The sequence below is a fragment of the Natator depressus genome, chromosome 10 (assembly GCF_965152275.1).
Source record: "Natator depressus isolate rNatDep1 chromosome 10, rNatDep2.hap1, whole genome shotgun sequence".
NCBI lineage: Eukaryota > Metazoa > Chordata > Testudines > Cheloniidae > Natator > Natator depressus.
The window spans coordinates 68,225,299-68,330,985 of NC_134243.1; the positions used below are offsets into that span (position 1 = coordinate 68,225,299).

General features: G+C 42.9%; 2 protein-coding genes across 2 annotated transcripts; both read left to right on the forward strand.

Moving 5' to 3' along the window:
- The first annotated feature begins 20,560 nt into the window (after window positions 1-20,560).
- BCL2A1 (BCL2 related protein A1) lies at window positions 20,561-22,640 on the forward strand. Its single transcript, XM_074964802.1, has 2 exons — window positions 20,561-20,980; window positions 22,533-22,640. Exons 1-2 carry the CDS (start codon window positions 20,561-20,563, stop codon window positions 22,638-22,640), a joined length of 528 nt encoding a protein of 175 aa, XP_074820903.1.
- A 12,013-nt stretch (window positions 22,641-34,653) lies between these two features.
- Window positions 34,654-66,657, forward strand: MTHFS (methenyltetrahydrofolate synthetase). Its single transcript, XM_074964804.1, has 3 exons — window positions 34,654-34,831; window positions 39,149-39,410; window positions 66,281-66,657. The coding sequence occupies exons 1-3, from the start codon at window positions 34,718-34,720 to the stop codon at window positions 66,502-66,504; spliced, it is 600 nt and encodes a 199-aa protein (XP_074820905.1). The 5' UTR covers window positions 34,654-34,717; the 3' UTR covers window positions 66,505-66,657.
- The last annotated feature ends 39,030 nt before the right edge of the window (window positions 66,658-105,687 follow it).

A 105,687-nucleotide genomic window follows, 5' to 3' on the forward strand; every position in this document is an offset into this window, starting at 1 on the left:
CAGTTAAAAATCATCAATGTTAGAAAAATACGTCGTGTGATCTCTACATTTGGAAATACACATTGTATTCCGTCTTTCAATATTGTGTTATGAAGATCAATGTGACTGAATTTCATTTTTCCTGTTTCATTAAACTTTGCATGCATATAACAGTGGAACTGCCATACTTCTCCACAGAGATTCATGTCAACAGGGTATGAGTCAACTAGCTTTTGGGAACCTTGTGAATATTGTTCATCAGATAAGTCTATATTGTTTAGAAAATAAAATCTACTTGATACTTCTTTGTATACTTCACCTCTCCTCTTCATATGAGCTTCAATGTATCAATTATAGCGCAGTAAGTTGATGCACAAAATTTGTCTCTAGGATTCAATGCTGTTTCTGTTGCACTGCTATCATTTGCTTGTTTTTTCCTGATTCGCTTGCGGGACTGGGCTTCTTTGTAGTTAGTATCAGGCAAGATATCTTTTGATATGTCTTTCTTGATAATGCCCTGACATGTTGGCAGCGTTGTCATAAGATTGACCTCTGCACTTCGAGAAATCTATTTTGAAAACTTGGCACAGATAATGCAGTACTCGATTTGCCATTTCTTCACCAGTGTGGCTTTTCAAATTGAGGAATGTTATAAATCGTTCAACTGGTTTCCCATCTGTGGGAGACACGTATCTTAGTACAATACTCAACTGATCAATATGTGAAAGATCAGGTGTAGAGTCGACAGATAAACTGAAGTACCCAGCAGTACTTATTTCATCCACAATAGCTGAACGAACTTTGTCACTCATTAGACCAAAGAGTTCATCACATATTGTCTTGGATAAGTATGATGGGTTACGTTTGCCAGCATTCCCATATTTTGAGATATGGCCTGCTAAAAATGGGTCCAACTGAGCCACAAGCTCCAACAATCCCAAGAAATTTCCATTCTGCAATGATCCAAATGTGTCATTTGATCCCCGGAAAGGCAGACCACATTCAGCTAATGTTTGAATAACAGCTATACCACACTGCAAGACATGTTGCCAGTATTCATGCTCCCCTTTAATTTGTTCTTCCAATTTTTGTGTCAATCCAAAGCCCTGTCTTCGATTTAAATATGTCACCATTGAATCTCTGTGAGTATTGCTATTTTCATGTTGTTCAATTAAAACAGTATTCCGCCAGTCACTAAATCCATTTGCAGCAATCCGGGATGTTGAAGGTTTATATGCAAAAAGTTTGCAAACAAAACAGTACACACACCCTGTTGATGGTGAATACAGTAGCAATTCTCGACTGTATTTCTCACCATTTGCTTTCATGCTGAAAAATATTTTTTGTGGACAATATCTTGTTTGTTTGCCATTGGTAAAAGTCTGATGTGGTTTCTCAAATGGCCCAGTGTGGTGTTGACAGTCATTTCGTCCACAATCTATCCAGTAAGCTACATCATCAGTACTGAAACCAACCCACATACCAGGATCTTTTCTCCAATTATTTACAGCATGAGCAGGTTCAGTCTCTGACACATCCACACCTTCTAGAACAGTGTCTGTTTTACCCCTAGGAGTAGGATGATCAGTTACAGTCTCTGACACACCCACATGTTCTGGAATGGTGTTTGTTTCACCAATAGAAGAAGGGTCAGTCTCTGAAACACCTACAGGTTTTTGAACGATGTCTGTGCTACTGAGAGAAGATGTTTGCGTCTGATGGATTTGATTTGAAAAATGATGTCAGCTTTGGAAGATTTTGGAAAATTTCACTAGTTTTTTGTTTCTTTTTCCGCCAGTTTACATTTCTGTGCTCCACTCAGTTGGTTACGTTTCATCCTGCCCCTTATCTCAGTTATCTGAAATTAAAAAAATAAATTACACAACGTACACTATTTTTATGTATATATAATATATATATATATAATATATATAAGAAAGAAAAAAACCGAATCAAGTATGTATAACTCAGAAGAATATATCAATAATAAAACATAAATTTATTGCATTACATGACAGGATCTGATTTCCTCGCATTATTTCAATCTACATTAGTAGGACGACCCCCTGGTTTAGGTGGGGATAAGTAATAAAAAGAGAACAGAAAAATGGGGGAAGAGTGTGTAGTGGAGTGTAAGGAAGTCTAACAAAGTTCTGATTTTTCCCATGATGACTATTTCAACGCTTTTTTTGAAATATCAAATATCAAATTTTTTTAAAAAAAAAATCTCATTTTTTTTAGTGCCCCCTGCTTTGCTGGTGCCCTAAGCACGTGCTTAGTCTACCTACTGGGTAATCCAGCCCTGCCTACAAGTAATCAAAACCATAAAACTATATTAAAATTAGTTTATGAGTCTGACTAAATGCCCTAAAGCTTAGTTATTCAGAGTGAGAGGTTACAGAATATCTTGATAACACACTACAACTCAAAAAAGTGTGCAAATGGTGAAGGGCAAGAGTAAAGGAGAGCATCAACCTGGGGTTTTAGCTTTTACAACGTATTTCCTTGCTATAACCCTTGTTCTGACACTATTGAAGTCAGCCAAGCACAAAATGTTCATTGACTTCAGTGATGCCGAACCCTTAATGAGTCTCAGATACTTAGGGACAGATGCTGCTGCCCTTATTCACATTGGATCAGGAGGGAGAATGCAAAGGTGACATACAGTCATCCTCTTCTCTGCCTTGAGACTTGTGTCCAGCAAAGCTCAGCCAGATCCAAAGATCAGAGTCCAAGATCTGATTACTGAATTCTAATTTGTTACACTTGTCTGAAGAAGAATGAGATTGCAGAGTTGTCAGTGAGAGCCTGTTGTAATAATTTGGCCTAAAAATTTACCCCAGTTGTAAGCTTCAAAGTAAAAAGTATGTGTAAATTCATAAGATGTCGCAATAATGTATAATAATAAATGTTGTTGGGAAAAGGAGCGTGATGGGGTGTCCCCCCAACACAGGATTAGAAGGGGTTAAAGTAGCCAGGTTGTCCAATTAACTGCCCGAGCTGCACATGGAGGAGGTGCCAGGGAGCAGGGAGTTGATTAAATGAGGCTCAGCTGTGCAGGATTAGGTGGGGCCTATAAAGCCCAGGAGCTGAGAGCAGAAGGGAGCTGCTGGGAAAGGCTGCAGGAAGGCAAGCAATAGTTACTCCCTGAGAAGCAGGAGGAAGGTTTGGAGCTGGTACACCCAGAGAGAGACAGGGAAGGAGCAGTGATGGTAGAGCGAGGAAGCCCAGAACTGCTGAGCTGAGGGTCCCTGGACTGGACCCTGGAGAAGAGGGTGGGCCTGGGCTCCCCTATCAGCCACTGAAGGTGTGGCATAGAAATAAGATAGTGAATGGGAAGACTGCCAAGGACTGCTGATGGACTGTACCCAGGAAGAGGGAATGCTGAGTGACTCAGCTGGAAGGCAAAGGAGATGCTGATGGTCCTGGAATGAAAGGAGTTACAGACCAGAGTCAGAGTGATGGCATGCAAACCGTGGAAGGGGGTGTCCACCTCAAGAGCTAATCCTCAGAGCGATCAGGAGGAGGTGCCATCCCAGAGGTGATTGGAGCACCCTGTCACAAGTGGTGAAGAAACAGACACATGGTTGTCCCTGATACAAGGGGAGGTTGAACCCTGATGCAGGGGGCCATAATAAAGAAGGAGCCCCTAAGGGAAGATGAAAATGAAAATGCCTCCAGCACAGAGTTTCTTGGCTGAGGGAAGTTGTCTCCTACTAAGGTGGATGCCGGAGTTGTTGCTCCCACAGAGGGGAGAGGAGAACCAACAGGGGCGGGTCTGTGCTATGTGGGAACAGATATCAGAGAACCAGCAGAGACTGTGGGAATTCCAAGTGTATTTGCAAGACTGTATGCTGTGGGTAGCTAGTCAACAGCAGCAGCTATACAGAATCCTGCAGGAAAGAAGTAGGAGGAGATGTAAGGGCCAGGAATGGGAAAGGTGCTCTGGGACTAGGAAGGCAGAAGCCCAACCCCAAAGGGGCTACAGCTGCAGGAGCAGGGAGCACCTGAAGAGGGATGGCCCCTATTTAGAGGGAAGGAAAGAGACTTCCCAGGAGGCAAGGACTGAGACAAAGGCCCAGAGAGTCCCACTCGATAAGCAATTGGGTCAGAGGAGGACCTGCTTTTTGGTGTGTGGAAAAGGGCCATGTAAATAGACATTGTCCCCACAGGGAAAAGACAGATCCAGGAAAAGCACAAGGGTCAGAGCCAAGAGAGAAAAGAAGAGCCAGAGGCCTGTAAGGAGCTCATAAGAAGGTGGAGAAGTCCAAAAGGCAGGTATGAAGCGTGAGGTGAAACTGGGGGGAGGGGGAAAAGGAGAGAGACCCCAGGAAGGAAAGTAATTAATGCAGAGACTAACACCGAGATGAACCACAAAACAGTGGGGACTCACACCCTTGGGGCGAAAGTGCTGGAGGACTTGGTGGAGCAAGTGGACCGTGTGACAAGGAGACAGAAAAACTAAATTAGTCTAAACAAAAAGACCTATTGATATGGTTGAAGGACTATGTTAAAATCATGGTTGGTAAAAACAGAAGACATACAACTAGAAATGAATTAATCAAAACTGGTGTGTTGGATATCAGGCCTAATTGGTGGACAAAATAATGAGGGGATGGGCTAGTCCGCCCATCACTCCCTTTCTGGGTCCTTAAAGAAAGACTTTGGAGGGAGAATATGGAAGAGCAGAGAGGCTACTGGAGTGGGCTACACCATCATGGCTGCCACACCCAGCCTCTCCTGGGACCCATGACCTTCTTCATCCTAATCCTGAGGAATATCCTCACTGGTATGGGCCAGAGAGAGACCCAGATAACACTGCCACCTCTACCAGCTCCAGCTGAATCTCAAACACCACTTAGGATGAAAGGGGATCAGACTTGAGTAGCAACAACCACAGCTCCAGCCCATCTCAACTAGCTTCTTCTTGTCCCCAAAAGGACAGTTATTACCATCTAAGGGACTGTCAAACAAGGGAGATTTTCCTTCTCAAATTCTCTCCAGCTAACGGGCACAGGAACCAGACATCTTGTTAAAATTAAAGCCTTACTTACTACTTTACATTTCAAATGCTTTGACTGTTTTTCTGTATCTTTAATACAAGGCTAAAAAGATTTTTAGTGGCATGTTTTCCAGGGTACTAAGCAGACTGAGGTCTCTGTATACCAGGGATTGGCAACCTTTGGTCCGCGGCCCGCTAGGGAAAGCCCTAGGCGGGCCGAGCCACTTTGTTTACCTGCAGCATCTGCAGGTTCGGCCGATCATGGCTCCCACTCTCCGTGGTTCACCGTCCCAGGCCAATGGGGGCTGCGGGAAGGGTGGCCAGCACATCCCTCGGCCCGCACCACTTCCCGCAGCCCCCATTGGCCTGGAATGACGAACTGAGGCCAGTGGGAGCCGCGATCAGCCGAACCTGCAGACACTGTAGGTGAACAAACCAGCCCGGTCCACCAGGGGCTTTCCCTGGCGGGCTGCATGCCAAAGGTTGCCGATTCCTGCTGTATACCAAACCTTGTTTAACACTGTTTAATGTTGGACAGTGACTGGGTTATACTAACACCCCTTTGGCCAATTTATTCCATTTAAATTAATACAACAAGCCTCATTTGGCTTGTGGAACCTGTCTCAGCCAGAAATTATGGGCTAGAAGCAGGATTGAGTGGATGAAATTCTATGGCCTGTGTTATGCAGGAGGTCAGATGAGATGATCTGGCCTTAAAAATCTACGACTAGTAATGATGAATGAAAAGTAAAGAACACAGCTTGACGCTCAGGACCTGATTCCTGCCTTGCAAGTGTCTAATGTGTAGACATTTACACCTGGGCAATGTGAGTGCAAAGTGGATGTAAAACACTACAAAATCAAAAAGAAAAGGAGTACTTGTGGCCCCTTAGAGACTAACAAATTTATTTGAGCATAAGCTTTCGTGAGCTACAGCTCACTTCATCGGATGCATTCAGTGGAAAATACAGTGAGGAGATTTATATACACAGAGAACATGAAACAATGGGTGTTATCACACACACTGTAAGGAGAGTGATCACTTAAGATGAGCTAATACCAGCAGGAGAGGGGGGTGGGGTGGGGAAGAAAACCTTTTGTAGTGATAATCAAGGTGGGCCATTTCCAGCAGTTGACAAGAAATCAAGGATTATACAAAATTATACAAAATCAGGATGATAACATTTTAACATTTCGCACAAGGTGTAAGGCAATGGAGAATCAGGCATTGAGAGCACAAGCGATTTGCATGGCTGGCAGTTAGAAAAAAAATTCTATTTGTAAACTGAGCACATTTTATCTGATAATAAACCTACAGCCAGACAATGACAGTTTTACAGAGAAACTCTTCATGGCAGCGCCACACTAAGTGTTACTGGGTTGTAAAATGTTTGTCCACCCAGACTGCAAGCCTACCATGTTAAAATGATGGAAGAACTTTGTCACAGCTAAAAAACTTCTCCAATGTGGGCCTCTGGATTCTTAACCAGCTCAATTCTTCTTAGAATATGGTAGCGATACTTATATATTTGTTTTAAATGCAGAGGATAACATAAGGACCTGATGCTGCAATCCCTTACTCACCCTGCAAGGAGAAGACTCCTTGTCTATGTCTACACTGCAAGAAAAAACCCACAGCACCAAGTCTCAGAGCCTGGGTCAACAGACTGGGCCTCAGGCTGAGACACCCCCACCCTTCCAATAGGGTTTTAGAGCCTGGGCTCCAGCCTGAGCCCAAATGTCTATGGGCAATTGTTAGCCCTTTGCCCAAGCCCCATGAGTGTGAGTCACCTGAACTGGCCCAGACCCGGGTCCTTTACTGTAGTGTAGAAGTACCCTTTCAAGTCAGTGGGAATTGTCACATGACTCAGGTCCAGTTGGGTTATGCATGAGATTGCAGGACGAGGTCTTAAATTTGCAGGGAGTAAGGAACAGGAATTGCTTAGAGATATTTCTTTGGACTCATATGAAGGCTGTGGTGGGTCTGAAGATTAGACAGATTGTTGATGTTCAACTCTATATCTGAAGGGAATGAATGCATCACAATCAAAAGAGCAGGATTTCCTTTGCAGAGTAGCCAGTTGCATATTAGTAATAGCCACCTTGTATACCTCATGCGCACACTCTGTGCAACTTACCTGCCAAGGAAGAATAGTTTATAGTTACATTACATCACTAAGGCAAATCCCAAAGGGACACAGCCTCCTTGCAAATCAAGAGCCACCCAGATCGATCACTAGCTATGCCCTTAAGATGGACGGGCTGGATGTTCAGGCTGCGTCCACCCCTGTCAATCTTGTTGCACTACTGAAGCTTTCAGTGACCTCATGATTGTCAACTGTTTAGTACCATAATTATATTTTTAATCAACTCTAAACTTTATTTAATTTAAACTTGTGAAAAATATATTTACGATTAATTCAGTACATTTTTAACAGTGTTTGCAGGGCTGGAAGGGATCTCAACTCCAGCCCCCTGCACTGCGGTGGGACCAAGTACACCTGGACCATCCCCGACAGGTATTTGTTTTACCTGTTCTGAAAAGCCTCCAATAACAGGGATTCCACAACCTCCCTTGGTAACCTAGTCTAGTACTTAACTCCCCTTATTCTCATAGACCTGGATGTAGGCAGGCATAGCTAGTGGTCAAAGCAGGGGCCGTTAGGCCTCATGATCAGAAAAGGAGTCAGAAACCAGAGGTCAGAGACAGAGCAAGGTTCAGAGTCAGTCAGTAGGCTAGGGTCGGGGCATAGAAGCAGGAATCTGGAACCAAGCAGGAATCTGGAACCAAGCAGGACAGGAATGAGGCAGGGCTCAGGAGTCAGGCAAAAAGGGAGTCTAATGTAGAAGCCAGCCAAGGATTCATATAGTTGCTCAATTTCCTTTGCCTCCTTCTGGCTTAAAGAGTGAATCTGAGCCAATTGGAGAGGCCAGATGTCTAATCCAACTGGGAGGTTTGTGGGCAGAGCCTATGGTGAGATAGCATCCACCAGCCCACGCTCCCTGCTAAGACCAGTGAACTGCTAGGTGATAGCTATGGTCTGGGAACACAGAGATCTGGGTTTGAGACCTCCCATTTCTCACATTTATACTTACAGTTTTTCTTAATATCTAATCTAAACCTCCCTTGCTGCGGATTAAGCCCATTACTTGTTATCCTACCTTCAGTGGGCATGGAGAACATTGATTATCATCCTCTTTATAACAGGCCTTAACATATTTGAAGACTGTCCTCAGGTCCCCATCCTACAGTCTTTTTCTCAAGACTAAATATGCCCCGTTTAACCTTTCTTCATAGATCAGACTTTCTAAACCTTTTATCATTTTTGTTGCTCTCCTTTGGATTCTCTCCAATTTGTCCACATCTTTCTTAAAGTGTGGTGCCCAAAACTGGACACAGTACTCCAGCTGAAGCCTCATCAGTGCTGAATAGAGTGGAATAATTATCTCCCGTTTCGTACATACAGCACTCCTGTCAATACACCCCCAAACGATAGTAGCCTTTTTCACAACTGGATCACATTATTGGCTAATATTCAATTTGTGATCCACTATAACCCCAAAATCCTGTTCTGAAGTACTACTGCCTAGCCAGTTATTGCCCATTTTGTATTTGTGCTAGGGCTGTTGATTAATCGCAGTTAACTCACGCTATTAACTCAAAAAAATTAATCACAATTAATCATACTGTTAAACAGAATACCAATTGAAATGTATTAAATGTTTTTTTTATTTTTTCTACATTTTAATATTTAAAAATAAAAATATTTAAATGCTATTCTATTATTGTTTAACAGTGCTATTAATTGAGATTAATTTTTTTAATCATGTGATTAATCAAGATTAATTTTTTAATCGCTTGACAGCCCTAATTTGTGCATTTGATTTTTCTTTCCCAAGTATAGTACTTTGCACTTGTCTTTATTGAATTTCATCCTGTTGATTTCAGACCAATTCTCAATTTATCAAGGTCATTCTGATTCTGCCCTCCAACATGCTTGCAACACCTCTCATCTTGGTGTCATCCACAAACTTTATAAGTATACTCTCCACTCCATTATTCAAGTCATTAATGAAAATACTGAATAGTACCAGACCCAGAGGGACTCCACTAAATATGTCCTCCCAGTTTGACAGCAAACTATTGATAACTATTCTTTGAGTACGGTTTTCAACCAGTTGTGCACTCACCTTATAGTAATTTAATCTAGAACACATGTTCCTTGTTTGCTTATGAGAGAGTCAAGTTGGACTGTCAAAAGCCTTACTAAAATCAAGATATATCACATCTCCTGCTTTCTACCCCTCTCCCCCACCATCAACTAGGCCAGTCTCCTTGTCAAAGAAGGAGACTTAGGTAGGTTTGGCATGATTTGTTCTTGACATATCCATATTGGCTATTACTTATTACTGTATTACAAGGTGCTTACAAATTGGTTGTTTAATAATTTGCTCCATTATCTTTCCAGGTTTCAAAGGTAGGCTGACTGGTCTACAATTCCCTGGATCATCTTTGTTCCCCTTTTGAAATATATGTACTATGCTTGCCCTTCTCCACTCCTCTAGGACCTCACCCATCCTCCGTGAGTTCTTGAAGATAATCACTAATGGTTCTGAGATTGCTTCATCTAGTTCCTTAAGTACCTCAGGATGAATTTCATCAGGCCATGCCAACTTGAATACATCTAAGTTATCTAAATATTCTTTAACCTGTCCTTTCCCTATTCTGACTTGTGTTTCTTTCTGCTTCTTGTTAATATTAATTGTGTTAAGCATCCATTCATAATTAACTTCTTAAGAGAAGACTGAAGCAAAATAGTCATTAAATGCCTCAGCCTTCTTGGTATCATTTTTATTAGCTCTCCTTCCCTGCTAAGTAGTGAACCTACACTTTCATCTTTCTCTTGTTCCTAACGTATTTATAGAACCTCTTCTTATTGCCTTTTATGTCCCTTGCTAGGTATAATTCATTTTGTGCCTTAACCTTTCTGATTTTGTCCCTACATGCTTATGCGATTTATTTATTTATTTATTTTGGTACTCATCTTTAGCAATTTGTCCATCTTTCCACTTTTTGAAAGATTCACTTTTGATTTTCAGGGCATATAAGTGCTCTTGATATAGTCATATTGGTTTCTTGCTATTCTTCCCATCTTTCCTTTGCAACCAGATAGTTTGCTGTTATGCCTCTAATATTGTCTCTCCGAGAAACTGCCAGTTCTTCTGAACTCCTTTTTCCCTTAGATTTTCTTCCCATGGGGTTTACCTACCCAATCTACTCCAAGTTTGTTAAAGTAGCCCTTTTTGAATTCCCTTGTCCTTCTTCTTCTGTTTTCACTCCTTCCGTGCCTTAGATTATCATGAAACGTATTGTTTCATGACCACTTTCACCCAAGTTTCCTTCCACCTTCAGATTCATAACTAATCCCTTCCCTGTTAGTCAAAATCCAGTCTAAAATGGCTGCACCCAGATTACTTTCTCAACCATCTGAAACAAGTTGTCCCCACCAGATTCCAAGAACTTATTGGACATACTGTGTTTTGTGTTATTTTCCCAACAGATATATTGGTAGTTAAAGTTCTGTATGACTGTTAGGTCTTGTGTTTTAGGTATTTTTATTTGTTCTAGAAATGCCTCATTCACCTTCTCCTCCTGATTTGAGGAGATGCCTCTACCATGACATTACCCTAGGTTTTTCCCCTTTTATCTTCCCCCCTAAAGACTTCCAACTGTTCTGCCTCTCATCTCCTTCTGGACCTCAGAACAAATGTGTATATATACTTAATATATAACACAACACTCCTCTCTTTTTTCCCACCTTGTCCTTCCTGAACAAGCTATATCCCCCATACCAATATTCCAGTCATGAGATTTATCCCACTCAGTCTCTGTGATGCCAATTACATCGTAATTTAGCTTGTGTACTAAGACTTCCAGTTCATCCTGTGTATTCTCTATACTCCTTGCATTTGTGCATAGACATCTAAGATAAGGAGCAGATTCCCCCACTGTTTCCTCTCTTGTTACTCCTATGTCTCTATTATAATTTTCCATTCCTCCTCTTCTCCTCCCCCAAACATCCAGCCCTCTGTCAAAGTCACCTTTGTTTTTTAATACTGAACTCTGGGCTTTTGTCACCTTCCCTCTTTGTACCTAGTTCAGTGCACTTTTTTTGGTCATGATTGCTGTCATTTATTAAACCTCACTTTTTCACTGAACTTGGGAGGCTATCCAAGAAATTAATTTGGTAAAAACAGCAACTGAGCTGTCCATTAAATAGATTGACCTTGAATGAACATGAACCATTATTGTGCAAGAGGCATGATTAACAAGTAGCATCAGAAACAGATGTTGCTACACTGGACAAATTGGTTCACAAAGGTTTCCAGATTGTACAAAATTGTCTGAACCATAAGTGATTAAACAGAAGAAGAATATTTGTAGCTGTTATATAGGAACAAGCATCTTGGAGCAAAGTTCAATTTGTAAGAGAATGAATCACCTCAAAGTGCTGTAACACAGTTTAACAGAATAATTTTACAGCTGGTAAACCTTAGTGGGGAAGAAAAGTGATTTGAAAAGATGGGCTTGTTAAGATTGTCTTGCAGAGTGCCTCTAACTGTTTAGTCTTCTTTGGTGTCTTAACCAAAGTATATGTTCTAAGACTACTGTACCGCTTTCAGGAGTCTGATTTGTCTTGCATACCCCAAGTTTCACTTCATTTAAAAACTAGTTGCTTACAAAATCAGACATAAAAATACAAATATACAAAAATACACACTAGTACTGAAAAATTGCTTTCTTTCTCATTTTTACCATATAAGTATTAAATAAATCAATTGGAATATAAATATCTGTATTATATTTCAGTGTATAGTATATAGAGCAGTATAAATGAGTCACTGTATGAAATTTTAGTTTGTACTGACTTTACTAGTGCTTTTTATGTAGCCTGTTGTAAAACAAGGAAATATCTAGATGAGTTGAGGTACCCTGGAAGACCTCTGCATGCTGCCAGGAGTACGCATACCCCTGGTTGAGAATCACTGCTCTAAGAAATCTTGAGGAATTCTGCATCATTGGCATCACTGGAGCAAAGCAACCCCCAATCTATGCAGTGTCAGAGGTGAAAATTGAGATTTAAGGTATACATATGAAAAAATATCCAGAATATCTCTTTCATCTTCAGTGAAATTTCTATTCTGTATATTTATAGTAGCACCTAGAAGCCCCTGGTGAGGTTGGGGCCCCATAGTGTCAGGTTCTGGACAAACACATAGTAAGGGATAGTCTCTGCCTGGAAGATCTGAAGTTTCAAGGCCCCAACTCTATAACTGATGGCATGTGGGCACACCCCAGCTCTGTATGGAACCTCACTGACTTCAGCCAAAGATGGAAGAAAAGAAAAAGTATTCCCATTTTGCAGATGGGGAACTGAGGCAGAGAGAGACCAGATGATTTGCTCAAAGTCATGCAGGAAATCTGACAATTGAATGAATCCAGATGTCCTAAGTCAATTAATATTTATAACAATCTTTTCCCCTGTTTTACAGATAGGGAAACAACTCAAAGAGGTAAAGTGATTTATCAAAGACCACAAAAAGAGCAAGTGCGATATGAGGTATTAGAAATCAAGATTTCCTGACTGACTAGCTTTTGTTCAGACCACAAGCCTCTTCCAGTACCTTCAACCTACCCACAGAATTGTATAGAATTGAAATCAGATTTTCCATCCTCTTTAGATAACTAGAGAAAGGCACTTCCCTCTGAACTCCACTGCTTATTTATTCACTCAAGAATATGTAGAGGATAAATAAAAGCCAACTAATTAAGGGGTTTTTTTGGATCAGAGATCTGCATTTCAAAGCAGATTTATCATTTATTGTAAAACCTCTAAAGGAAAATTAAATCTAAAGAAGAAACAAGGATGATACTATTATTTAAGTTATTTGAGTAGTTGCACATCAGACCTGTATTTTCTCACTGGATGATTAACAGCTGTCCAACACAGATAGCAAAAAAGCCTGTTTGGTTCAATAATTCATGTTCTTTCAGATTGTGCTGTAATAAACCAGATAACACTGAACATGTTGGTCATCATGGCTGCTGAGTATAATATTGTGCCATGATGTGATGTCCCAGTGCAAAATCAGGAGTAAATGGGAAAACACAAAAGAGCTTGAACTAAGGTCCCTTGCTCTAACCTATCTACCACCTTAGGCTCCACTTAGCTCCATGCAAGTGGACTCATGTCCCCAGGCAGATGGAGCTACTAAAGTCAATGAAGTGCCACTCAGGCACAGGGGATCAGTCAGTGCAGAGCTTCTTTGATGTCGAGGGCTTTGCACAGGTGCAAAGGTCCACTCAGTGCAGGATGTGAGCCTTAATCTGGATTTGAGTTTGTGAAGCTTGCATGGGCTCTAAATAGACTGTAAAACTCCTGATGAAATCAATAAAAGGCACCGTCTGGAGAATCATGGGAAATACAGCCAATTTCTTACTATAATTTGCAGCAATTTATGCATAATCTCCATCTGTTGAAAATAATATCTGGTGTTACCCCTCCATAATCTGCAAAGATTCCAGCCACAAATCAATGCAAAGGCAGGTTTGCAAAAGACTTACAGGTATTTTGTGGATCAACGTGGGACTACAAAATTATCACCCATTCCTTTGTTGCTACTGAGTTTACTTGGTGCTGATATTTTATCAAAACAATTTAAAATTTGACTTATAATTAAATATGAATCACAATTGCTGCATAATGAGTGAACACTAAGGCCCTGCTCCTGCAATTCACTGAAGTCAATGGGGCTCTTTGTGGGCTTAACAGCCTGTCCACATGCAATGAATTACAGGCTCACGTCCTTGGCCTGTAAGTGCTTCAGGGCAGGCACCACCTTTTAGATATAAATTTGTGAAGTTCCCATTGCCTAGTACAATGGGGCCCTGACTGAGGCCTCTAGGTGCTGCCACTATACAATTATACATAATAGTAACAGTCAACAACAGGCAGCAACAGGGTTATGTTGAAAAGACTAGAAAACTCCTAAAGAACTAGCCTTTCTAAAGGACAAAAGCTCGCTGGGGCCCAAATTCAGCTTACCTGCAAACATATGCTTAAGTCTCATTATTGTAATGCTTAAAGTTAGGTTGCTAGGGGCCAAAATACGAAAATGAAGTGATGGGCAAATATAGATAAAAACATAATGCACGTTGAAGCTAAGTGATACAAAAAAAGGGTCTGTTAGGACATTTGATTTTTGCTCGGAAGCAAATTTCTATATGCTATGGTTAAAGAATACCCATGAGTTTGTGTAACTGGTAAGCGAAGCGTCAAGCACCAGTTTCGCTTCACTCTTGTTTTATGGGATACCTTTTACTTTTATAAAGTTGAGAGTATTACTATGTGCTCAATAACACAGTGATGAGTTAGGGGACGAGAACTGAGGAAGCGTTGTTCTAAGTCAGCCATAAAAATGTTGGCATACTGTGGGGCCATGCAGGTACCCATAGCAGTGCCACTGACTTGAAGGTATGTATTGTCCCCAAATGTGAAATAGTTATGGATGAGGACAAAGTCACAAAGTTCAGCCGCCAGGTTTGCCGTGACATTATTGGGGATACTGTTCCTGACAGCTTGTAGTCCATCTTTGTGTGGAATGTTTATGCGAGGCTGGTGCAGAGATCATTTCTGCAACACGCAAGGGCACAGAGGCAAACTGGTATGGCTGCTCAGGGGACAGACTGCCCCACGTGTTTTTTCTGCACAGAACCCAAACCAGATCATGAGTTGTTCTGTGGATTTCATCCTGTTTATATAGAGCCTCGATTCTCAGACTGTATGTGGGTAGAGTGAATTTCACCTCAGACGCTTTGAGACCCTGGGAAGAAAGGGGTTACAGAAATTGAAAGTGCAAAGTAGTGTCACGTGTTTCTGATCTATTGGGTAGATTACAGGGTTTTGAAAAGAGCATGTAAACGTTCAAGATTAGCATCTTGATATTTTCATGAAAGGATACATATAGGAAGGCAATCAAATTCCTGAAAAATTTCTGAGTTAGGGTTCGTGAATATAGTTTAATATGCTACATGCTTTATTTATTTACTTATTTATTTTCAACATACCAAAATTAGTAAAACCACATTCTAGATTTATCTCTTTAAACATAATTTAAATTCAAAACAGATTTGGATGGGTTAAAGAGTAAGAAGTATCTCTAAATAGTAGATTTGAATTTTTCTGTCTTTAGTAACTCAGAATAGTTCAAGACAATTTAAAACAAGTGTGCTCCTGGACTGAAACTCTGAATATAAAGTTTTTCCCACAAGCAAACTTTAAGGATGAGCTATGAACCTCTATCAATACTGATTTATAATGGAAGTACTGGTATTGATACAGCCCTCTTTATAGTGTTGTGAACAGAAATGATATTATAGAAGAGTGATGAAGGACTGGATTTGGTAAAAGAATATATTTTCTATCTTCTAAAGGAAGATATTTGATTTCTGAATCACTAGCTGTGTGATGGGGTGTACAACCCCCACTCTGGGGAACAAGGAGCAGCTCTGGTCATAAGAGGCTCTGCCCAGCCGTGCCTGCTGAGTGTGCTCTCTATCGACGTGGAGCTTAAAAGGGTGTGGCACAGCTCAGTCTGGGTGGTCAGTGGAAAGGAGCGGACTTTCCTGGTAGCTCCTGCTAGAATACAGCAGGAGCCCCTTGCTGTACCATGCTGCCCCAAAGCAGACCTCAACTCAGAACTGCAACCCATTGCAAAAGAGAGTGGAACATCTACTTGTGAGTTGGGGAAGGAACCTCCTATCCCTCTTTCTGGTGGAATATGTTGTGGACCAATAGCCAGGCCTTCACCAGGACTCTGGAGCCATGAATACAGTAGCAAGTGACCGGGGGAGTAGGCTGGATGGTACCCTTACATAGGTTGCACACATGAACTGCCTGCCCCAGGGCCCTGGGTTGGAACCCAGCGGAGCATGAGGGCCTTGGTTCCCTTACTGCCAACCCTGGACTTGAACCACTAGGGGATGTGTTCTGGTGAGATGATCCCCCATCACAAGCAGTTACCACTTATATATAAACTTTTAGTATGAAATAAAATAAAATTTCAAACTCACTTACATTTTTAGCATTGGCTATTTAAACCTGTCCTAAAAAAACAGAAATAGTATCTTAGGCCCAGTTCAGCAAGATACTCAAGCACATGCCTCACTTTAAATATGTCACTAGTCCCACTGAAGTCAGTGGCTGGGACTCTTAAAGAAACTTAAGGAAGTTAGGCACTCAAATCTCATTGAAAATCCTTGGGAATTTTGCACCTACTTTCCCTTTGTGCCTTTGAAAAATCTCACCCAATGCTTAAAGGTAAGCATGTGATTAAGTAATTTGCTGAAATGGGGCTTACATGTGGCAGGAGTTATCCATTGACAAATCACCATGTAAAGTACCTTTGTGCTCATGCACGCAGCCCGGCTCTAAAGCATTTCAGGCTGCAATAACACTCTCTCTCTCTCTCTCGCCCCTGCTGGCATTATAGTTGGATGTAGACCTGAACCAATGCTATTGATCCACTTGCAAGTGAACTTTGCAGGTGTCCAAATTTCCCTTGTTTTATAATAGGCCAAACCCAAACTCAAGATCTGAGAACCTTAACACTTTGAGGTGTTTGAAAATTTTGCTCTTGGATCCAATGCTGCAACATAATGACATTGATTCCTGCAAGCCTTTTCCTTTGCCACGTAGTACCATGGTGAGATGGATATTTAGAATAGCAGAATGAATTTGGCTGGAGCCTCAAATTTACCAGTGACACATGAAGTCTTTGTGGAGAGTCTGTAGGGCTCTAACAGGGCTTCACTTAGAATCATACTCCACTGCAAGGGAGACTTGAAGAGACATGTATATTGCTTGTTTCACCATTGGTAAAATATAGGGATCATTCAAACTGGCTCAGTGCTGGGTAAAGATCTGGAAAGGAAGGTGAGGGAGGGCTCGGACAAAACCACGCATAGAGGAACACTCCAGAACAGTGTCCCCTGGTTACCAACCACTCCAAGCTCCATCTCCGTATCTTAATGATGAATTTTGGTTCTGGGACCCAGTATGTTGCCATGCCTCACCTCATGATTACGAGGCTGGGTTTGGAGAAAGCTGAGTTTTATTGTGGGTGAGGCTATGTACTGTTTAGTGGGAGGTGGCAGGCAATGAGTAGTAGAGCCAGCCCCAGCCCCTGCTATGGCCTCTTTATGCCATTCTAGTGGTGGAGAGAGGTTGCAAAGGGGACCTGCACGAGAATTCTTTCTGTGCAGGGGCAGAACAGGAGCAGCATATGTAGCCTTACACTGGGCATCCTTAGTCTCTGGTGTCTGGGCATGCTGAGAGCAGATGGATTGTTTCAGGGACGGGAGGGGGAATGGCTAGAGTGCTCAACACCTGGCAATGGTGGGCTCCACTGCAGCCCAATGGCAGCTGGGCAGAAGCTGCTGTAAATTAGAGGAGCCCCTCTGGCTCCTCTAATTTATGCTGGGATCCACATTGGCCTGCACATTATCCCAGAATATGTAAGGGGCAAGAGTAGCTTTGTTTCACCCACCCCTAGGGCTGTGCTATCTGTGCTGCATCTCCTGAGAGGTGCAGCACAGATTCTGGCCCCTGCCCACAGCCTGGTGAACTGGTTCAATTGTCTTAAGAAGCTGAGAACTGCTACCCTACTGCAGCTATTTCCTCTTCCATTTCTCTGTCACATAAAGATTAGGAGAAGAGAAATCTTTTACACTGAACTGGATGCACATCTCTATTTAAGGAGATGAGCATCCCAAAACTTTGGAAATGAACTATTTAGTGTTTCTAGACTGACTGAATACCCCAAGAGATGCAAAAAATAAAAATTAAAAAATCATCTAATCATTTATAGTGAGAGGCAGTGGGTCAGCACAAATACCATTGTGTTGCTGTTTCTTGCTGTGCACACAGACAGACACAATACACAGAACCCCTGAACAGATAACTGCTGTGACATTATTTCCTATATGGCTGGAACATTTCTGGTCATGCAGAAATGCTTGCTGCAGGCAGGTGGCAGCACACCACTGAGCAAACCAAACCATATTTTGCTTGACAATAACATAAATTAACCATTTGTGCTCTCAGAAAGGTTGGTTCTGATGTATTAATCATTTTCATTAATTTAGGAGGGGAAGTCACTTAGACCTCGCAAAGGCCCACAGGTCGCCTCTGCTCCAAGATCTTTTTTGAGGGGTAACAGCTAATTTAGACCCCATCATTTTGTATGTATAGTTGGGATTATGTTTCCCAGTGTGCATTACTTTGCATTTATCAACATTGAATTTCGTCTGCCAGTTTGTTGCCCAGTCAGCCAGTTTAGTGAGATCTCTTTGTGACTCTCTGCAGTCAGCTTTGGACTTAACTATTTTGAGTAATTTTTTATTGTCTGCAAATTTTGCCACCTCCTTTTCCAGATCACTTACGAATATGCTGAACAGCACAGGTCCCCTGCAGGCTCTTGGCAGTGGCGTAGCCAAGTGGAGAAAACGGGGGGGGGGGAGGGGGATTAAAAAAAGGCGCCACCCGCTACTACTCACCCGGCGGCGCTCAGGGTCTTCAGCAGCACTTCGGCGTCGGGTCCGTTACTCGCTCCGGTCTTCAGCGGCACTGAAGGACCCCCCGCCCCCGCCACTGCAATGCCGCTGAAGACCAGAGCGAGTGAAGGACCCGACGCTGAAGTGCTGCTGGAGACCCAGAGCGCCGCCGGGTGAGTAAAAATTAAAAAGGCACCAAAGAATTTAAAAGGGGCCACTTCTGCTTAGTGGGGGAGCGGCCACTGCCCCGCTCCCCCCCTAGCTACGCTACTGATTCTTGGGGGACCCTGCTATTGACCTCTCTCCATCGTGAAAACTGACCATTTATTCCTCCCCTTTGTTTCCTAACTTTTAACCAGTTACTGATCCATGAGAGGCCCTTCCCTTTTACCCCATGACAGCTTACTTTGCTTAAGAGCCTTTGGTGAGGGACCTTGTCAAAGGCTTTCTGAAAGTTCAAGTACACTATATCCACTGGATCCCCCTTGCCACATGGTTACTGGCCTGCTGTAATTGTCAGGAACTCCTCTGGAGCCTTTTTAGAAATAGGCGTTGCATTAGCCACTCTACAGTCACTGGGTACAGAAGCCGATTTAAATGACAGATTTCATACTACAGTTAATAGTTCTGAAATGTCACGAGTTCCTTCGGAACTAATTTATCAGTTGTTTCACAACGTCCTCTCCTGACACCACAATCTGGGAGAGTTCCTCAGATTTGTCATCTAAAACGAATCGCTCAGGTGTGGGGATCTGCCCCACATCCTCATCAGTGAAGACGGATGCAAAGATTCATTTAGCTTCTGTGCAATGGCCTTCTCTTGCTTGAGTGCTCCTTTGGCATCTCGATTGTCCAGTGGTCTCCCCGACTGTTGGGCAGGCTTTCTGCTTCTGATGTACTTACATTTTGTTGCTGTTAGTTTTTGTGTCCTTAGCTAGTTGCTCTTCAGATTCTTTCTTGGCCTGCCTTATACTTTTGTATTTGATTTGCCAGAGTTTATGCTCCTTTCTATTTTCCTCACTAGGATTTGGCTTCCAATTTTTGAAGGGATATCTTTTTGGACAAGTCAGAGGTAGAGGAAGGCATGGCTGTTGGCCCCTACCATCCAGAGACCCTGCTCTTCTCTTCTGCTTCCCAAGCACCCTGTTGACACCGGGAGCACCAATATCTTTCTCAGCTGCTGCCCAGTAAAGACCTCTGTAATTTGTGTGTGTTCACAGTACAGTAGGCCATATCACTTAATGCTGACTGGATCAGTATTCTCTTATACCTGGATTCCCTGAGGGATGGAGGAGTTGTGAGGGGGAAGAACTTTGTCACAGTCAGTCACTGCATTCCAATCTTCAGAGCCTGATCTTCACTCACATGGGGGCTTTTGTAGGAATAAGGTCAGCGGTATAATCTTATAGAGCTGACACCCCCTTCTTCCATAGGCAAGAGGAAAGATATACCAGATTTGGGTTCCCTCCTATCACTAACAGTGAAGATTTAGTCATCATCTCCATGCAGTCCAGAGTGAAGCATTGGCCACTGCCTGTGGCAGAGTATTTCTCAAGAATTGCATGTTCCAATAATGTGCACTTTTCTTTTAAAAAGCAAAATGTGGCAGCTCCTCAACGGGTGTAAATCAGCACAGGTCCATTGAAACTACACCAATTTACACCAGCAGAGGATGTGGCCCCTACTAATGTATTCTTGTAAGGCCTCACTTCCTGCATAATACATCATTTAGGATAAAGTTTTTTATTTTTTGCTTCTCTTTGACCTCAGTGAGAATTTTCCTTTCATTTCTGAACTCATAGCGACAACCCACACATTCATTTAAGGAAGCTTTAAGTCAGTGGGTTGTACAGGAACTTCTGTGATGCAAGTGCCTAGCTTGTAGTTATTTAGTTCAGCTTTCAAAGTGGATTAGCAGTTTCACACTGGTCAAAGGCTGTGCTTTGCTCTGAGTCTGCTTCTAAATGGAAAGCTCTGAGTACCGCTATGTTTACTATTTAGTCCAAGATTATCTGAAATACATTCTTCAGGAACCACAGCTTGGACCAGCCCCAAGCAGAGTTGCTCATGTCTTAAGAAAAGCTGCATCCTTTCTGCAAAAGGAAAATGAAGAGAGTCTGAAACCATGTTTGGACACACTTGATATTACCTCTGTAGATGCTGCCAGAAGAATTTTCACTCAAATCATGGATGAAGAATTTGCTGATGGAAACACTAACTGGGGACGGATTTTGACAATATTTATGTTTGGAGGAATTCTTTCTAAGAGGCTTCAAGAACACAGAGTTCAGCTTACAGGAGATAATAAAGAGCAGATTTCTTATTTCATCACGGGGTACATTATAAACAACAAGGCTGAGTGGATAGAGGCAAATGGAGGTTGGGTAAGTTTCAGTGCTGTATTTTATGACCATTTTTCACTGCTGTCTACATCAGGAGAATTTTCCTTAAGAAATTTTTTTAAAAATGCTCTTTTAACTACTGTCAAAAAGAATTGTCAACTTAGCCAGGGCTTTACCATTTGCTTTATTTAAAACTTTTATATCTTGAATTCTTCCTTGAGACTTAAAGCAAATATCTTGCTTCCGATATAAATTAGAGGAAAATACAAGACCTTTTTAAGGTGCTTGTGACAGTATAAACCACTAAAGTAAGCCCTGAATCATTTGTACAGTACACTTTCCAAACTGAAATTAAAGTGAAAGGACGCAATAATAATGCTATGATCCAGAGCCTTTTGAAGTCAATGGAAAGGGAAATCTTTATAGGTTAAATCCTGTCCACACTGAAGTCAATGGGAGTTTTGCCACTGAGCTCCATACAGCCAGGTTTTTATCCCCTGTCAATTTAGTTGTATGGTCTGATAATTAAATATAATTGGGGTCAAATCCTTCTAACCTTATTCGTGCACTGAGACTACTTGTGTGAGTGGAAATTGGCTGAGATATTCCTAGAACTTCCCCATGGTTATTTTACAAAAATGAGTAAAGTATCTGACAAACAGTATGTCTCTTTTTCCAGCTTCATATATGTGACCATTTAATTAAAGTCCCTGTGCTGATGCAGAGGAAAGTTGTAGGAAACTCCGCTCTTCTGCTTTGCAGGGTTTCATCATGCAAACTTGATTTTCTGTAGGAGTTTAGGGGAAGTTGATGGTAAATGCCACCAGAGCCTGAGATCCCCTGGTATTTTGTGTGTGTGTGTATATATGCAAATGCCACTTTCTCTTTATATCGCCTCTTTGGGCCTGATTCTGCTCTCAGTGCAATGACTTTTGATTTACACCATTGTAGATGAGCTCAGAATCAGGCTTATCTTCTCCTTTCTCACCTGTCCCCCTTTACTACTGTCTTTGTCCTTTCCCACACTTTTCTCTAGCTTGCTTTTCTCTGTTTCTGTTGGGTAACAGTTGTAGTGAGTTAGCGGTGCTTCATACATCACGTTTATAGAGGCTCCTTTGCCTGCCTCTTTCAGTCAAACCTGTTTAAGGTCAGCATCTATTCCTGCCATTTTTTTCTCACAGTATCTGGAATTTTCAGTAAGTACCTCATAACACCAGAAAGAGAAGGCTTAAAGGGGGAATATTTATAAGCATATTAAAACTGAAACACAAACAGTTATGTTACTTGCAGAAATGAGCCCGAACTCCAAAGTTTAAATCCAACCTAAATAATGAACCTTCTCCAGAAGGGAGTAGGCAGGGAGGGAGCAAATTTGGCCATGTTATAATCTGGAGATGAGACAGGCATTGCATGATTTGCAAATAGTTTCAGCTATTGTTTTAAAAGCCTAGTTCATCTTTTTCTGAGGTAGTTGTCGGTAAACCTGTCTCTATGACAGCTCTATTGATTTCCTGCTATCATGAAACAATGGTGCATTTTTCACGAGCTCATTATTTTAAAGCTATAACCAGACTGTACATATTCTTCTCCACAGGAAAACGGCTTCCTACCTATGTTTGAGGAAAAACGATCATGGCTGTCCTTATTCAACATTAAAGCAAAAATCATGGATGCTTTTTCCTTCTTCAGTCAGTACTATTGACAAGATGGAGATCAGCCTTCCCCATGTAAACTGGATGTTGCCACAAGACTCATTGCAGTGGCTTTCTTCAAGCAAGAGGAAAATGAATCAGTCTTCTAGAATTAAGGATACGTTTTCTTGCTTACATTATATTTTAATTTACGTATTTATTAGTAAATGTTTAGGTGCTGGCTTATTTGACAACACTGAAGACTAGAGTCCTCCTGCCATCGAAAAGGTACAGAACTGACCCCCAATATGCCTCAACCCTGACCTGGAGGGAATACCTCTTGGAGAGACAGAGAGCAGTTCAGTGTCTATCGCTTCTGATGCACCCTCAAAGATGTGCATTGTTTCACCTACATATAATCCAATGGGTTAGGAGCAGTATCAGTTTTAATTCTGAATTTTAAAAATTTTGTGAATTAAATTTATTACTTGATTGCATTTTGTTGTTTGCTTTATCAGCAGAAGACTTCTTAAATAAAGGGGCTAAAACACTCACTGATGAAAGCACATGCAAGTTCATGAGATGGATCAAATGATCACTTGGGACCAGCAATTTAAAATGTGTGTATATATTCACTAATCTGTACAATGGCATCTGTTTAATAATTCCTTTTTTTAAAAAAGGTTCTTCATATGCATGGTGCTCTTTCCACCTGCAATGACCACTGACTTATTTGTTTAAAGAGATGCTTTTAAATGGCCAAGTGCAAAAAGTTTATTCGAAATCAATAAACTATTTATATCTTCGATAATTAAAATGTGATGAATGGGTTTTTGGAAAAAAGATTAAAATATAAACATATACTTAGGCTGAACGTTTATTTTTACCAAGTTTCATCTCTGAAAAAACATTTTTTTCTATTCAGCTGAGTTAGATACACCTGGTAAAGCATGTGTGGGCATAGGTGCAACTCTAGGCCGTATAGGCCTGATCCAAAGCCCACTGAAGTCAATAAAAAGACTTGTTTACAAGCCAGTCTGTAGCATTTTTGGTGCATTATCTGGCAACGTGTATGAGCAGCCTGTTAGATCTTGATGAAATAATATATATGGATCAGATTTGGATGGCAGTACTAGATATTTAGGGGATACATTTAGTGAATGAAGTAGGAGCCTCTGAAAAGTCACAGGAACACCCTCTTGTTAAAGATTTCAACTTATGCTAAGTAAAAGACCTTTTCTTTAACTGTTAGGACCCTAGGATTCTCCTGGAATAGCTGATGAGAGTTGAGACTCACTGGTCTCCTTCCCTTACAGGAATGGAGAGAGTGAACCGGGGTAGGAAACACCAAGTACATATGGGTGGGGAACAGTGGCTCTGTGCCATGCCACTTCCTCTCCAAGAGCCCTCTATATAAGCAGGGTTCTGTGGTGTAGGATGTGCCATAGCAGGAAGGCAAGCAGTTGCTCTTGGAGGGCATGTTCTCTATGTGACGTGGTGGCTTTTTGATAGAAAATACTCAACTGTTAAAAAAAAGTTAAAAGCAGTATTAGCTCCCTCCACAGTTTCTCTTCTCACTTGAAGATGGGATACTGCACAGCTGTGAGGGTATGTTTACTGACAGTACAGCTCCTGGAGAATCTAGCTGCTGTTAAGGAGGCGGACTCTTGAGAGCACAAAGAGGTGGAAAGCCATCTTCAAAGATAGCCCGGGCTCTAGATAACGTGACATGCCTTTCCTGTGGATCCTTGGCTTCCCTGGGATGTGCAAATCCAGCTTCATGTGACGAACCTCATGGAGTTTCTGTAGCACATTGTCTCTTCCTACAGGAGTCCTGGTCACTAAGTCTCTGACCCTGGTCATTCACCTGCAGGGAGTGGTGCCTAAGATCTAAGAGTCCAGGTAGTTGTATTCCTTACACCGTGTTAGATCAACAATTGTAGCAGGGAAAATCCAGAACCCAGGATTCAGGTCTCTTAACAGGTATATTTGTCTACATATCACGAGTGCATTATGAATGCATTAGAGAGAAAATAGACAGATGTGAAGGAGGATAAGTGTCCATTATGGGATTTTACCTTTTCCTCTGAAGCACCTGATACTGGCCACTGTAAAAAGCAGAATATTGGACAAGGCAGTTCCTATGGCTTTTTAAAAATAAAATCTTTAATGTATTTATTTGTAATCTAAGCCTTCATATATATTTTCTGTTAAGGATTAGGGATTTTAAAGCATTTCAGTTCACCTTCAGACACAATTCTCAATGTTTATTTTAGTTGTCATTATTATTACTATTGTACAGGCAAAGAACTTCAGTAATTCCTAGGAACTGTAGATCAGCAGCAGGGAATCAAAAATGACCTTACCACTAATTGTGAACAAAGTGGTTGTAAATTAAGTGTTTAAAGATTTGTATTTAGCTCTCCTTGTGAACTTCCTCTGTCAACTAAATGACACATTCATTGACATTCTTTGGGTATATTTTGCCCCAATGGAAAAATACAAGTTCATTTTTTGTCTAATAACTTAATATATTAAATATACAAAGCCAGACTTGGCCTTTTATATAGACATAGAATTACAGATAGACAGTGTAATGGTTTTAGCACTTGTCTTTCATCTCTAAAACATGGGTTTAATAAAGGAAGGTAGGATTATCCGCTAAATGATCCATTGGGACTATGGACTATCTTCACCAATAACAAAATCTATAGCTGCTCTGGATTTACGAAAAAGAACAGCTAGTATATCCGGTACTTCTTTTTATTATTTTATTATTCATTCTTTGTACTATCGTAGTTTCCAGGAGCCTTAGGCATGGAACAGGACTCTAGTGTGCTAGAAATGACAGACCCTGCCCCAAGGATCTTACAGTCTAAGTAAAAGACAATAGACAGCAGCTGGATACAGACAGATGGGGAGTTTAGGGAAACAATGAGACAATATTGATCAGCATGAGAGGCAGTAGTCAGCACCCCAACAGTCTAACCATTGTCAAGTTTTTGTAGGCCTCACGGCAAGAGTTTTTAAGAAGGGTTTTGACTGAGAATAATGAGTTTGTTTTGCAGATGTTTACAGGGAACTTTTCCCAAGGCTGAGGGGAAGCATAGGAGAAAGTACAAACATGCTTGTTTGAAAATTTAAGACGTGGTCAATAGAGGTGGGCATTATGGGCCAATCGGAGGCAGAAGTCAACCTTTTGATACTGAATGAAAGATGATAGGTAGGGTAGAGATAGGTCATGAAGGGCCTTCAAAGTGAACACAAGTAGCTAACATTTGATACAATAGAGGAGAAAGTCAGTGAAGGGATGCAGTTACGCTGGTATATCTTGATTTCTATGTGGTATCTAAGTATACGTGTAGTATATTTTAATGCTACTGCCTCAATCGTGTAGAACACTACTGACATTGTTTGGTTATTGACATCATGTTATGCACCACCACATCTGCAGTGTATCTATACCACAGCCATTGAAGACATCACTTCAACTGTCAGGCAAAATATTGGAGCAGCAGACAATGCTCTGTTTCTGGAGGAAAGGCCAGTCAAACGGCAGTGGAGCAGCACAGAAGATGAATTCATCAGTATAGTGGTCAGGTAGTATCAGGATGTCACTGCAGCACATGATGGCATTGAGACCTACCAGATCACCTAATCCCATTTTCTTACCAATGGAGCATTGGTCATTATTGTATTTACTAGTGTTTGGTCAGATGTTTTAAATGCCCCAAGTGATGTGGCTTCTGCCCCTTTCCCTGGGAGATTGTTGCACAGGTTAATACATGTTCCTGACAGGCATGATGCAAGACAGCACAAGCCACAGAAGCTGCTGACACATACTGAAAAGGAGGAATCACATTGACAAAACAAGCCATCGTCCATTTCCTGTAACTCAAAAAATTCCCCTAATGTTCCAGACACTGTCTCCTACTCTCCACCAGTTGCCATTTAGTCAGTATGAGGATGGGAAATCACTTGGTCAATGGCTGTTAAATTATATTAAGTTGTACTCCCCCTTTGGATAGCAAAACCATGATGGGGGCGATTTCTTTATGATGTTCTGTCTACACGAGGCAAAAATGATTTGCAACCAAGTGTTGGATGGGATGCCTTTCTACAAACACAACAGTCAACTTCAGACTGCTCTAAATTATGGTGGGGGGTAACATTAAAACCATCTTTGCCACCTGCCTCTGGTCCTGTGCTGAGCACAGCTCAGGCAGGCCAGTGAATCTGGAGCAATATTTCTAATAGTGTAGCAAAAAACCCCAAAATACAGTAAAAAGTACCTTTCAGGTCTCTTCATTCATCAGAAAGAAACAACACAGGTCTCGGACATCTTCCAAAGTATTTTTGACAGTCACTTACAATTGGTTGATTTAGTAGTAGATGCTAAAGTCTGAAGCATTAAAATAAACTTCACAGTAGTGAATCACCAGGGATTCTAAAATCAGAAGTCAAATCATGAGATTGGCTTAAAAATCACAAGACTTTAATTATTTGCCTGGCTTTTGACTCTTTACGGTGCACTTGGCTCACATTTTCAGACTGTTCTTTAGAACCATGAGGATTAGAAGTTTCTGAAAGCAGAGACTGTTAGTCATCACTCGACTCCAAAAGCTACAGGTTTAAGAACATCAACCACTGCACCACTGGTGATAAAACCAGAAGAGCTGGCAAGGCTGATTTCAAGCTTACAAGGATTTGCAGTCAGAATGGGTGGGTCGGAGTCTCATGGGTGTCCAGAATCACAGAATCATAGGACTGGAAGGGACCTTGAGAGGTCATCTAGTCCAGTCCCCTGCACTCATGGCAGGACTAAGTATTATCTAGACCGGGGTAGGCAAACTTTTTGGCCTGAGGGCCACATCGGGGTTCTGAAACTGTATGGAGGGCTGGGTAGGGAAGGCTGTGCCTCCCCAAACAGCCTGGCCCCCACTCCCTATCACCCCTTCACTGCCCCCCTCAGAATTCCCAACCCATCCAACCCTCCCCCGCTCCTTGTCCCCTGACCGCCCCCTCCTGGGACCCCCTGCCCCTAATTGCCCCCCTGAGACCCTACCCCCATCCAACCCACCCTGCTCCCTGTCCCCTGACTACCCCCCGGGACCCCTGCCCCTTATCCAACCCCCCCCAACCCCCTTACCATGCTACTCAGAGCACCAGGACTGGCAGCCGCACTGCCCAGCCAGAGCCAACCATACTGCCGCGCAGTCTAGAGCACCGGGGCAGGCTGGTGACTCTTGCAGCCGCGCTGCCCAGCAGGAGCTCACAGCCCCGCTGCCCAGAGCGCTGGCAGCATGACGAGCTGAGGCTGCTGGGGAGGGGGAACAGCAGGGGAGGGGCCGGGGTCTAGCCTCCCCAGCCGGGAGCTACAGGGCCAGGCAGGACAGTCTTGCGGGCCGGATGTGGCCCAGGGGCCGTAGTTTGCCCACCTCTGGTCTAGCTCCATCTCTGAACTAAATAGCACAATAGAGAACAGAACATATGACTTGACTACTTGAAACTGGTCTCTACCATTTGAGCTAAAGAAGAATCCCCAGTACAGTGAAGTAATAGGGCTCATAGAGCATCCTGTTTGTAGGCCTGTTTCTAGGGTCAGCCAGCTACAAAAAATTGGGCAAGTCTCAAATTCCATCCATCCAATGAAATGTTAAATGGGGCATAAACAGACCAGCCTGGAGGCATTACACAACAGTGTAAGACATTTTCCATTTTTCTCCTCCCACATCTCAGGCAGACTCATTGAGCTAGTCAGGCACAAGACATAAGGATTCTGCAGAGAAACTGTAATGCAGGTTCCCTTGTTCTATGTGTGGGGCTGCCCCTAGTGTAAATTGGGTGGTCTTGCACTAGCCAGTGCGGGTGTGTACTTGTCACCACTGTCCTCTATGTTATGTTCATGACATACACTCAGAGAAGTTAGATAAAAACAACGTATTCTTGCTGGATGATTGCAACGTAACACAACTTTATTTCTTAGAATTCAGAAGAATAACACACAAGACCCCTCCCCCCCCCCAAAAAAGAGACAAAGCAGGGTAATCCCTAAAAGAGATGCACAACTCACCCCACCTTCCTCTGGGGTATCTTCAGACTGACTGCTGCTGGGCCCAGATCCTAACCTGCAAGCGAGGTCAGGGGAAAACCCCTGAAATTTAAAGGGACAGCCTACAATTGTAACACAGTTTTCAAAACACCACACACTACAGGATAGAATGTCAGGTGACTCAAGTTTCTGTGAAACACAGAACCCTCCGTTGCCTTATCTGCAAATGGGCTAAAAGCCATATAATTGCTCATGGCAAACGATTCTTCTTTAGTTCAATATTCCCAAACAGCGCAGAACAGCATCAGAGATACACAGTGCAGATTGGAGCAAAGACTTTCACCCTAGCATGTATTTAGTTGTGGTCTCCCCATATAAAAGAGAAAACAAGGCTGGCACTATCATTTGAGCAAAACCCTTTAACTGTCTGTGTCATTCAAACAACAGTAGGATGAACTCCCAAGTTACTTCAGGTCAAACAATTCCATATTCTGTAACGGTTTGCAGATCTGCTGAGGAGTTAGCGAATTGTATGCAAAATGCTAGGAAGGACTCAAGGATTTCCGAGGTCTGGGGCAAGTCTGTGAATTTTTTTGTGCTCTTCAAAAGCCAATTCTTGTAAATAAGCCCATTTCCCCTAAATTACCGCACATACAATAGCAGATGTTGTACAGCATGCTCTAGAGTGGAAAAAAAAAAAGAAATTTTCCCACTACTTTCCCATCTGATGGTAAGTAATATTTGTTTATTTTATTTTTGTGTGTGCTGAGATGAGTCAGAAAGAAGAGAAACCTTTCATCCCTTTAGGAGAGTGTCAGTACTGTATCAGCTTCTGCCGTTCATTCTGTAATCGATCAGCTCCTGGAAATTGGGGCCGGGGGAGGAGGTTCAGGAGGGTTGACATTTTGCTATTCAATAGTGACACCTGCTCACTGCCCTGGAACACCTTAATGGAGGTCTCAGAAAACACAGTTCAGCCCTAATGGCTGGCAGACAGATATGGTGATGTGAGTTGTGTCTACAGAGGTGGTGGTAGTTTTTGGGGGCGGAGGTGGGAATCAGAGGAATATGGGGGAATACTGAATCATTTAGGAAATTACATTAATGTCCAACTAAATTCAGTAGCAGAACAGATTGTAGGGAGAGTAGCTCTGTTGTATCTTCAGGTTCTCAAGTGAGAGAAGGCAGGGAGTCCATCATAAGCTCAGAAGTTTTTCATGGAGAGCAATCTGTGACTGAGTGAGATTTGCCAAGTAGGTCACCATCAGCAGGTCTCAGAGTAGCAGCCGTGTTAGTCTGTATTCGCAAAAAGAAAAGGAGTACTTGTGGCACCTTAGAGACTAACCATTTTATTTGAGCATAAGCTTTCGTGAGCTACAGCTCACTTCATCGGATGCATTCAGTGGAAAATACAGTGAGGAGATTTATATACACACACAACATGAAAAAATGGGTGTTTATCATGCACACTGTAAGGACAGTGATCACTTAAGATGAGTTATTACCAGCAGGAGAGTGGGGGGGGGGGGGGGGGGAAGAAAACCCTTTGTATTGATAACCAAGGTGGGCCATTTCCAGCACCTTGATTATCACTACAAAGGGTTTTCTTCCTCCCCCCCCCCCACTCTCCTGCTGGTAATAGCTCATCTTAAGTGATCACTCTCCTTACAGTGTGCATGATAAACACCCATTTTTTCATGTTGTGTGTGTATATAAATCTCCTCACTGTATTTTCCACTGAATGCATCCGATGAAGTGAGCTGTAGCTCACGAAAGCTTATGCTCAGATAAATTGGTTAGTCTCTAAGGTGCCACAAGTACTCCTTTTCCATCAGCAGGTCGTTGATACTGCTGTTCAGCACTGTCTCAAAGTCCTCCAGTGAAATCCTTGGCACCTGGTTAATAAGATCCATCAGGAAGTGCCCAACAGTGTTGTCAGCAGCCACTTTATCAGATAGCACATCCTCTGCGTACTGCAGCACTATGCTTAGGGTATCCTGGATCCTGGCTGACTCTGCCCCCACCTGCTGCAAGTCACTGGACAAGCCAATCACTCAACTGGGACTCAAAGAGGTGGGGGGTTTGAATAATGAGCATGCTAAGTGCTTGATAAAAGCACAGAGCTGACCTGAGCAAAGCCCCTGCAATCAGTGCTGTATCTGTTTGCAACTCTGCATGTGCTACATGTGTAAACTATACTGCGTTGCTCCTCTAGACATTAGGGACCATAGCTGGAGGCCCTTACCCAGGCAAATCTCTCAGGACTGAGTAATGACTTCAGGATTTGGCCCTGTGCAGAATGCACTATTGCAAAGATAGCAGTTGGGAATTCAAACTTCTACAGCAAAACAAATGGTGAGACAGTGCAGCTCAGCATCCACTGTAAACTGCTCTCGGTTGTTCAGAACTCACGCAAAATCATTCCCATTACTGCCAGAACTTCCTCTCACCTACTGCTGCCACAACTTCTGTCACTGGGGCCAGAGGGGGATTGTTCAAATGTTCAGCAGCTCTCTACTCCTCCCACCCCCAGCAGCTGCTTCTCTCACTGGGGCCAGGCTGCTCTTGAGTGGCTCTCCAGTCTCTCAATCCACCCCAAGCCGGTCTTCCCTCTGGGAAGGCCATTAATGCTCTTTTGGGCAAAAAGAGTCTGAAGGGAAGGGACAGACTGCAGCAGTTCTTCTCTCTTGCGCAGTCTGTCCCTTCCCTTCAGACTCTTTTTGCCCAAAGGAGCATTAATGGCCTTCCTTTATCTGCTCCCCTTGAGCACTAAAATGGAGACTCAACAGGAAGGACAGCAGGTCATGACTCCCACTGAGGCCCCTCTTGCAGCCTGCCACAGAAAAGGCTGAGAAGGGACGGGGAAAGAGAGGGGAGACGGAAGCTGGGAATGGGCGACAGAGGGTGGATCACTTGATGATGACCTGCTCTGTTCATTCCCTCTGGGGCACCTGGCACTGGCCACTGTCAGAAGACAGGACTGGGCTAGATGGACCTTTGGTCTGACCCAGTATGGCCGTTCTTATGTTCTGATGAGACTATCACAGGTCAGAACAAGAGTTGGTAATGGAAGTCTGTCTGGCAGCACACGTCTTTGTGTGAATCTGGTGAATTTGCATCTCAGATTTACTTATGTTTCAATGAGTCGAGCAATTGTCTTTTTATTATTAGTAATTGGTGATTTTCTGTTTCTTATTTGAGGACTCTCTAGTCACCAGGTTTTCAGTTATTTTGGAAAGAAAATATACACATTTTTTAGACTAAAAATCCCCCAAACCTACTTTTTTTTTTCCACACACTTTTTAAAGTAAAACTTGAGTTGATGGCAGTAGATTTACACAGCCAGCAGAATTTGGCCTAAAGTTCAAATGTGGAGTCTAATTTTCCTTGATTTTAAAGATCTAAATGTCAGCGTGGCTGTTTCCACAAGAGTCAGCAAGGCCTTGTTGAATCTTAATAGAGTTTGCATAAGTCTAAATGCACATTTCTGTTTAAATTACATGACTGTAACATGTGAATGGAAGCCCGAGACTCATCTCCACTGACCGTAAAACCTCCTGGAGCTGATTTAATGATGAAATGAAACAGAGTTATTCAGCATTTTCTAAGAAGTGGGGGAAATGACATGGTGCAAAAAAAAGTAAGCCAATTGTTTTTATGAGAAAATCGAGAAGACAATGTGACTGACATATGAATGTGACTTACACATTTCTAAGCAATAAAACAACCCATTTTCCTAGTTTTGTGCTCTCAACAAGTAGGGTCTTGGCCAGAGGTGGGCAAACTACGGCCTGCAGGGCACATCAGGCCAAAAAGTTTGCTCACCCTGGTTTAGCTGGTCATTTGGTGGAGGAAGAAAAAGAAAGGAAGGAGATGTTCGCATGTACCTCATAGTTAAACTAGAAAGCCACCAAAAGCTGCAAAGTGTGTCTCCAGATACAAACATCCACATAATTAAGAGATCTTCACATCTGGATTTTAGTTTGACCTATTATATAAAGATGAGAGTCAGGGGATATTTGGATCTAGGGATTTTGGTCTAGCTCGGGGATGGGCAAACTTTTTGGACTGAGGGCCACACTGGGGTTCCAAAACTGTATGGAGGGCCGGGTAGGGAAGGCTGTGCCTCCCCAAACAGCCTGGCCCCCGCCCCCTGACTGCCTCTCTCAGAACCCCAACCCATCTAAACCCCCCTGCTTTTTGGCCCCTGACCGCCCCCTTCCGGGACCCCCCACCCCTAACCGCCCCTGGGACCCCACCCCCTATCCAAGCCCCCCTGCTCCCTGTCCCCTGACTGCCCCCACCCCTATCCAGACCCCCACCCCCTGACAAGCCCCCCCGGACTCCCATGCCTATCCATCCCCACCCCGTTCCCTGTCGCCTGACTGCCCCCCAGGACCCCTGCCCCTTATCCAACCACCCCCACTCCCCACCCCCTTACCATGCCACTCAGAGCACCAGGACTGGCAGCCGTGCCGCCCAGCTGGAGCCAGCCACGCTGACACGCTAACGCACCGGGGCAGGCTGGCGGCTCTCGCAGCCGCACTGCCCAGCAGGAGCTTGCAGCCCCGCCGCCCAGAGCGCTGGCGGCATGGGGAGCTGAGGCTGCGGGGGAAGGGGGACAGCAGGGGAGGGGCTGGGGGATAGCCTCCCTGGCCGGGAGCTCAAGGGCCGGGCAGGACGGTCCGGCAGGCAGGATGTGGCCTTTGGGCCATAGTTTGCCCACCTCTGATCTAGACCATACCTGACAGGTGTTTGCTGAACCTGCTTTTAAAAATCTCCAGTGATGGAGATTCCACAACCTCCCTAGGCAATTTATTCCAGTGCTTAACCACCTTGACAGTTAGGAAGTTTTTTCCTAATGTCCAACCTCAACTGCCCTTGCTGCAATTTAAGCCAATTGCTTCTTGTCCTATCCTCAGAGGTTAAGGAGAACAATTTATCACCCTCTTATTTGTAATATCCTTTCAAGTACTTTAAAACTGTTTTCATCTCCCACCTCAGTCTTCTCTTCTGCAGACTAAACAAACCCAATTTTTTCAATTTTCCCTCATAGGTCATGTTTTCTAGACCTTTCATCATTTTTGTTCCAGAAGGGTCAGTTACAAGAGCTTCCATTTTTTAAAGACAGTAATACATGTTAAAAACAGCTAAGAAAAGTTTACATTACAAAATCACATTGGACCCATGCGTCGCCTTACCGTTGCCCCCCCCCCCCCCATCCTGCAAACACTTCCAGGGGCTTAACCCTCAGCATGTGAGGAGCCCCAGAACACTGTGGGCAGCAGGAACCTGGGTGCTGGGCCCCTGGAGTCAGAAACCCCCTGGGCAGCAGGAGTGTGGGAACTGGGGCTCCCCCTGGCACAGGGAACCTACTAGAAACCCCCAGGGCAGCAAGGGCCTGGGGATCCCCCTGGGCAGTTGGGTCCTGTGGATGCTGGGGATCCCCTGGGCACACAGAACCAGAAATCAATTGGGCAGCGGAGGACTGGGTGCTGTGGATCCTCCTGGGCACAGAGAACCAGAAACCAATCTGGCAGCGGGGGCCTGGGCGCTGGGGATCCCCCTGGGCAGGGGGAAGCAGAAACCAATCCGGCAATGGGGGCCTGGGCGCTGGGGATCCCCCTGGGCAGGGGGAAGCAGAAACCAATCCGGCAGCGGGGGCCTGGGCGCTGGGGATCCCCCTGGGCAGGGGGAAGCAGAAATCAATCCGGCAGCGGGGGCCTGGGCGCTGGGGATCCCCCTGGGCAGGGGGAAGCAGAAACCAATCCGGCAGCGGGGGCCTGGGCGCTGGGGATCCCCCTGGGCAGGGGGAAGCAGAAACCAATCCGGCAGCGGGGGCCTGGGCGCTGGGGATCCCCCTGGGCAGGGGGAAGCAGAAACCAATCCGGCAGCGGGGGCCTGGGCGCTGGCGATCCCGATGAGATCTCTAGCGATCAGGGCCCTGCCCTGGCTGCAGCCCCCTGAGCAGCAGGCCTCGGGGCAGCGGGCGCTGCGGGGCGGGGAGCGGCGCGCAGAGCAGCGAGCGCCCGGGGGCTCATTCTGCGCACGGAGAGCCAAGGGGCGGGACGCGGCCCGGCTGGCGACTCCGGCGAGATGGCAGCGCCGCTGCGAGCCGCCAAACAAGCGCTGCGAGCGGAGCTGAAGCGGCGGCTGCGGGGGCTGAGCGAGGCGGAGAAGCAGCGCCAGTCCCGCCTGCTGAGCCGCAAGGTGGGTGCCCGGCGGGCTGAGGAGCGCCCCGGGGCCAGGACCCTGCCTCGCTGCCCTGCAGCGGGGCCTCCCCCGGCCTCTGCCCGGCCCTAGGACTAGCAGCAGCAAGCGGGTGAGGTCGGTGGCTCACGGGCTTCCCGCGTTTGCGGGGCAGGGACGGAGGCCCCGCCTGCGCCCTTCTCAGCCCTGATCGCCTTCGGGGCCGGAGCCCTCCCGCGGGCTCCAGCGTGCCCCGGTACCAGCCGCAGGCCCTACCCACCGCTCCTGCCCTGAGCGGGCCCCGCGAGTCCTCCAGGGCCAGGCCCGCGCTGGGCCAGCCTTGCTTTGGGGCCCCTTCCCCGCGTGCAGATGAGCCTCACGCTGCCTGAATCTGCTGCAGAACTACCCCCCAACCCCCCGTCTCCCTTAAACCTCTGCTCTCCACTCCTGCCTCCAGACCTATGTCCCACAGGGGGACTGATCTCCAGACCTCTCTCCCCCCCGTTCATATCCCACCCAAAATATATATTTCTTCCCCCACGCCTACAAGTTGCGAGTTCATAATATTAAAATAATGTATAACCTTTAAATCAGCTCCTCCGGATTTTCCAGTGCACCCTGTTAACTATGGGCCTGGTTAGGATAATGATGTATTTCTTTAATAATAATAATTAATAATTAATAATAAAAGGTAGCTAAGCTAGCACGTGTTCTAACACGTTTTTAAACACTACTGTAGTGAGGGGAGCGGCGCATAGAGTTCGCCTCAACTAATTAACACATGTTAAAATACAACTTGCCCTGTCTCCCTTAGGGTTTAAAAACCTGTCAGCTAGCATATTCTAAATATACACCTTTTATTCCAGTGTGGACAAGCCCATAGCCTTTCTTCTACCGAGAGCTCTTTCGACTGACTGCTGCTGTTTGTGCCTTGAACAGCACCAACTAAACTGATACTGCTAAACGCATAATTTAAAACCACTGAGAAGCTCAGAAGCTTTACAACAGGCCTTTAAATGAATTTGGGCTGAGTTGTGAGGCCCTGATAATGCAAACATTTGTGCGTGTCCTCAACTTTACTACTGTGAATAGTCCTATTATTTTAAGGGACTGCTATTCATGATGGTAAAGTTAAACTGTGTGTGTGTGTGTTTACAGGATCAGGGCCCAAGTTTGTAAAGAAACCCAAAAGCAATGGCATTTCACATGGTTTCAGGTTCTGTTGTGTATGTTTTATTCAGCTCTAAGTTAATAGGCTGTGCCTTGCAATATTTATAAATAAACATCTAGCATGTGCTGAAATGATTTCTCTCATCTTTGCTTTTATTTTTAACTCTATCTGTACCTTCCACGTTTTTTCTCTGTGTAATTTTATTGCTAATGTTATCATTTAAAAGCTATCATACTGTATTTATACAAATAATATGCTAACACAGCATGCTAATAGTTTGTATTTTTCAAATACCCAGTGCATATGGATTAACAAAGTTGTTTTATAGATATTTTATTGTTTTAATAAACCTTTAATAAAATTTTATTTTAAAGTTGCTGCATGTAATCAAACACAGGAATTCTGGGGGAATCACATTTGTATTGTGTCTTTCAGTCAAAGGATCTCAAAGCACTTTATAGACTCCAATTAGCACCAGTTGCTTCCACCTCTGGAGTGCAATGTGACAGCACACATTATGTAAGAGGTATAGATTTCTACCAAGTCTGAGCAAGTGGAACTTAAATAGGTTTCTCTCTCTGGGAATCCTATTCTTACAATATTTAATATGAAACATAATTTAACATGAAAATATAATTCTGAGTGAACCTCAAGTGCTTAACTTGCAATCTTTGAATTTCTTCAGTAGGACAGTGTGCCCTTACTTTTGTTGAGAAATGTACATAGCATTTCCTGCCATCTTTATAAATGGTTAATTCACGAAGGGTACAATTTTCAGCAGCACTTGGCACTTGCCTAATTCCGGTCCTATTGAACTCAGTAGTAAATCTCCCATTGGTATCAGTGGAGGCAGAGTTATGGCAGTGCTGAAAGGTTTTGAACATCCGACCCGGAAGTGATAAAGTTGGGTTCGCCTAAAGGGAAGATACTGGGCCACTGTCTAGTTTGCAACAGAATGTGTAAACTGACTATGGCCTGAGTCTGCAAACACACAAGTGTTTAACTTTACTGCCGTGAGTAGCGTGTGTAAGAGTTTGCAAGGCCAGGGACTTAAATATTTGCAAAATATACAGTGAAAATCTAAATGCAAAGCTCTTTTCAAACGGATTTTAAGTGGTAAATGGAGATAAAGGAGTTACCTTCATTATCAGGAGACAAGTGTAGTGGGCATCGAGAAATGTTTGAAAATGTTGAGAAAACATCTTGAGCGAAGGCTGAAAAATTAACTTCATAAAAGGTGATAGGAATTGCAGCTGAGAAGGATAAAAGAGACTTGGCTACTTTACTTAGAACTTGAAGAATGCCTTTACGTAAATTCCCGTCTTCGAAAGATCTTAAATTCAAATTGGAATAGCTGCACTAGGCTGACCTTCTTACTAGTATTTAATTAGCTACTGCGTGACTGCGCTTGCTTAATGTTTGTGTTCCTGATTAAAGTCATACTGTTTGCATGCTCTGATTCTGCAATAATAGTCATCAGCTAATGTACAAAGGTCAAAGCATTTTCTCTTTGGAAACTTCTGGGGTGTGACAGGAGCTACTGTCTGGGCCAGGGAGACATCTTCAGGCTGTTGGTACTAACATGAATGACTGTCTGATTGTATTTGTCTTCAAGGGCACAATGTAACTGCACAATGCATTGATCGCACTATGAATTTTCTGCACTGTGGAAGGGGAGGAATAGGTGGAAGAGGGAACCTGAAGAGAGAGGGAAAGGAGAAGAGTGGAATGGGATAGTTATTTTTAAAAAAGGCAATAAAGAGATACAGTTGATTTAGTTTTTATATATAACACACACAGAAAGGGGGGAATAGCCAAATAACGGTAGGCTTTTTAAATAAATGTAAGAGACGTAGTCAGAGGTGAGGGAGAAAAATTAAGCAAAGGTTAAAAACAGATGCAAGTAGAAAAGGAATATAGGTGAGAATTAAAGAACTATAAAAAAAAGAAGGTGACAAGGTCAAAGCGTAGAAAGGCAATTAGCCCAGGATTATACAAACACATAAAAGAGAATTCTAATTCTGGTCTGAATACTCCAGTCCCATTAAATAAGACTAAATTAATAAATGTAGCCCCTATATTGCCCTGCATTTTGCCATTTGCACCACTACAAAGTTGAGTGCAAATCACTTTCAAATCAGAATGGAAGCATATTACACTTTCTTTGTACTGTTGTAAGGGATGACAGAAGGTGCAGGGCAATCAGGACCCTGGCCTTAAAAACCCTTTTTTAAAATTTCAGTGTGGTTCAGGAAGGTGTTATGCAAGATCTGAAACTTTTTACATTTTATCATGCACACCACATATGCAATTTCTAATTCTCTTCCTAGGTTCAGCCCTTGTCCAGCTTTTTGGTTTAGAGGGCCTCTTTTAGATCAAACATTCCCTAGATCATCTAGGAGAGCGGGCAGCAGTAAGACTGCCTATCAGCAGAAGCATTTAGGAAAACACTTTTGGGACCTCAAGTGTACAGAGGTCAGTTCAGGCTAAAGAACTAAGGGCCTGATCTCGCAAGGCATTGAGCCTCAGTTTATTTTCCTAGGTAGGCAGGAGGAAACAACTTTTGCCTGAGCTAAAGCTTTTCGCTAGTGTTTTCTTTTTGAGTTTTGGACATTGACACTGTCATTGACGTACTTCTCACCTGTCAAGACCCACATGTGGGACAAAATGTATGATTTAAAACAGAAATGAGGAATACAGACACTTTCTCTGCTCTGTGGACTAGCATCTCCCCATCCCATACACTTTTTTCTGCAGTGATGTTGATTGTCTGAACATGTTTATACTACACATTTTAAAAATACATAAAATACAAATGGTTATAGGATCAGCAAAATACACTGAACACTGGTCCTGTTCCAGTGATGAGGGAAATGTTCCATCCATGAGTTATCGCACAAATGCTGTCCCAAAACTATGTTGCTATATCCTCAGTAATGCTAATATGGTTTATAAACTGAGTATACAAAATAATCTATGTTAATTTCACTTTTAGTAAACAGAGGGGTGGAGGGGAAAAAGTTTTCCTGATATGAAACATTAAAGAGGGAGTTTATATTTTCAAACTTTTCACAGAGAATATTGCTTAAACCTGATTTTTTAAGTAAAAAAAATAAGTGGATCTTTTCATAAGCTTTTAAACCTCATTGCAATAATTTCCCATGTAGGTGATTGGGCATTCCAAGTACCAAGAGTCCCAAAGAATTGCAGTCTTTCTGAGTATGCAAGACGAAATCGAGACAGAAGAAATCATTAAGGACATATTTCAGAGAGGGAAGGAGTGTTTCATTCCACGGTACAAGCCCCAGAGCAGTCACATGGATATGGTCAAGTTAACTTCCGCTGAAGAAATTTGTTCACTTCCTTTGACATCTTGGAACATTCATCAGCCTTGTGATAATGATGTAAGGGAAGAAGCGTTGTCTGTGGGTAAGTGTTTCCTTCTTTCTGATGCTGAATCTCGGGTGATGCCTACACTAGAGAGCTTACTCCAGCCCTCACAACTGGCGGTAGCTCTCCCGCTGACATAGCGCTGTCCGCACTGGCGCTTAAATTGGCGTAAGTTATGTTGCTCAAGGGGGTAGCTAATTCAATCCCTGAGTGACACAATTTATGATGATTTAAGCTGTAGTGTAGCCATAGCCTCAGACTCAATGAACAGGAGTTGCCTTGGGTCAATAAGAAGCTATTAGAAGGGAAGAATAGTGTGTTAGAATGCACTCTGGTTCCTGGTATCCTAATTTCTGGAAGTTGTAGGCTGGACTGTAGGAATTTTTATAGAATCTTGGATCCTAAATGTTGTTGTGTGTCGATGTATCCTAGTGTCTTCGCAGAGCCTGCAGAACAGCTTTCAGGATTAAGTTCTTAGACTGCAAAATAAAAGCACTTTCTACGAGAGCTGGGTGAATATTTCAAATTATTTTCAGTCATTATTCATTCACATTTTCATTTGTTTGTTTATTTCAGCCTCAGGCTCTTGGCACTTTACAAGATCTAAAAGTTAGTCTGTTTTATAAGTCAATATAAAAATTCTAGTCTGTAGAAAACTAATTTTACTGCCATTTGACCTCCAAATCAAACCCCACCACATCCAGCTCTTCAATCCAACCCTCTCCAACTGCCCACAAATTATAAACAAACTTGCTTTGCCTTCGTTCACATTCCTTCTTTGTTTGCTTTCTGCAAATATTCCAGTGAACATCTTCACTGGCAGAAATATTTAAGAATATTAATGGAAAGCAAATGCTGAATTCATGTGAGAAACCTGATTCTGAGGGTACGTTTACAGTGGTGAGTTTCTGCGCAACAAGTTATGCCACTTTTATTAAAGCGCTGGAATTAAACCACTGTTGCGTGTCCACACTGTGCTCCTTGTGACGGTGGGGCCCATCCACATTAGCAGCTCTTGCAACGGCAAAGAGAGCAGTGCATTGTGCAACTGGCCGCAGGGTGCTTTGGGAAGGATTTGCAATGCCTCATGGGGCAGGCACAGTGTCACATGATATTGGTTTCCCAACCACATTGTTCCATGGGCATCCTACTATGTTGCCAGCTGCTTTTCAAGGGCAGTCAGAAACAGAGCTTTGAAAGTGGAGGGATGCATGCCTTCATGGCAGCTCGCCGAGTTCAAAACAATGAGCAGAGTGGTCACTTGAGGGATTATGGGACACTTCCGGAGGCCAGTTGATTGCTTTCTGTGCTGTAATGTGTTTACACTGCCAATACAACGCTGGAGCCTCTGTGCTGTAAGGCTTCTGACTCTTGTCAAGGTGTTTTTTTTGCAACGCTGCAACTGAGGAGTTTCTGCGCACAAAGTGGCTTGGCAGTATGTACACCTCGGGAGTTACACCACAGAAAGCTGCTTTACTGCACAGAAACTTGCCAGTGTAGACAAGGCCTGAGAGTTGCTCACCTATACAGAGACTTACCAGATTGCACACACTGGGTGAAGTTGCCAACAGCTCCTGTAAGTTGGATACTGCAGCAATTCAAACCAATTCAGTTTAACTGGATTTTAAATGTTTCTTATTAGCATGTTCTTTTCCCAGAAGCATTAGTTTTCTTTCATGGGAATTCTCTTTAGTCATTTAGTGTTATCAGCATTAGCACCAGTATTAAGTCTCCATCTATTAGCATTTTCACTTTATTTTGCTTCAGTTGATTGACTTGTTAATTTCTTCTCTTTTGTCCATCCTTCTCACTTTAGAATTCTCTATATTCACGTTAGATGGCAGGTGATTTCATTTGCCTCCTATGGTCATTCTTTCTTTCCCCTGTATCCAGCATTTTTTGTTGTTACTTCCTTTCCTGTTGTCTGTCTTACATGAAATTCTGTAAATCATTAATCAGCAGGTTTGAGGCCTTGAAAGGTGGCTTTTAAAATGTCTAACATTTTATTTAGTTAAGCTTAGTTCAGCCATAAGAGACAACTTACTACATGTGAACTATAGTTAGTTGCATTTAACAAGCCTAAGTTAGAGATCAAAATGAGAAAACAGGAAAATCATAGGGCAAAACTCAACTACAGTTGGGGGGAGGAGAATGGCAAGGAGGGGTAATGTAGGACCACTGTAGCTCTTGTGCACTGTGGAAGGAGCCTGGCACAGAAGTCTGCAATAGGGCATCCCGGGGAGGCAAGTTTACATGGATCCTGTACCTCCCACTTCAGGTAGTGCCAGAGGGGCTGGAATAGCAGCTAAAGCTGGACAGAGTTTTTCAAATTTCAATGTTTTGATGGAAGTTTGAATTAAAGAGTTAGGAAAAAATGTTCCCAAGTTTCAGCTCTCTGTAATAATGACTGGTGTGTGTGTGCGTGCGTGCATGACAAAACATGTTTTGGTCCTGGGTTAAGGGGGTGGAGTTTTCCTCCTCAATCTTCATGTATGGAACCTTATTATTATCTATTTGTGGTATCTTTAGATGAGTTCAGGGGTTATCCTGTTCAGAGACTGGAAGTGAGACCTCCTTCCTCTTCCCCTGAATAGCTTTTGAAAGGTTAGAAAGTGCATTTAGGGTCTTTGAGGCTATTGCATGATGAGACACGAAGTAGACAGACTATTCCTAACAGAAAAACATACAGAACCTATGCAAAAAGTTGTTGCCATATTTTTATTATGCGTGTTGCCATATTTATGAAACTTTGGTCCATTTGCAGGAATGCCAAACTGCTTTGTTACCATCCTTATCATCCATTGTAATTATGAATGTCTGAATCCTTTATCTCCATGATGTGATCAAATACTGTAGTGATGCATGGTATTTACATTATTATAAGTAGATAACATGGTGTTTTAATAGTAAAGTTCCCATTGCTTGCATATATTGCAATTTATTTTCCATGAAATATCTTGCAGGTACACAAATAAGTTATGTCACCACTGACTATATTCATTTATACATGACAAAACACAAAGCTCAGATCTAGACTATCCGTAAAACTTCTTTGTTTCTCACAAGTCTGACTCTTAAGGAGGGTATCTATTCTATGCATGGTGTTGTTAAACCTTGGGTATGCATTCCAGGTTCTAACACAGAGGTGGGCAAACTACGGCCCATGGAACTGTTCTGCCCGGCCCTTGAGCTCCTGGCCGGGGAGGCTAGCCCCCGGCGCCTCCCCTGCTGTTCCCCCTCCCCCACAGCCTCAGCTCACCATGCTGCCAGCACTCTGGGTGGTGGGGCTGTGAGCTTCTGCTGAGCAGCGCGGCTGCGAGAGCCACCGGCCTGCCCTGGTGCTCTAGACTGCGTGGCTGTGTGGCTGGCTCCAGCCGGGCAGCACGGCTGCCAGTCCTGGTGCTCTGAGTGGCATGGTAAGGGGGTGGGGAGCAGGGGGTTGGATAAGGGGTAGGGTGCCCGGGGGGCAATCAGGGGAGAGGGAGCAGGGAGCGGTTGGATAGGCATGGGAGTTCCGGTGGGCCTGTCAGGGGGCGGGGGTCTGGATAGGGGTTGGAGCAGTCAGGGGACAGGGAGCAGGGAGGGGTTGGATAGGGGGTGAGGTCCCAGGGGGGCAGTTAGGGGCAGGGGGTCCTGGGAGGCGGCAGTCAGGGGACAAGGGGCAGGGGGTTGGATGGGGTGGGGATTCTGAGGGGGGCAGTCAGGGGGCGGGAAGTGCGAGGGGGCAGATAGGGAGCGGGGGCCAGGCTGTTTGGGGAGGCACAGCCTTCCCTACCTGGCCCTCCATACAGTTTCGGAACCCCGATGTGGCCCTCAGGCCAAAACGTTTGCCCACCCCTGTTCTAACAGATAGATACTCCCTTTAATTATAGTCCTTTCTCTGTTAGATCAGGATTTTCCATTTTCATTTTGGCCGTGCACAGCATTACACACATTATTGATGTAAAAATAGATCAAGACAATTTCTCTAAGAGGAAGTCTTTCATCCTCTCTACCATGTAAAAATGACACAGGTCATTTGTCGTTTACAATGTTGCTTTCTGTTGGCCTTTCTAGATACACCGGACCCCTGCTAGAACGCAGGATTTGGGATCCATGCCAAGTACCGCGTTATAGCGGGGACTGCGTTAAAATGAAATTCCTATGTACAGTAAATGTCACATCCATAAAGTATAGAAAACCTTAGAAAATAAACTCCTACTTGAAGGAAACAATAAATGAGAAAAAAAGTGTTGCTTTATTCGAGATTTAAAGTAGACATTACAATAAACTAGTCTAGTTTTTCTTAAAAAAGTCGTTGAGTTGCTTTTGCTTCTTGCTGCTGTGCTGCTTCAGCTTAGCAAACTGCAAAAGGCTACGTAGCTGCATAATTTTTATAGGCTCAACGTCTTGCGTCTTGAACCATCTCAAAGCAGTCTCTAAGCCGGCTACGGTCGCAGTTGACGTTGGAACGACGTCCACTTCATCTTGCTCTTCTTCTTCCACGGCGAAGGCCAATTCTTCAGCTTCTGGAATGTTGTTTGGTCGTACTGCCTGAAGAATTTGGTCATCTGTTAGACTTTCAGCAACAGGACAAAATTCTTCTGCTTCATCGTTGCCTCTTATCCAGGACTCAAATATTTTGTGGCAGAATGGTTACCCTGAGCGCGGACAGTTGCGGGCACAGCTCCTGCATTTACTCCATGTCTGTTCTTCCAACTTCCTCCTCTGTAAATCCCTTGAAGTCGAATTCCTCGTCAGACTGATCTGCTTTCTTCATTTTCTTCCAGGAGCGGGTGGCCAAACGACTCTCTCAGTCCCACCATCCAACAGCGGTTTATTGTTTCAGCATGTAATAAATTCCAGGAATCGCCGCCAATGTAAAAGAAGTCTTTTATAGTCAACTTCATCAGAAAATCGGTGACAGACAACTCGCTTTCTATCATGTGTCGTACCAAGTTCCGTTGATAGTGCAGCTTAAAAATGGCGATAACACCTTGATCAAGTGGCTGGATTTTGGAAGTCATGTTTTTAGGTAAGTATACAACCCATATTTTACTGTCACAGGTTCTGAGTCTTTCGGCTGGAGGATGTGCTGGGCAGTTGTGTAGCAAAAGAACAGCCTTTTCTTTTAAGCGTTTTGCCCACAAATGCTTTCGCATAGAAGGGACCAATTTGGTGAAGAACCATTGTTCAGAAATCTCTCTTGTCATCCAGGAGGTTCTGAAGTTCTTGTACGAAAACGGCAGGCAATTCACATTTACGTGATGAAAGCACCAAGGCATGCAAGACTTTCCAATGCACAGTGGTTTTAATTTATGCTTGCCTATTGCATTCACACAAAACAATAAAGTAAGGCGATCTTTTGCCTGTTTATATCCTTCTTTCTTATGTTCATCTGTTCCGACAGCCAGGGTTTTATCGGACAACACTTTATAATAAATTCCTGTTTCGTCTGCATTGTAAACCTGTTCCTCCGAGTAATCCTCTGCCTGTAAAATTTCCCTCAGCTTCGCAGGGTACGATTGCGCATCGTCGTCATCAGCAGAGCGTTTTTATCCCGAAACTGCAATCTGAGAGATTCCGTGTCTTTTCTGAAATCGCCATAGCCAACCAGAACTCGCCTTAAAATTCCTGAATTCACCATTAAGTTCCCAGTCGAATTTTTCACTTGCATGGCTTTTAGCAGACTAGAGATCAGAATGCCTTTCTGCTGTTCTTGCACAAACCACATGTACACCACAGAATCAAGATCAGCAGCATTCGATAAATGGGCTCGTTTTCTTTGAATGCCGTGCTCTTCATCCAGGTTAGGAATGTAAGTTCCGAGCTTGTCAGCATTCTTTAGCCATCCACGAAAGGTGGACTCGTTAATGCCAGTATCATGGCTAATCTTTGCCTGGGTTTCGCCATTTCTAAGTCGTTTGATAGCATCCAATTTCTCCTGCACTGAGTAAGCCTTCCTTTTGCCCGACGTTTTTGACATCTTTCTAAAGATAAATACAGTACTGTACCTGTAAATTTTTATTACATTACATTTGTATGGCATTCTAGGCCTACAGCAATCGTCTTAGGGCTTGTCTACACTACTGCGCGGGGTCGATCTAAGATACGCAAGTTCAGCTATGGGAATAGCTGATGCTCTCTTGTCGACTGCACTTACACTCCTCGTTCTGGTGGCGTACTAGAGTCGACAGGAGAGCTCTCAGCGGTCGATTTATCGCGCCTGTACTCAAAAAAAATTGTACTGTGCTGTACTTAAAATTGGGATTCATGGCCGCGACCGCGTTATATCAGAATTTGCATTATGTAGACGTGCATTCTAGCGAGGGTCCGGTGTACTAAGCAATAAAACGAGCGAAGGTGCAACAGTGGCAAAGTCAAAGGTCAGCCCCCTTGTGAGTCTGCGTTATGATTCAGTCTTTAATTACATGATAACTTACTATTTTTAACACACAACTCCTGTCTAATTCAGTGCGCAGGATGGACCTGCTCTGGGGATGCATTAGGGTTGCATAGAGCTGCTTACACCAGTTAGCATGATCCCATTGAAAGGAAAATGGATACTTTCAATTTACAATTGCAGCAACCCACTGGTAAGTACTTTGAAATTGTTACTGAGGGAGCATTAGCCCCATTTCAAAGTTTTCCATTGGGAACTACCTTGCGGAAATATTTTTAGCTGGAAATACTCTGTTTTAGTCACCTTTAAAGTCCTACTATTTATTTATGTTGCACTCACTGCACGTAGGACTTTGGGAGCTATAGTCAACTCAGAATTCTTAACAACTTAAAAATATATAGAGCCTTTAGTGTTGGGACATATGGATTGGCAATATGTTCTTGAGAGGATCACATGAAACATACGGCTACAAAAGAAAGCTGGCATTTTAAAAAAGATAAGAGGCTGAATTTTAAAAACAGTGCACCAGGAATAAGAGAACTTGGAAATATGAGACATATAAAGGAGTTTAGAAATAGAAAACAATATAAGAGGAAAATAGTATAACTGAAAGTAAAGTAAATGTCTTATATGTCACTTCAGACACACTAGTTGTTCAATAGCTATACATGAAAATATGATGGTAGCTTATAAAACTGTGTTAGGCATTCTGAAATAAGACACATTGCATACAATACTCTGGGGGTTACTGAGACAGACTGAAAGAAGATATGTTCTGAATGTCAGATGAATGGAATGTACATATGTTGGAAGCAATGATGTTAAATATTACTGCATAGTGGGAAAACAGAAGGCTCCAAACAAGATTTTAAAGTGATTGAGGGTACTAGTAGATTGTCTTCTCTTTGGGGAGACTTGATTAAAACTTACAGTACAATATATGTCAAGAGATAGATTATAATTTGAAATCTCTTTAGAATGGTCATAAAAAGAAAAGCTGAGACCATGGCATGAAACCAAATTGAAAATTGAATCTTAGCTCTTAATGTAATTTATTTTTTAATGAAATGATTTAAAGTTTGGATTGAACTTCTACTTGAAGACAATGAGCCATAATGTATTGTTGCATAGAAGAGTCAGTTCAGTTCTAGTGAGTTGTTAACATTCTGGTGTTGACTTCTTTGGTGAAGAGATGATTCTTCCTCCCTTGTAACATAGGAATTGCCATCCTCGATAAGACCAGTGTTGCATCTTGTTCAGTAACCTGTTTCTGACAGTGTCTAATATCAAATACTTACTTCAGTGAAAGGTGCAAGAAATCCCTGAGTGTGTAGCTATGTAATAATGTGTCCATATTTTCTTTCTTTCTTTTCTTTTGCTCTCATCATTATTATAAGAATCTAATCCTTTTCGGAATTGTAGTTAGCTTTTTGTCTTAATCTTACCTGGTGGCAATGAGTTCCACAGGTTAATTATGTGTAATGTAAAAATATATTTCCTTGTATCAATTTTAAATTTGCTACCTTTCAATTTCATCAACTGGCCTACTGTCCTTGTATTATGAGAGGGTAACTATGACCACCTGATTTACCTTCTCTATACTATTAGTTGTTCTTTTAAAGCTCTATCATATCACCTTGTATTTGTTTCCTCTCTAAATTAAACCATCCCAGTCTTTCCAGTCTCTTTTCATAACCGTCTTCTCTGGGCCACTGATATTTCTTCCCACTGGTCTCTGAACGCCTTCTATTTCTGCTATCTCCTTTTAAAGAGAGGGTGACCAGAATGGAATCCAGTATCTGAGGCAAAGGTATATGTAATTTGATTTATGTAATGGCTGTGTAATATTTTCAGTATTATTTCTTTTCTATTTCTGTATACACCCTAATGTTTGTTTTCTGACATCTTCTGCCCACGGAGCAGTCCACATGGATGCCCAGGTCTTTTTCCTGAGTTGTTACAAAAACTACCCTCCATATCCTCTAGGTCCATAAAATACATTATTTGTTATAAGGTATGTCTACATTGGAGCTGGGAGTGAGCCTCCCAGCCTGGGTAGACAGACTTGCACTAGCTTGGCTCGAGCTTTCCTAATGGGTAAGGCTGGAATAACACCTGTAGCCAAAACAGTACAGGTTTGAGACCCAGCCATGACAGCAGCCATGTCCCACTGGCCTTCTTTTGTTTTCCATCCTTTGGCTGAGTGATGGGGACTTCTACCACCTCCTAATATGACATTCCACCAGCTGGCTCCTGGACTGAGGACATGAGAGTCATACAGAGTTGCCTGCTGTTGATCTGGCTTCTTCACTAGCTTCTAGCACAGGGGTGGGCAAACTTGACCCAAGGGCCCCATCTGGGTATGGAAATTGTATAGCGGGCCATGAATGCTCATGGAACTGGGGGCTGGGGTGTGGGAGGGGGTGAGGGCTCCGGCTCAGGGTGCAGGCTCTGGGGTGGGACCAGAAATGAGGAGTTCAGGGTGCAGGAGGAGGCTCTGGGCTGGAGCAGGAGGTTGGGGTGCGGGCTCTGGGTGGGGCTGGGGCTGGGGTTGGGGGTGCAGGAGGGTGCTCCCGGGCTGGGACCGAGGGGTTTGGAGGGTGGGAGGGGGGATCAGGGCTGGGGTAGGAGGTTGGGGCACAGGAGGGGGTCGGGGTGCAGGCTCCAGGTGGCGCTTACCTCAAGCAGCTCCTGGAAGCAGTGGCATGTCCCCACTCCAGCTCCTACGTGGAGGCGCTGCCCCGTCCGCAGGCGCTGCCCCTGCACCTCCCATTGGCCGCAGTTCCTAGCCAATGGGAGCTGCGGCGGCAGCGCTTGGGTTGGGGCAGCGTGTGGAGCCCCCTGGCTGCCCCTACATGTAGGAGCTGGAGGGAGGACATACTGCTGCTTCCAGGAGCTGCGCGGAACGGGGCAAGCTCCTGACCATGCTCCCCAGCTGGAGTGCCGGAGCGGGGAAAGCCCTGGACCCTGCTCCACAGCAAAAGCTCAAGAACCGGATTAAAACGTCTAAAGGGCTGGATGCGGCCCCTGGGCCATAGTTTGCCCACCCCTGTTCTAGCAGCTACCTGAACCTGTTTAGTAACAATCAGCACCCACTCCTCTGGATTTTTATGTGCACTTTTAGTTGTGCCCTTAGCTCTTCTTGTGCTCAGAAACACATATGATACTAAAGTCCCTTTTCCCTCACCACTTCTGCTTTCCCTTTCTTTGGAGTGTAATAAATAAATGAACTGCTGAAGTACAAAAGCAGGTGGATTTCATTGGCATCATTTTGTAATGTTTTAAACTTCTTTACTCTGAACTCATTTAGTGTAGCCAGTAGAATATGAACAAAATATGGCTTAATTCTAACAGCACATCTAACCAACAGCGTGTTGTTGAAGTTCTAAAAGCATTTGGAATATTAAAGCTGTTCACTCTTGTAAAGTTCATTAACTCTTTGAAAGGTTGCTGTTCCTTCTGATCACACTTAAGTGTTGTATCACTATTCTCCGTGCATAAAATGTCCTTGTTAATGTCTCTCACTCAGCAAAACAACTGAAAAGATTACTTCTTCTGTAATTAATTGAAGTGTAAAGGAAAGGGGAAATGGCATAGTAACAGGTTGTAAATACACTGTAAGTGGCTCTGAAGTGTTTTGTCTCAAAGAGGGCTAATTTTATTACAGTGTGAAGAATACCACTGTTATTTTCTTGGTACTGTTTCCTAGATACAGAAGTCTTTCAAAAGCAAATAACGGGTTAGCATTTGTTCTGGATTATGGCCCGAGACATACATCAGAGTTTTAAGAGAAAAATTTGAACGTGCGAGTATTATCTTCTACCTCCGTGAGACTAGAGAGAGAGATTTTATCTTCATTGCTTTTATTCTACAGATTATTTTTGTTCATGACTTTTGGAGTAAATGTAGAGCTGGATTGGCAGCACTGGAGCCTGTACCCCTCTCTTTGTCCACAGAGTAGAGACAGTATGGGCAATAGGAGTGGATATGTCTCCATGCTGCCCAAGAGTGTGCTTCAGCCTGATCTTGGATGGACCATCTCTAGGGAGGGAAGATCTCCCTCCTTGGCCCATTTAATCCTCGTCCTCTTTGGTGAGATGACTAACAGTGGACCAGTTTGTAATACAGTTAACTCACAGGACCTCCTCATTATGTACACTGGGAAGTACCTTGGAGCCTGGAGAAGGAGGACTCCTCAGCGCCAGAGTGCGGGATGGTTCTCCTGCTGCTTCATAATGTGAGTAAGGATATAACTCAGCGTGAGCATCACATTCTGGTTCAACAATTCCAGCTTGTGCTGACTCTAATTATTTTGAGTATTTGTGATGTGAAGACCCATCAAGCCAGCACTTTCGTGCTCTGAACTGATGCAATGATTTCCCTTTACCAGCAGGTGTCAGGATTCTACAGATTTAGTAGCCTGAGCTAGTGTCATTTTTGCTGTCTCCTATAATTAAAATCTTGTTTAGGCATTGCAGTCACACACAGGGGAGAGCAAATGTTCCAACCTAATGTCTAAAATAATGAGCGATCACGGAGTGGGTGCTGGGATTCTAGGTGTGGTCTTTTTTATAAAGCTGGTTGTCTGTACAGGGCTTGTGTGTAAGAAATATAGTGGGAGAAAGCAGCCATTCTCAGAGTCATTGTGATGATAAAACATGTCTGACACAGATGGCAGTGGTGCAGTCACCTGCTGATTACATGCACAATAAACTTGCCATATAAACTTTCCTAACCTTTCTATCCTTGGACTAACTCTTTAGGGGAGTTATGTTTATGCATCAAAGAAGAAATTAATGGCTTACATCTTAATGGTTTATATTTCACAGACAATTTAGTTGCTCCAGCAATGGAGTAGAAATATTGATAGTAACACTGCATAATCTGTTATAAATAGTGGATAGTTTGGGGATTTTTTTTAATTTGTCATATTTCCGTTTAAAGTGTACAGATAATAACAATACAGAGAAGCAGAATAATAAGATCTGAAAATGTCATGTACACTGGGGGCTTGTTCCCCCATACAGCACTGCAGAGGTGCAGCAGCAGTACTTAATGAAGACGTTACCTATGCTTCTCCTGTCAGCGTAGGTACTCCACCTCCCCAAGAGGCAGTAGCTGTGTCAACAGGAGAAGACCTCTTATCTACATAGTGCTGTCTATACCAGGAGTTCGGTCGGTATAACTGTGTCGCTCAGGGGTATGGATTTTTCACACCTCTGAGCGTGACAGTAATACAGAAATAAGTTTGCAGTGTAGACCAAGCCTAAAATCCTCATATTTTTATACTGTTTTACAAGTATAAGGTCCATCCTGGCATGAACACTTCAAATGCCAGTGCTGTTGCAAGTTTCTTTAAAGCAGAAGCTTTGTGACTAGCATTTGCTGATCTAACAAAAGGTATCAACATGTTGCAAAGTTGCTCTTGCACAGATTTGTCCTCCTCCTTTTGGCTCCTTAGCAAGTGCTCTGTATTTTGCTGTCTTAACTTTGCATTTTGACCCAGGTGCAACCCCTTAACGCCAGAAAGCTTTCACTATCTGTGTTTTCCCAGTCAAGTTATTCTAGCCTCTTTGCTCAGGAATAGGGATTATGGGAGCAAATAACTCACCTGTCAAAGAAGGAAGTATTAAGGCAGATAACGAGAGCCTTTCTAAGCAATTATTTCTTTTACTTCGGACTTGCAAAACCAGAGAGTGTTTTAAATGGCTTTAAGTGAGGAATGTGGCTTATATGCTTTGCTTACATAATATATTTTATGAAAATACTTCAAAGAACCACCCTAATTAAATTGCATTTCTCCTAGCAAATTCTGAAAAGGGGACGTACTAAACTTTAAACCTGAGCTAACATATAGCTTAAATCACAAGTGAAAGGCAGCATGTGATGGTTTCAGTCTGATCCCTGACATACTCTTTTTCATATTGTGAAACCAGCTACAGTTTTGGCTCAAGTCTTAAAGTGATGCCACCAGAGGCCATGATTGTAAATGAAAGGATATTTATTGGTGAAGCTAGTAGGAATGTCTGTGCAGTGCGGACATGTACTCCATATCTGGCTCCAGCCACTGCTGTAAGCCTCTCCCATTCTTAGGTACTAAATTTACAAGAATGTATTTTTTAAAAAGGGAATAAAAATGGAATGAGACTGTTTATTTGTATCTCAGGATATTGGAATAAAAGCTGAGCAAAGAGCATTAGTGTATTTTGCAACTTTATTAATGAAAGAATTACTGCCACTCATCTGTTTTAAACCTGTATGACTGATGGGGATCATGTAGTTTCTCAAGGAGAGGTGTAAATATTTTAGTAAGCCATAGTTCAGCAGGACAGGTGTGAATTGTGAAGACTAATGTTTCATGCTGACACAAAACATTGACATGGATGAGTAGACGGATAAATGATGAGTTGCTCAATACCTGTTTGTTGAGTCCACTGATGATTCTGTTTTCTGCAAAATATTTTATTCAAGTAATAACAAAAAATATTTAACTTACTCTGAGTCATTGTATTGGATGGATATACTTTTGGGGGATCTTAATGTATAAAGGGACAGTATTCCACTGGGATTTTTCTGAGTGAATGGTATTGCACAGAGAATATATCAACACAGGTCACCACCACCTCTTGTGGACATGCACAAGGCATTGCCTGCAGTGTAACCAGTGTGATTCCACTGCTGGGGGGCAGGGGCTCCAAGGGAGCACATCTTGTGAGCTGTGGAGCCCAGCTCTGTCGGAACTCCCTGTGCAGTGGGGACTTGGCAGTGAGGTGGGCCAAGGAAGCAGCTGTAGCAAGGATTGTGAACCTGCTGTGATGTGAATTCATTGGCCATCCCTTCTGCAGGAGGAGTGATGCACAGGCACCACAGAGCCTGTTCTGGCCTTGAGGTCTGGAGCAGTGTTTCCGAAGCAGCAGCAGAATCATCCTGCACTGTGGTGGTAAGGAGCTCTTCTCCAGGCTCCAAAGAACTTCTCAGCATACAGTGCAGTGACTCGGGCTTTTGTGCTGGAGGAAGGGCTGGGCTGGAGTGCTTAAGAAAGAATTTTGGTTTTAGCCCTTTAAAACTCAGGATGCTGCTTAACATTATAAATAAATCAAGTGCCAATAAACTGATCAAGAGAGTACTGGGATTCACATGGAGAGTAGAGGGAGGAATTAGTTATCTAGTATTTTCTACTCTGATAGGCCCCAATTCAGCAATGCATTTGAGTATGTACTTAAGTCCTAATAAAGTCACTGGGACTTAAACGTGTGCTTTAGGGCCTGATCCACAGCCGATTGACTTCAATGGTCTTCAGAAGGAGGCCCTTACTCACTAGGGATGATTTGTTGCATTGGGGGTCTCACTATCTAACATGAGGTTGCCAATTGTCCTTTTATTATAAGGGACATCCCTCGTTTAAATAGAAAACTGTCCATACTAAAAATCAGTATGGCGTGCCTTTTATCTCATATTTCAACCAGGATCGTAGTACTGTCATACTGGTCCAGAGTGTTGCTCCAGCATCTGAAATCCAGCAAGGAGCAGCACTTCACTTTGCAAAGTGCTGCTGATTGGCAACTTGACGTGACGCCCCAGGTCACACCACCACTCAGATCTGGCCTACCGCCCCTCTGTCTCCAGACCACTGCTGCAAGTTACCCTTCCCACTGAAATCTGAAACCGTGCCCCTGAAGATTGTGGGCGTAGCTGCCTCCAGGTTCTGCCTTCCTCTAGTCCACACCCCACCCCTTCTTTCAGCAGCAGGCAAAGACCAGCCACTGCAGCCTCCAGCTCAGTTCCTGGTACTTGCCTGAGGTCCTGGGTTCTCTGCGGCACCCAATGCTGGAGAGAGAGAACGCCTAGGAAGGACTGGGGAGGAGATGGGACACACCCCTAGAGGCTCAAGGGAAGACTGAGGTCTGTGCCATATTTTTGAAATACAGTGGTGGGAACCCTAATCTAGCAGTTCGTTTTGAATGGATACCCTTGAATTGATACCCTGGCATGTGTTGAATAAATGGTAGTCTCTCTTGGGACCTCATTCCAAAGAAATAAATGGACATCAATAATTAGAATAATTAGCATCATTATTAATAAACAAAATAAATGCTGCCAAGGTGCCTGGAATACTGCATTGTTAAAAACATTCACTGCATATCACACATCTGGAGGGAAAGGCATTTAAATAGTCACCATTTAAAATTAGCTATGGTAGTTGATTTTTTCAAATAAAATCAGATCTGAAGTTTAGTCCCATAATACAAAGGTGTTTGAGATTGTAAGGGAAGTATGGCAGTGAGAACTATAGAAATGTCTACATGAGAAGCGGCTTAAAATCCCCCCAGCAAATACCTAAAATGGCAGAAAAAGAATCAATGATTTTTCTCACGTAGGTAACTTGTTTGTTGTGTCTCACATGTAGTTCATTATCTCAGCCCAGCAAAGTGGAGACAGTGTGGAGCTATGCGGATTTACCCTAGCCGAGGATCTGGCCCTTTGTGCTTTAGGTTACTATTTCCAAGGAGGTGTGAATTTTTGCTGAGTGATGGGTATTGATTTTCAAGGGCTTGACTGTGTGAGCTAACATGAGTTATTAGATATGAATTTTCTTTCTGTTCAGGGGATTCTTTCTGCTTTTTAGCAGACTGGCTGGGGGGAGTTGAGATACATAATTGCTGGTGTTTGTGTAATCACTTGCATTATTGGTAAATGTCAGCATAATTGGTTCTGGATGAATAACTTTTCCAAATAGCTTATTAATTGCAGCAAAGGGCAATGTTTTTGTCTCCTTTCTCATTAGATCAGGGCAGATTGATAAAACAATACATCTCCCACTGTTAAATATGTATACTACAGGGCAGGGGTTCCAGACACAATGATTTGGAAAAGTGCAGCATAGCTATAGGTTTCCCACAGTCAGGGTCCTTCAAGTTTGCTCTCAGTACTGATTGCTTTAGCTGTTTTTATTTCCTCCCTACCATTTAGCCAGAAGGGCAGACAGATGGTTGTCTCTGAAACTGAGCCCTACAATTCTGGGACCATGTTCCCAGCTCAGGATTGTGGACTTGTTCCTGTTGATCTCAACATGCTCAGGATTAGGCCCTATAGTGAGCAGGTTTCTCATTTACACGCGTCATCTCAGATAGTGCAACCTCTGCAATGACCAAGACTCTGATTTTGAATTCAAAGATTTCCACAAAAGATCAGGACTTTTCTAAACTTTAGAGCTGAAGTATTAGTGTTATTAACAACTGCAGCAGCTGTGCTGGCCCCATCCCGACCATGCAGGGAAAAGGCCCCGCAGCCTAGCATCACTCCTACTTATCAAATTATTTATTTATTTAGATATACCATTATTCTTATCTATTATCTATATTGTGGTAGCACCTAACAGTCCCACTTGTGGAGCTGGGCACCATTGTGCTAGGTGCTGTACAAACACAGAACAAAAAGACAGTCCCTGCCCTAAAGACCTTACATTAAAAAAGAATGCCCATACAAAAGCTCCCAGCACCCTGACAATAATTAAACTTGCAATAACCACCCAAAAGCATTAATACTAATATACAAATAAATTAACTTCATTAATCGAAGGTAGCAATTTACCTCAGTCAACAGAAGTACAGATACTCCAGAAAAGCCTCTCACCTTCCCCCAGTCATGCCCAGGCACATACCCAGGTCCTTCCCCCAAAACCCCACCAGACAAGTGGCTGAGCTAGGAAAATTTATATCAAAGGTAGTCTGGGGCTAAGCTAGCATGGGAAAGCACAGCACTGGAGACAAGTGAGTCTCTGAGCCAATGAAACTTCCAAATAAATGTCGGTAAACTTTGTGTGTGAATGAGGAATGATGTTAAGTGATAACCATGAGTGTGCCCTAATTGGCTCAAAAGGAAGTACCCCACTATTAAAGGGCACTCCTAGATTACTCACATCATTAGTACCCATGGCTGGATCCTCCAATCCATAACAAATGATCTAAACTTCATCCCCTGGATGTCAGTACAAATGATGTCTTGGGTCAGGTGTTCAAAAGAGCTCTGCTTCCAGTTAGGCACCAAAATAAGCAGCCAAGTTTTAGAAGATAGATTTTAAAGAGTTCAGCATCCTGTCTAAAAGAGCCATAGTGACAGCTACTAAGTACTGCTGGAAATCTGGCCCCATGTCTAGTGACTGTGTAGCACTTTGTGTATTTCCCACTTCCATCCATTTGTCACAACTGGGGGATGCTGTTGAATGGGTTTATCTTGGGTAAAATTTTGAAAAGCACATTGGTGATTTAGGAGGCTAAGTCTCATTTTCAAAAGTGTTTCAGGCAGTTAGGATCCTAAGTTTCATTGAAAGTCAATGGGTTCCTAAATGACTAAGTAATTTTTTGAAAATGAGTCGTAGAATGGGATTTTCAAAAGTGCCTAAGCAAGGTAAAGTGCCTAACTCCAATGGACTTTCAATGGCACTTCTGCAAATCCAGTCGTAGTCCCCTAAGTCACTGAGTCCCAGATTCTCAAAGTTACCTCCTAACTCCCATTGAATATCTTTTAGGATCTGGGCCTTACATGTTTTTGAAAATTTTACCCATGTTTAAATGAATCTTATGCTAAAATTTAGAGAGAGATTATTTTTAGAAGGAAATAAAGAATTTCAATATGTGATGAGGTGCATAGATAGAGCCTTTGCAAGCCCTTAGCCTTTAGTATTAGGGCTTGCTTAGCTTGGGAAAGTTCTATCTCCAGCTGCTGGTACCCGTTTCTGTGTTTTGTATGCCACCAGGATGGATATCTTTAATGTTAAAGGCAATTGAGTGTGTTAACTTTTGTTTCTATGCAATCAGAATAGAACTGTAGGCAGAAAGCAGTTAGAGTTTTTTCCCTGTTTGAAAAGTGAATTTTTACAAAAAAATAAAATGTAGATATTTTTATTTCTGTGATCTGCCACCCAGCTGAGCTGCATAACTCGGAGATCAAAGAAACTTTTCATTCCCTGATGTTGGATAGGTTTTGAAAAGCAGTCAGCAGTGAATGGTGTTGGAAAGGCAGGCACATAAACTGGTCTCCTGTTGCTTATGGTGTCCATTCTATGGAGAGAGAATATCTTTCCAGGAGGATGGCTTAAACACAAAAGTAAATGATGCTCTCTGGGCTCGATTCTCCATTGATCTGCAGTCATTCACAGCTATGAAAGTGGGTGGCAAATGCTACCAAATCAATGTGTGATCTAGGGATTGAAAGCGCTGTATAACAAATAAATATTACACAAGCTGCAAGGCCCTTTGTACGGATACAAGAATTAGAGCTGTCAATTAATTGCAGTTAACTCACACAATTAACTAAAAAAAAGTAATCACAATTAATCACAGTTGTAATCACATTGTTAAACAATAGAATACCAATTGAAATTTATTTAATATATTGGATGTTTTTCTACATTTTCATAGATACTGTATTCTGTGTTTTAATTGAAATCAAATTGTATATTATTTTTGATGATAAATATTTGCACTGTAAAAATGATAACCTAAAGAAATAGTATTTTTCAATTCACCTCATATAAGTACTGTAGTGCAATCTCTTTGCTGTGAAAGTGCAATTTACAAATGAAGATTTTTGTTTTGTTACATAACTGCACTCAGAACAAAACAATGTAAACCTTCAGAGCCTACAAGTGCACTCAGTCCTACTTCTTGTTCAGCCAATTGCTAAGAGAAATAAGTTTCTTTACATTTACAGGAGATAATACTGCCCTCTTCTTATTTACAATTTCACCAGAAAATGAGGACAGGCATTTGCATGGCACTTTTGTAGCCAGCATTGCAAGGTATTTACATGCCAGATATGGTAAACATTCGTATGCCCCTTCATGCTTCGGCCATCATTCTAGAGGACATGCTTCCATGCTGATGATGCTCGTTTAAAAAAAAAAAAAAGTGTTAATTAAATTTGTGACTGAACTCCTTGGGAGAGAATTGTATGTCCTCTGCTCTGTTTCACCTGCATTCTGCCATATATTTCATGTTATAGTAGTCTCCAATGATGACCCAGCACATGTTGTTCATTTTAAGAACACTTTCATTGCAGATTTGACAAAACACAAAGAAGGTACCAATGTGAGATTTCTAAAGATAGCTACAGCACTCGACCCAGGGTTCAAGAATCTGAAGTGCCTTCCAAAATCTGAGAGGGACAAGGTGTGGATCATGCTTTCAGAAGTCTTAAAAGAGCGACACACTCATGTGGAAACTACAAAACCTGAACAACCAAAAAAGAAAATCAACCTTCTGCTGGTGGCATCTGACTCCGATAATGAAAATGAACAATCGTTGGTGTACACTGCTTTTGATTGTTATCAAGCAGAACCCGTCATCATCATGTACACATGTCCCCTGGAATGGTGGTTGAAGCATGAAGGGACATATGAATCTTTAGCACACCTGGCACTTGAGACACCAGCTACAACAGTGCCATGAGAACACCTCTTCTCACTTTCAGGTGACATTGTAAACAAGAAGCGGGCAGTGTTATCACCTGCAAATATGAGCAAGCCTGTTTGTCTGAGCGATTGCCTGAACAAGAAGTAGGACTGAGTGGACTTGCAGGCTCTAAAATTTTACATTGTTTTATGTTTGAATTTAGTTTTTTGTACATAATTCTACATTTGTAAGTTCAACTTTCATGATAAAGAGATTGTACTACAGTACTTGTATTAGGTGAATTGAAAAATACTATTTCTTTTGTTTTTTTACGGTGCAAATACTTGTAATAAAAAATAAATATAAAGTGAGCACTATACACTTTATATTCTGTATTGTAATTGAAATCAATATATTTGAAAATGTAGAAAACATCCAAAAATATTTAAATAAATGGTATTCTATTATGGTTTGACAGCGCGATCATTTGCTTGACAGCCCTAACAAGAATATAAGCAGCACAAACGCTGTACTTCAGGAAAATGCTTAAAATGCCAAATGGCTGCTGTGAAAGGAGGAGACGACAGTATATAGAGCTGGTTACTATCTGAGCTTTTTTAATGACAGGCTTCAGAGTAGCAGCCGTGTTAGTCTGTATCCGCAAAAAGAAAAGGAGTACTTGTGGCATCTTAAAGACTAACAAATTTATTTGAGCATAAGCTTTCATTAGCTACAGCTCACTTCATCGGATGCATTCAGTGGAAAATACAAGTGGGGAGATTTTATATACACAGAGAACATGGAACAATGGGTGTTACCATACAGACTGTAACAAGAGTGATCAGGTAAGGTGAGCCCAACAAAGAAAATAACAGAACAGCACTAGCCATCACCTTCAGCCCCCAACTAAAACCTCTCCAGTGCATCAGCAAGGATCTACAACCTATCCTGAAGGACGACCCATCACTCTCACAGATCTTGGCAGACAGGCCAGTCCTTGCTTACAGACAGTCCCCCAACTGGAAGCAAATGCTCACCAGCAACCGCACACCACACAACAAAACCACTAACCCAGGAACCTATCCTTGCAACAAAGCCCGTTGCCAACTGTGTCCACGTATCTATTCAGGGGACACCATCATAGGCCTTAATCACATCAGACACACTATCAAAGGCTCGTTCACCTGCACATCTACCAATGTGATATATGCCATCGTGTGCCAGCAATGCCCCTCTACCATGTACATTGGCCAAACCGGACAGTCTCTATGTAAAAGAATAAATGGACACAAATCAGACGTCAAGAATTATAACATTCAAAAACCAGTCGGAGTACACTTCAATCTCTCTGGTCACTCAATTACAGACCTAAAAGTGGCAATTCTTCAACAAAAACACTTCAAAAACAGACTCCAACGAGAGACTGCTGAATTGGAATTAATTTGCAAACTGGATACAATTAACTTAGGCTTGAATAAAGACTGGGAGTGGATGGGTCATTACACAAAGTAAAACTATTTCCCCATGTTTATTCCCCCCTCCCCCCCCCCCCTTGTTCCTCAGACGTTCTTGTCAACTGTTGGAAATGGGCCACCTTGATTATCACTGCAAAAGGTTCCCCCCGCCTCCGCCCTCCTGCTGGTAATAGCTCTCACTTTACCTGATCACTCTCCATACAGTCTGTATGGTAACACCCATTGTTTCATGTTCTCTGTGTATATAAAATCTCCCCACTGTATTTTCCACTGAATGCATCCGATGAAGTGAGCTGTAGCTCACGAAAGCTTATGCTCAAATAAATTTGTTAGTCTCTAAGGTGACACAAATCCTCCTTTTCTTTTTATCTGACCTTTTGTGATGCTAAGCTCAGGAGGCTTATGTGCTGAGAGCATGCATTTTTGACATACGTTGCCACTCCCTTGCAAGGACACAGGAAACGCTGTGATTCTACCTCTGACTACCAAGGCCCAGATTCTGCCTCGGCATTGTGTGGGCGCAAGGGGGCGGGGGAATAAGGAGTCTTCCCTCACGCTTTGCATGGCCCATGTTAGGGACAAACAGAATTGCAGGCCTTGTGCTTTGGGGAGTAGAGGGGCTGCTCTTTCCCTGATTCTAATGGCATATACGAAGCCCCAGAGGGGACAGGAAAGGTGGGAGGAGGTGAGATCATGCCTTCGCCCAGCCTAATGAGGGCAAATCCACCACAGCAGTAAGAGAAAGCGAAGCCTCATTGTATCACTGTTTAAATCAGCTTAGAGTGGTATCCGTGTTTCAGCCCACCACTGGCAGTGACTGTGACCTAACAGTGGTTAGGGCAGGGGACTGGAAACCTGCGTACCAGGTTTCTGTTTCTGCCTTTACCACTGATTTGTCAAATCCTTGGGCAAGTCACTTCACCCCTTTGTGCCTTATTTTGCCCATCCGTTAAATGATAATTGTACTTTCCAAACCCACTGGGGTGCTGTGAAGCTTGTTTAATGTTTGTAAAATATAAAGTCCTTGGAAGGAAGATGCTATATCAGTGCAATATGTTATTGTATAAGTAGGCAGTGAATACTGCAGATTATATATTTTATGTATTATTTTATTATTAAATGTTCTCATGCCTTGTGACATGAGGCAACCCAGTGTTTCCGCCTCCATGTCTCTAATGCCATGTTTCTTGCTTCCTCGTAGTCTGTTTCCATGACAGCGACATCTTTCTCAGGGGTGTTCTCATATGTCATCTGTTGTCCTTCTCTTTTCCCTCTTCCTCCAAGTGGTATCCAACGAAGGTTTTGTCTAGGAATAGTTTTTTGACATCAGTACAACATGGCTAAACCGCTTGAGCCTTCTTTCTCGAATCATTGTCACTATAGTCTTTTGGCCAGTCCTTCGTAACACGTCAGCATTACAGTAGAACTTCAGAGTTACAAACACCAGAGTTATGAATTGACCAGTCAACCATAAACCTCATTTGGAACTGGAAGTACACTATCAGGCAGCAGCAGAGACCAAAAAAAAAAAGCAAATACAGTACAGTACTTCGTTAAACATAAACTACTAAAATAAATAAAGGGAGAGCAGCATTTTTCTTCTTCATAATAAAGTTTAAAAGCGGTATTAAATCAATGTTCAGTTGTAAATTTTTGAAAGAACAGCCATAATGTTTTGTTCAGAGTTACGAACAACGTCCATTCCTGAGATGTTTGTAACTCTGAGGTGCTGCTGTAGTTACTTTATCCCACTAGCTGACACCAAGTATTCTCCACAAGCATCTCTTTGCCAAGTTTCAGAAACATGTAACAATGTGAGGATCACAATAACACTGTATAGCTTCATCTTGGTTCTTGTATGAATTTCCTTATTTTTCCAAATATTTGCCAGTTTTGAAAAACTCCACTTGCCTTTCCAGTTCTTGCTTTCACCTCCTTATGGAGATGGCCATCAGCACTGCTTGTGCTTCCAAGATATACAAGCTCATTAACTTTGCTGTATTCTTTACTCTCAGTCACATGCGCACCATCATTGCTGATTCCTCTTTCTAAGATCATGACTTTCATTTTCTTTTCACTGATTTTTAATCCTACTTTGGCAGCCTCATATTTGACATTGATAATAGTCTTTTTTGTGGACATTGCAGAGAAGAAGGAAAAAGTCGATAAGGAAAGGCAAATGAATCGGGCATTCTCTCCTTTTCAGTTTAAACTGCACTTAGGTTTTGAACGATAATAAAAATAAATCATTGTTTACATAGTACAGCCCAAATCCCCACCCTGTCCTTCAGTGGACATGGACCCAGCTGTGTGTGGAGAAAAGGGAAAGAAGAGGCAAGGGTCCATACTGGGTGGACCATGGTTCTGTGGGGGGTCGGAGGTGCTAGCATGTCCGTGAGTGGCAGCTACTTGGGAGGCAGGGGTGGAGGTGTCACTATTACCGCAAGGATCCTATGTATGGGGGCAAGCGCTATGGGGGTGAGAGGGACTTTCCCTTCCCAACCTTGTACTATCCTGTTGAGGCCCTGTTCAGTGCAGATGTTGGTCTTCTGCAGCTTCATTCCTGGTACCCCTGTGTGAATTATGTGGTTGCACTTCTGATCCTACTATAGTTGGTCCCTAACCACTGTCATAAGAGGCTTCACTGCTCCCCTGCAGCCTGAGGAGTGGAGGACTCTTTTCCGATGGAGCTCTCCAGTACTCAGCCAAATTACAGAGATTAGAGTCTGGGGGCAGGATTTGGGGCTAATGCTACCTGAACTGACTTTAGTTTCCTTGCAGGGTAGCACCCATGGCATGTCATGTTTCTACTGAAATCCTGTTGGCTATTTTACTTTACTTGCGCTGCGTGAGTTGTTTTGAAATCAGACAGTACATTGTGAGTCAGGGCAAAGAAATTCTACAGCACTCTGGCATATTGAAAAGTGTGAGGGTGCCTATTACAATATTTACAGCATAATTTTTCATATTGAAGATTTGCAGAAGCTTGTTTGAGTTACTCAGCATAAAATCAATGATTGCAGAGGGGCATACTGATTAGAACAGATTCTGGTTCTCTGGAGATCCCAGAAAAAAATCCAACAGTTTCTTAAACTAATACATCTAAATTCATTGAAGCGTGGCTTGTGCCACCAGTGAAGTGATACAGAAAATTTATTTCTTCCAGCATTGTCCCTGCCAATTCCCTCTTTCCACAGCACTCCCACTCGCAACACCTTCTTCCTGCTTGCAATATACATATAAAGTAAAAGGAAAGTGACTGCGTAAAATGCACCTTGTTACTCTGGAGATTTGCTCCTTGTATATATTCATATCTGCTGACTTTAGTGACTAAAACAAGTTTTTACTGCTCTTTACCTTATGAGCTAAAGCGAGCTGAGAGAGAGTGCGCTCGAGGCTATTCCTTGTGCATCATCAGCAGAATTGTTTTCTAAGTTCCAGTCGCAGGATCAGTCATTTATACTCATGGAGCCCCAATGAAAGGCAAGAGTTACCGGAGGCATAATTTGAAGGGAATGGGCTGTACAGGGGTAACTGGGGGGAGAATTTGACCTTTATTACTGGTGACAATGCTAAAGGAGGAAAGAGATCACTTGACTCTTAGGGTATGTATACACTGCAATTAGACACCTGCAACTGGCCCGTGCCTGCTGACTCAAGCTCACAGGGCTCAGGCTCACAGGACTGTTTAATTATGATGTAGACACTTGGGCTACAGCCCAAGCTCTGGGTCCATCCCAGCTCAGATCCTAGAGCCCGGGCTCCAGTCCGAGCTCAAACGTCTACACTGCAATTAAACAGCCTCTTAGCCTAAGCTCCACCAGCCCAGTCAGCTGGCATGGTCCAGCTGCAGGTTTTTAATTGCCATGTAGACGTACCCCTAGATCCCAGACTGAGTTTGCAGGCTTGTCAGCAAATGTATCTTTTAACTTGTAAACTGAGCACATATGATCTCCAGTGGCTGAGACACCATAAACATGGAACTTCGTGATGCTGTTTTTACAGTGTCACTTTTTAAGGTACAACTGAATTTTAAGACCTCCTGCTCAGCTCTTCTGTGTTCCTATTTTACTCTTATTTGCCATTTGTCTCCCCTTTTAAATCAAAATGTTCAGACCTCTACAGTGCTCTCACTTCCCCTTTTATTTCAGGTCGGAGGGAACCAATAAACATTTCACAGCCTTCCCATTGGCCAATTCCCTGCTGTTCCTCCCTTGGCTTTTTTGAAAGCAAGATGACTAAACTGGCCCAAGCCATATTTGCGAGATACAACTTCCACTATCTCACTTTGCATTTTTTATATTCTAATTAGTCAGAAGGGTAGAATGGATGGACATTCACACCAGTAATTCTTCTTTCAAGAATGATGAGCAGTGAAAGGAAATCGGACAGTCTGCTCTGTTTGTGCAAATGAATTGGCCTGAGTGTATTTTTTAACTTACTTTCCAGAGTTTAGTGCTTGTACATGGCATCAGGTGGATACCCTGGAAACATCCCTACTCACCTGTAGCACTTCCAGTGTAACCTTCCCTACACCGCCTTGTGTGTTAAGCCTCATCCCTGACTCACAGATGGGACGTAGTGCATTATCTGTCAACTAGGTGTCCCGTTTTGATGTTGGTTTGTGATAAGAACAATGCAATTCAAGATGGTGGCAAATGCTGGTTTGCAGTTAGGGAAAGATGTAAAAATACCTGGAACTAGTGAAGTAACCAAAGTAACTTTAATAAAACACCACTGCTGAAACACCATTATTGGGATGCAAATAAGGAACAGTAAACAGGGTGTTAATGAATGCCCTATCCAGATTCTTACAGATCAGCTGTGTTTTCTAGGCTTCACCCTATATTTCTGTCTTCCTCATTTTAATCTTTTTTTCTGGCATAGCAACATCGGACAGAACACTGTTTCCTTACACTGTGAAACAATAAGCGTGATGCTCATGGTTCCAAAGAGCTGCACTAGCTTAGCCAGGCTTATTTGTTCAGACGATACCTTTGCAGGACTTTTCATACTCCCAGGACAAGCAGTCGTGCTCTACATGTTGTCTGCCTCTAAACTTGGCAGCAGTTCAGCATAGTCGGTTTCCTTTTTCTGCCTGGCAGAGATGTGAATCATCTTCCAAAACAAGGTGGGCAGCAGACTCTAAATTCTAGTTGCCCTACTGGTTTGACCCCAGACCACATCAGTCTCCAAAGTATTACTAATGATGGAAAAATGGTTAATCTGATCCTGAATGTACTGTGCCATTTTTTCTAGTCTGGTTGGGTGGATCACCTGTAAAGGTTTTACCATTTATACATTAGACCACATATCTGTTTTGTTTAGGAGAATGACTTCTTAGCCAACAGCAGTTTGGTTTCTCTCCTATCCAAGCTAACTGCTAACCCACTTGGGATTAGAAGCTCAGTCATGAAAGGATAAACTCTCCCCTCCTGTGGGAAAAACGTAGAGAAAAAAGCTCTCGTAGAATTTCAAGAGGCTGAACTTCTGGGGTTTCAGAAGACTGTTGCCCTCACTGGGGAGGAATGTGAGCATCATAGAGGGGCAGGGGCCTGGCCTTGAAACCCTCAGGCTCTGGGGAACTCAGTACCAAAGCTGACAGATCCTGATGCAACCACAAGGAGAGTCAACATCTTTGTGCTGCTGCCTGGAGCCCCTAGCAGCTGTTCACTGTTGCCCACACCACTGCCTCCCAGAAAGGGATAGGCCAAAGAGAGGAATTAATACCGCTTACAATAGCGTTGCGTCCTCTGTACATTTCTGCTCGCAAATCCTTTGAACCTTGGGGAACATGCCATACAGAGTGGCTGCTCCATGGCTCCCCAATGGTGCCCCCTTCCACACAAACTCAGATATCCTTGGGGAAGGTGGGGAAGCATGCATCCATTCCCACAATTTAGCCCCTACTTGGCCTTTGCTCCCCACCACAGAACAGAATGGGACCCCATAGCATATAAGCCAAAATTTATGAATCAGGGAGACTGGGAGTAAGAGGGACCTGGTTGTAGATTGAGCCATGGGAGCGACAGAGATGGCTCAAGCAAGATTATTACTAGTACCAGTGTTTTTTCCCCTAACCCAATAACTGTGGGTAATCATTTAAAAAAACCTGACCTAGCTAACAAGAGCATACAGTGTGTCCTAGATATAAAATAAAGTAGCAAGTTTGTCACAGTGGCCTATGTTTAGAACATACCACATCCCTTGGCTTGGTTTATGGAGAGCCAGGAGGAGGTTCAATTACAGGAAATTCTACCACTGTGCTGAGAAGTTTCCTCCCACTATATCTTTTCTTTTAATTTCTTTTTCTTCTACGTTTTGTGGCTGTTACTGTGGGTTGCTCTTCTTCTTCTTCCCACACTTACTAGGGCTTGTTTGAAGATAGGTGTTTTTTCCCTTCAGGCTTTTCATAGGCCTAATTATTTTGCTGATGATCTAATAGGCACTTGATAAGGTGACTATGTAAAGTTTCAGATTTAATATTCAAGGTATTTTTCATCTATGCAAGAAAAAGGAGGCATTTGGCAAAATATAAAACTAGCATTTTAGCTTAATGTCGGCAGATATGTGTAAATATTTAAGCCATAAGGAAATCCACAGCACTGGTTTGTTAATCCACTATTCTTTATTTCATTTGATGTATTTTTTTTCCAACAGGAGGCCTTGACCTCATCCTCATGCCAGGCCTTGGGTTTGATAAAAGCGGCAACAGATTGGGAAGAGGGAAAGGATACTATGACACCTACCTTGAACGATGCATGCATCATCCCAAAGGAAAACCTTACACGATTGCCTTGGCTTTCAAGGAACAGATCTGTGACTCAGTGCCAGTGGCAGAAAATGATATCCAAATAGATGAAATCCTTTATGAAGATAGCTAAAAGCATCTGGATACCGCTGACTACAAACTGACCAACCAAAGATTTCATATCAAGGCACAAACTTGTAATAGTCATACGTTATTTTTGTAGCAATAAAATACACTATTTTTAACAAAACAAAACAAAAAAGCCCTACATTCATGTTAATAAGGACTACATTGATCTCATTCTAATTATCAAATATCTATTGTGAAGTCTTATTCTAGAATCAATAGAAACAAGAATAGGTGACTATTTTATTAAAATAAAGATAATTTAATCTAATTATGTTTCTGTTTGTTGAATTACCCAATATTTAACATGACCGTTTTATTGCCCTGCTTTAAAATCGAGCTCAGTTACTAATGAGATTTCATGATCCAATCTGAAAGTAACTATTTGTTGGAAGTAAAGTTTCAAATATGGCCATAGCACTTACCAATTATGCATGACCATCAACAAAACATTAGTATCCAAGAAATCACCGCTTAAGTCATCAACTAACATGATCACAAAGGGGTAAATAGAAAAAGCCTTTGATTGTAAAATCAATTTAGATTACATACTTGGTGGTGTGACGGGGCAAGGCCAGATGGCTATAGAAAAGTAGTGGGAGATGGATATATTAGCTCCAGGCTAAACAAATCCCTGGTACCAAGATAAGTGAAATGGCAGCTGTTCCAGGTCAATTAAGACACCTGGGGCCAATTAAGAACTTTCCAGAAGGCAGGGAAAATGCTAGGTTGATTGGGACACCTGAAGCCAATTGGGCTGGCTGAAACTGGTTAAAAGCCTCCCAGTTAGTCAGGTGGGTGTGCATGTCAGGAGCTGTGGGAGGAAGTTGTGCTGTTGGAGAGACTGAGTAGTACACACCATATCAGGCACAAGGAAGGAGGCCCTGAGGTAAGGGTGAAGTGGAGCTTGAGGGAGTGAGGGCTGCTGTGGGGGAAGTAGCCCAGGGCATTGTACATGTCATGTTTCTAAAAGGTCAGCTACCATAGCTGATACTATTAGGGTCCCTGGGCTGGAGCCCAGAGTAGAGGGTGGGCCCGGGCTCCCCCCCCCCCACCTTTGCCCCCTGATTAATCACTGAGACTGGGAGACAACAGAGACTGTGCAAGGAAGATTAACTTCTCCTCACCTCCCTTGCTGGCTTATGATGAAAATGGCTCAGTAGACTGTGACCCTTGTCTCTAGAGAAGGAAGGGTTATGTGCCGGGTCACAGTGAGCCTCTGAGGCTCGCGAAATCCTCCAGGAAACGTGGGACCCACGGAGGCAAGGACAGAGCTTTGTCACCGTGGTTAAACCATTGTCTAATTGTAGAAGATCTGTATGCTAGCAACTCTGTAGTTAGCGATCTGACCATGTTTTTAATATATACCCAATCTCCATGTTTCAAATATAAACCCATAAAAATTCCCTTGGGCAGAAACTTGGTAGATGAGTTCTCAAGCTGAGCATTTTTTTAAACTATAACTCAGAAATGGTTTTGATTTAAAACCTACAATTTTCCATGTCATTACTCCATAATGTATTGGACTAGTGCATGACATTTGGGTACAATATGTTGAAGAAAGGCAAGAGAGAAGCCTAGAGGAATTGCAGGGAGAGCAACTACTGTAGGATGATAGGGTTTAGAAGGGATGGATTCAGAAAAGGTTAAAGGAATGAAATAGGTACAAATTGGTGAAAGGGGTTGTTGGAGATGGTGGAAGGGAACATTTCTGGAATGCAGAATAACTTACATAAAGGGAGAGAGAACAGGATAAATTGTTCTAATTAGTTATGGAAAAAGGACGAGGGGGCTGATCCAAAGCAAACAGAAGATAATGGAATCTTTCCATTGATTTCAGTGAGATCTGGCTTCAGATAATCTATTCTTTCTTTGCTGCTTCAGGGTTGAATCATGGGAGAAGGAAGACCCTTACTCTCTTCCGTGGGCTATTTATGCTCCAGGTAGCAGTTCAGGAAGGGAAGTGGGCAGTGCAGAGCTGCTCTGTCCCTTACCCTGTGCAGGTGGGTGGGAAAGTGTGGAAATGTTCTTACTGGCAAAGCTACGCTGGGTATAGACCTCATATGGCAGGGATCAGCAACCTTTGGCACGCAGCCCGCCCGAGTAAGCCCCCTGGCGGGCCGGGCCAGTTTGTTTACCTGCCGCGTCCGCAGGTTCGGCCGATCGCGGCTCCCACTGGCTGGGCTTCCCTGGAGCAGCATAGAAAGTGGGAGGAGCACTGTGCACTCTCCTTAGCGGGCTGCTCCAGTGACAGCACAATAGGATGTTGCCCCTGGCTCAGGACAGATTCGATAGTCATGATTTAGCCCGTCCTGTGGGTATTTAGATTTATAAAATTGTCTGTGCACAATTCAGCACCTAGCTTTTTTGTAGCACTATGCCAGATAGCTCTCTGTACATGTCCCAGGTAAGAAGTAGCATTGGAGTGCACCAAAATATTCCCAGTATTGGGCTCTATGCACCATCCAAAGTAATTGTGTGAAGACTGAAAAATATCCATTGAAAGGATGTGATGGTAGTTAGCGTTTTAATGTAATATTCAGGTATGGGAATTAAAGGTAAACAGACGGTAACAATGAAAGGGAACACAATCTTCATTTTATTTCAATCCTACCCTTGCCTCCTTCAGAACATTTTTTGTACATGTATAATTTCTTTCAACCCCCACATTATTTCATTCATTTTAACCAATTCAGTCTGTTTGCACATTAAAAATTCTATGAATTCTCAAGCACTGACTACAGAACAGAAAGCCCTTAAGACTTCACCGATAATTTTTGTGAACTAAATCATGCTTACAATATACATGGGCTTTTTAATCTAGAACTGTTGTATTCAATTTCACTTCTATTTTTGATACCATAGTAACTCAATAACCACTTGTTAAAAAATCCTATGTAATTGTAAATTCAGTAGATTTGAGGATTTGCTTCAGGATGAAGTTAAATTTCTCCCAAATATAATGACGGTATCCATGGAATGGAAGAAGCCACAAAGAGATCTGACAGAATTCTCTGTTTTGAAACAGCTCAGGAGGGTATTTGCATTTGAAAGGTCCCAATGCAGATGTATTGCTGATCAGCTCTTTGGAAAGATCTGTTGCTGCAAAAAATGATCAACTCTTTGAGTTCAACCTCCCAAATAAATAGAGCTCCTCAAATAGTGGATGCATTGGCTGATAATGCATATAGGGCTTAATTATACAACCCTCCTGTCTTCGACCAAATTTCTTGCGTGAGTAAGGATTGCAGGACTGGCCCTCTTGAATTTAACCAAAAGGGCAAATTTATCTTGAAGAAGATATGAGTAATAATAATATACTGTCATCCAAAGAAGGACCCTTATGGGATTTTTAAGTGAAATTGAGTTGTACCTCTAGAAAATGGAATCTTTAGAGAGAGAGAACATGAAGATGCTGGATAAATATGTACTGATGTGAGTTTGGGGTGGTCACATTACCCACAAATGCTGAAGCAATGAGTGAGTTATGCAGATCATTGCAAACGAGTGCTGATAAACTAACTGATAAGCATGACTGCTATATGGAGACCTATCAGAAATGAGTTAGTGGTCTCAGGCTAGTTCTTAGTGAACTGATGCCCCTGCCATAAAGTCAGCCCTTTAATTGGTAGGAGCTGGTGATCTCACTGGCAGTCTCAGCTTAGAAGGCAATAATGGACGAAACGTGGAGAATGAAGGACTCTGAGGCCACCTAGAGGCAGTCCCAACAGAACAGGGTTGATAATATTGTTGGGCAGCACAGAGAAGCTTGTATTATCATTGCCTGTGTCCAAACAGAGAACTCAACCTTCCAGCATTAGCAAGCTGAAAAATTTCAGGAATAATACTTAAGTGTATATAATATTAAATTGCTGTGTCAATGCTCATTGTTTCATATAGGGTCTATTTTAAAGGCTCTACCTTTGGGTAGGTAAATATATAGATTAATTCATACATCTTAAAGCCAGAGGGCCATTGCATCTTCAAGTCTAGCCTCCTGTATAACACAGGCCAAGGAATTTCACCCAATTACTCCTGTACTGAGCCCATTTACTTGTGTTTGATTATGGCGTAACTTCCAGAATGGCATCCAGTCTTGATGTGAAGGTTTCAAGAGCTGGGGAATCCTTCACTGCTTTTGGTAGTTTGTTTCAATGGATAATCACTCTCACTGTTATAAATTTGCATTTAGCACTAATTTGAAGTTGTTTGGCTTTAACATCCAGGCACTGGTTCTTGTTATGCCTTTCTCAACTAGGTTAAAAGAGACCTTTAATACCTGGTACTTTCTCCCTGCGGAGATACTTACACACCATAGAATGCAGTCAGAATGGGTGGGTCGGGGTCTCATGGGCAGCCAGAATCGTAGGACTGGAAGGGACCTCATTAGGTCATCTAGTCCAGTCATAGAATCATAGAATATCAGGGTTGGAAGGGACCTCAGGAGGTCATCTAGTCCAACCCCCTGCTCAAAGCAGGACCAATCCCCAATTAAATCATCCCAGCCAGGGCTTTGTCAAGCCTGACCTTAAAACTTCTAAGGAAGGAGATTCTACCACCTCCCTAGGTAACACATTCCAATATTTCACCACCCTCTTGGTGAAAAAGTTTTTCCTAATATCCAACCTAAACCTCCCCCACTGCAACTTGAGACCATTACTCCTTGTCCTATCCTCTTCTACCACTGAGAATAGTCTAGAACCATCCTCTCTGGAACCACCTCTCAGGTAGTTGAAAGTAGCTATCAAATCCCCCCTCGTTCTTCTCTTCTGCAGACTAAACAATCCCAGTTCCCTCAGCCTCTCCTCATAAGTCATGTGTTCCAGTCCCCTAATCATTTTTGTTGCCCTTCGCTGGACTCTCACCAATTTATCCACATCCTTCTTGTAGTGTGGGGCCCAAAACTGGACACAGTACTCCAGATGAGGCCTCACCAATGTCGAATAGAGGGGAACGATCACGTCCCTCGATCTGCTCGCTATGCCCCTACTTATACATCCCAAAATGCCATTGGCCTTCTTGGCAACAAGGTCACACTATTGACTCATATCCAGCTTCTCATTCACTATAATCCCCAGGTCCTTTTCAGCAGAACTGCTGCCTAGCCATTCGGTCCCTAGTCTGTAGCGGTGCATTGGATTCTTCCGTCCTAAGTGCAGGACCCTGCACTTATCCTTGTTGAACCTCATCAGATTTCTTTTGGCCCAATCCTCCAATTTGTCTAGGTCCCTCTGTATCCTATCCCTGCCCTCCAGCATACCATAGAATCATAGAATCATAGAATATCTGGGTTGGAAGGGACCCCAGAAGGTCATCTAGTCCAACCCCCTGCTCGAAGCAGGACCAATTCCCAGTTAAATCATCCCAGCCAGGGCTTTGTCAAGCCTGACCTTAAAAACCTCTAAGGAAGGAGATTCTACCACCTCCCTAGGTAACGCATTCCAGTGTTTCACCACCCTCTTAGTGAAAAAGTTTTTCCTAATATCCAATCTAAACCTCCCCCATTGCAACTTGAGACCATTACTCCTCGTTCTGTCATCTGCTACCATTGAGAACAGTCTAGAGCCATCCTCTTTGGAACCCCCTTTCAGGTAGTTGAAAGCAGCTATCAAATCCCCCCTCATTCTTCTCTTCTGCAGACTAAACAATCCCAGCTCCCTCAGCCTCTCCTCATAAGTCATGTGCTCTAGACCCCTAATCATTTTTGTTGCCCTTCGCTGGACTCTCTCCAATTTCTCCACATCCTTCTTGTAGTGTGGGGCCCAAAACTGGACACAGTACTCCAGATGAGGCCTCACCAGTGTCGAATAGAGGGGAACGATCACGTCCCTCGATCTGCTCGCTATGCCCCTACTTATACATCCCAAAATGCCATTGGCCTTCTTGGCAATAAGGGCACACTGTTGACTCATATCCAGCTTCTCGTCCACTGTCACCCCTAGGTCCTTTTCCGCAGAACTGCTGCCTAGCCATTCGGTCCCTAGTCTGTAGCGGTGCATTGGATTCTTCCATCCTAAGTGCAGGACCCTGCACTTATCCTTATTGAACCTCATCAGATTTCTTTTGGCCCAATCCTCCAATTTGTCTAGGTCCTTCTGTATCCTATCCCTCCCCTCCAGCGTATCTACCACTCCTCCCAGTTTAGTATCATCTGCAAATTTGCTGAGAGTGCAATCCACACCATCCTCCAGATCATTTATGAAGATATTGAACAAAACCGGCCCCAGGACCGACCCCTGGGGCACTCCACTTGACACCGGCTGCCAACTAGACATGGAGCCATTTATCACTACCCGTTGAGCCCGACAATCTAGCCAGCTTTCTACCCACCTTATAGTGCATTCATCTAGCCCATACTTCCTTAACTTGCTGACAAGAATACTGTGGGAGACAGTGTCAAAAGCTTTGCTAAAGTCAAGAAACAATACATCCACTGCTTTCCCTTCATCCACAGAACCAGTAATCTCATCATAAAAGGCGATTAGATTAGTCAGGCATGACCTTCCCTTGGTGAATCCATGCTGACTGTTCCTGATCACTTTCCTCTCATGTAAGTGCTTCAGGATTGATTCTTTGAGGACCTGCTCCATGATTTTTCCGGGGACTAAGGTGAGGCTGACTGGCCTGTAGTTCCCAGGATCCTCCTCCTTCCCTTTTTTAAAGATTGGCACTACATTAGCCTTTTTCCAGTCATCTGGGACTTCCCCCGTTCGCCACGAGTTTTCAAAGATAATGGCCAATGGCTCTGCAATCACAGCCGCCAATTCCTTTAGCACTCTCGGATGGAACTCGTCCGGCCCCATGGACTTGTGCACGTCCAGCTTTTCTAAATAGTCCCTAACCACCTCTTTCTCCACTGAGGAGTCCTCCACTCATGGCAGGACTAAGTATTATCTAGACCATCCCTGAAAGGTTTTTGTCTAACCTGTTCTTTAAAATGTCCAATGACGGAGATACTGTACCTTCCCTAGGCAATTTATTCCAGTCCTTAACTACTCTGACAGGAAGTTTTTCCTAATGTCCAACCTAAACTTCCCTTGTTGCAATTTAAACCCCTTGCTTCTTGTCCTATCCTCAGAGATTAAAGAAAACAATTTTTCTCCCTCTTCCTTGTAACTACCTTTTATGTACTTTAAAATTATCATGTCCATCCTCGGTCTTCTCTTTTCCAGACTAAATAAACCCAATTTTTTCAATCTTCTCTCATAGGTCACGTTTCTAGACTTTTAATCATTTTTGTTGTTGTTCTCTGGACTTTCTCCAATTCGTCCACATCTTTCCTGAAATGTGAGTCCCAGAACTGGCCATAATACTCCAGTTGAGGCCTAATCAGTAGGGAGTAGAGTGGAAGAATTACTTCTTGTGTCTTGCTTAAAACACTCCTGCTAATACATCCCAGAATGATGTCACCTCTCAAACTTATTTTGTATAAGCTAAACAGTGTGAGCTCCTTAAGGTTCCTGTTTGTGGATGGATGGATGGATAGATGGTGTAAGACCTAACAGAATTAGTGGTAGCAATTTCTGGTATGATATAGTTAGTAAAATTATGGCTCCCATGCATTAGTATCTGATTTTTATTTTTCAGTTTTGTAAACTGAGTGTATGTAGATTTTATTAGAGAGGATTTGCGTTTTATGAAAGATGGATTATGCACCACTTTATCATGTGCATTGAACTGCTTTGTTTGGCTTTTGATGTGCTGATGATCTTTTGGAAATACAGGATTTGAATGTAATGTATGGCGTTTGATTAATGTCAGCCTTGTGCATTATTGGATGGAATTTAATAAAATGTAATTAATGGTGTTGTAATGAAATGGATATTTTGCCATTTCATATATAGTCACTTTATAATATTGAGGATTTGGATTCAGTTAATATATTTTATATGCTCTAAGAAATTACTCAGGAAATGGAACTGAAACACTCAACTATGAACATAGTCTGTAAAAACAACGCAGTGAATGTCCATTTTTCTTTGCCTTCAATCACTTTCATACCAAATTGGCTCAGTTTACCAGTGAAAAGATGATTTTTCTAACTTCCCATTTTGCTAACTCAGCCTGGGATCTGAAAGTCAAGCTGGGTCTTTCTGTTTCTTGCATCATAAAGACTGCAGCCAGAAGGCTAGCTGACAATTTTGGTGATGATGCCCGAAGGAGAATAGTCTCCAGCTTGCTGTTCCTTACCTGTACTGGCTGGCAGCTGTACAAACTTGGTTATGTCAGTAAGTCAGGCAGGTACAGTTCAAGACATGGAGTAGACATGCTGAGTGAGAAGATGCAGATTTGGTACAACTCCTGTTCTGACCATTATAATCCTTTTCCCATCACTGAACTTATGTTAATGTATGAAAAAACGGTTGCAGCATGTTTGTGAACATTAGTGTGCAGGAGTAGAATTCTAGCTTCTTTTTGCAGACTGATGCACACTGCTCATTAACCCCTTGTGAGCACTCAGCTGTTAGAAGTTTGGGAGCAAATTCTTCTCTGTTATATTGGTGTGGCTCCGTTGTAGTCAATGCACCTGCACTTGTGTGACTGAGACCACAATTCAGCTAAACACTTCAAGCACAATCTATCCTTATTCAGCAAAGCACATGCTTAAATCCCATTAAAGTCAATGGGACTTCTGCAAATGCTTTAGTGCTTTGCTGACTATGGATGGTTTGCTGAATCAGGATTTGAAAGCGACATTAGGAGCTTTGCCTTTTTTGTTAGACACCTAATTTTGACTGCACAGATTCTCTTGTAGTTTCATATTATACATAAAATTAAGAGATCACTCCAGTGAAACAGAACATTGTCAGAGGATAATGGTTTCCTGCTTCTACATAAATGCTGAGGCAAAGCCATGGTGTTTATTTTCAAACTAGGACATCATAATCTTTTGACCATGTTCTATTAGAATGACTTATTTCATTTAAACAGGATGACTGCTGTAGATTGAAACATTTTATCTGATGCCTGTTGGCCCAGTGTAATAATGGTTTCAGGATGTACCATTGATGTCCTGCGGCATTCTTTACAGAAGAGATTGATTATTGTACCTTAGCCAATTAGATATCTCTTTATTCACAAAAAATTTACTATCACCTTTTTGAATAAACTCTTATCTGACTGGTTAGAGTTTGATTTGTTAACTTTGATAAATGAATAATGGCCAGGCTGACTGGTACAGATTCCATTCGGATTATAATAGGTAATCAACCATGTTTTAAAAAAGTATTATATGATGAATAGGTTGTGGGGACAGCACAAAATACTCAGCACAGGAACAAAGTACTGAGATGGAGCTATGGGCTCTGTTATAGATTTTACTTCGTGTTTTTGTTTTGTTTTTCATGTGGAAATTTGAGGGGGAAAATGGAAGAATTTGAACTAAAAATATAGGCCCCAATCCTGCAAAGACTTGTGCATACGCCTAACTTTACTTGCAAGAGCCAACAGAAGTCAGTGCAACCACCTAGTGTACAAGGTTAAGCACATGTGTAAGTCTTTGAAGGATTGGGGCCATAATTTATCAGGGGCTCTCAGACTTCTTCTATTGCGGACCACATTTTAATACCGAGATTCTCCCATAGACACTTTCCCTCCCAGTCCCAGTTGCAAACCATTCCATGGCTATTACAGCAGTTGTTTACATGGGAAAGTATTCCATGTATTTTTACTTGGGAACAAGCAGGAGATGTTAGTACTATGTGCTCAGCCAGCTCTCAGTGGATCACCAAAGGTGTTTTGAAGGTCAACAGAGCTCCCTTGGCCATAGTTTGGGAACCACTGGATACTGGTTATTGTGGGTGACTCTTTCAATTTGGTGATAGAAAAACATGAACTTATATTATCTTGACAATTGTGGAGCTCCGAGTCATAACTAGGGCATTTTAGCACTCGGTGTGAGCGAGCATATTTGCATCCCCTACTGTATTTTTCCTTCATTTCTCTGCCCCATTTTTCCACCTCCACGGCTTTGCGTCTTGGGTGGCTGCCCCATTTGTCCTGTCCTGGTTACAGCCCTGGTGAAGCTAAATAAATGCAACAGCTTTAATTGGACATCCAAGCCTTCCTGCTGCCACTGAATTTTTTTTTTTTTTGGCCATATACCCTGATATCATTGTCAGCTTTACAGCATATAACAGTGTTTTCATGGGACAGGGTTAAGGAACTGGTATGCAGGTCAGAATGATTTAAGTTTACTCAGCACACAATATCACTTGGGGGAGCCGGGCAAACTGCCAAAACTGAATTGACTGGTTCTTCTACAGTATCCATTAATGCTGGAATGTCACGTTAGGAATTATAAAAATGTGTTCTAAATGGTTTAATCTTTCCCCAAATGGGTACGCTACGGTCTGTTTCAGTCTCCAAATACAGTGAACATAATTATCGCTCTTCTCGTGACAAAGTAGTCGAAGCAGTAAAGTTCCACCTTGTTTATAAACAAGTCTGCCTGCCTTGCATAAGAAATGGATAGTTGAAGGGAAAATATCATTACCAAAGAAATAATTATACTTCAGTATCCCAGCAGGGAACGCTATCGCAGAGTTTTCACTAAGATCTGACCAATGGAGGAGTTAAAATTAAAAACTGTCCCTGGGGAGAAACTAGAAAATTTTTTATTGCAAGGGGCTTTTCCAAGATATTTTAGTTTAATTACCCTCTCCCCAAAAGAAAGGCCTAAGAGACAAATTAACTTAAAGGTTGAAAATGACTCTTTTTAAAAGCACATTCATGTCTATGCGAGGTGCAGATTCTGTGAGTGAGGCGCAAATGTAAGGCAAAATCACTGGAGGCTTAAATTATTTATGATTTAAAAGTGGTTTGCACAATAATACATGGTGTTATACGCATATGGGCCTGATCCAAAGCCCACTGAAGTCAATGCTCCCATTGACCTCTGTGAGTTTTGGCTGAGGTTCATAGGCCTTATCCTGAAGTGAGCCTATTGCAAATGGACACTTGCTCATAGCTGGGACTCTATTGACTTCACTGGGGCTTTGCAAGGGTGCAGATGTTGGCTTGTGAGGAGCTCATTGCAGGATATGGGATCACAGATGGACATAAAGAGAGGTGGCTGGGTGCCAGTGGATGGACAGACACAATGTTAATGGCTGGTTCATCCACTTGCAAATGGGTGAGGTTTGGCTATTTTGCCCTCTTCTGCCGAACAGATATGGTTGGGATACTTGCCACTCAAGCTTTTCAGGTGTTGAACACTTCCTGAAGGGAGGCAGAGAGATTTAGCGCTTTCAGGAGAACGGGAAGTCAGGAGACCAGAACTGTTTACCTGGCCCTGCCACCCTTCGGGAGCGGAGGGTGAAATATCTAACTCTCATCTATTTTGCCAGAGGATGAGCCAGTCCTTACTACTGAGTCTGCTCATCTGTTGGTGCATGTAATGTGGTTCCAGAGCTCGCCCGTAAAGTCACTCCCCTGTCCTTCAAATTCCTCCATAAGACACACTTCTACTGTGATGACACTAGGAAACTGTCAGCTGGTACCTAGGGCAACTAAGTAGGGACTTCTGATTTTTATCTTATTTATGGACCTATGTAAATGCATGTTCTATTCCTCTCTCCCTTGTTCTCCTTCCCACAGTCCTTCCAGTTGTTTGTTGCACGTACTCGTAGCTTCTTGTTTTAATTAGACTGTAAACTCTTTGGGGCAGGGTACACCTTCTCCTCTTTGTTTGCATAGCACCCAGCACAATGCCAGTTCTGATTGTGGCCTCTAGGGGCTGCTGTAATGCAAATAATAACTCTCCACCAAGCAAGTTGAATAGAAATCGACACACAAAAGCTGCTTAGTCATTTATCAGGTACCTGAGATCTTAGTTTTTACTTTGTTATGGTGTAAATTTGCTGCTTAGTTTCTCAGCCTTTCTGAAAACTATTGAATCATGAAAAGAAAAATGCTTGTAGCAAATGCCATCTTGTCTGTCACCAGGATAATGCATTAAATGGCTTATCAATTCCAGGAGAAGACTACAGTCCCTGTGAGACTGCTCCGATGCATATTTAGGGAACAAAATATGTTGACGACTTCAGAATAGCTTTGACTGCAAGATTATGGTGCATAAAATAAACACATATTTTATTCTACCACATCCAATAGTACCTGTGGGAATAAGAAAGGCATGCCGACATTTCTATAATTTAGCTTATTCATGGGAAAGTGACAAATGAAAAATGCATGCAACACAAATTTGAAGAACGGTTATTTAATGGATAGCGCTCTATGGCTTGAATGTTATCAGCTGAAAACAAAGAGATTTAATTACTAGGAGTGGCAGATCTATATTAATACATATGGAAATGTCCTATAGAATATAATAAAAATGAAAACCTTTCTATAGGTTTTTGTTACCACCTTATAGAATTGAGTAGAGAATTATACCCTTTCTATTGAAATAGTTACAAATAAAACTGTTGAAGAGGATCATTTGCTATTAAATATTACAGGTTTATAGAGTAATTGCTATAGAGACTGATTCAATTGGATATTACTTTTTCATTCTGGATTTAGATAGAAATACAATCCATATTGGATTTATATAATTCCTTTTACAGATCTTCTTGCTTTTGTCTGAATTTCTTTCTTGTCAGGAATTTGTCAGGATTTTAATCAAGATCGTTGTTTCCTTTCATGTAATTGTTGGGGGGGTTTTTTTTGGACCTTACATACCTCAAGATTTTTTCTAGGCCTGAATGATGTCACTTTTTGTTTGTTTGTGCTGGGTGTATGTATATCTGAGTGTTATAGCCAGATTGTATGCTGTATATGAGCAGCTGAATGCTAGTAATATCCATACATACATGTAGAAGAAAATTACATGACTCTGTCTACAGCACAAAGGCAGCTTCCCACCCTTCCCTGCACATTATAGTCCTGATTCTCCAATGCCTTACACACAGTGTAGATATTTACACCTATGCAAAATGAGCACAAATCAGAATCTTCCATTCACACCAGTTGCTTTTAAACCTACTTTGTCCAAGGGCAAATAACTGGAGAAAGGTGCAAAGCAGTGGAAAATCAGGCCCAATAAAAGTGTTTTACAAAGGTGGGGATGTATCATGATGCCCATTTTACAAATAGAGAAACTGGCCTAGAGAAGTTGTTTCTTACTTGGGATGTTACAGCTAGTTAGTGGCATAGCCAGGAATAAAACCCTGCTCTTCTGATTTCCACTCCCAAGCCCTATCTTCTGGTCAAGGCTCCCATCAATGTGCTTTAGCTCTGAATTGTAGGGTGATCTAAATTGTACGGGACCGTCTTTTTCTTCTATGTGAATACAGTACACAGCACAATCGGGTTCTGGTCTACAGCTAGGGCTGCTAGGCTCTATACTCATTATAGCAATTAATAAATGAGCAGCTAGTTCAGTCTCAATAGGAAGTACAAACCTTGGTCTCCAATGAGAGTGCTAGCCAAGTGGCTAATTACTGCTAGCTGTAGTGGTGGTTTTTGTCATGTGGACACTTGTGGTTTGGGGACTGGACTGAGACCACTAAACTCACATAGGCCTGCAAACAGCCATCAGATGTGACTTCTGGTCACAATCGGCTTGGGTTGGATACAAACTAGGGCTGAAAGGCTCTATCCCAAGCTGCTGGGCCATCCATACCTTCAGCTGTTGTTATTGTCTTGGGTAACGATTCCACAGATCGCTGCACAACAACACTAAAACAGTCACATGAACAAAATGGAGTTTAATAACAAAAAAGGGATAAACAGCAAATGCCACAGGTTTCTGTCTTGTGTTAAAGTCACTCCTAGTCCCCATAGAGAAGGAAGCCAAAAGACGGAGATCCTGACTGGAAAATCTACGTATAATAAAAACAGCAAATGCAGGGAGAGCAGATGAGTCTCTGAACACAAGCTATGAAGGAGCCTGTTTAAAAGTCTAGTCTAAAAGAACAAATAATTCTGGAGCCATTATAATCAATTACAGTGTAACAAAGACACACTTTGAGTGCACTATGTGAATGGAGACCAAGACCACCACCTTCCAGCTGGCTAATCAGCTGCCATGGCTCTGTTTCCCCAGGCCTGGGGCTGCAGTTTATGACTCGCTCTCTCTATTCATCATTAAAAGAGGGAACTTGCCCTTCATGCCAGAAACCTGTTGCGGCTCAGACTCATCTAACCCCGTGGTGAAGGTGACAGTTCAGGCAGAGATGTTAACAACACACTAGGAAGCTGTGCTGTATTTCCTCTAGCTAAGGATTTGGAGCTGCCATAGCCGTTATGGAGATGTGCCGTCCAATCAGGCTGTGCTGTGGCTCTGGCAATGGAGGATGACTGTCAGCTGGGGCTACAGAAGCAGGGATGAGCTGCCAGAAGCTCAAGAACTGGTTCCTTCACTTGCTCCGGGTCTTCAGCGGCACTTTGGTGTCACGTCCTTCAGTCCCTCCAGGTCTTCGGCGGCACTGAAGGACCTGCCACCGAAGGCTCGGAATGCCACTGGGTCAGTAAAAATTCACATGGGAGCCTCCCCAGCCGAGAGCTCAGGCGGAATGGACAGGACGGTCCTGTGGGCCACATCCTGTCCATCCCGCCTGAGCTTCCCCACTCCTTTAACAACCGGTTCTAAACCGGCTTCAAAATTTAACAACTGGTTCGTGCGAACCCGCTGCAGCTCACCACTGTACAGAAGTGTTAGTTCTTTACCATGTCAATCTTCTTTTTAGGGTTTTTTGATAATGTCTCAGAGAGAGGAGGGATACGATCAATAATCTTTAGGGGGCATCATTTTGTGAACCCATCAACCCTTTAAAAAGATTAGAGATGATAAAAAAAAAAACAGAAATCCAAGAAATTAAACAGATGGAGGGGAAATGAGGCAAGTCATTTCCTAGTTGTTCTGCAAATCGCCACCTGGTGATTCCTCACAGAACCTGGTATGCAGATGTACACTACTCATTCAGTTTCAGGATAAATACTGTTCTTTCTGCAAGTGTTAAAAGCATCATTACAGCTTATTAAGTAGAAGAAAAGGCTTGTTTCCCTGAAACTTTTGCTGCCTAAAGTGACTTCACTTTAATATGTTTTCTCTGTTTTGAGAGTATGTAGCCTTGGAGAGGTCATTTAATAGCTTTGCCTCAGTTTCCGCAGTGGGTAACTGAGCTCTCAGAATTAATAGCAAAGCCTCTTTATTTAATGTTTGTAAAATACTTTGAGATCATTGGTTAGAAGTCTCTACAAATGCCTGTTTTCATTGTTTTGCTCTGCACTGCATCCTGAAATGAAATGGGCCTGTTACAGCTCCCAGTAACCACTTACGTGACAGCCACCATCTCGGCCAGCCCCAGGCATTGAATCAGGGACCTTGGGAGCTGAAAGTGCAGATTTCCACACAGCTTGAGTTAAGAAGCCAAGCGCGGTAGCTAGAGGCTGTAATAAACTTGCCTTTTCTGTGAATCAGGCACAGAACACACGAGCAGCGGGGAATAACAAAGGCAGTTGTTGGTTTGTAGAAAATAAATGTAAATTAAATTTTAAAGTCAGTTTTTGGCTAAAATTAGAACTTGTGGGCCTGATTTGCTGTAATTTGTAACAGGGGACATCTCCAGTTGTAAACTAGTTTCCACCATGCTGGCATACTATTGTGGCACTAGGGTTGCCAATTTTGGTTGGACATATTCCTGTAGGTTTCATCACATGACATAATCTTTAATTAAAGATTAATCTTTAATTCCTGGAGACTCCAGGGAAATCCTGGAGGGTTGGGAACCATATGTGGCACACAGATTAACATTACTGACTAAATATGAAACGTTATTTAAATATTAAGCCGTGAAGTTCTGCCTCTGATCACTAGATCACTGTGAAAGCAGGGTAGAAAATGGTTTCTAATCTCTGACACAGGGTGCCACATCCTGCCAGTGTCCATCAGCATGGTGGCTGCCAGTAGGAGGCTGTGAAATGGCAGTTTCAATTGGCTGCTTGGTTTGCAGATGTGCTTTATAACTAGAGCAATGTGTATCTCTGACAGCTAAACTCAGCAAAGTGAGTGCACCGCAGCTGCCTTACAATAGATCCAAATGGGCTAAGCCCAAGCAGCCACATCCTCCTACCTTGATCCAGCACAGGAGCCCCTCTCCCACACATGGATCTCTCGTGAAGAAGTGGTGAGTACTGCCTCTACACTAATGCCTCTCCTCCCTTCCCTTGCTGAAAGGCGCTGTGCTGGAGCGTCCCATGGCTGGCACTTCACAGCCTTCCAGTGTGTTTGGACGTAGTGAGGAAGGGGAAGGATGGTGTGGTGCTTGGCGCGGGACCTAGCGTGTTGGAGAGGAAAAGGTGGCTTTAATACACTTTCTGACTCTTCTGATCATTGACCAACCCCTAGCATATCTTAGAATTCCCCAAGGGCTACTGTAAGATACACTGGCTACAGCAGGTCCTAAGGGAAAGAATTTAATAGTAATATGTCATCATTCTGCATCTCTCTGAGGCCCTTGTTTGCTGTTCATTGGTTCTATTTGGTCTTCCACAAAACAGTTTGTTGTCTGTAGCCTTAAATGTGGGACAAGGTGAGTGTGTATACTAAACCTTCATCGCTCATTACTCTGTCCTATTGAATCTCATATCCCAAATGGCTGTAGTGCTCTGCTTTTTATATACAACATTTTGCTAAATATAAACTCTGTTTAACAAGTGAACAATGCTGTTGCAAGGCATACAAGATAATGACTTTCAGCCTAAGAAATAGTAATGGTGACATGCCCAGCGATTAAATCAGGAAGATCTGATTTCAAGGCGGTGGCTATAAGAGGTTGAGTTTGGTGATTTCTTTCCCCTCCCATAATTTGTATGAGTGTAGAAAGTAGGTTACTAGCATAATGAGTCATAGCCCTATTGACTGAGGACTTTGAGAACGATAAAATTAAACTCTGCTCTAATGCTGCTTTGCTTCTCTGCAAGAGCGCAGCAAGTTAATCCACCACCAAAGTTTCACTCTGTTCTTGTTCATCTAGAAAATATGTACAGCAAGTGAAATATGTGCTGATAATTATTTCGACAGCCTTCATGTATGTACATCATAAAGGATTAGCACAGACAAGCATGGGTGGAACAAACTTCAGGATTACGATAGCCTGTGGCAATTGCAGTGATTAAGAGGAAGTTAATTAGAAGGCACTACACAAATAGACCCTAGAGTTTATTTTTTAAATTTGCATTTGGAATGGGAGCCTCATTTTTAATGTGTGTGGTTAGTATTCCCTATGGACTTCCCTGGCAGTTATACCATTTCTGTTCACACCAGCAGGTTATATTCAGTAACCCATAAAAATAGTGTCTTTCTTTAAAAAAAAACAAAAAAACGAAAGATTTTTCCTGGTTCTCACAACAGACAGGCATGGGTGGAACCACTGTACAATATTTATGTAAGATCAGAAATGCTCCAGGTTGCTTGAGAAAATGTATCCAATCATTTTTGTTGGTGTTGCCTGTTTTAGATGAAAATTGGTACAATATCACGCACATGCAGCTGAAGAAGAAAACTTCCTTTTTAAACAGATAAACACTGGATTTGGGATTTCTGCCTAGCAGATGGAAGATCCCACTTGGATTTTCAAGCATGTTTTTCTTACTTATTATTGGTGGTCATCGTAGCACCCAGGAGCCCTAAATGTGGAGCAGGGCCTCATTGTGTTAAGAGCTGTGCAAAAAACTTGTGCATACCTCTGCATTATGAGGTAACCCACTGGTGAGTTTGTGTTGCAGGTGCCACTCTGTGCAGAACCCACAGAGGATATGGGTTGCTACAGGCCCACCTGGAAAGCCTTGGCTCTTTAGCCAAACTGTAACAGCTCGTGCTTTTGGCTATGGCGGCCCTCCATTCAGTCCCTCGAATGTTAGCCATTAGTTGTGGGCTTATGTTATCCCTGGAAGGAGCAGGTCGGTTGATATAAAAAGATCCATGAAATAAAGATAAGCAGACAAACATTTAAGGCTGTGATGCTTCACTTTACGTACTTAAATAATCCCATTGAAGTCAATAAAACTACTTGTGTGTCTGTATAAAGTGTCGCACACGGTTAACTGTTACCAGGATTGAGGCCTAAGCTTGTGTTTACGTTTATTTTCAGCAACCAAATGGAGAAACTGGCCTTCCTGTATCTCATAGCTTTGCTGCAACTAAGCCCAGGGAAACAGCAGCCTGGAACATCTGCTCTGCAGTAACACACACAGCTGGCTGAATGGTAGAAAGAGTGGGTCATATGCCATCAGCTTTTAAGCAGAGCAAAATGATTTCAGTAAGAAGTTCTGCTCAATAATCTGTGTTGTGATATGGCCCTCTAACCTAAATACCTTCTGCAGGTATAAAGTACTGTTTCTAGTCCATAGCACATTAGGAAATATTAACAGTTAGGAAAGGTTAAAAAATGGGGCATGTTTAGTCTTGAGAAAAGAAGACTGATGGAGGGACCTCAAAATGGTCTTCAGATACATTAAAGGCTTTTATAAAAAGGACAGTGATGAAATTGTTCTCCATGTCCACTGAAGGTAGGACAAGAAGTAATCAGCTTGATCTGCAGCAAGGGAGATTTAGGTTAGCTATTAGCAAAATCTGTCTAACTATAAGGATTGTTAAGCACTGGAACAGGTCACCAAGGGAAGTGGTGAAATCCCCACTGTAACAAGGCGGTTTCCCTAGTGGCTGGAGAGCCTGAGGCTAGCCGGTCAGGCTTACAAGATGAGTCCCATGGTCCCACCAGAGAGGAATCTGCTGATCCAATGTAAAAGGCAGCAGGAAACTGCAAGGAGGGAGGTGGCTGAGACTGCCAGAGGCAATAGGTCTGGCAGTAAGCTGGAGAAGCTCAGGGAACAGGAGATTGTGGGGAGCTACGTCTGATGGAAGGAGCAAGGGAAAACTTGGGTTGAGTTTATATTGTGCATCCTGCTTTAGTGAGGATTTTTGATCATTTATACTAATTTGAAACACATTTCATCCAATCTCGCCCATTGTATTGACCTTCCTTCCAGAATATCTAAGCAGATGAGTTCCATTTTGTGCTCAGAAATCAGTATTATTGTGTATATTACAGTAGCACTGAGGAGCCCCAGTCATGGGCCAGGGCCCCGTTGAGCTAGGTGCTATACAAACAGAACAAAAAGATGGAATATATTTCCATATATTTTTCTTACCATACAAGCTTACTGAGAATCCTTCTGAGCAGAGGTTCAACAGTGCTAACTTTGAGCAAACTTGACTTAAAACTAATAAATTATTAAGAGGCAAAAGGGGGGAAATAAATTAGCTGAATTCCAAAGTTTGTGAGAAACTGTAAGACAAAGAATATAGAAGTTAAAAAAATACTGCTAATTTTGGAACACTTATCTTCATAAGATCCACTAATTTTAGAATTAATTCTGTTTAAATTGCAGGGCACTGGACTTGACCTCTCAAGGTCCCTTCCAGTCCTAAATTTCTACGATAAACCTTTCTTCCTTTTATTGAGATTTTGCATTATTCCCAATCGAATGAAGAAAGATGGAACACTTTTTGAATTATTTTTTTCCTTCCAAAAAAAAATCCCTTGGTTTTGAAGATCACATTGTAATATGCAAGAATCCAGCCAAGGACATCTTATTTTCCTTTTAATGTATTAAATGTTGTTTAGATTTCAGCTGAATATGTAACCCTTTATTAAACTATGGCTAATGAGATAGAACTCAGTTAGGAAGACTAAAATATAGAAAGATTAAGTCAGAAGACCAGAATGAACACTTGTACTCCTTTTTTTTATTAAATCCATTTAAAACTACTTTTCCATTTATCTTTCTTGAGATTTTCATTACTTTCTTATCCAGTGAGGACCAGATGCAGTTGTTAGTTTTATCGTTCATTTGTCTAATCTTCTCTTAGCTGTTGGGCCATTCAGGCATTGGATGTGATATTTCACTGCCAGTCTGAGATATTGTTTTATCCCCTTCCTTCCACTATATCCTGTCTCCTCTTACTGGCTGTCATTACTGAGTCTTTCTTGCAGTTAGGAGGATAGAATATCCACCTCTAAGATCCTGTTCAGAGTCATTCCAGAAAGGAGCTAGCAGAAGACGCTATAAAAATGGCTGTTGGCCATCCAACTTCACCCTAGAAGAGTCATAGAATCATAGGACTGGAAGGGACCTTGAGAGGTCATCTAGTCCAGTCCCTTGCACTCAAGGCAGGACTAAGTATTATCTAGACCATCCCTGACAGGTGTTTGTCTGACCTGTTCCTAAAAAGCTCCACCGATAGAGATTCCACAACCTCCCTAGGCAATTTATTCCAGTGCTTAACCACCCTGACAGTTACAAAGTTTTTCTTAATGTTCAACCTAAACCTCCCTTGCTGCAATTTAAGCCCCTTGCTTCTTGTCCTAGCCTCAGAGGTTAAGAAGAACAATTTTTCTCCTTCCTCTTTGTAACAACCTTTTATGTACTTGAAAACTGCTATTATGTCCCCTCTGAGTCGTCTTTTCTCCAGACTAAACAAACTCAATTTTTTTCAGTCTTCCCTCATAGGTCATGTTTTCTAGATCTTTAGTCATTTTTGTTGCTCTTCTCTGGACATTCTCCAATTTGACCACATCTTTCCTGAAATGTGGTGCCCAGAACTGGACACAATACTCCAGTTGAGGCCTAATCAGCGTGGAGTAGAGCAGAAGAATTACTTCTCGTGGCTTGCTTACAACCCTCCTGCTAATGCATCCCAGAATGATGTTTGCTTTTTTTGCAACAGTGTTACACTGTTGACTCATATTTAGCTTGTGGTCCACTATGGCCCCGCAGTACTCCTTCCTAGGCAGTCATGTCCCATTTTGTATGTGTGCAGCTGGTTGTGCCTTCCTATGTGGAGTACTTTGCATTTGTCCTTACTGAATGTCATCCTATTTACTTCAGACCATTTCTCCAGTTTGTCCAGATCATTCTGAATTATAATCCTATCCTCCAAAGCACTTGCAACCCTTCCCAGCTTGGTATCATTCGCAGACTTTATAAGTGTACTCTCTATCCATTATCTAAATCATTGATGAAGACATTGAACAGAACAGAACCCAGAACTGATCCCTGCGGGACCCCACTCGTTGTGCCCTTCCAGCATGAGTGAACCACTGATAACTACTCTCTGGGAACAGTTTTCCAACCAGTTTTGCACCCACCTTATCGTAGCTCCATCTAGGTTGCATTTCCCTAATGGTGTGTGAAGAAGGAAAAAGAGATAAATTCATAACATGTTATTTGCAAAGAATAATACCCTCAGTTCCATTCCTCTGCCACCCCCCTCTGCAAATAATCAGCTGCTGGAGGAGAAGAACTAAAAAAATGCTGTAGCAGTGTGTGGCAGGGAGAGACTGCAAGAAAGAGGAGCAGAGCACAGATCTGAGAAATAGAAAACTGGGCCAAGTTGCCCAAGCCTCAATCTCTACCTTAGAGGTCCGGGGTTTGCACCTTCCCCTACCCATTATTATAGTGAAAATAGTGCCCTGCACACACAATAAAAACAGATGTGTATTCTTATCGTTTCACTCTCAACAGCTAGATTACGTTGGTTATAATAGCTCTGCAATTGTTGCTCAGAAGTGATTTACATTAAACCGTTGCTTATTTTATGTGAGGTTTCCGTTTCCTTTTAAAGAAACCGCTTGATCAGTAATAATTATGCTTGTAGCAGTGTACTGGCAATTGGGTTATTTTCCATCAAGAGACCCACACTATTATTTAATGAAAAGAAACCTGAGTCTAAGGCCCCAGTCCTTCAGTGGGGCCCACACAGATATCCAGGACATAAATCATTTGGTCAGCTGCTCAGACAAGTTAGTGAGGACTCAATCACTGTTTTTTCAATGTGCATGGCTGAATATTTCTCATAATTTCTTGAGAGATAGTAATTAAATACCATCACATACGAATTATTTAAGCTTATACCAATGTGGACACAAGAACAAATGGATATAAACTGGCCATCGGAAAGTTTAGACTTGAAATTAGACGAAGGTTTCTAACCATCAGAGGAGTGAAGTTTTGGAATAGCCTTCCAAGGGAAGCAGTGAGGGCAAAAGACCTGTCTGGCTTTAAGATTAAACTCAATAAGTTTATGGAGGAGATGGTATGATGGGGTAACATGATTTTGGCAATTATTTGATTTTTAAATATTCATGGTAAATAGGCCCAGTGGCCTGAGATGGGATGTTAGATGGGGTGGGATCTGAGCTCCTACAGAGAATTCTTTCCTGGGTATCTGGCTAGTGAATCTTGCCCATATGCTCAGGGTTCAGCTGATCGCCATATTTGGGGTCAGGAAGGAATTTTCCTCAAGGGCAGATTGGAAGAGGCCCTGGGGTTTTTTCACCTTCCTCTATAGCATGCGGCACGGGTCACTTGCTGGAGGATTCTCTGCTCCCTGAAGTCTTTAAACCATGATTTGAGGACTTCAATAGCTCAGACATAGGTGAGAGGTTTATCGCAGGAGTGGGTGGGTGAGATTCTGTGGCCTGCGTTGTGCAGGAGGTCAGACTAGATGATCATAATGGTCCCTTCTGACCTTAATATCTATGAACCAATGTGTCCCACCTAGAGAACAAACTCATGCTCGTAATTATTTAGCCACCGCATTAAACAAACTAGCTCCTCATTAAAAATAGATGCAGAAGATTCAATTAGATGTAACAGTGTATTGTGAATTTTATGAAGTGCTGGCTTTATTTCTACTGGTCCTTGGCAATAATGAAACAGTCTTTTATATTTACACAGGAGGAATATTTTTTCTTTTTAAATACTCATTTCCTTCTTAATCTTAAAGCCACGGTAAACCAGTTCTTCCTTCTCCAGAAGCCATAGGGCAGGTAGTGGGGAGAAAGCTTTTTCTTGCATTCCAACTACATTTACCCTCCATAAAGTCCAGGACAATGGAGTCCAAGTCCATCACCCAGGTGCTACCACAGTACAAATGATAAATGATTATAAGAGTGGATGATCAGGGCCTCTTATCTGGTTGTACCAAGCTCAAACTCCACTGAAATTAATGTAAAGACTAGAGAATCAGTCCCATTACAGAAGAGTGTTGAATATATGGAATTTTCTTAGCTGTTATTCTCCCTCCCCTAGCTGTGTATGTAAGCTTAATGCCAGTAGAGCAGTGTGCTATTCTGTCCAATCAATCTCCCTGGATGACAGATTTCAAAGTTCCCTGGTGTCTTTATTTTAGTGTATGTCCTGTAGCATCCCTCCAGCCATTGGCTGCCTATGTGTCAGAAGACTACAACTCCTTATTAATCATTACAACAGACCTTTCTCTCACCACCCAGTTTTTGTCTCTTGCCCTAGCCCTTGTGCTTTGGAAGCACATTACCTTTCGCCGAGAGATTGGAATTACACCCAGATCCATCAGGGCTGCCCTTACTGCTCCATGAAATGCTAGGATAGGAAAGAGGTTGTAAATTGGACTTGGAGCTAGGACACTCTACCCACACCTTAATCCGTCAACTCTACAGCAAGTGCAGCCCCTACCAGCCACTGGAGTGAAGATCAAGTTTGCTCTTTTTCTTAAGCTCCTGCATGGCACTAACAATAGTTATGAAACTCTTTAAACTACATTTATAAAATAGTCTGATGCAACCGCTGTTAAGATGGAAAACTAGGTACAGATCAGAATGGAAAAGTATCTCAAACACAGGAGGGGTTGGATCCTTGCATACAGTTTGTATATCAATCTTGTCCTTCCTTGAACTGCTGTGCTTGAAGCTGTGAAAGTGGAACTACGAATTTCATCACCAATTTGAACAACGCCTGTTGGTTTATGTCATTACATCACTTCACAGAGATGCCACCATCCAGAGACGGTACTTTTGGAAATATGGTGAATCCTAACTGCTTTGGGGAATTTGTAACGTTGGTCATTTAAAGGACTGTGGTCATCTGAGTGACCATTGGGTAGCTCCTTAACGACCCATTTCTCGCTTCTACTTCACAAACCAATAAGCTCTAGAAAATAGCATAAGAGTTAAAGTTGTCCACACAATATGTTAATCTGGAAGGTGATATGGAAAGAGGGAACATTATAAGTAGTTTCACAGTCAAATTTTGGGTTTTGCTAATTAGTTGTGTCTATATTTAGATGCCAAATTTCTCTTGCTTTTCAAGGTGGGTAAATGTTGTAATGTGAGAAACATCACTGAGACATATTTAGCTTCACTAAGCACCCACATTCCAGGAGTGTTGCTGGAATGAGAAGAAAAGTTTAGTTCTGGTTCAAATGAACTCTAAATGAAAGCACATAGCTGACTAGGCTCTATAGATTTACATTTCATCAGCACACACAATTCACATTTATATTGCTCCGGGGTCTGAGGATCAAGAATTGTATATTCTGAAATATGAAATAAAAGCATGGGCATTATTACTAGAACTGACTTCTCTCTCTCTCTCACACACACACACACATTTCAACACCTATTCCCAAATTAGAAACCTCAGTTTTTTTATTCTAAAAAATGGACATTTCAAAACAACTCAATTTTCATGAAAATATTAAGTTTTGTTTTTGTTCCAGGGTGGAATGAAAACAAATATCAAGACCTGGAAAGTTGCCTGGAAATACAATTGTCATCTACAGTCATCTCTAATTATTACTATCTTACCTTAAGTGAACTTCCATGTTACAGCCTGGGTCCTTTCCATTTTAACCCCCCTTTTTAAATGACAGTTTAATTTGCAATAGGAAACCCTGAGTTAGGGCAACCACCATTGTTATAAAATTGGAGTTACATTTTGTGTACACTTAGTCCTTTGGTGGGCCTTCTGCTCATCGTGCCTCAGCCAGATCTGAGAAGCTCGGACCCAGCCCAGCCCAATCAATGGGCCTAATCTAAAGGCCATGGAAGTCATTGAAAAGGTTTAGCTGACTTCACTGAGATTTGCATCAGGCCCCAAGAGTCTCCTCTGTGCAATCACCTCCTGATGACCTTGGGCGTCGCTTCCAACCTCAGATCTCTCACCTGGCAGTACACCCTAGGCCGTTCTTTGGCAGGATACATACAATAACTTGACAATAGACAGGCAAGCCAGCCGCTGAGACCACTGCCTATTATGGTGACCGGTATTGTCTCATTGTTTACTTGTGCTCTTCTTGTCTGTTTGTTGTATCCACAGGTTGTCTCTTGTCTTATACTTAGATTGTGAGCTCTTTGGGGCAGGGATTGTCTCTTTGTTCTGTTTGTACAGCACCTAGCACAATGGGGTCCTGGTCCATGATGGGGGCTCCTGGGTGCTACTGTAACACTAATAATAATGATTAATAACAGGCTGACTTTTAAGATTGTTTTTCTTCAATGTGTTAGTACCGACAGTTGTCTCAGATGCTTTGAAAAGCAGAATTAGGAATTTAAAAACAAACACTGCACCAAAGTCCTTCCTTGAATAGAACTTCCGAGTAGTTCTATTGAGGTCAGTTTGATCCGTCAGTGTTAAAATTATGTTAACGGCCAGATTGTCCAGGTTGTACCCACATATTTTGCATAGGCAGCTATTTTTATGTGTAAAAATGCACTAGCAGACACAAGTCTATTAAGTATAGTCACGTGACCTGCAGGTACAAAAGCACATTTGCATGCACTAAATACGTATCTCATGAGTATATGGGATCACATTCAACATTTGCAAAAGGGATTAATTTAAAGACCCATTTGAACATGTTTCCCAGATTAGTTTTTCCAGCTGTTCTTTAGCTAAGAATTAAGGCTGCAGCCTTATCTTGGTGCTGTATACAGTTATGCGAGAGGATGTGTTTTCCGACAGAATGGGACTAGGAGCAAGGTGTGCTTCTTTGACTGCTGCCTTTGCTGCTCTTGTGTCTTTTGCTTTTTATGCAATGAAAGAAAAACACCCGGGGTTGGTGAGGTTTCAAATAAATATGTTTACCAAATATATCCAAACATACAAGACCTAACTACCTGGATACTGCACTGACTGGTTTCTGAAACACAGAACACAGTGAGCACCACTAGAGGGCTCACAAACTATTAAAGGGGTACTACCTAATTCCTATACACAAGAGCTTCTGATTTACTATATGACCTTGAGCAAGCCATTTAACCTTGAGATGCTTCAGATTCCCTGCCTGTACAAAGATTACATGTAAACATGCGACTCCCCAGCCCATGTGCCCCATATTGGGTAGGTGTTGTGGCGTAGTCACACTCTCCTCGTTTAGCCCTCCCTGCTGACAGCCATTCCAGGCCTGTGATGGTCTGCTGCTTTTTGTGAGCCAGCCCCCTGGCCAAATCACACAGGCCAGGTCTACACTACAAGTTAGGGGTGTGATTCTCAGACTACATAGACCTACATCTGAGCTCTCATGAGAAAACTAGCAGTGTAGCTGTGGTAGTGCAGGCAGCAGGCGTGGTGGCCCGGGTTAGCAGCCCCGAGTACGCACCCACGGAGTTCAGGGGGGGTTTGTACTCAGGGCAGCTAGCATGGTCCCACTGCTGCCTGCGCTACGGCTATTTTTGAAGTGCTAGCTCAGATGGGAGCCAGCACAAGTATATCTGTGCAAGCTGGGAATCACCCCCCTAGCTGGTAGTGTAGACGTAGCCTTAGAGTTTCACCTCTTCTGGGGTACCAGCAGTCCAACAAATAATACACCATCAACTTCACATTGGGTCTTCAGTCTGAGTCTGGATTCAGTAGTCCTACTATCTGGTGGGTTACAGAAGTCCTTACCCCTTGTCAGAAGTCGGTTCCGTTCCAGCTTCCTCACTGCGCTGGTAGGGGATCCCAGGCCCTTTCTCTCCACTGGGTTCTGATCCAGGAACCCTTGACTAGGCAGTCAAGGCTTGACTACACAGACCCCTGCCTGCCTCACTGAACCACTTCCTACCTTGCCCTGTCTTGGGCCTTTCCCTCAGCCTCTTCCTGGACTCTGAGCTTATCAGCTTTACACTTTCTAAGCCTCTTCCACCAGCCCACTGCAGAGCTTCTTAGCACTTTCTACCACCCAGCTGGTTCTGCTGGAGGGGAGTTTTCTCCACTCCCTTGGCAGGGCAGTCCCTAACTCAGTTGGCCCCCCCACCAGTGTGCAGAATCCTGGGCAGACTCACTTCCTCATGCTGCTTTTCAAGTGCCTTGGGCTCCCTGCTGCAGGTGTACATTCCTTCGCAGAAGCTCTGTCTGCCAGCTGTTCACCTGAGCTCCCTGACTCCAGCTGGACTTCTCTTCCTGGGTGACAACCAGAGATCTGCTTTCCCTCCTGGTCAGAGTCTACCTGAGCAGGTTCAGTCCTTTTAACTCCTTCCTCCAGGCTTGACACCTACTGCCGGTGTCACAGGGCGAGGCTGATTGCACCCATGGGCTCTCATTAACCCCGTCAGACACACTGTGGTGTTGGTACACCTTATTGCAGTAAATAATATTGATCTACCTCAGAAGGGAGTTATTAGGATTAATTAATTAAATTTTGTAAAACTCTTTGAGATCCTAAAAGGAAACGCAAAAATATTCTCTCATGTTGAGACCCATGTTATTTGCTATTCACTGTGTGAAGGCTTGCACAGGTTAAAAGGGATGTATGAATAAAGATTACAAAAAGCTACTGTATGTCTCATGGACCCAGTCCCAAACCATTGAAGTCAATCGGTCAATGCCTCTGACTTTAATGAGAGCAGGATCAAGCTCCATATTAACTGATTTTGGCTTAACATGCTCACATATGTCCAGGGATCATCTTTCCCTGCTGACCCTCACCTTCCCTCGAGCTCTTCATCTACTGTTTAGCAAATAGGGTCTGGGACAGATTGAATTTTTAATCCATAACAGGACTTCACCTCTCATTCTCTTGTTGCTGAGCTTCTCAATAGCCCTTTGTGGTAGACATTATCTAAAGCTGTTTGAAAATCTAACTAAATTATATCTCTTGATCTAAATAAATAGCCATTGATTCTCCTTTAGCCATTGTTTTGTTCACTTGTACAAAGAATTCCAACAGGTCCAAGAGGCATGAGTTACCCAGGTAGTAGCCATGCATGTTTGTCCCCATCACAGCGTGCTAATCTAGGGATTTCTACAGTTTTCAAGATCTTCTTAGCATCCTTTTGTAGATGGATTTGATATTGGCTTCCCTTGGGTAACATCAAGTGCACTACCCGTGTATATGATAAATAGCATATTTTTGCTCCTACCTCAGCTACTTCACTCTTTAGTTCTGTCAGAGATCTTGGGTGAATGCCATTCGGTGCTGATCGTTTACTGCAATTTAATTTTGTGTGTCATTCAATCACTTCCTTTTGATTCCTCTTGTCTCTGACAGTGACTCACTTTCACTGATTGTGAAGAATTCAGGGATTTTCTTGTCATACCCCATAGTGAAAACTGACGCATATAAATGATGTAAGCTTTTCTGTAAGCTCCTTTTCCTCCTTGAATTGCCCACTACCTGCAGTCTTCAGTAATTTGATCTAAGGGATTGTCTTTTCACTATTATTTTCACAGTGCCTAGCACAATCAGGGATTAGGGCCTCTAGTCTCTATTGCAATACAAATACTACATTTTGGTGCACTTCAAGAATTGTTCTTTATATATTTGGCCATTTATTCTTCATTTTCCCCCTTAGCTCTCTGAATTCCTAATAGTATCTTCCTTATCTGCCAATGTTTATGTACTATTCTATTACCATTTCTTGGTGTGACAAGGTGGTCTGATGTTTTGTGGGGTTGTATACATTAGGGGAGGTTTTTTCCTCCTTACCTTTAAGAAATTTCAGTAATTTATAACCGTCTTATGTCATGGGGCACCAGCAACATTCCAGTTCCTTACGAACCTAGTATGACCTCACATAGGATATGCTGCGATGGGTCCAGATGGTGTGAATATGTACAGCCCTGACTGGGAGAGTCACCTGTAGCACAATGTGTTGGTGATAGGCTAAAGTTGGCATAACTATTAACCAGAGAGAGAGAGAACCTGCTGTGATTTTGTTGTATAAAAGCCAGACCCACCACTCGAGATGTCCCTGCAACACTTGGGCTGAGCTTCCAAGAAGAGAGTGGAAGCAATCAGTGTGAGTGTTTCTTCTGCTGAACAAAAGCTATGCCCTTCCTTAGCCAAGCTAAAGCTGGACAGCTTTACCTTTGTATTATCAATTGCTGTGTTCCTAAAGAACTTAATTAAAAAAAAAAAAAGATTTACACAAGGTTAGATTTTCTTTACACTCATAGTGCCTTCCACCTTCTGATGACTGTATTGACTTCATCAATAAAGTACCAGTCTCAGAGGATCCCACCTTCTTCTAGATAGGATGTGTTGATTTGTATTCTATGGCTGTTTTCTGTAAGATCACAAATACAGGAAAAGAACATCAATCCTGATTTTTTTTCTTTCTTTGTCTACCCCACAGTCTTCTATTGTGCCAGGACTGCTAATAGCATTCTGTGTTAGCGGTAGACTTAATAGGAGCTGAATGCGGAGTAGTGTCTTTTGTTACCTGTTACACTTTCACAAATGCTCAGAGCAGACTCCTCCCCCACCACCCAGTTTCTGTCTGAATTGAATTCATTTTCCATAAAAATCACATATCTGCAGTCCCAAGTACATTGGATCAGAGAATTATATAGAGGACATATGTAGTCCACTGACCTCTCATATATACTCCTATGTTGTCATCTCTGTGACCCTTTCTCCCTTTGAGCAGGAAAGATAAATACTCAAGCTTTTTACTTAAATTTCATACCATTTACAAAAGTCATTGTGTGTAACCAACTTTAATTATTTATAAAGGCAAGACTGTGTATGAATATTTGTACTCATAAAGAGCCAGGGATTCATATTTCATAACACTGGGAACTAAATTATTTACCAGCCAGATATATTGTGGGAGCCATGGTGCAGATGTGCTTGCTAATGACCTCAGTCAACCATAAGCATCAGACACTCATACCCACGTAGTCCGACCTGGTGGATGGAGCAGAGTCAGAGCCAGATATTGGGTTGGGACCAGGCTCAGGGCAGCATTGGAACCACGGTCCAGGGACAGGCCAGGGTCAGAGACTGTAAACAAGCCAAATCAGTATCATAGCCAGAGTTTGTGTGCCAGGCAAAGGTCCAAGCAATGGTCGGAGTCTGTGGGTGCGGGGGTCAGGAGGCAGATGTGGAGCTGAAGCAGGTCATAACAGGTCTGGAGTACTGGATCAGAGTAGGGCCTGGACAAGGCTGGAACAAGGCTTGGGCAAAGCTTGGATGGAAACAGGAACCAGATCAAGAGCAGGCTGGGAGACTAGGGAATCAATCACACTGCAAGGCTGCAGAAGGGTTCCTGGCTGGGTAGTACTGTTGCACAGACTGATCTGCAGCTCTGGCGGGATTGGGGAAATACCTGAGCCTGGGGGTCATCTGACCCTTGATTTGCTCAGGGATAGGCTGGTACTGCCTGCCTGAGGAATGAGTCACTGCTGGCTCTGTTGGAGGGGTGAGTTATGGCACCTGGTTTGGCTGTGGGTTTGCCTCACACTAAGGACCATCATCACTAGGCCTGAGAGGGGATTTAACCTTGTAGTTGCCATTCTCTTCAGCCTTCCTGACTAAGGAAGCCAATGCGTGCCACTCAAACGTCAGGTTTAGAAAATTGTTCATTTACTGCCATTAAGGCTAAAAAAACGTTATGGCTTCTCAGCTGGTTTTGAGAATTAGGGAGTACAAGGCTTGCTTCCCCTTCCACCAAAGGGAAATAGAAAAGACTATTGGCTGAAGTCCTGGGCCACTGCCAGGTCAGCGTCAGTGCTGAGGGGCAGCACGTCGCTCAGCCACTGAAGTCTACAACCCAACAATGTTGCCCTGACACTGCGGCCTTTAATCATGTGGAGCAGCGCTCGTTCACATCAACAAGTCTATTGCAGCTTACTGGAACGACAACTTTCCAAACTAAATTATTTATCAGCCAGATGTATCGTGGGCGCCATGGTGCATGCGTGTGAGGGTCGCCGTGGTCAGGCCAAAGTTGTTGGGCTGCAGGTTTGACTGGCTGATTTCGGTCAGAGTGGTGGAACCCACAGTTACTGAGGAATATTCTTTTGTTTTCCCCTGCTGGTTAAACAAGCTGCTCAGGAGTTCTCAACCTCAAGAGGGTTAGAGCATGATTCACCAAAACCATCCAAACGGGTGGGATGGATGGCTGAGCAGTTTTAACCTGTGGAGATTCTGACTCGGCCCCCAAGACTCTCTGACCTCACAAAGCTCATGTCCACCAAGACCTCTCTCCGATAGCACTGCATCACCTCTGCTGTTTGCCTCCCAACGTGTGGCTGAGGTGAAACGCCCTGTAAAAAGCTGCCTCTGACTTTTTGCAGATGTCCAACCCGAACTTTTTTCCCCCACCGACGAGTGACAAATGTTTGGATGATGTGAAAAATTGTGTGTGCGGCACCGGCGCGTTTGTGGAAGCTCTGCAAACCCCACAAGCATTTTTAATTTGGCATTCAATATTTTACACAGCTGTACAAATCAGAACCTTGACAGGTACAAACTAGTTGTTCCATGCAATTGACATTCAAAAATAAGATTTTTCCATCCCAGGCGAGGGAAGCTGAATTGGAAGAAGGAAAAAAAATTGCCAGTGAAGATCATGATGAATCTAGAACTGACTAGTGCATTCATAACTCTGCCCTTCATGAAGAATGGGTTTTTGGAAGCAGAAACTCATTTGCACGCACCAAGCAAGGTGATATAGTGCCAAAGAATCAAATGCAGGAAATGTTGCCCAGTTTTGTATTTTTTTAAGTAACTGAGATTTTCAATTTATGTTCAACAAGGAAAAAGCTGGTAGAAAAAAAACCCTCAACTTCTTCCATCATGCAATACATATTCTGGCAGCACACTGCATGCCTTATATCAAAGGATCCATAGTATTGATTTCTTGAAATGAAAAATAAGTTTAAGGTGGAGTGCTTGAAAAAAATCAATATAATGTAAAGTGACTGAACAGAACTATCCATTGTAATGACAGCAGTCAAGGAGGCTTATCCAGTTCCATAACGTGTTGGTATCTGGACCTTTATTTTCATTAGATTTGCCATTGACAAAATGCTGACCTTACCCCCCCACCAACCTGCCTGAAAATAGATTAAAATTAGTGCTATTCAAAAATGCCCATTGTGATTCCGTAAAATGTTTGCAAATGAAAATGGAACACACCGTGAAAATGTCAGCATTGCCAAGTGGGATGATAACAACCAACCAATCAGTCAAAGCATTGGAAATTACCTCCTGGGACTAAAAAACCACTGGAAACTTTAACCAAATGCCAGTGAAAGCATCCCAGAGGCTATTAGCAGAGAGCGCCGCGTATGAGTTCAACAACTGGCGATGACAGAGAAATGTAAATTTCATCCCTTGGCTACTTCGGGGCCTTGGCTATGTGTGGAATGCTCCCCATCCCAGTTCACCTCCTTATCCTCATTTAAGACCCTCCTAAAGCCTCACTTTTCCTCAATACACACAAGAACCAAGCAAATAACATTAGAAAATCCAACCCGTGGATGGGACTAAGGGTTGGTGGGCTTTTCTGTAGGATGAGTTCTAACTCTTTTTGTTAGGGTTAGTGGGGGGGGGGGCCTAGGTATAGGGCCCACCCACAATCCCTGCCCATCTCCATGTATTTCCTAGAGGACCAGCAGGGAATCAGGGCCACCTGCCAGCTCTTTATCCTGGTGTCACAGCTCCCCAGAGCCTGGCAGATGGTTTCCCCAGCCCATGTCTGTCCCCCATGCCGTTAAAAGAGGATGCTGAATGATAGATACAATGGGACTGTATTAACATTCCTGAGGAATTTCCATGGGGCCAGAGGGAAGAGTACCAGAAATGTCAGAAGAGCAATGGACTGCATTCCCCTAGCCCAACCCCACTGCTGCCTCAGCCTGATAACACTCCACCTTCTCCCCAGGCCAATGGAGAGCGCTCTGCTGTGTCTGGGCAAGGACAGGGGCTGCAGTTGTTGATGCACCTGAGCCCTCTTCCGCATAGGACAGTTACAATCTCTGTATGGAACCACCGTGACTTCCTGTTCCGCATTTCTAAGTATGCCCTGGCTTCTGTGTCTGTCTTCCAGACAGTAACATCATATCTCAGAGGCATGAACGAACTTATTTTGTGTCCTCTAGAGTACCGAGTGCATTGTCAGCATCTAATAAATAACTAGGCCGCTGGAATATGTTAACATGGCCAGTGACATGAATACCATAGAGGCGTCTGAAGCACACAAGAGAGTGTGTGTTGCCAATCAGTGGGAAAGAAGACCTGTTGTGTCACACATTTCCATATCACTTCGACAGCACTGGGCAGTGATACATCCTTCATGTATCTAGCTCTAGCATACGTGTACACAGCACGTAGCACAAAGGGCTTATTCAGCCTTCTGGATACTATTGCGATTTAAATATTAAAGAATAGTTAATATTGTATAGTTCAGCAATGCTGGGAAAGGAATGATGGGGGTGACCGGCGTGTGCAACACCTTGCCGTTATTCAGGGGAGATTAATGCTGGCAACTCCAGTTAATATTCGTAGGATTTTATTATTTATTTAATTGTATGATAAATAATGTAAATAGCATCATTAATTTTCACCAGCCCCGTGCCTGCATGCTGTACGTCAGCTCCCTGCACATGATTGAGTGGCTGGGCTTCTCTGTATCCCACTCTAACACCTACTCAGTGGGAAGCTGGCACACACCATCTAGAGACCTGGGCTCTAAACTGTGCCTCTCACTTTTCCCAGTGCCCTGCCATAGTGGCTTATTGGTTTAAGGCCTCATTCATTCTGCTCATCTTTCTTTTCTTCTCATCTTGCCCACTATTCTTGCTCTTTTCCCCTTTGTTCCCCAAAGCAATGCCTACCTCTGCTGCCGACTCAGGAAGTCGAAGAGGCCATCCACTGAGATCCCAGGCGATTTCACTGAGAGCTCACTATGAGAGAAGAAGCTACTGCAGTTCATACATACAATCATACATACATACAATATCAGGGCTGGAAGGAACCTCAGGAGGTCATCTAGTCCAACCCCCTGCTCAAAGCAAGACCAATCCCCAATTTTTGCCCCAGAGCCCCTAAATGACCCCCTCAAGGATTGAACTCACACCCGTGGGTTTAACAGGCCAATGCTCAAACCACTGAGCTATCCCTCCACCAGTTGCCCCTATTCCCTTCACTTGCTTTTTTACTCTATTTCTTTCGCAAAGGGAACTTGGAGGGATTTCTTTGCTTTCAAATCCCATCCCTTAGCTAGTTTTTGTCTCTATTTTTCAATCATCCTTTTGCCTTTCTCATTTTCATGGCTACATCCCTCTTTTGTCACAGACTCCCAACCCCCTCCGCCCTGGAGCACCAAAATGTACAGTTATCTCCCTATTTTCAGGAAAATAGACGGGGCAGAGTGAGAACATTAGGAAGCTCAAAGTAACTGTCTGCACCTATTTTTAGCCAAATTTACTTGAAATGCCTGTGTGATCTCCCTACCTTGACAGACTCCCTGCTGTGCAGGGAGCTACAGGAACCTTAGAGAGCATGATCAGAGCAAATCCAAATGGCACAGCAGCAGAAACTTTACCACAGCTCAACTCCACTCTTCTTGTGATGCGTCACTGCACTTCTGGGCACAGCTACACTCAAGCAGCCGGTGGCAGCTCGGGATCTGGATTTTGATCCCAAAATGGGAGGGTACTTCAATCTGAGGGTATGGTTTGGCCCATTAGAAAGATAGGATTTTTTTTAAAGAATTCAGGCGTAGGCCAGGGCTTGGATTTCAAACGCCCCATCCAGAGACACTTTGTCTGGTTCTGGAGGTTGGGCTCAGGTCCATCTCTGTTTTGGGAATGTGACAATCAGTTTTATGTGGGTGAATGCTGGTTTTGCTAGACCTATCGTAACTAAAGATGGGATTACGTGCAGTTTCTTACTGATTTCCTGAAAACACGAGTACCTCATTGTTCCAGTGATGTTTTGTAATGCCTACAGAAAGCTTGACAAGGGTTAAGCAGCTGGTCCACTGAAACCACAGCCTATCGTGCTAACCAATATTATCTCCTTGATCCCTTCTGCTCCCCTGTCTGTATCCAACTATTGGCTCTTGTCCTATGCTTAGATTGTAAGCTAATTGGGACAGGGACCGTCTTTTTGTTCTGTGTTTGTACAGCACCTAGCACCGTGGGGTTCTGGTCCATGCCTGGGGCTCCAAGGCGCTATGACAAAACAAATAATAAATAAGAATAATATAGTCAAGTTCTTCAAAGCACCATCGTAGGGTAGGAGTCGGTCTTCCTTTCTGAAGTGAGTTGTATTAAGAGGTGGTTGACTTTTTTTTCCACACAAAACATTTAGAAAGGAAATGAATAGTTTCCAGTTTGTTTGAAATTTTTCACTTTTTTGTTTGTTTTTTAATGAAAAAATTCAAAACAATTTTTTTCTGAAACAAAAGGAACATTTCTGTTTTGCAGATTTTTGTTTGAAATGTTCAGGGTTTTCTCGTTCTTCTCTCCCCTTTTCCTAGTGGAACAAGGGGGGGAACAGGGCTGGCCTTACCATGAGGCGAACTAAGGCAGCCTCGGGGGGAGGGTGGGACGCCACTAGGACCCAGAGTGTAGAAAATTATGTCTGCTGTTGGTGCATATGTATTCTCTCTGCTCTAGATGCACAGAGATGGTGGAGTGCTGTGCTGGAGGAAGGAGGGCACAAGAGGCATAACAGGCAGGCAGGAGAAAAGGTGAGAGGGAATAGCAGCAGGAGCTGGAGAGAGAGAGAGAGGAGGAGGATCCTCTTATTTACCTCTCTAGCACCCCCAGGAGCCTGAACTGATTAACACCAGCTTCTCAGGGAGCTTCCTGTTTCCTGCTGCTTCCCTGAACCCACCTGAGGCGAACAGGCAGTCAACTGAAGTAGTAGGAGCCAGTTAGGCCCTTAAGATGCTGATATCTTCCCTCACACAGGCCCTGCTACCAGCCTGCTTATTTGTCCCCTTCAATTGAGTGTTGAGAGCCACTATAGCTGGCACAGAACAGCAGTCATGAGTGAAAGAAGAAAACGCCCCTCTGGGGTAGCATTCAGAAAAAGAAAGAAAGCAAAGGAAGCGTTTCTATCTAAGCAGAAAGGAGCTCTCCTGAGATACATAGACACAAATGTTCACAGTGAGCCTTCTGGCCCCAGTGAGGATGTGAGTGGTGAGGAGATGCCTGATCTTCAAGTTAGTCAGAGTGCAGATGACCTTGCAGCTACTGCAGCATCCATATCTCTATCTCAAACGGATGTAACCATGCCCATTCCTGAAGAAAAGTGTAGATCAGAGAAGAGTGTGGTGGAGGCGCAAGAAACAGCTGCTGCTGAGTTTAGTTCCTTAAGTCTAGATGATCCAGGACTCTGGACCCACTTGAGCAGTAGCCTGAGGGACTTCCTTGTACTGCATGGGCCACAGCAAGTGAAAAACTTCATGTTCCCCAAAGACAATGAAAATAGAAATTTCCATCCAACAAATTACTAGCGTGAAATCCCCAATGGTGACAAAGTGGAGAGGCCATGGCTTATATACTCAAAAACCCAGAATGCTGCATACTGTTTTTGTTGCAAACTCTTTCATTCTCTAATGTTCCAGCCACATTGGGTTCTACAGAAACAAAGGACTGGAAAAATCTGGCTAGAAATCTGGCATGCCATAAGAAGGCAGCAAATCACCAGAGAGCATTCCATAGGTGGAAAGAGCTTGAGATGAGACTAAGGTTAAAGACCACCATAGATGATCAGCATCAAGAGAAGATTGCATCAGAGTCTCTTGACTTGCAAAATGTTCTGAAAAGGCTCATTGCCCTTGTGAGAATGCTTGCTACCCAAAACCTAGCACTGCGTGGCACTTCAGATCAGCTGTATGTGCCAAACAATGAAAACTTCCTTAAAATTGTGGAGCTGATGGCTGAGTTTGATGCTGTACTCCAGGAGCATCTGAGAAGAATCACCAACCAAGAAATGTACACACACCACTACCTTGGAAAAACAATTCAAAATGAGATCATACAGTTACTGGCAACAAAAGTCAAACAGAAGATTGTGCCAGATCTGAAGTCAGCAAGATATTACTCTGTTATTCTGGACTGCACACCTGACATCAGCCATACGGAACAAATTACTTTAATGGTGCATTTTGTAACAACAACAGAACATAGTGAAAATGTCCCTGCAATGGTGACTGTCAGAGAGCATTTTCTATAATTTATTGACATTGATGATACTACAGGAGCTGGTATGACAAATGTGCTTCTTAAAAAGTTGGAAGATACGGGAATTGCGATAGCTGACATGAGAGGTCAGGGCTACGATAATGGTGCCAACATGAGAGGAAAGAACAGTGCAGACATGGATCCGAGAGTTAAACCCTCGAGCTTTTTTTGTCCCATGCAGTTCTCATTCATTGAACTTGGTGGTCAGTTATGCAACATCAGATTCTAGTGAGGCTGCTGAATTTTTGAATGTAATTCCAAGCATCTAAGTATTTTTCTCTGCATCAACTCATCGATGGCAAATTTTGAAGCAACATCTGGGAACATCCTCTCTGACACTGAAAGCACTGAGTGCCACATGATGGGAAAGTTGAGTAGAGGTGATAAAGCCTATCAAACACCAAATTGGGAAGATAGATGATGTCATAGTTGCCATTATGGAGGATAATGCTATGACAGAAAGTGTTCGTGGGAGAACAGTGGCAGAGGGAAATGGAATCACCAGAAAAATACATAACTTCAAATTTCTGTTTGGCTTAGTGTTGTGGCATGACATACGGTTTGAAATAAATGTTGTAAGCAAGAGACTCCAAGGTGTTGACCTTGATATATCTGGAGCAATGGAACAACTGGACAAAGCAAAGTCATACCTACAGTCTTACTGGTCAGATGAGGGATTTCAAAACGTTCTGAAGAGTGCACAGAAGTTGGTAGAGGAACTTCACACTGAAGCTATTTTCCCACCCATTCAAGAATACAAGAGTTACCTAAGACGAAGACATTTTGATTATGAGGCACGGGATAATCCCATAAGAGACCCCAAACAACAATTCAAAGTTGAATTCTTTAACCAGGTGCTAGATTGTGCAATACAGTCAGTTGAATAATGTTTCATGCAGCTCAAGGAACACAGCAGTATATTTGGGATGTTGTATGATATTCCAAAACTCCTCACTATACCTGAAGAAGACCTACACCAGCAATGCAGGGCACTAGAGACAGTGTTGACACATGATGACATGCGTGATATTGATGCGAGTGATTTAGGTGATGAACTGAAAGTACTTTCAAGATGCATTTCAGCAGGATCAACTCCAAAGGCTGTTCTGGAACATATGTGCACAAATAAGATGACCACCCTCTTTCCAAATGCTTTTGTTACTCTGCGCATACTTCTAACACTTCCTGTAACAGTTGCCAGTGGAGAATGCAGCTTCACCAAGCTGAAGTTAATAAAAACACCTCTACTCTCCACAATGACACAGGAGAGGCTGGTCGGCCTTGCAACCATCTCAATAGAGCATGAGCTGGCCCAGATTGTGGACCTTCAGCAGGAAGCAGGTCAAATCTTTGCAACCAAGAAGGCACGGAAAGCACCACTTTGATTATTCAAACAAATAAAAATGCCAGTATTTACTGTGCAGACAAGAAAAGTTACATTTGCTGTTCAGGCGTTTGAAAGTTAAGTGTTACTTAAAATTTTGGAACAAGGCATTTTAAGTTGTTAGTTCTCCTTTATTGGGGTAGGTAGCAGAGCAGTACCATGAGAGGAGTAGAACAGGAAGAAGGCAGAATTGAGATCTTTCAAAGTTTTGGCCCAAGCGAGGGGGCATGGGGGCATCATTTGAGCTCCCCACCTCAGGTGCCAAAATGTTGTGGGCCAGCCCTGGGGTGGGGGAAGTGAAGGAGACTTTAAAGCCAGAAGAGACCATCATGGTCATCCAGTCTGACCCCCTGCACAGTGTAGGCTACAGAACCTCTCACTCACCCACTCATGCAAAAGGCCCATAACCTCTGCTGAATTATTAAAGTCCTCAGATCTTGATTTACAGATTTCAAATCAGAGTAAATGGTGGAGTTTCTGTAGTTCAAAGTGACAAGTGACCAGTGCCCCACGCTGCAAAGGAAGGTGAAACCCCTGCAGGGTGCCTGCCAATCTACCTTCCGAACTCCA

Bases quoted from the DNA above. Each gene is read 5' to 3' on its own strand.
- BCL2A1 (XM_074964802.1), top strand. From the start codon at position 20,561: ATGGAAAGCTCTGAGTACCGCTATGTTTACTATTTAGTCCAAGATTAT. The intron at 20,981-22,532 runs GTAAGTTTCAGT...TCTTCTCCACAG, and splicing joins TAGAGGCAAATGGAGGTTGG to GAAAACGGCTTCCTACCTAT.
- MTHFS (XM_074964804.1), top strand. From the start codon at position 34,718: ATGGCAGCGCCGCTGCGAGCCGCCAAACAAGCGCTGCGAGCGGAGCTG. The intron at 34,832-39,148 runs GTGGGTGCCCGG...TTTCCCATGTAG, and splicing joins CCCGCCTGCTGAGCCGCAAG to GTGATTGGGCATTCCAAGTA. The intron at 39,411-66,280 runs GTAAGTGTTTCC...TTTTTCCAACAG, and splicing joins GGAAGAAGCGTTGTCTGTGG to GAGGCCTTGACCTCATCCTC.